The 112,826-nt window shown below is 53.2% G+C and overlaps 4 protein-coding genes across 12 annotated transcripts; all 4 read left to right on the top strand.

Moving 5' to 3' along the window:
- Window positions 1-3,639: 3,639 nt before the first annotated feature.
- TBCEL (tubulin folding cofactor E like) lies at window positions 3,640-22,206 on the top strand. 5 transcript variants are annotated; one of them, XM_038161494.1, is made up of 8 exons: window positions 3,640-3,715; window positions 8,362-8,511; window positions 10,734-10,873; window positions 12,794-12,975; window positions 14,019-14,275; window positions 15,828-15,954; window positions 16,542-16,658; window positions 20,676-22,206. In XM_038161494.1, exons 2-8 carry the CDS (start codon window positions 8,379-8,381, stop codon window positions 20,992-20,994), a joined length of 1,275 nt encoding a protein of 424 aa, XP_038017422.1. In that variant the 5' UTR covers window positions 3,640-3,715; window positions 8,362-8,378; the 3' UTR covers window positions 20,995-22,206. The 5 variants fall into 5 exon arrangements, with proteins under 5 accessions (XP_038017422.1, XP_038017425.1, XP_038017426.1 ...); XM_038161497.1 differs by having other exon boundaries at window positions 3,664-3,715; window positions 8,365-8,511; XM_038161498.1 differs by lacking the exon at window positions 3,640-3,715 and adding an exon at window positions 5,541-6,719 and having other exon boundaries at window positions 8,365-8,511.
- Window positions 22,207-26,653: 4,447 nt separating this feature from the next.
- TECTA (tectorin alpha) lies at window positions 26,654-50,560 on the top strand. Of its 4 annotated transcripts, XM_038161489.1 has the most exons (24): window positions 26,654-27,344; window positions 28,608-28,672; window positions 30,521-30,654; window positions 31,760-32,047; window positions 35,146-35,283; window positions 35,863-36,028; window positions 37,804-38,216; window positions 38,483-39,053; window positions 39,545-40,137; window positions 40,529-41,102; window positions 41,782-42,392; window positions 42,673-43,234; window positions 43,909-44,108; window positions 44,903-45,286; window positions 45,518-45,804; window positions 45,902-46,182; window positions 46,306-46,416; window positions 46,784-46,986; window positions 47,298-47,461; window positions 47,580-47,828; window positions 48,274-48,436; window positions 48,738-48,825; window positions 48,944-49,060; window positions 49,447-50,560. In XM_038161489.1, exons 2-24 carry the CDS (start codon window positions 28,609-28,611, stop codon window positions 49,545-49,547), a joined length of 6,462 nt encoding a protein of 2,153 aa, XP_038017417.1. In that variant the 5' UTR covers window positions 26,654-27,344; window position 28,608; the 3' UTR covers window positions 49,548-50,560. The 4 variants fall into 4 exon arrangements, with proteins under 4 accessions (XP_038017417.1, XP_038017419.1, XP_038017418.1 ...); XM_038161491.1 differs by lacking the exons at window positions 47,298-47,461; window positions 47,580-47,828; window positions 48,274-48,436; ... (1 more) ...; window positions 48,944-49,060; window positions 49,447-50,560 and having other exon boundaries at window positions 46,306-46,448; window positions 46,784-46,962; XM_038161490.1 differs by lacking the exons at window positions 47,298-47,461; window positions 47,580-47,828; window positions 48,274-48,436; ... (1 more) ...; window positions 48,944-49,060; window positions 49,447-50,560 and having other exon boundaries at window positions 46,306-46,474; window positions 46,784-46,941.
- A 2,738-nt stretch (window positions 50,561-53,298) lies between these two features.
- Window positions 53,299-57,159, top strand: SC5D (sterol-C5-desaturase). The gene is made up of 5 exons (XM_038161448.1): window positions 53,299-53,445; window positions 54,131-54,348; window positions 54,998-55,130; window positions 55,562-55,662; window positions 55,928-57,159. Exons 2-5 carry the CDS (start codon window positions 54,139-54,141, stop codon window positions 56,390-56,392), a joined length of 909 nt encoding a protein of 302 aa, XP_038017376.1. The 5' UTR covers window positions 53,299-53,445; window positions 54,131-54,138; the 3' UTR covers window positions 56,393-57,159.
- A 4,181-nt stretch (window positions 57,160-61,340) lies between these two features.
- Window positions 61,341-112,435, top strand: SORL1 (sortilin related receptor 1). Of its 2 annotated transcripts, none has more exons than XM_038161533.1 (48): window positions 61,341-61,663; window positions 71,420-71,536; window positions 71,833-71,958; window positions 72,218-72,379; window positions 73,094-73,161; window positions 73,421-73,601; window positions 75,450-75,551; window positions 76,268-76,437; window positions 76,965-77,157; window positions 77,381-77,498; window positions 77,980-78,053; window positions 79,640-79,728; window positions 79,847-80,025; window positions 80,975-81,161; window positions 82,163-82,291; window positions 82,518-82,603; window positions 84,174-84,346; window positions 84,519-84,650; window positions 84,780-84,871; window positions 85,496-85,742; window positions 86,171-86,309; window positions 87,164-87,337; window positions 87,479-87,592; window positions 88,615-88,737; window positions 89,126-89,245; window positions 91,422-91,544; window positions 91,760-91,867; window positions 92,708-92,839; window positions 93,149-93,280; window positions 93,905-94,039; window positions 94,309-94,464; window positions 94,829-94,978; window positions 95,363-95,491; window positions 96,935-97,061; window positions 97,573-97,742; window positions 98,752-98,864; window positions 99,154-99,258; window positions 100,345-100,417; window positions 101,581-101,663; window positions 101,913-102,009; window positions 102,592-102,776; window positions 103,757-103,876; window positions 103,959-104,123; window positions 104,904-105,078; window positions 105,476-105,582; window positions 106,469-106,661; window positions 107,076-107,288; window positions 108,293-112,435. In XM_038161533.1, exons 1-48 carry the CDS (start codon window positions 61,448-61,450, stop codon window positions 108,358-108,360), a joined length of 6,570 nt encoding a protein of 2,189 aa, XP_038017461.1. In that variant the 5' UTR covers window positions 61,341-61,447; the 3' UTR covers window positions 108,361-112,435. The 2 variants fall into 2 exon arrangements, with proteins under 2 accessions (XP_038017461.1, XP_038017459.1); XM_038161531.1 differs by having other exon boundaries at window positions 91,419-91,544.
- Window positions 112,436-112,826: the final 391 nt, after the last annotated feature.

The following is a 112,826-nucleotide window of genomic DNA, read 5'->3' as shown; positions in this document are numbered from 1 at the left end:
GTTTAAATCCTCTCCCCCGCCCTCCCCTAAAGCCTCTGCTGTTTTTAATATAGGGAGAAGTATTCTGATAAGCAGCACAGTCCAAAAGATGCTCCTTCCTCTGCTGCTGCCATTATCTCTGTGTGACCCAGGGAAACTCTGTGACCTCGGTGTCCCCGAGTGTGACAGCGACACTCCTGCTCTGTGTGCACTGAGACCTTTAGAGTGTTATTAGTGTGAGCTGGGAATTGATTGGGTTTAGATGCCTCACTCTAACTGGAATAAAGCCTGCTTTTTTTGTTTTTTGTTTTTTTTTTCATTAGCACAGTGAGTAATTAACTCTTTGATTTTTCACAGACTGGGTTTGCTTCTCCATCTCAGGTAATTTTTCAGGAATACATGAGAGGGTTTTGGGGTTTTTTTGCCTTTCAGCCCAAACGGCAGTGAAATTAGGGGAGTTTGTGGCTTTTATTCTGGCTGTGATTCCCTTCTGGCCTCTGTTTGTGCAACTCAGACCTTGGTAAGTGCCCCCAGTGACATTTGTGGCGACATTAATTTGTGATGCATTAGAGGGAAGCCTTGGGATGGGATTATTTTCAGATACTGAGCATGTTTTGCTCACTGAGTTTATTCAGGTCCAGCTCGAAAAATATGAAAATAACTGGGATTTGGTGGCTGTGCCACCTCACACATGTCAGTGGGGTGAGGCATCACTGCTGGCATCCCCAGGCAGGAGGAAGGGTGTGCTGATCCCAGCTCTCCCAGTTCCCATGGCCTGTTTAACCCCGGGGAAGCAGCTGTGGGAAAGAGGGCAGCCTGCCAGGGAGGGGCCAGGGCTGGTAAAAGCTTGGGCAAGAGGATACTTGTGTGCCAGGGAGGAGGAGATGGAGACCCACCAAACCCGAACAATGAGACAGACAGCGTGATAAGCGCTCGGGATCTGGGTTAGCTTGGGCTGAATTCAAACTGCTCCCTGGAGGGGGAAGATGAGATTGCGTTAACAATTCCCTGACCTGCCCAGGCCCCGTGGAAATGGGCTCTGAAGTCAGCCAGGGGTGCAGCAGCCACTTTCTCACACTAACAGTGGAGGTTAACGCAGACATCTGCTCTATCCACCCATCTGTAATTATAGAAAGCAGCCCCTGAAACGCGTTCCCAATCAAACTGTGGTGCCAGTTACCAGCTGAAATATGCCCTGTCTGCCTTCTAGCAACTGAATAGCCCAGGTGAGCCGTGCAAAAAGAAACCACGAGGATTGTTAGGGGAAGAGTGTGGCCTCTGGATGCAATGGAATTCTTTATCTCCCTGAAACAGATCCGAGAAGCAGAGGGGGAAGGAAACCAAGTGCAGACAAAGCTCTCCCTGGAATGCATTGAAAGGACCCAATGAGCCCTTCAGAGCAGGGGAGAGAAGGGTTTTTGGGGAGTGCTAGCAGGGAGATGTTCAGCTGTGCTGGCCTGCCCAGGAGCAGAATAAACCCAGTGTTGTGTCAGCGGGGTGAAAAGGAAGAACAGCAAAAAGGAAGAACACCCAAGTGGTTTTCTGTCTGTTAAAGGGCAAAGAGGCCCAGGAAACGCATTTCAGCTCGGGGCTGCTGCTGAAAGCAACCCGAGAGGAGAGTGGGGCTGGCAGGGTGGCCACAGCAGAGCTGGAGCTGGAGCTGGGCTGTGCGATGTGGGCTGGGACACCTGGCAAGCCCCGAGCCTGCCACAGGGGTGACTTTGCCCCAGGATGTGCACAGTGATGGAGTCTGCCCTAACCCTGGCACCAGGCAAGGCTTTCTCTGCCGTGGTCCCGAAGGAAATGCTCTGTGCTTTGTTTAGACAGCCCGAGGAGAAGCAGGGCATGGCAGACAGTGCAGCTGGGTTTTCCTGCTGGTGATAGGTTTGGGCTCCTCTGATTAGCTCATTAGATTCCATGACTCAGCCTGTTACAGCTTCTAGTGGATGTGATGGGCTGATGGCTCCAGCTCTGGCAATGGTCTCACTTGGCTTCCTGGGAGGGAGATTTTCTGCTGAGGAACCCCCAGGTTTAGCTCTGGGGATCCCAGGATTGCCTCCCCAGCCTGGCATGAGCTGTGTGGGTGCAAGTGAGGCAGGGGATTGCTGGCAGAGCAGGAGTTTAGGCAGACCCTGGGCTGGGGCTGAGCCCCTCCAGTTGTGCTGTGCCCCCACAGTGCTGCCACTGTGGCCAGCCCGGGCTGGGGGGAACAGGACAAAGCTGTCCTGGTGATGTGACAGCCCAGGAGATGCTCTGCAGGCGCTCAGCCATGACTGGTGCAGCTCTCCCCCAGCTCCCTGCCCTTGCCAGGCAGGACAGGCCGTGTTTCAGGCAGCTTCTGCTTCCTACCACGCAAGGATGGAGCTGGGGAACCAGGCTGGGTGGATTTGTCATCCAGGTCAGGCTTGGAGCAGCCTGGCCTAGTGCAAAGCATCCCTGCCTATCCAGGGGGGTGGAACGGGATGAGCTTTAGGGTCCCTTCCAACCCAAATCACGCTGGGGTTCTCTAATTCTGTCCTGGAGCTGCCCTGCAGGAAAGGAGGTGCCAGCCCTGAGAAAACAGGAGGGAAGGGGGTGACCTGGTGAGGAGCAGGTGGGCACTGCCAGCAAAGGGTGAGGCTGCTGCAGGAGCCAACGCTGCCGGTGCTGCTGGCATTTGACATCCTGGAGGGGCAGAGGTGATGGCTTGGCAGGTTTGGGTTGATTTTATGTGGTTATGGCTTGGCAGGTTTTAGGTGATTTTATGGTTATGGCTTAGCAGGTTTTGGTTGATTTTAGGTGGTTATGGCTTGGCAGGGTTTGGTTGATTTTATGTGGTTATGGCTTGGCAGGTTTTAGGTGATTTTATGGTTATGGCTTGGCAGGTTTTAGGTGATTTTATGGTTATGGCTTGGCAGGTTTTAGGTGATTTTATGGTTATGGCTTGGCAGGGTTTGGTTGATTTTATGTGGTTATGGCTTGGCAGGTTTTAGGTGATTTTATGTGGTTATGGCTTGGCAGGTTTTGGTTGATTTTATGTATCTGGCTCCAGCAGAACCTGGGGGTGAGGGGGTGGCCCCCTGAGGCAGCTCCTGTGCCCAGAGCTGGCCCTGGCCCCGCAGGGATCTTGGCATCAGCTCTGTGTGGCAGCACAGAGTCACAGACTGGGCCAGGGCAAGGACACCTCAGTGGGTCCTCCTGCTCCAGCAGGGTCATCTCAAGGCACAGAGCTGTGTCCAGGGGGTTTGGGAATCTCCCCAGTGAGGGTGACTTGGTCCCTGAGTCATAAATAATAAAGCTCTTCCTCCTGTCCGGGTGGAACTTTCCGGGCTCAGTCCCTGCCCATTCCCCTTGTGCCATTGCTGGCCCCTGGAGCAGAGCCTGGGCACTGCCAGACAGGGGTGAGGTCCCTTCCCAGCCGCCGAACAGCCCCAATTCCCTGTCAGGGACACGCTCCTGTCCCCCATCCCTGTCACCCCGCTCCGGGATGTCGCTGTCCCCGCTGTGCCGAGGAGCGCAGCGCTGGCCGCAGCCCTGCCGGGGCTCCTCCCGGGCCGAGGCGAGGGTCGGGATCCCCTCCGTGCCGCCGCCATTCCCGCCGCATCCCGAGGAAACCCTCCTTGGGGACAGGGTGACGTCATCGGCGTCGCCGTCTCCGCGGCAACGGGGGGCGCGCCCCGCCACGTGACCGCGCGCGGCGTCACGTGATGTTTGGAGCTGCTTCCGGGTCGATGCGGGACGCGGCGGCCGGGCCTGGGTGAGCGGGGCTGGGCGCGGGGACAGCGACACGGGACACGGGACAGCGGGGCCCGCCGGCACCCCCGGCACCGCCCGGGCAGCCCCGCCACACCCCGGGCCCGGCCCCGCCCGCGCCGCGGGAGCGCGGAGGCCGCTGTCAGCCGGGGCCAGCCCGAGGCCGTGTGAGGGGATGGGGACAGCGACGGGGACGGGGACAGGCCGTGTGAGGGGACAGCGACGGGGACAGGCTGTGTGAGGCGACAGGGACAGGCCGTGTGAGGGGACGGGGACAGCGACGGGGACAGGCCGTGTGAGGGGACAGCGACGGGGACGGGCTGTGTGAGGGGACGGGGACAGTGACGGGGACAGGCTGTGTGAGGCGATAGGGACAGGCTGTGTGAGGGGACAGCGACGGGGACGGGCCGTGTGAGGGGACGGGGACAACGACAGGAACTGGGAGAGGGACAGCGAGAGGGACAGGCCGTGTGAGGGGACGGGGACAGGGACAGGCCGTGTGAGGGGACAGTGACAGGGACAGACCGTGTGAAGGGACCGTGACAGAGACAGGGATGGTGACAGTGACAGGGACACTCTGTGTGAGGGGACAGAGACAGGGAGAGGGACAGGGACGGTGACAGTGACAGGGACAGTCCGTGTGAGGGGCGGGGAGCGGCCTCGGGGGCTGGGGGCTGCAGGGCCCGAGCTGTCAGGGGTGTCCCCAGGGAATGATTGCTGCTGCGCTGGGACAGGGGCACAGCCCGGCCAGCAGCGTGACAAGGGACAGGCCGGGTGTCCCCCACGTGCTCTCTGGGCTCCTCAGCACAGTGCTGGGGTGGGGGAGCAAACAGCCCTGCTGGCTTTGATGATGGGGGCCCTGACAAAGTGTCACCTGCGGGGGTGGCTGGTCCCGGTGGCTCAGAGGGCCGGGCTCCCTGCCCTGCTGCCATCCCTGGGAAATCCCGCCGGGATCTCCCTGCCCACGGCAGAGAGGGGTGGAACTGGGCGATGCTCAAGGCCCCCTTCCGACCCAGAGCATTCTGTGATTCGCTGCTCTGCCTCTGGAGATCATCTCAAAAACGATTTCCCTGAATCGTGTCTCGGGGGGAGGCTGTTGCAGCTCCTTGCAGACGGGTGTTTGTGCCCTTCACCCCTTCCTGAGGCTCTGTTTGGTGTGTGCAAACACGGCGGGATGTGTTCGGTGTGTGCCTGTTCAGGATGTGCCCCCGAGGCGTCTGAGTGGCACTGGAATTTCAGCAGCATGCCATTAGTGATGTCATTGTCCTGAAGGGTCTCCTCCTCTCCTGGAAGGCTCAGGGCATAGGGGATGGAAATGTTTTCCATGCTGGTTGCAGTGTTCTCTCTTCCCCATCAGCTGGAAATGTTTTCCATGCTGGTTTTGGTGTTCTCTCTTTTCCCCATCAGCTGGAAATGTTTTCCATACTGGTTTTGGTGTTCTCTCTTTTCCCCCTCAGTGGAAATGTTTTCCACGCTGGTTTTGGTGTTTTCTCTTCACCCCTCAGCTGGAAATGTTTCCCGTGCTGCTTGCAGTGTTCTCTTCACCCCTCAGCTGGAAATGTTTTCCACGCTGGTTTTGGTGTTTTCTCTTCACCCCTCAGCTGGAAATGTTTTCCGTGCTGGTTGCAGTGTTCTCTTTTCCCCATCAGCTGGAAATGTTTTCCACGCTGGTTTTGGTGTTCTCCTTTCACCCCTCAGCTGGAAATGTTTTCCATGCTGGTTTTGGTGTTCTCCTTTCACCCCTCAGCTGGAAATGTTTTCCACGCTGGTTTTGGTGTTCTCCTTTCACCCCTCAGCTGGAAATGTTTTCCATGCTGGTTTTGCTGTTCTCTTTTCCCCATCAGCTGGAAATGTTTTCCATGCTGGTTTTGGTGTTCTCCTTTCACCCCTCAGCTGGAAATGTTTCCCGTGCTGGTTTTGCTGTTCTCTTTTCCCCATCAGCTGCAGCAGCTCGCTGGGCCTCCCTGGAATCAATCTCAATCAGGGTCGTGCCCCTCCTTCCAGATCCTGCCCAGTGCTGCTTCCAGCTTGGGAATGCCAGCAGGGGAAGGATGTGGAGCTGCTGAGGAGATCCAGGGGACCAGAGGGGTGGAACAGCTCTGCTGGGAAGAAAGGCTGGGAGAGCTGGGGTTGTTCACCTGGAGAGGACAGGGTTTGGGGTGACCTCAGTGTGACTTTCCAGTGCAGGGAGACAGATGGAGAGGGACTTTCCAAGGGCCTGGAGTGACAGGACAAGGGGGAATGGCTTCAGAGTGTCAGAGAGTGGCTCTAGGCTGGATCTTGGGGTGAAATTCCTCTCTGTGAGGGTGGGCAGGTCCTGGCACAGGGTGCCCAGAGAAGCTGTGGCTGCCCCTGGATCTCTGAGAGTGTCCAAGGCCAGGCTGGACAGGGCTTGGAGCAGCCTGAGATAGTGGAAGGTGTTGGCATGAGGGATGGGAGTGAAATGATTTTGAAGGTCCCTTCCAAGCCAAACCATTCTGGGATTCTCTGTCCTTCCTCACTGGGGCCACAGCCCTGCAGCCGAGCACTCAAACACAACAACAAAGGCTCTTTGTTGCCACCTCTCAAACCCAAGTGCCTCGTTTGCACTCTGAGCTGTCATTTAGAAAACCCAGAGTTATTTTGAGCCCTGAATTGTCCCTGGTGCTGTCAGCAGGGCCGCGCTCAGAAACGTGCACCGTGCAGGTCACCCTGTCCTGGCATTCCCTTGAAACCTGTCACTGCCTCACACATCCTGCTGCTCCTTGCTCCCAGGCAACTGGAGGGACTCCGGGAAGCCACAGGAGTGACAGATGATTACAGGGCACGTGGAATCCCGTGGGAGGGGAGCTGGGAAGGGTGGCTGCCCACCCCACAGCATTGTTGGCATCTCGCAGCGTTCAAAAGTAGAGCTTGAGGAAGAAAATGTTGGGGATTCAAAGGTGTCGGGTGTAAATGGCAGTAGTTTTTCTTCTCAGTTCCGGATTGCTCTCACACCTGAGCTGCAAACAGCATTTTTTGCCTCTAAGGTGAGTTTCTCCTGTGCAATTTGCAGCTGATGTTCGTTCAGCAGGTCATGGAGCAGATGGGAAAGCCGCGTGGAGGACAGAGGGCTTTATGCACATGGCAGTTCCAGAATTTCCAGACCAGGAGGTCTGAATGGGTGTCTGGAAAGCCCCATCTGTGGATGGTGCTGAGCTCCCAAAGCACTCTGGAACGAGGCCTTTCAGCCTAAAGCCTTGGCTCTCAGTGCACATTGTTCCTGTACCCTGTGGGATGGTTTAGCCCAAGACTAAATGCCTTGTTCCTATCAAACTCCAGTCTGAGGATTTATTTTTTTATTCTAGAGTAGTGACATGAGTCAAGTTTGAGCTATGAATCAACCAAGCTGTTGAGAGATGAAACTTGTGGGTTTGGGGTTTTTTTTTAAAAGACTAATCAATCCTGTAAGTCCCTATTTGTGACATTTAAACTTTATACAGAATATAAAAATGATGGCATGCCTCAGTCAATTGCTGCTTATTGTACTCAAATCCTTTGGGTTGGTGGGTTTTGGGTAGTCTGGTCATGAAGAAGTGAAGTGGAACTTGTTAAGCAGGTGATTCTCAGCAAAGGGAGCTTTAGTGAAATCACTTTTGTTAAGAATTTTATATCTAGCTTTATATCCTCACCTGTAACAAGTCTAAGGGAAAGAAACAGGCAGAAACTTTAAGTCAAGATGAGCAACATGGCTTGCAATGAATGTTTGGCCCCGGTCTGAGGTTTAAAAATGTGATTTTGCACTAATTAGTGGAAAAGCTGCCCTATGAGTAATTGTGCAGCGTGGGAAACCTGCACTGGTTCTGCACACTCAGGATTGTGATGCTGTGTCCACGATGGGTGGCAGGACCAGGAGACCTCTGGAAACAACCATCTCTTCATTCCTGAGCCAAGCTGTGCTCCTGTGTCACAAACCCTTCAAAAGCCAGGTTCAGAGCGTGCACAGGAAAACAGGGCAGAGACAGAGGCTGAGTCCCCCCTGGGCAGGGCAGAGCCCCGGCCGTGGGGGGGTCCTGGTGCCAAGAGCACTCCCAGCTGGCTGTCAGTATCTGTGGCGAGGCAAGGCCTCCTTCCTGTGCTGCTCTGTGCCGTGCCCAGATACGAAGGGCACGGTCATTATCTCCCAGATGCATTAGGCAGCTGCAGAATGGAATTGGCAGAAATTGCCTTTCGGCCCGGCCGGCCGCTGTTTGGTGACACAGCAGAAAGGGGAAGTTGGCAAACAGCTGTTGGAGCAATCTCCTGCTCACAAACAGCTGTTTGCTCCTTCCTCCCCTGCCTGCCCTGGAAAGGTGTTGGAGAGTAGCTGTGGGTTTCTCACAGTCCTCGTGGGAGGGGCAGAAGTGACAAGTCACCTTTTGCAGCCTGGAATTGTCCTGGGAGAGCACGTGGGGTAAGGAGGTCTTGAGATTGCCCTGTAATGCTGTGTCTGTACAGCACCAAATCTCCTGACTTTGTGTTCTTTCCAAGAAATGTTTTACTTTAACCTGGAGTTTGAAATAGGACCTGGAGCTCAGAAATAAAACCTGGGACCCATCTGCTTGCTTTCCCCATGTTCTCAAGCACCACTGTTAGAAGTGATTATAACTTGCTGACTGCTCATCTGCTCTGTTTTTCTCTTTTTTTGACCAGAAGTCCAAGAAGGGAGCATGGACCAGCCCAGTGGAAGGAGTTTCATGCAAGTTCTGTGTGAGAAATACAGCCCTGAGAACTTCCCCTACCGCCGTGGGCCTGGCATGGGGGTGCACGTCCCAGCAACTCCGCAGGGCTCGCCCATGAAAGGTAAATTCTGATCTTTCTGAGCATCTAGGGGGGTGCTGGGAGGAATCAGCTGAAAGAGGAATCATCTTGAATTGCCCAGAAAAAGAACCATCACAATGTGGTGTTTCACTGGAGAGCTGAGAGACTGGAAGCTGACAAAGGGAGAAAGTGACTGAACTGGTTGCTGTAAAAAAAAAAACAAATTTCTCTACAGCATGACAGAATCAGAATTAGAGAACAAAACAGAATTGTTTGGGTTGGAAGGGACCTTCAGGATCACCAGGTTCCAGCCCTGTGAGGGGAAGATGGACCTCAGGCCCCGTGCAGTTTGTGTTTTGAGGGTTCAGCAGTCCTTGGAGCTTTCCTTCAGGCCACTGATCCTATTTTATTATTGGCTGCAGCAACAGGTCTTCTGGAAGAGGTGGCTTAAAAATACATAAAAAATCTAAATTTGAGGTTGGTTCCCATGCCACCAGCTTGCTTCGATGCCTGTAGGGACAGGAGCTCAGTGTGCACAGGAGGGGACATATTTCAGGCAGAGTGATGAGTGGTTGCATCTCTGCTGTTGTGACAAGTGCCTCAGGTGAACTTGCAGTATTCTTTGTCCTCTCGAGGCACCAAAAGCTTTGTGACCTAGTGGAGAATTCCCCTCTCCTGTGCTCCTGACCTTGCTGCCTCCAGGGAATTCAGCCAGATGTGTGTCTGAAGCTCTGTGCTGCTCGTGGATGTCCTTGAGCCTCCCAGGCTGCAGAATCTGTGTCACCATCTCCTCTGAACTAGATCCGTGTGACACCTTTTAGTCTTCCCTCGTGCTCTGATGTTGGCAGTTAATTCTTGGTTGGTACGGCTGGGTCTGAGATGCACACTGATCCCATCAGAGCTGCCCCTGCTTTGTGTCACACATCCTGCCCGTCATCATCTGTGGGAGGGATCCAAACTTCCATCAGGTCAATTTGTGTCATAACCAGCCCCAAAGGGGAAAACAGCCATGGAAATCAGCTGGATGAAGTTTCCAATAACTGGGTTTGACAGAGGAGAAAAAAGGGCCTGAGTTCAGCTGAGGATAAAACACTCTGAAAATGAACAAGAACAGAGAAATGGCCTGATGGAATGTTCAGTCAGTGCCCTCTCTGCAGGTAAATTTACCTCTCTCCTGCTCTGCCTGAGCTGTTGGGGTACTGAAAAGAGGCCACGTCTTAAAATGTGACTGAGACATGACTTACAAACACTGCATTAGTAACTCCCAAAGTGCCACACTATCCTTTGAAGAAACCAGACACTTCTGAGCCAGAAAACTTGCAAACCCAGATGACTCCAGGAAATTGTTCACTAGAATCCCTTCCTTGTCGTGCAGCTGCCAAGTGTCAAGGAGAAAAGGGGCCACCTATTTAGGAAAAAGCTTGTGGTTAGATTTTAATGGATTCTCCTGCTCCAGAGAGGTGGGCAAGCCATGTTGTACATGAAGGAGTGTATGGCTTGCCTCGCCTCAACGTGCATTTCTTGGGTGGAAATTTTCTGTCACAAACCCCAGCTCTTTGTCATGGTTTAGCCTCAGCACAGCGGGCTGTGATTGAGGCCCAAGTCCTTGGTTGATGCTTTGAGTGCAGTCACCTGTCTGAGGAGGAGCTGGAGCAAAACCACAGCAGAAATGGAAAGGCAGAGCAGAGTTTTTGGATGAATGCTGAATGCTCTCCATTGAACCTTGGAAGGGAAAGCTTAGAAAGGAAATGTTTCAATACCTCCTAAGAAATGTTTAAATACCACCTAAGAAATGTTTAAATGCCTCCTCAGAAATGTTTAAATACCTCCTCAGAAATGTTTAAATACCTTCTGGCTGTGACTAGGCCCAAGTGGGCTCAGGGCAAGAGGATAAGGGAGTCTGACTGTGCAGCTGGCACTCCCCTAGCCCTGTGTCCTATCGGCAGCAGCAGCTGCTGGGGAAGAGCAGAAGTTGTGGCGAGGACTGATAGGAGACAGGCCATAAATGACAAAGGACAGGCCTGAAATGCACAGAAATACATGGAAGAACTGAAGAGCACTGATAGGAGAGGTACTTCATGTTAGCAACCAAGGCTTCAGGATGGTGTCAGTTACCAAATCTGTATTTAACCCAAAATCGGTGTCAATTCTGACATTGCTGGTGGATTTCTCTTGCTGGCTGTAACGTCCGTGTTTGGGGCTGGGGTCTGTAACTCCCAGGCAGTGCTGAGCAGAGGCAGCTTCTGTTTTTTTCCCTGTACCAGACCGCCTGAACCTGCCCAGCGTGCTGGTGCTCAACAGCTGTGGCATCACCTGTGCCGGGGACGAGAACGAGATCGCCGCCTTCTGCGCCCACGTCTTTGAGCTCGACCTCTCTGACAACAAACTGGAAGACTGGCACGAGGTAAAATGGTGATGGGCACCTCACTGGGTACCTTTCACAGCTATTACTGGCTGCAAATGCGTTGCATTGATGAGAGTTCCATTTTTGTGGCTCCTTTCTCATCTCTGAAGGTGATGTTTATTTACTTTGACAGCAGCTGAGCAATACATGTGATGAAATTAATCCAGTGTGGCACTTCACTCTTGTACCTTGTGACTTACAGTCTTGGCTCGTGGGTGAAAAATCTGTATTTTTGTTTTATTTCATCATGCAAAGCACTGGAACTGGCATTTCTAGCACCAAGAAGTTAACGAGCAGTTTAGTTTTTAACAGAGTGGCAGTTGATTCCCAGCTTTGCCACTGTGATGGTGGGCAAGGTATTTATTCCCTCTCCACATTTGTTGCCTTATCTGCCGAACAGATTTAATAATATTTACCACAAAGGGTATTTCTGCAGCCTCATGAATTAATGCTAAATGCTGTTGTAAAATCCTTTGAAGTGCTTGGGTGAAATAATGCTCAATAAATGCAATGTAACAGGAGTGAAACAATCTCAATCCATTCAAGTGTCATGAAGTTCCTCACTGGATTATGCTGTCCTTTTATGTTAGTGTTTATTGCTGGAAATATGTGGGGAAAAAAAACAGGATATCCTGGGGTTTTGTGCCATCAGATTGTCATGTCTTTAAGCAGGGAGGGAATGCAGTGTTGGCAGTGTCCCAGCTCAGTGGGGTGAGCTCATCTCTGGTCATACACTGGTCCCTCACGAGCTGCACATCTCACGCCCTGCTCTGTGCTCAGTCTCTTCAGGCTGCCCTGGAACTGAAAGGCTTCTGTGTGTGCTGGCCCCTTCCTCTGAGACAGGATTAAGTTTTCACAGCCCGTCCACACCAGATAAATATTTCCCCACCCCTAAAACCTGCCCGTGCTGGGGACTCCAGATCCCTGGGTAGCCTGTTCCCATGCTTAGCTAATAACCTCATAGGCTAAGCTGTGTAATTTCAGTCTCCTGTGCTGCAATTTCAGCCAATTTCTGCCTGCCCTGTTCTCAGCAGGCAGGAGGAGCATCATCACTGTTCCTTACACAACAGCTTTTTATACCCACTAAGAAGAACTTTAATGCCTCCTTTCCTTATTTTACTATAATACTGAAAAAGATACCCTTCTTCCAATCATCCATCAGATTCCATTTTTTCCTAAATCCTTTTTGGTGGTCTGATGTCATCCAATTTGCCTTCTTAATTCCTGAGGTGCAGCACCCAAACCATGACATCACCTGGAGGAGTGAGGCCGACTCATTACACACTTGAGTTCATGAGACAATCCCCCTTTGCCAACAGCTGGGCCGTTTATTGACCTCTGTGTGCCATGGTCTGCCCGTCTGTGCCCATCCCAGAGCTTTGGGGAGTGCAGCTCTCCAGCCAGCTGTTCTCTGACTCGCAGTTATTTCCTTCATTGATGCCCGCTAGGGTTGGGAGCTCCTTCCCACTCAGTTCCCCCATCAAGGAGGGAATTGGGGGTTGGCTGAGCTCTGTGGGAGCAGTGGGGAGCTGGACAAGTCTCAGTGTTGGCCGTGGTGGCAGGAGCATTGTCCATGTCCCCTGTGAGTGAGGGCTGGCTCCTGGAACGTGCAGCTGCCCAGCCTTGGGGTTGAGGTGGATTTATGACCTCTCCCAAGGGACCGCCTTTCTCTTATCAAGCTGCTCCTAGAGTGTAATTAAATGAACTCTTGAGCAGAATGAGTAATTAACCAATCCATCTAGATCAGGAGTGGCAGGAGTATGAATTACAGGTAGATATCCCTGTGTTTTTCCCCATATCATTGCTTTGTGATGATTCCACAGAGCCCCTTTTAGGAGGTGGGATATTATTGCCAGAGGTCCGATTACTGCCTGATACACATTTCTTTCTTTGTTTTTTTTCTCTTCCCTCCCCACTTAGGTCAGTAAAATTGTGTCCAACGTCCCCCACTTGGAGTTTCTAAACCTGAGTTCCAACCCTCTCAGTTTGTCCGTTCTAGAGCGAAGTTGCGCTGGGTCTTTCGCCGGCGTCCGCAAACTTGTGCTCAACAACAGCAAAGCTTCCTGGGAAACAGTGCACACCATCCTGCAGGAATTACCCGAGTAAGCCTGGCAATCTGGGGGTGCACTGCACTCGGGTCAAGGCTGGGTTGTGGAGTGGTGTGCTGAGGGGTGAGGGGGCTGTGAGGATGCAAACATCAGTAGAGGAAAAGGGATGTTTTCCTTTGGGAGTTTATGAACTCCAAAGTGAGTGCTTTGCATTGGCCTAAAAACCAAACTTGGGTGGTGCTGCAAAGCCCAGGCCTTCTCCTCCTCCAAACCTAAATACCAGAGATGGATGGTGACCCCAAAAATGTAGGAGGGTCACACTTCCCTCTGAGTCACTGTGCAATGGTGCAGGACATACCTTTTAAATGGGAGGCACTTCTGAGGGTCTGGCCACCTGTCAAGGAATATTTCATCCTGCTTTTCTGTGCTAAGGTGTTGATTTCTGTGGTTTGGTCACGGGCCACCTTGGCATTCTGCTCCCATGGATGTCCTCAGTGGCTTTGTTTTGATGACAGATCCCTCTCTGTGTGGCTTTGTGAGCAGAGATGATGACAACAGAATGTCCTGCATGGCCAACGTGCACTTCTCTGGGATTGTGAGAGTTCAGTTGTCTGAAAACTTAGTGGGACCAGTTCTTTCTTTATTGGGATCTGTTCTTTCTTTATTGGGATCTGTTCTTTCTTTATTGGGATCTGTTCTTTCTTTATTGGGATCTGTTCTTTCTTTAATGGGAATCTTTGGCAGAGATGTGGAGGGAAAAAAATCTCCATCAGTGTTGTATCAAAACCTCATTTTAAGTTAAGCTGAGAGCTCTGGGAGCAGGTCCCAGTCACTGTTGGAGCTGGGTTGGTGGCTTGTTGGGCACAGAAGCAGAAGACAACCCCAACCAATCTGTTACACAATACTGGGAGAGACTCAGGGAGCACTTAAAAGGTTTTTTTAATCTCTGAAAATATGGATGGGAGCAGAGATGTAGTTGAAACACTCAATGTGGAGTGCTCAAAGGCCTTCTCTGCAGCGAGGTTCTCAGAGCTGTTACAGAAAGTTGTGTTAAAATCACATCAAATTGATGACATGATCCTTTCTGCCCTGTGCAGCTTGGAGGAACTCTTCCTGTGCCTTAACGACTACGAAACAGTGTCTTGTTCTCCAGTTTGCTGTCAGTCTCTCAAGCTACTCCACATAACTGACAATAACCTTCAAGACTGGACTGAAATTCGAAAGTTGGGAATTATGTTTCCATCACTGGACACACTTATCCTGGCTAACAACAACCTCACCACCATCGAAGAGTCAGAAGATTCCCTGGCAAGGCTCTTCCCCAACCTGAGATCCATCAACTTGCACAAGTCAGGTGAGAGCCTGGAAGCTGGGATGGATTTTGTTGCTTGATCAGAGTCTCTCCTCTGTGTAGATGACAAGCAATGAACTTGCCCATCTGTGGGATTTTCCTGCTGCTTTGGGTAGTCAGTCTTTATCAAAGGATGAGTCAGAGCAGTGTGGACCAGTTAATCCAAATGAGCTGGAAAGGTTTTTTTTATGTTGGTAGTTTCCCTCTGTTTCCCATCCCTGCCCCAGCTACTCCTGGCTGGGGGAGGATAAATAAATGTCTGGCAGTGGAGGGGATGAAAGAATCCCATTTTCCCTTTATTCCCTGTTTTATCTCAGGTAAAATGAGGGCATGTGCAGCGTGGATCAGGCATCCCCCAGCAGACTCTGTGCTCAGCCATTACAGCCTCACAAGTGCTGCTGGCAGCTGCTTTTACACTCCAGCCCCAGAGGATTTTCAGCCAACGCTCCAGAAAGAGAATGAGCAGTTGGAATATTGGGAAGAGCACCCTGTGCTGGGAGAGAAGGAGCTGCAGGGCAGCCTGTGGGGGCTGTGATGTGTTTGTGTATGACACATACACCAGAAATTCATCTGCAGGAGTGCTTCATGCACCAGCAGCTTTTGTTCTTTACAGCTTTATATGCTGTGCAAGCGCTGCTGAAGTGTCAGGCAGGTAGAAGGGACTTTATTAACATGCCCTGCAATGTAAGCATCAAGGAATCCCTGTAATAAAAGCTTAACTAGAGGAGGAAAAGCCTGTTAAGCTGCATTTGAAAGCACTGTCTCACCGAGGAACAAGTGCTCTTCTGGTAAGTAGTTCTGCAGTTTTGATGCCAGGCGCTTAAGAACTGTGGGCTCTGTGTTGCATTTTGATGTTTTGGGAGCTGAAAGTCAAACAGGAATCCCAAGGAGCTTGTTAAAACTTTTTGGGGGTTTTAGAGAAAGCTGCTGCACTCTGAAGTTCTGGCAGGCGTGGACTCCAAGATGAGTTGTGTTGATCTCACCACACAATCATGCTCTGCTGTGCTCAATCCTCAGCTTTGTTTTGTTTTGCCCTTCCTGCTTGCTTTGTTATCCCAAGTGTCAGGTCTTGAGGGGGCTGAAAACGAGTTAAAACCTTTTCCATTCAATGGCTGGATGGCTTCTGGGACTGTTTCACCATTGGGTTGTGAGCAGAAATGGGACCCAGGGTGGTTGTGTATGTGAGGTAAAGCCATTTGATGGCTGTTTAGTGATGCCTGGAATGAAAGAAGTGCCGGTGACTTTAACACTCTGAAAGCAGCATCCCTTTATAGACACATCAGTGATGCTGGGCAGTCCCCAGCAGTGAGGCCAAAGGCTGAGTAGTCCATAAAAAAGCCATGGAGAGCATTCTTCTAGACGAGAGAATTTCAGCTCCTCTGTCTTGTAAGCCAATGTTGATTTTTTTAGCAGCACATTGTGAGCAAAACGTCAACTTCTCAAAGGAGCAGCAGTGACACTCTCCTGTCACATATGTTCTTTGGCTGTGTCTGATTATCTTGGATCCATGATGTGTTTTCTATGTTTGTTAACAGAAATCTTTCCTCCTGAGCAGGTCTGCATTGCTGGGAAGACATTGACAAGTTAAATTCTTTCCCGAAGCTCGAGGAAGTGAAATTGCTGGGAATTCCTCTGCTGCAGTCTTACACCACCGAGGAACGCAGGAAGCTGCTAATAGCCAGGTCTGTAGGCTTGTTCTGCTCAGCAGAAACATGACAAGGCAAGGAGCAGGTGATCAGAGGAAGAGGCTGGCAGGAGATGAAGTTCTGTGTGAAAGCAGAAAGATTGGAGCTTGATTTGTTGGGTGGGAGCAGCTCATCAGAGGAAGAGGTTGGTAGGAGATGAAGTTCTGTGTGAAAGCAGAAAGATTGGAGCTTGATTTGTTGGGTGGGAGCAGCTCATCAGAGGAAGAGGTTGGTAGGAGATGAAGTTCTGTGTGAAAGCAGAAAGATTGGAGCTTCTTTTGTGGAAAAGTCAGAGAAGTGAAAATCTTAAATCTGACTGCTCTGCTTCTCAGGGGATTTTGTGAGGCTCCTACAAATCTGTGCACATGTGGTGCATCTCTGTGGTGAAATGAAAATGCCTAATTTTGGATGTTCTTGAGAAATGACATGGAACATTCCTGCTCTCTCAAAGAGATCGAGGCCTGAGCTTCCTGGCAGGAATTCCCATGGTGTTAAAGCCGAGGCACGTTGATGTGCCAGCCTTGTTGTTGAGGCTGTCTGGGCTCCCCTCCTGGCTGACCGTGGCTCTCGCTGTGTGCCTGCAGGTTGCCATCCATCACCAAGCTCAACGGCAGCATCGTGGCCGACGGCGAGCGGGAGGACTCGGAGCGCTTCTTCATCCGCTACTACATGGAGTTCCCCGAGGAGGAGGTGCCCTTCAGGTGGGAATTCTCTGTCCTGCCCTGGACAGCGGGGACAGAAGGGTGGTGACTGGCCAGGTGATGGGAAATACGTGCCAGCTGTTCCATGAAAAAGACATCCCTCACCTTCCTCCAGCCTTGGCTCCTTCAGTCTGCTTGAGCTGAAATTGTTGGGTTCTTGTCTGATGACTTGCGGGGTCACTCCTGAGTCAGATTTGATCTTAAAAGTGTGGCAAGTGCCATTAAACAACAGGACCGTTCAGGACATGACCTTCACTGTTTCCTGGCTTCTCCCTTCATAATCCACCTGTGTTTGGGAGTGCCCAAAGCCAGGACACATCGTGCTCTCCACTGCCAGGCCGGGGCATCTCATCCTCTGGACCATCTGGTGTGTGGAATGTGGCTGGCAATGGGAAGCTGTCCCCTCGCTTTCAGGCCTGCAAATCACGAGTCTGATGGGTTTTCTTTGCCAAAAAAGTACATCCAATGATCCGTTCATCTTGGTAAACTAATGAACTTGGGCAGATGCTGTTCAGTCTGCATCTTTTATGTGCCAGCATCCACTTACTGCTTCTAATGGGCTGAGGAGGGATCATGGAGCATCAGGCCACTGCTTTTGCCTGCCCTCTGCCCTACAGCCTCGTGTGCTTTTGGACAGCAAAGCTTTATTATCTATTTTTTTACTGAAAAAGGGTAGGACAGGAGTGTGTGTGTGACTCTGAGGGCACAGACAGAGGTGGGGACACACTGAAGGTCACAGGTACGGCCTGGCATGGATGACAGAGGTGCAAATGGCATCTGCTCAGTGTTTTCCTCTGCTTAACTCTCAGCTAAAATGCCTCTTGTTTCTCTAAAGCACTGGATATGTGACTTGCAAATCCAGTAAGGGGGTGGGAAGGCTGGAATGGGGAGTGAGGGCATGGCATTTTGTGTGCATATTAATAGGGTCAGTGATTATAATATTTGTCAGGAGCATGCTGGGGTCAGTTCAGAGCCAGAGGGCACTCATGCAGTCTGGGAGACAAGACAGCTGGTCCTTTTTCTGAGGACAAGTCCTGACTTGTAATTTTAGAGGGCCTTGAAGCGTAAAAATTGAAGGAAATATTGGAAGGGATAACAGCAGAGACAGAGAATGCAGGAGAGAGGAAGGGGAAGGGGAGACTGGGACTGTGAGCTCATGGTGCTGCTCCCAAAAGGGATTAATTTCCATACCATTTCATATTTCTTGTGTTTGCTGGTGACAGAATGTCAGTGATCCATATATTGCTGGGAAGGACACAGTGGGGTACAGCTTCAGGCACTCAGGATGCCTAGGACATGGGTTTTGGGAACAGGCTGTGTGTTACACGTCACCACACACCACTGGGATTGGTTTGCAGGTGGGATCTCATGTAAAAGATCACTGACATCTCACCCATCCAAGAAAAGCAGGCTAATTTTGACCAGCATGCCAGCTTTCTGCTAGAAAAATTACCTCCCCCTCAGATTTCTTAGCCTTTAAACACTGCTGCTGCCTTTTTTATGGTCAATGGCCTCTTTGTCCAAATCCCTTCATCTGTGCAGCGTTTCCAAGAGACTTCTGCAGTGCCAGAGAGGGTTGTTCTGTCCTGGAGGAGTTGGGGGCCACTGCAGGCTCTTTTCTAGTGAGGCTGCAGATGGCTGAGAGTGTCCCCAGTGTTTCAGGTCCTGGACTGACAATCAGCAGCCCTTGTCCAAAGGGAGAGCTGGCATTTCTTGCAGAGGGATTTTGTGTCCGTTTGCTGCTAAAGCTTCCCCTTCCTCGCTCCCAAATCTGCTGTGGGGTGGCTCCAAAAGTGGTTGGCAATTAGAAACTAATCAGGACACACATGTTATGGCTAGGGTCTGACATCTGCATTGCAGTGCTGCCTCGAGCAGAGGGAGAAAAACTTGAGCAGGGAAAAGTTGCCAGTGGGAGCAGCCCCCCTCCAGTCTGGCAAGGTGCAGCCTGTGATAAGCTCTGTCACCAGAACCCCCCTGCCTGCTGCATTGCTGTCTGCAGCTGGAAGGGATCAGGCAGGGAAATGGAAGGAACAGTTTATCTCTGTGGATGTCGTGGTTACAGGGAGCGCCGGGTGCACAATCCAATATTGGCTGTCTTGTGGAGCGACGTCCTCGTGCCTGGGGGGTTTTAATGAGCCCTCTGCTTGTCTGCTCCACTGTTTATCTGCACGGTATCACAGACACTTTCAGCCAGGCTCAGGTCTTCAGCAGCCTCAGCGTCTGCCAGGCTGCAAGGGGTGATTAGAAAAGTCTCCAGGGTGCCTGTTATTGGGGTCCAAAACACCCGTGCACCAGTCTGCCTTGGTCCTGATTGATTTGAGGGCAGCCAGTCACTCCCACTCCCCGCTTTCTTTGCAGCTCACATACAGAGGAGGAGGGTGCAAAGCTCATTCTGCCCTTCCTCAATACAAGAACATTTCAGACAGCATTGCTTGACCACCGCGTGTTTACAGCACGTGTTTGGATAATCATGGCTCTCTCATGGTGGTTCTCTCTCTCTCAGCTTGTCTGAAATTTGTGCCCCTCTTCATCCTCTCCCCACCACCAGCCCAGTTCATTCTTAGTGTATGATCATGACAGTGATTGTGGCTGGCCCAGAAGTTGCTGCTCTGCAGCAGCCGAGATGCTGAGAGTTAAAGGGATGTCCCAGAGGGGCTGAGGGGTTGGAGCAGCAAGAGGTGGGGTTCCCTCTCCCTCTTTCCCATCGGATGCTGCCACTGGCAAATCCTTCCAGAGAAAGAGAAGCCCTCCCAACTGCTGCCACGTTGGCATTTTGCTCTGCCTGCAGGTGGGTTAAACATGGGGAGTGCTGTTTTCTCTCAGCACTAATGGCTTTTTGATACGTGGGGCTGCTCCCAGCACCCCGGTGCCTGTGAGAGCAGGGCACCGTCCTGGACGCTCTGCTCGTGTCCGTGGGACTGGGGAAATCCTAGTGCCTTGTGGCCCTTACCTCCGTGCCCAGCACACAGAGGGGCTGCTGTTCTCCAGGAACATTCCTGCCTCCAGCAGGACTCCCTGGGGTCACGCAGCCTGCCAGATCCCATGGCTGCCCCGGGGGCTGTGACAGCGCGCCCGTCGCGTTCAGCTCCGCCTGGGATCGGGAGCACAAAGCGCCTTCTGTGCCGGGGCTCTGAAACGTTACCTGCCCCGGCAGCCTTTGTCTTTCCAATGCCATTGTGTTTTGTGCTGCCATTCCTCCTCTTTCCCAGCCAGGGAGGGAGATCCAGCCTGGCCCGATGGGAGCGATACCGGGGGGGGCGGGGGTGACACAGACTTTCCATTGCAGGGACCTTGGGAAGAGCGCTCAGAGAACTTGGCTACGAGGACAAGGTGACAGTGGAGTGTGTGCCTCTGCTAGTAAAGTTCCCATCTTGTTTTAGAGCAGGTGTGAAGGATCAGCTGGCAAGATGTGCCCTGTTTGTTATCAGCTCTCAAACTGTGCAGCAGCTACACCTTGTTTTGGTGATCTTGATGATCCTGTGCTCAGTGGAGTGTAACATTTGGGACCTAGCTGGCCTTTTGGAAAACAGCAGGAATGTCTGATGATCAGTTAAGTCGTGAGGCCACAGATACTGGGAATCTAAACTGAAGGCTGTGTCCTTTTTGTGAGCACTGCCTCGGTTCTGGCACTCTTCAGTGAAGTGTTTTCACTGCAGCAGGAGGTGTAGAGTTGTGAGCACAGCGTCCTCTCTTTCTTCCAAATCCCACCGCAGCCACGGCTGGGATTTCTGAAATGTAGGAGCCCAAACTGTGCTGTCAGGAAGTTGTTTTGAGACCAGTCAGCTTGATCTGGTGGTAACTTCACCTTCCTCAGCAAGACACTTTTCCCTAGTGGGACACTGAGCTCACGTCAGTGCCACACTGGAGCCTGGGGACTGTGGGACAGTGACTGGAGTGCCTGGGCTTTCTGGGGCTTTCAGCTGGAATCAGGGTCAATGTTGTCTCATGTGGAGGACACTCAGAGCTGGGAGATGTGCACTGGCTGTACCATAACTCTGGACTTGTTGAATTTTCCAGGTACCACGAGCTGGTCACCAAGTACGGGAAGCTGGAGCCCTTGGCAGTGGTGGATCTGCGGCCTCAGAGCAGCGCCAAGGTGGAGGTTCACTTCCAGGACAAGGTGGAGGAGATGTCCATCCGCCTCGACCAGACTGTGGCAGAGTTGAAGAAGCACTTAAAAACTGTGGTGCAGCTGTCAACAAGCAACATGCTTCTCTTCTACTTGGACCAGGAAGCTCCTTTTGGTCCTGAGGAGATGAAATACAGCTCGAGGGCGCTGCATTCCTACGGCATCCGGGATGGGGATAAAATTTACGTGGAGCCCAGAATGAAATAGCGTTTTTGCCCACACCCACACGCCCCCACACACCCGCACACATGCATTGAGGAGTTTTTTGCAAGGTTTTTATTTCAGTTGGTTGGTTGAGGTTTGGTTGTGTTTCTGTAGCAGGTAATTTCTTAGCCCGGAGGAAGTGTCCTGATCTGAGAACCATGCCCACCATCCACTGCAGGTGACCTTGAGGTGACAATTGACTTCAGGACGTGTGTTTCAGTGTGGGCAATACCTTGATGTTTCCTTTGATGCTCCGGTATACTCGTGATTTGGCATGAATGGTCAGTTGTTCAAGCTAAACAATGCCAGGGTCCATAAGGGAGGAGACAGCTCGGTGCAGAATTTGACCTGTTGTTTTCTTTTCCTAAATTTTTTGGTGTTTTGCTCCACCAGATCTCCCTTTGGCCTAGCTATCCAACTGTGGCTCGAGCTTGCTGTAGTATTTTCTTGCAGCTTGGTGCTGTCTCAACCTTTTGTTGTGCTCGAGTTCACAGGAATGATCTCCATCAGTATTCTGCTTGATTCAGAGCTCAGGTACTTTAGTGCATCCACTTCACTCCACTGGTTTGCTTTCTGTGAGTGCACAACACGGGGGAAAGAAAAAGAACTTCCCTGAAAGAAACTTTCTTTTCAAAGTGCACGCTCTATATCCACCTGATTTTGGGGGGAAAAAAGGAGGTTTTGGCTGCTGTACCCATCTCACACGGTGCCTGCAGCCTGTGGGGATAAAGGGTGTGTTGGAAAGCGAATTTTGGGAGGTGGTGGATGAGCGCTGCACTGGAAGGGCTTTTAGAACAACAGGTCAACAAGGGGTTGAAGAGCAGCTTCCCCTGTTGTCCATCGTGATGCTGAAGAGATCCTCCGTGCACTTCACCTTGTACCAGTGGGTGCTGCAAGTGGAATGCCTAAAATTCCTCTCCTGGGAGAGAGGAAGAGTCAAGTTGAAGTTTGTGTTTGTTGCTGTTGCACCAGTTCAAACCTAGCACTTTGCCCGGGGCCCCTGGCCGGGGGTCCCTGCGTAGGGTCCGAACTCGGAGGATGTGTTGGCTCGGGTCAGCCTCTGGAGGTGGAGGAACAAAGCAGCTGGACTCGCGTTGGGCGTTCAGCAGGTTTCACTCCAGCAAAGCAGCTGGACTCATGTTGGGCGTTCAGCAGGTTTCACTCCAGCAAAGCAGCTGGACTCGCGTTGGGCGTTCAGCAGGATTCACTCTCTCTCGCGTCTCAGCAGGATTCACTCTCTCTCGGCTTCCCCCACGCGCCCCTCGTAGGCATCGCGTGCTGCTGCTTCACGTAGTCCCTGTTTTCTACTGCAGAGCAGATTCCCCTGCCTGGTCAGTGAAATCCTCCTTCCTTTTTCTCTCTCTTGTTTCGCTTTCCTGTGTCTTCCCCGCTCCAAGTTCAAGACTTTCCCAATTTCCTGGTTCCAAGCAGCTGCTCAGCAGTTTTTGGAGCTGTGCAGCGAGGGCTCTAGTTACACATGAACTCCTGACCTTCATTTTGAAATGCTCCCTTTATCCCCACGTGCACTTTCTTTCCCAGGATGCTTTTTCCCACATCACCGAGCTCCTTTGGTATTCTTGGAGTTGTGTATTTCTCTTCACATTTTACCTGGATTGTGGGGTGGGATCATTGGGGAGGGGACAAAGTATTATTATCTCATAGTCTTCAGGTTTAGGATTTGGGGATTGTTCAGAGGGGATTAGTTCCTTATCCAAAGCAAGAGTTAAAACGGGAGGATTCAAAACAAGTTACTAATTTGTGCCTCATCCCCCTGCCAAAAATAGCAATTTCTTGGCCCCGTTGAGATGAGCAATAGGGAAGGGAGTGAGATTTTCCACAGGTAGCGTAGATTTTCCATAGATCCGTGGTACCTGTAAACTAAACAGCAGGGAGATAGTGGCAGTACAACATAAAATGATGCTTTTATAAGCTAGAGCTTTACTGAAGATGTATTTTCCATTTGGGCAGCGAAAATAATTTGCTGCCTGATAGCAGAACCCTTAAGCCAACACTTCTGTACGATATATACATACCTACCAATAGGAAAAGTTGTGGTTAATAAGATATTTTGTTATAAAGCAAAGTTTTATGAAGATATGGTTGTTTAATATTAGAAGCCTTTTCCAGCCCTTGACCTCCAGTGTAAGTAGGTTATCCCTGAGTGGCTGCAGAGTCCGAGGCAAGAGACCTATGGGGATGCAAAAGTATCTCTGACCCAATTCTCCAGAGTAGTCATTGCCTCTGTGGGTGTATTTATGGCATCGTACCTGCTATTAGTGAGATGCTGTAACTCTTGAGCAACTTCCTCAGCACAATTAAGAGTCTGGGTTTCAGAGAGGGGAATAAACAAAGGCCATTAAAGAGTGGAATGGGATGATAAAGAAGGGCCAAGTGCGTGCTTTTAAGTTTGTTTGCCCACTAAAAATTGGGCTGTCTGTGGAGGGATCGGTGCTGTCACCAGCTCAAATCCTGCTTTTATTTGTGACAGACGTGGTGGGAAGATGGAAAAAGAGAACACAGAATGTTAACAGGTGCTGGGGATTTGGTGCTGCCACCCAAACCTGCTCCCCTGGTCCCTTCAGGTATGAAATCAGCACCCTGCCACTTCTCCAGGGGAAGGTTTTTCTCAAGGCATTCACCTTGTGTGCAGATCGTGGAGCACTCGTGGGGTAGAAACCAGAAGTCTTGGTTGGCTTCCCAAGGAGAAGGACTCGCCCCGAAACCAGAGAGAGTTTGTGTGTGCAGATGATCAGCTGTGGGAACTGGGACCGAACAGCACACAAGGATGTGGCAAAATGCCCCAAATCACGGTACCTTGTGCGTGTGCCACCCAGCAGGGGACCATCATGGTACCTTGTGGGGAAGGGTCTTGTGCGTGTGCCACCCAGCAGGGGACCATCATGGTACCTTGTGGGGAAGGGTCTTGTGCGTGTGCCACCCAACAGGGGACCGTGTCTTGGGGACAGAGGAGAAGGTTCTGAGTGGGAGAGGAGGTTTGGGTGCTGAGTGAGGGTGCAGGTGTGGCAGGAGGTTTGATTTAAACCTCTGCCATGTCAGGAGGGGCCGTGTCCAGCGTGTGCCCTCTTCAGCTAAAGGTCCCTGGGTCTGTCACACCTGCTTGAGAAAACAAAATAGATGTGCAAGCTTCCCTGGCCTGTGTGTCCTTCTGCCTGAGGGCTGCTTTTGTTGTGTTGCTCCTGCATCAAAGTCTGCCACGGGCAGCCTGCACAGCGGGCAGAGCACCTGCTCCACGAGGACTTGGGTGACAGCTGTATACCAAAGTGTCCCACGGCTCCGTGTGCTGAGTTTGAGGCTGTGCTGTGTGGTTCTGGAGATGTTCCTGTTCAATATCCATGTTTTTGGTCAGATGTTCCAGGCAGATCGCTGGTATGAATGTGCACGGGGCGCTGGCTGTCCTCTGCTCCCTGGCTGGGATTTGTAACCTCGTTCTTTGGGAGCTGCAGCGTGCTGGTGGCAGGTGTGACCCGTGATGGCTTGGAGGACGTGCAGCTGGGGACAGGCTCTCCCTGTGCCCCCTCCTGCTCGGGTCTGCAATCCGACAGAGGCGCCGAGGTGGCTCTGCCTCCTCTCTTGTCAGCGAGATTCTGTGGGTTCTGTTCGTGTGCAAGATTTGAGAATGCAAACGAGGTGCTTAAAGCAGCCCAGGGGCTAAAATATGTATTCCTGGCAGCTGTGCCTCCCTCGTTTGGATGTGGCACTTTTGTAGGCAGCAGGGAGCCGCCTTCCCCAGAGCAGCCTTAGAGGGGCTTCAGCCATCTCGGGCCTTTGCCTCTGTGATTGCTTTTCTGCAGTTCCTGGAAACTTCAAATATAATTTAAACATGAAGATCTGTTCTTGCTCCCTGTTAATGTTGCATCCGTATGTAATTTCAAAACGAAGAACTGTACGTCCATCTGGTTTTTTATTCTGGTTTCTCTCCCAGGGGATACACCTCCCGCTCCCACAATTTGCCTTTGGTTTGCTCGCAGACTTAGTGGTGGAATTCAGGCCAAAATAGGTCATTGGTTTGGATCAGTTCAATAAACTTATGTAAGTTTTTACACTAAAACCCCCAGTGTCCTGAGCTTTGCACTTCTGTGTCCCCTGAAGCAAAAATACTCCCTGTTGTCACCCCAAAGGTGTGAGTGAAAACTGCCAGCATTTTTTTTTTATCCTGCTGATGGTTTTGTTGTCTGTCCATGAGCTTGGGCACAGCCACCTCACCTGTGCAAGGAGAGGAGAAGTCCCTTCCAGGAGAGCTGGAAGATCTGTTCCTCCTCTGGACTGGATTTCCCCGTGGCTGGGGCTCATCCCCACTTCCAGGTGAGGAATAAACCTCGAGCTCACCCTCTCTCTCAGAGGGACTGGCCTTGGGGTTAAAACAAATTTCACGCTCATGGCCTGCACCCATGACCCTGGGGAAGCAGGAGGAGAGAGATGATCCTCTGGATGGGAAAGGGCTCCTGGGCAAATCCATTGCCAGGGCATCCTCCATGGGCTGTGCCAGGTCCTTGAGATGGGAACGAGACAAGGCCCTGCTGTGCCAAGGTCAAGCAGCCACAGAAGCCCTGGTGGCATCTTTGAATGCTTGTTTTTCCTCGAGGTAAGGCATAGGAGGAAGTTTTCTGCTAGAAGAATTAAGAAAAAAAAAAGAAGTGTTTGGTTGTTCAGCTGCGATGCGTTGAACGATGCACGATGGGAGCATCCCTGCCAAAAGAAGAGAGGCTGGAAGACAAAATCTTCCCCAAAGAGTCAGTGAGACCTAATCAAACTTCATCAGCGTTCACTTGCCCAGACAAACAGGACCAGAATATTAAACTGACAAAGGAGCAGAGGGAAGCCTATTTTCACCAGTTTTCTCTGTTACAAAACAGAATGAGGAGAGTCAATTGATTTTCCTGGAGCTGGTTGTGTTTAAAATGTATGGGAGGGAAGGGAAGAGGCAGGATACAGGCTGGCAGTAATCTGCCCCTGGAATATCAGTCAGTGCTGATATCCCCCTGCCCTCCTAAAATAGATGTTGGCTTAGAAAAGGGTAAAAATAAATTTAAAATGAAAGATTCCCGCTAGCAAGGCCATGCTTGGAGGATGGAGGGAAAGCAAATTCTGGGATTTGCTGTGGAGGCAGCGAGCTGCCTGGTGCCCTGATGTGCTAGGATAGACTGCTGAGGTAGGAAACAGCTTTTTGGGGGAAACTGGCTGAACACACTGCCAGGAGCACACAGGGGAAAAAAAACTTGGGACTTCTCGTTGGGCTGCTGGCATTCCTGTCTCCTCTCTGTTCCTGACAAAGGGTGGGGAGGACAAGAGGAATTAAGACCTCCTAGCAGGGCAAATAGGGATTAAAAGGCCCCCACCCCAAATGTCAGAGGGGAAAATCAGCCGAGCTCAGGCTGTTTTCCCACTGCTGGGGTTGGAGCAGTGCCTGTCTGAGCCTCGCCTCGCTGCAGGATGAAGTCAGCTCTACCGTAGCTCTGCTGAGGGATCCTTCACCCCTCAGCTGCTGTTCCAGCTCTCCCTCTCATCCAACATGGATATGAACCAACTCAAAGCAGTTGAAATCTTTTTTTGGGGTACAGATTGGACTCAAATGTAGAGCTGTGGTCAGCCCAGATGCCAGAGGCAGGGAAAATCCCTGTGGAAACTGCAGCTGTACGAGTGAAAATGACAATAACGCTCACAGCGGTCCCCCAGTGAAGCTCCCCTCCAGCACCAGAGAGGGTGGAAATGGGAACAGCAAAGAAACCTTCTGTGGGCTGGACTGGGCGAGTTTTTCCTTTTCCACCTGTAAAAAAGAAGTTGGATGGCAAAGCAACTCCATTGAAGCTTCAGGGCAGTGCCTTTGAATGGCGCTTGAAGCCTAGCACTGCTTAATGCTAATCCTGTAACTTTATATAGATGGGCTTTTTTTTTTTTTCCCCTTTACACAAAGGAGGAAGGGGCTCAATTCTTCTGAGGGTTGGGTTTTCTGTTCCCTGAGCAGCAGAGCTGCGAGCCCAGCTCTGTCTGTCTGGCATTTCCATCTGAATCCACCTGAAGGGGGTGAGCTTTTGGGGAAGAAAGAGGCTTCTCTCCCTGTCCAGGCCAGAATCTGATCTCCAGATTAGCCTGCTGGTTATCAACAGAGAAGCAACAGTTGTGATTGCAACTCAACACTGCTCCAGCCCTGGAAGAGCATTGAGGAAAACGGAGTTTTCAATTGGGAGAGCAGAGGACTGAGCCATCGTTTCAGCCGTCAGCAATAATTGGCATGGCAGGACGGGCATGCATTCTCCACTGACATAGGATTCGCCCTGCTCTACCAAGAGTGGTCTAAAATTTCAGACCTGATTGCTCCTCTAGCCTACAAACAGGTTGGTAATTTTTTTTCTTTTTTCCATACCTAAAAGTTGTAATTTTGGATGGGATGTGTTCAGTAGCGCGCTCTTTGCTGTCTGTCCTGCTTTGCTCTTGTCCTCGCACTGCCACAGTCCCCACTGGTCACTCTCTGCTGGTCTCTGCTAACGAGACTCAGATTTGCAATCCATACAAAATTCTGCCACTCTCCTCTCACCTTTCCGAGACAGGGAATGTGCTAAAACTCCTCCTTGGTGGAATGAGCTCTTCCCCATGGAGAATGTGCTGGCGTCGATGTGAGCAAAGATCTTTCCTTTCTCCATGTTCCAAACTCTCTGAGTGATGGGAGTGATGTGGGATAAATTATGGGATGTTCCCCCTGTAATTCTGTGCTCTGTGGCATTAGAAGGAGTTGGATCTGTGGATCCACATTTTCCTTCAGAACAGATCCATGGGGAGAACACGAGGAGACGCTGGGTTTTTAGGGAGACTGTCCAGCCTGGCAAGGTGGGGAGGCTGCTGTTGACACCTGGGCTGTACATAATGCACACAGCTGGGGTGGGAAGCTCCCACAACCCTCCCCAGCACTCCTGGAGAATCCCAGACCTTCCTGGGAGCTCTCCCTGAGCCCTGCCCATGCGGAACGAGCGCAATCGACGGGCGGAGAAATCAAAGCAGGTGTTTCAGCAATATTTTCTATTGGATTAATAACGAGTAACAAATTGCATTAGGCACAGAAGGAATTAGAGCTGGCACAGGATTTCTCTTTCATTTTGTATCCTCACTCTCTCAGTCTCCCATTGATTCCTGCACAAGGAGCTGCCCAGCTGTGTAAATGTTTGTGCTCCTTCCACGCTCATCCAGCCCCCTGAGTGATGGTTGTGCTGGCAGCCAGGGCAGAGGATTAGCTGAGGCTGAAGCCCCTGGACCATGAGAGCTCCTCACAGCTCTGCTGTGGAGCAGAGCTGCTCCCCTGGGATCAGCCAGGAGCGGCCATCCCTGCTCCAAGCAGATCAGGAATTGCTCAGGAGAATAAGGAGCACACGGAGAGCTGCGGCTGTTCACAGCTCCCAAGCACGAAGTGAGCTCTTCCAGGTGTTTCTGGGCTTCCTTTGGCAGTGATTTGCTGTTATCACCAGGTGTTTTAGGGCTGCCTGGCCGGTGAGGGACCTCACCTGAAGCTCCATGTGTCAGGAGCAGTCAGGCAGCTTCGGGAATCCCCTCGAGGATGAGTTTTCCTACCAATGTGATGCATGGCTGGGTTTGTCTCCTTCCTGCAGGATGAGCAAGAGATCATTTCTGGGAGCCTGGGTGGCCCTTTTGGTGATAACAGCACAGCAGCGAGGTGAGTATCTCCCAGCAGGAAAATATTCCCCAGCTGGGTTGTGCCCAGAAACCCCAGAGGGCTTGGGAATCCACCCCAGAGGGCTTGGGAATCCACCCCAGAGGGCTTGGGAAACCATCCCAGAGGGCTTGGGAATCCACCCCAGAGGGCTTGGGAATCCACCCCAGAGGGCTTGGGAAACCATCCCAGAGGGCTTGGGAAACCATCCCAGAGGGCTTGGGAATCCACTCCAGAGGGCTTGGGAAACACTCCCAGCTCCTTGGCTGGAGCAAGGACAAGAAGCAGAGTGACCTGAGTGTTCCCCACGGGGAGGGAGGGACTGAGGATCCTGAGGGATGCTTGTATTTATAATTCGTATGGCTCTGTGTGCACCTGGAGCATTCCAGAGGAAGCAGGAGTTTGGAAAATGTCTGTGTTAGGGCTGCTGAGTGGGTATGGTAGTGTGGCACTAGTAGAGCTAAAGAAGAATTGAGGAATGTCTGCTGAGCCTCCTGTTTAAAAACAGAATACAATCCATGTCCTGTAGCTGTGCCTTGGCTGTGATAACTCATCAGGTGTGTAACAGCTGTGAAATGATTTATTTTGCTGCCTGGCAGGAGGAATTTTGCTGTGGCCCTTTGGATTTGTCTGTGGAAACAGGAATGTGGCTTGGACACCATCAATGTCACCTCCTCTGTGTGCAACAGGACACTCAGGGCACACAAATGTCTTAGGAAACCAGGATGCCAGTGGGTTAGGCCAGATTTCCCCTTCTCTCCCTTTTCCCAGGGAGATTTGGAGCCTGGGAGGGGTCAATCAGTGAGTCCTTAGTGCTCAGCATGGAGCATCCTCAGAGCTGGCATCAAGGAGAGCCCCTCGTGTGTCCGTGGGAGCACAAAGCAGCCTGGAGCCCCCCAGGAGCTCAGGGCAGGGTCCTGGGAATGAAAGCACGTCCTGAATCCAGGTGAACAGAGCCAGGATTGTTCCAAGCCCGGGGGCTCTGTCATCCCAGATTGAATGTCGTGAGGCTTTCCTGCATCAAAGAGGGGAGAAGGGGGAGGCAACCCAGAAAAATCCCCATTTGCTCCGTGAGGAGCTGACTGGAGGAGCAGGACATGAAATGACAACACAAGTCTGGCTGGGACAAGAAGGGAAGGGTGCCCTGGGGCCTGAAGTGGCTGCTTGTGCCTCAAGCTGATGGATTTTAGGCTGGTAAAAAAAGCAGCAGGCTGAAATGTGTCAAAACCATCTTCTGAAGTACTTTTGGGAGAGACAGTTGCGTTCACTGGCAGCGCCTTTTAGCAGGAAAGTGAATTTTGCTGAGCACGGGAGCAGCCGTGACCCCTCAGGCTGTCAGCCGGGCCAGGAGCCCTGGCAGGGAGAGCAGGCAGGAGGAAGGTGGGCACTGCCAGGAATGTGGGCACTGCCAGGAATGTGGGCACTCCAGGAACGTGGCTCTGGGGGTTGGAATTGCTGCTGCTTGCTGCCCTGACCACCTCACATGGGGAATACCAGTCCTGCCCATCCTGGAGCAGGGCATGGACCTGCTGTCCTCTGTGAAGCTTTTTTTTTTTAATTTTATGTCTTGTCCCCTCCAAAGACTTAATGAGTTTGACTTGGTCACAGTCGCAGGGGAGGAAAAACTGCAGCTGGGGTGCAGCTTGTGGTCACTTTGCTGTGCCCTGACTAACCTGGACGATGCTTTTCCTCCTGAGCCTGTCCTAAAGCTGGTCCCACAGCCCTGGCTCTGCCCTGGCTCCAAGCACCCTTTGGCTGCTGATGTTGGGGTTTGGTGCTGTTTGCTGTGGCCTCTCCGAAACCAGGACTGTGCAGACCCTGCCCTGAGGACTCTTCTCCCTCTCCTTCCAGCTCACACCATGGCAAGCCTGTACCCATACTGGCAGAATGACACCAAAACCCCCAAAGTCGACGATGGCAGCTCCCCTGAAATCAAGATCTCTGTGCCATTCATCTTTTTTGGAGCCCCATACAGAAGCATTTATGTAAGTAGAGAAAGCAGATCTTCCCTTCATCCTTTTCCTTGCCATTATTGGCTGCATTTTAAACAGGCTCTGCCTGTCACCAGGAATTGGAAGATTTATTAGCAGCTACCTGACAAGTTCTTAGATTTCATGAACTGATAGGTTTTATGATTAAGAAAGTCAAAGGTATATTTAATGGGATAATGTTCATAGGAAAGGAATCTAAAAGGCAATAAATTTTCCTTGTGGGTGATTAAATGGCACAGCAAAGCGAAGGGCTTGACACAAGGGACATTATTCCTGCTCCATGACAAGAAACAAGAACGTGCAGGACCTGCAGGGGGGAAAAGGGGCAGCAGTTTTGTGGTGGCCCCAGACAAGGACAGGCTGCTGCTGCTCCCAGGTGATGGCACAGCACAAGCCTGGCTGGGGGGACACGAGGGCTGGGCTGAGAGGGGTCACTTGAGCTCACCTAAACCTTGGACAGGGCCTAAGTCAGTGTGGCTGTGCCACATCCCAAGTTTTGTGGCCTCTGTGGGATCAGAAGAGAGGCAAAGACTCGTCCATTCTCCAGTTGGTGTTTGTGCACAGCAGCACTGGAAAGCAGAATCCCATTCCAAACCCTTGTCTGGTGGGGACTCCAGCATCCAGGGCAGCAGGGCCGTTTGTTGTCTGTTCTGTGTAAAAATGTGGTTTTGGGGAGCATCTTCAGCGGACTCTGGGGAGGCTGAGGTGGCACCTCCCAGCTCTTGGGGAGCCCCAGGATCTGTCACAGATGACAAAGCCAAAGGCAGTTTTTTCCATGCAGCCACCTGTGTCACCATCATCCCTGTCCCTCAGTGCTGCAGGGCTGAGTAATCCCAAAAGCTGAGCAATCCCTCAGGAAATTTGGGTGCCACCTGCTCTGTAGCAACCTATTCTAAAGAATTTTCAGGGTTTTGGGGCTTCCTGCACCAACTCTTGGCCACCATGGGTAGGATGAAGCTGAATCGTGCTCAGGCTGCTCACCCTGGCTGTGCATAAACCCAAACCCTCTCTCCCCACACTTCCTGCCAAACCAGCCTCTCTGTGCTGCCTTACTCTGCCAAACCACCTTTGCTCAGACACCGTGGGGGTCTCCACGCAGGTGAACAACAACGGCGTGATCTCCTTCAACGCCCTGGTCAGCCAGTTCACGCCCGAGGCCTTCCCGCTGACCGACGGCCGCGCCTTCGTGGCGCCCTTCTGGGCCGACGTGCACAACGGCATCCGCGGGGAGATCTTCTACAGGGAGAGCACGGAGCCAGAGCTGCTCCGCAGGGCCTCCCGGGACATCCGCAGGCACTTCAGGGACATGGCCTCCTTCTCTGCCCTCTGGGTCTTCATCGTCACCTGGGAGGAGGTGACCTTCTACGGGGGAAGCAGCACGACGCCGGTGAGGGGCTTCTCATGGGTGTTTTTTATGTCTTGTCCTGTAAAGAGGGGAGTTTTTTTTTTATTTTTATTTTATGTCTTGTCCCCTCCAAAGAGGGGAATTTTGGGGGTTGATGGAGTTGTTCTTCATCATCTGTGTGTACTACGGGGGAAGCAGCACGACACCGGTGAGGGGCTTCTCATGGGTGTATTTTATGCCTTGTCCTGTAAAGAGGGGAGGTTTTTTATTTTATGTCTTGTCCCCTCCAAAGAGGGGAATTAGACGAACTAGGGGAATTCTGGGGGTTGATAGAGGTGTTCATCATCTGTGTGTAAAATTGAGGCAGTGATGTTCTGCGGGGGAAGCAGCATGACACTAGTAAGGGGCTTCTCATGGGTGTTTTTTATGTCTTGTCCTGTAAAGAGGGGAGGTTTTTTTTTATTTTATGTCTTGTCCTCTCCAAAGAGGGGAATTTTGGGGGTCGATGGAGGTGTTCTGTATGATCTGCATGTAAAATTGAGTGAGACCCTTTGTGCTCCTGCTCCCCAGTTCCCTTGTGGGCAGAGGAGCCCCACGGTCCTTTCATTCTCTCCCCTGAGCCTCGCTCCCTGCTTTCAGGTCCCCAGGGAAAGCATCTCCTCCTCAGTGTCTGCAGGATCTAAGCAAGGCTCTGACACCAATTAGGACTTTTTGGCTTGCTCATCATGCATTTCTTGCATACAAATTCAGATGTTTCTGATGGCAGCTCCCTGCCTGCCTGGCAGATTGATCACGCTGCTCCGAGTCACGCTAATGACTTGGCCGTGTCACATGGCCGCAAATGTGTGAGCTGTATCTCATAGGAGGGGGGGTGGCAGCGGGATGTTCGTCAGGGCATGGACAGCTCTTAAATATCTGGTGAATTTGTGAGCTGTGCCCGCAGCTGAGGTCCGTGCTGCACTGCTGGTGGGGGCTGTGCTGGAGCTTGGGGTGAGGCAGAATCAGAGTGGTTTGGGTGGGAAAAGATCACCTCATTCCAGCCCCTGCCATGGGCAGGGACGCCTTCCTCTAGGTTCCCCCAAGCCTCATCCAAGCCACTCTTGAACAGCGAGTGAGGGATCCCAGCTATTGTCTGGCTCGCTCAGGATTAGCCTGTGTGCCGTGAGTGCCAAAACCCAGCTTCTCCTGTCTCAAGGAGTTGGCTCTGATAAACAGTTCAGCTCTTTTCCATTTGTTAGAAAAGCCTGAGATTTGATGCGTACTTTTTGCCAGTCCTGGCAACACTTGCAGAAAAACCCCACATACATATATATATATATTTTTTTTATATATATATATTTCCAGACAGCAAGCAATATAGAGATTTGTGTATTGCCTGAAGAATTACATTTGCAACACAATGCAATTTATTTTGCTTTAGAGCAGCCTTCCTGCTCAGCAGCAGCCAGGGCTCGGGGTTGGCACAAGGAGTAGCACCATGCAACTTAAGCAGGAATTTCATCGCAATGCAGAAAAGCTGCAGAAAATTTGGGAATGTGGCCTCAGGGACGCTGCAGTTGCTGCCTGGAGATGTCACCTGAGCAAATAGGTTCATTTTCTGAGGGTTGGACAGAGAGAGTGCTCCATGGCCAGGAGCTCCAAAGAGTGGAATTTTGGGGGTTGATGGAAGTGTTTTTCATGAGGAGAGCCAGGAGTGAGATTCACCTCCCTGCCACCCTTTTCCATGCTCCTGAGCATGGAAAAGCTGCTGTGGCACTCTCCAAGTGGCACTGCCTGTATGTGTGACGTGTTTGTGATCTCCCAGCACGGCACAAGGCTTGGCAAAGGGTGAGCAAGAGGGAACCAGGAGCAGGAGAAAGAATCTCAGGGAAAGGATGAGGAGCAGAAGCGGCTCTGCTGTGCTCCCTGCCCTGGTGTGAACTGTGCCATTTGCAGCCGCTCAGAGGCAGCTCTGCCCACCCCTGTCTCTCTCTCTCTCTCTCCTGACAGCTCCCAGAGCTGCTTCGCCTCCATGTTCCTGAGTTCTCCTGGCAGGGGCCTCGTTTCCTCGGCAGCTCCATCCCCTGTGGCGTGCAGGCAGCTCTGGGCTCCCCTCTGAGGCATCCTCAGAGCCAGTGGGTTTGCTCCAAGGGCATGGGACATGGTGCCAAGTGACCCCCAGCCATTCCTCCAGCAGCCACCAGCTGCTTACAGTGCTCAGGGCTCCTGGCAGGAGAAACCCTGATGCTTCCCAGCGGGAGATGTGTGGGTCTGTGGCCTTTCCCAATCACCTGGGAATTGTTTCTGTGGCTGCAGTTTCCTCCCCAGGGTGCAGTGCCCAGGTAGCCAGGCTCCAAGGGCTGCTCTGCATGAATTAAAAGAGAGGCAGCCCACACTTGGTGCCCTGCTAAAATCCTGCTTGCTCAGAGGCAGGAGGAGCTGCTCTCAGGGCACGGTCCCAGGGCAGAGGTGGGAAGGACAGGATAATCAGGGAGTTGAGAGAAGTGACTGACTGAGCTCCCGGTGCCGAGCTGTGCTGCTGGATCTGCAGGGATGCAGGGGATATCTCCAGGGAAGGAGCTGCTTCTGTCTTTCTGCACAGCCCTAAAAGGGAAGAGGGGCTCTTCCCACCTGGATCCTGGCTGGAATGTGCCTGGAGTTTGTGGGGCTGGAAATGCAGAGTCATTTCAAGTGAAAGGAAGAACACGAGCAGAGGATTTAGCAGGTAGGTAGGGGATTTGGCAGCCAGCAAAGTGCAGGATATACATGGCTGGCTTGGCTGTAATCCACCCTCAGCAGCGTTGTAGGATATGAATGTGGAAGGGAACAGGGGAAGATAATGCAGGAATAAAGCTGAGACAGGGTAATGGGAGATAAGAGATCACAACCACCCAATCCTGCCCGCTGCTCCTTCCCCGTCAGCTTATTCTCGTGCTGCCATCTATTGGTGCTCCCTTGGATCAGAGATGGTCCTCACATGCTCCCAGGTGGAGGAAGGGGCAGAATGGGAGCTGCTGGAGCTGTGGCAGCTATTTTGGGTATTTTGGGTCTCATTTCACTTCTGCTCCTCACTGTGAGGCTCACCCGGGCCAGACATCAATGTGGCAGAAGGGCGGGAGGAAAGCAGTGCCACCTGTGAAGGTGCCCGTGGTTTCCCACAGGTGAACACATTCCAGGCTGTCCTGATCACAGACGGGGTGTCATCCTTTGCCTTGTTTAACTACCACGAAATCAGCTGGACCACGGGCACAGCCAGCGGAGGGGACCCCCTGACTGGTCTCGGCGGGGTGATGGCTCAGGTGAGGCTCTTGCTCCCGTATCCCCATCCCTGATGAGCTCTTGGATGAACGCCTATGGCTTTTCCAAAGCATCCATGTTTCCTCAGGCCACTGAGCCCCTCAGCATCCCCAGCGCTGGCCTTGAGCTCAACTGCTGGGATGAGCACTCCAAAATTTGGTGGTGGCAGCAGAGCCACAGCCAGTCCCTCTGCCTGAGGAAGGGGACAGTGCTGCATAGGGAATGTGGGAACCCTGCGCCCCCACATTGCTTCCTCACTTTATCTCTCCCTAAATTGCTCCCCTACTTTATTTTGGCCACTCAGTTCACACACCCTTAGATCTGTATGGACATACACGTGTGTCTGTACAAACATAAATCTGTGAATACATTTCCCTTCTGCTTCTAGTGCCAGTTTAGCTTTTCGTTCACACCCAGACTACCTGAAAACAGAAACTTAGACAATGTGAAAACAGAAATCTCCAGAAAGAGCTGTTAAAACTAAAGAAGATGTACTCAGGGGGAACAGAGAGGTGAGGAAATGCAGCATCGCTTTCCCGTTGCCAAGATGGGTGATGGAATTTGCTCTCTCTCTGCTTTAGGCTGGCTTCAATGGTGGAAATCTCACCAACTTTTTCAGCATGCCAGGCTCCAGAACCCCAGATATTGTCAATATTGAGGAAACAACCAACGTAAACGTTCCTGGGCGCTGGGCTTTCAAAATAGATGGCAGAGAAATAGACCCGGCCAACGGCTGCAGCCTGAGAGGTAAGGGAGAAATGGCATTGCTTGTCCCCAGATTTTGGGGTGCAGTGTAGCAAAAGGTGATGCTGTTGGGGTGCTGCACGATCTGTGCTTTTGCCAGGGTGTCCCCAGAAGAAACAGAAACAGAAGAGAGGGTTCAGGCCTTGCACATCTCCGAGTTCCTGCAGTAATTAGTGGCAACAGGAAAGACCTGGGGACAGCAATTTCCTCCTGCCCATAAATTAGGGAAGCTGATCTTGTGACGTTTCCCTTGTTCGTGCAGGAGGAGCAGCAGGTTTTGCAGGCAGGACAAATGTCATGTGTCTGCAGCAGTTACAGAGTCTGTGCCTGTCACTGACAGCGCGGGGCCAGAAAGGGATTAATCGATGCACACACTGGCTGCACAGGGGCTCTGCTGCTGAAAGATTATTGCTTTTCCATTTGACAAATAAAACTGTCAGGAGCATCCACTGTGCTCCAGGAGTCTTTCCAGTGAGAGGGGATTGTCATTTGCTGACAGACACTGGAGACATGTGGCTTCTTTATGTCCTAGTTTAGGATTACTCGAGGTCCACGAGATCCCAAGGCTCTTGCAGCTCCAGCAGAGTGTTGGGTCCAGCTGCTCCAGCCTTTCCCAGCTGCTGAGCCCAGGAAGAAAGGCTGGACTTTGCAGAGAAGCTGGAAACCAGTCTCAGCTCTGCAGGTGACAAGAGGAGTGCGAGTAGAGCCCGCCACTGGATTTAAATTTCACGGTGAATGGCTGATTGCCTCCATGAGAGGAGATGCAGCACGAGGTGTTGGATCCGAATGACACCCCTTTCCCGAATTCCCCACACCAGGATGGTTGGAGCGTGGGCTTTGCCAAGAGGAGACATTTGTTGCGGGGAAGCAGAAAATAGCTTTTTTTTTTTGCTTTTTTTTTTTTTTTTTTTTTTTTTTGGTAGGAGACAGGGAAGAGAACAAAAAGTTTAGGAGAGGTAAACTCAGGCAGCGCACGGCAGAAGCCACGCGCTGGAGGAGTGTGAAAAATGGCCAGATGGAGGGGAGAGAAACTCTCACGAGTTCTCTCCACCCTTGTTCTCCAGCCTTCTTCCTGCCTCTCCTGTCTCTCACCAGGCAAACCCGCTCCCTCTCTGGCGCTGTCTGGGGCTGTGAGATCACTCAGCACCCTGCTGGGGCTCGTGTGTGGGGTGAAGTTGCTTATCAACAGCTCTTTGGTGTAGTAACTACTACGAGCTCTTCCTGAATGGGAGTAAATTGCTCCTGGGGCTGCTGATGACAGAGTGACTTTTAGACCAGCAGAGTTCTGTGAACAGGGGAACTGTGGAAGTGAGAGCGAAGCTGGAGGATGGTGCAAATGCAGCAAAAGTGCTGGAAACTGCCTCCAAATGGGCTCTTCCTTTGGGAAAACAGCACAAATGCCTCTTGTGTCCTGAGATACTGAAGAACCAGAGTGGTGGGTGTCCAAAATGCGTGGAATAACCTTCAAGTTTTCCAGCCTGTGTGTTGCAGCACTGACCCCAGATTTGTGACAGCACTCACAGCATTCCGTGGACTCATAGCGTGGGCAGGATTCAAAGAGGATGCACCACACCTGAATGAATTTCTAATTTCTAATTTCATTGGCTTTGGGATTTGCTGAAAGGCTCTTGCTGGGAGTTTGCACAAAGAAAGCAGCTGAGAAGCCCAGCAGCAGGACACGGTGGTGGTGGTCTCCACCACAGGACCAGCAGACCCCCGAGGGTGTTTCTGTTTCAAGGAGTGATGTAGCGTGGGTCTTCCCCTTTCTCTCTTTCCAGGACAGTTTCTCCGTCAAGGGGAGATCTTTTGGGACAACGCCAACTGCACCACCAAGTGCCGCTGCCTGGACTTCAACAATGAGATCCTCTGCCAGGACATGGCTTGTGGCCCCTTCGAGGCGTGTGAGACGAAGGCCAAATTCTTCCAGTGCGTGCCGGTGGAGAGCAGCACCTGCGTGGTGTTCGGAGATCCACATTACCACACCTTCGACGGCTTCCTCTTTCACTTCCAGGGTTCCTGCTCCTACCTCCTCGCCAGGCAGTGCTGGCCAGGCTCCCAGCTGCCCTACTTCAACGTGGAGGCCAAGAATGAGAACCGAGGCGGCTCCTCCGTCTCCTGGCTGAGGGATATTTATGTGGAGGTCTACTCGCACAAGATTGTTCTCCCCAAGGGCGGCTTTGGGAAGGCAAAGGTAAGAGCGCTGCTGGAAGGGGAGAACTTGCCAGGGCAGCTCCTCTGAGGTGGCAGCAGCCTGGAGAGTGGAGATGGCACTTCTGGGCTTCGTGTGTCCTGGGGAATGGGCACGGGTGACACGAAGGGCCTGTAGCTTACCAATGGCTGTCCCTCTGTGCATGTCCCTACCCCAAGACCCCACAGCAGGGCTGTCCTGTCTGTGTCCCGGCACGAGGGCTCTGCTGTTCCACGCGCTGGCTCAGCCACTGGGTGTTGTCCCCGCAGGTGGACGACCTGGTGGTGTCCCTGCCCATCTCCTTGGACCTGGGTGCAATCAAGGTCTACCAAAGCGGGCTGTCCACTGCCCTGGAGACTGACTTTGGCCTGCTGGTGACCTACGATGGACAGCACTATGCCTCCGTGTCCGTGCCGGGCTCGTACATCAACGCCACGTGCGGGCTGTGCGGCAATTACAACAAAGACCCCGAGGACGACGTCCTGCGCTCGGACGGGAGGGTGGCCACGTCCGTGCCGGAGCTGGGCGAGAGCTGGCAGGTGCCACATCCCGAGCGCAGGTGCTCCACGGGCTGCCTGGAGAACTGCAGCCTCTGCGACCCCGCCACCGAGGCGCTGTATTTCACCCCCGAGTACTGCGGCTTCATCAACAAGAGCGGGGGGCCCCTCTGGGAGTGTGGCTCTGTCGTGGATCCCACTGCCTTCATCCACAGCTGTGTCTACGACCTCTGCAGCGCCAAGGACAATGGCACCGGGCTGTGCCAGGCCATCCAGGCATATGCCACTGTATGCCAGGCCCTGGGCATCTCGGTGGGAGAGTGGAGGAGCCAGACGGGATGCGGTGAGTGTTTGGGAGGAGGGGAGCAATGCCAGGGGTTTGCCTGTGTGCCCAGGAATGTGTGACAGGAGGGGGAGGAAATCCAAGGGAGGGGATTTCCTGAAGTGGAGGGAACTGGGAGAGAACTGATTGGTCCCTCCTCTCCATGGCATCCCACCCTTGCTCCGGCAAAAGTGTGGCACAAGTCAGGCATGGGGTGGGAGCTCCGTGTTACTCTGGAGGTCATCAGCTGCCATGAATGGGGACTGGTTGGTCAGTCCACCATCCTTGTCACCTTAAATAGCTGTGGGCAACTCGGTGCCTCTGGGGCTATTTTGGAGACGCCCAGGACTGGCCAGGGAGGCCTGTGTGGGCAATGGAGGGGCCAGTCCTACCACTGAGGGGTTCATGGGTCACTCTGCGTTGTCTCTGCTGTGGTCAGTGAGAGGGTGGCAGCTGACCCTGAACTGTGCTGTAACATGGCCCCTCTGTTTGTCACCCCTCTGTGCCCACAGCGGCGGCCGTGCAGTGCCCGGAGCTCAGCCAGTACTCGGTGTGTGCCAGCAGCTGCCCTGCCACCTGCTCAGACCTCACGGCCCCGCTGGCCTGCACGTCCCCCTGCACCGAGAGCTGCGAGTGCCCCAAGGGCCACGTCCTCAGCGCCGACCGCTGCGTCCCCGTCCAGGGCTGCGGCTGTGACGTGAACGGCCGCTACTACACCGTCGGGGAGTCCTTCTGGGCGTCACCAGACTGCACTGTGCAGTGCCACTGCGAGGCTGGCGGGGAGGCCAGGTGCTTCAACACCACCTGCCCCGAGGGAGAGATCTGCACCATCGAGAACGGCTACCGGGGGTGCTACCCAAAGCGGGAGACCGTGTGTTTGGTGGGGCAGGACCAGGTGCTGCAGACCTTTGATGGCATCACCTTCCCCTACCCGCTGGAACAGTCCTACACGCTGCTCAAGACCTGCCCAGAGAGGCCAGAATTCATCGAGGTGGACATCAACCAGAAGAAGGTTGGCTCTGCTCCCAACGGACCGCGCGTTGTGCGGGTCCAGGCGGCCGGCCAAGAGGTGAAGATTGGAGGCGCCAGGCTGTCGGACATTAAGGTAAAGGTGCTGCCCAGGCACAGAGTGGGAGGTGGTGGCTTGTGGTGTGATCCAGTGGAGATTATGGGTCTGTGGCTGTGGACTCCACAGGGACACTTGAACCATCATGTGGAGGCCCTTTGGGTGCCTGTGAAGTTGCTGCCACAGCACTGCTCCTTCTGTTTGCTGAGGAGGCTTTCCCGCCTCCTCCTTCTCCTGCAACTTGCTTTTTCCCTGGAAGAAAAATTGCTTTTTTTGGGGCAAAAACCAAAGGTACAGCTGTATGTCCTCACTCAGAGGAGGCTCTGGGCCTTGGAGGGTGGGTCTGGGTCAGGAAGTGTTTAATGTGCACAGTGGGGTTGGGCAAAGCCGCATCACCCTCCCTGAAGCCTCTCCACCTTGTTCCTTGTAGGTGAATGGCTATGACGTGGAGCTGCCCTATTTCCACCCCTCTGGGCGCCTGGAAATCTACCGGACTGACAACAGCACCGTGATGGAGTCTGAGGGGCTCCTGGCCATCAGCTACTACGACTCCGGCCTCCTGGAGATCCGCCTGTCCACCTCCTACTTCAACTGCACCGGGGGCCTCTGCGGCCTCTTCAACGACAACGCCACCGACGAGTTCTACCTGCCCAAGGGCAAGTTCACGGACAACCTGGAGCTCTTCCTGGAGAGCTGGACCACCTTCGACGAGATCTGCAACGGCGAGTGCGGGGACCTGCTCATGGCTTGCAACAACGACTCGGAGCTGCTCAAGTCCTACAGGAGCCGCTCCAGCTGCGGCATCATCAACGACCCCACCAACAGCTCCTTCCTGGAGTGTCACAGCGTGGTCAACGTCTCGGCCTACTACAGGACGTGCCTCTTCCGCCTGTGCCAGAGCGGGGGCAACGTGTCGGAGCTGTGTGACTCGGTGGCACGCTACGCCACCGCCTGCAAGAACGCCGAGGTGGACATCGGCCAGTGGAGGAGCCACAGCTTCTGCCGTGAGTCCACCAAAGCTCTTCATCACCCAGGGTGGGGAGAAGGGAGTTTGGAACCCACCAAACTCAGGCAGAGTCTTTTTGGCGGGGATCTGTGGGCATGCAGAGGCAGAGCAGTTTTTCGTGTGGGATGCTGGAATCACAGGCAGTGGTTTCTGGTGCCAGCAGAGAGAGATTTCCCAGGGAAGCGGTTTCAGGGTGGCATTTCAGGAGGCAGCAGACGTTTTATGGGGCACTGTAGGAGTGTTCTGGAACCACAGATGGTGTCTGGCAGTGCCGTACGCCACCACCAGAGGATAATTTGAATAACACTGGATTTTAGCTGTTGCTGTAAACTTGCTGTGGATGGGAGAACATTCATAACTCAGAAGCAAATATGAAAAATCCCGAGTGTGGCAGTAGATGGTGGGAAGGCTGTGCCTGTCTCTGCCTCAGAGGTGTTTGTTGGGGAAATAACAGGAGGAGGTGATGTTTGGCACATGGCAGGACAGGGTTGAGATGTGAGGGGGGTGATGGCTGAGGGGAGAAAGGGTTGCAAAGGGAATGGGATGAGCCAGTGGCCACAAGGTGCTGGGACTGTTTCCCCTTTTCCCCTGAATCCATGACCACCTGCCTTCTGCCTGTTCCTCACTCCGTGCTGTCGGAGCTGGGGGCTCAGGCTCTGTTTTTGCCAACCCTGCAGCTCTCTCCTGCCCGGAGAACAGCCACTTTGAGGAGTGCATGAGCTGCGTGGAGACCTGCGAGAGCCTGGCCTCGGGCCCCGTGTGCAGGGACACCTGCTCGGAGGGCTGCCAGTGCGACGAGGGCTTCGCCCTGCGCGGCACCCGCTGCATCCCCCGCCGCGAGTGCGGCTGCAACTTCGAGGGCCGGCAGCTGGCCACCAACCAGACCTTCTGGATGGACATCTCCTGCCACTTCCTGTGCTACTGCAACGGCTCGGACAACAGCGTGTACTGTGAGAATGTGTCCTGCAAGGACGACGAGTATTGCCTGGAGGAGAACGGCCTCTACTACTGCCACGTCCGCACCGACGCCTCCTGCATCATCTCGGGCTATGGGCATTACCTGACCTTTGATGGCTACTCCTTCGACTTCCAGAGCAGCTGTGAGCTGGTGCTGTGCACCACCATCTCCCGGCCCAGGGTGGAGCGCTCGGACACGTTCCCAGCGTTCACTGTCACGGCCAAGAACGAGGATCGGGACACCTCTCTGGCCCTGTGGGTGAAGCAGGTGGAAGTGGAGGTCTTTAATTACAGGATTGTCATCCACCGTGCCTACAAATACACTGTGCTGGTGAGTGCAGGGCCATGAGGGCTGTCATTATTTCCGCAGGAGTAAAACCCTAGACATGAGGCCTTGGGGATTACAAGGTTTTCTGGGGGTCAGATCATGCCTTGGGCTCATCCTAGGGTGCTGCCGGGCACAACTTTTGGAGAGGATTTTTGTTTTGGCTGCAGACACAAGGTCAGCAAGGACCTTTCTCTGGGAGTGCCGAGCTGCCCTCGTTTGTGTCCTTCTGTGGAAGCTCCCACCATCATTCCCCCTCACAGTGTGCCTTGTTTCCTCCCTGCAGATCAACGACGAGCGTCTCTACCTGCCCCTGAAGCTGGGCCAGGGCAAAGTGAACATCTTCGCCTTTGGTTTCCACATCGTGGTGGAGACCGACTTCGGGCTGAAGGTGGTGTACGACTGGAAGACCTTCCTGTCTGTCACCATCCCACGGGCCTTCCAGAACCTCACCTACGGCCTCTGCGGCCGCTACAACGGCAACCCCGAGGACGACCTGGTGGCCACGGGGGGGACACCGGCCACCAGCATCAGCGACTTTGTGCAGAGCTGGGCCAAGCGGGACGCGTTCTGCCGCGTGGGCTGCGGCGACCGCTGCCCGGCCTGTGGCAAGGTGGAAGGGTTCTGGAAGCCCCAGCAGCTCTGCAGCCTCATCCCCAGCCAAAGTGGTGTCTTTGCCAAGTGCCACAGCAAGATCAACCCCGGCTTCTTCTACAAGAACTGCCTCTTTGACACCTGCGTGGATGGGGGGGCCATGCAGACAGCCTGCAGCTGGCTGCAGAACTATGCCAGTACATGCCAGACTCAGGGCATCGCTGTCACTGGCTGGAGGAACTTCACCTCGTGCTGTAAGTGCCACCCTGCCTCAGGGTCCTTCTTTTCCTGGGGTGCCAGGGAGGGGGAGGCCAATGGCCTGGCAGCCAATCCCTCCCACACTTGCTGGGTGAAGTGGGTGAAGTCTGGGACACCATATTCTCCTGGAGTTGTCACAAACTGCATGTGGTACAGCAGGAGCAAGGGTGGAAAAGGGCAAGTCTCAAGGTCAGAAGGTACAGGGATGGAAAAGGGTAAGCCTCAGGTTCAGAAGGGACAGGGATGGAAAATTGAAAGCCTCAAGCTCAGAAGGCATCTGCCATCCCCCGCTGTTAACCAGGGATTGTATCAGTCAGCCTCAATGCCAGCAGTGCGTGTTTGCTCTAATGAAGCTGCAGCCCCTTGTCAATAAGATGACGATGTGCTGTTCAATCAGGCTCCTGAGGATGGGCACCGCACGCATCCCTGGCAGCCAGTCTGTCTGCCAAATCAGATGGGAAGTAATTGTCCTTGCTAACGAGACTGAAAATTAAATTTGTGTCGTTTTTCCCTTCTAACAAGCAAGCTCATGGCTCAGAGGCCCCGCTCTCACGGGGTGGTGAGGCCACAGACTGGCACCACGCATGACAGGTCTGAATCAGTCCCTGGTGGGGAGCCAGGTTGGTGGTGTCCATGGAGCTAATCTGTGCCTGTTTTGTGCCCTGCTCAGCTGTCAGCTGTCCCCCCAACAGCCACTACGAGAGCTGTGTGTCCCTGTGCCAGCCCCGATGTGCTGCCATCCGGCTGAAGAGCGACTGCAGCCACTACTGCGTGGAGGGCTGCCAGTGTGACCCTGGCTATGTGCTCAACGGCAAGAGCTGCATCCTGCCCCACAACTGTGGCTGCTACTCTGATGGCAAATACTACGAGGTACGCAGCTCTTGGGGCCTGCTCCCTCCCTCTGGATGATATTTCTGGCAGAGTTGGAGTGGGGATGACAGTCAGGCTGGGCTGGTAGCAAGGCTAGAGAAGAGAGAGATGTCCTTCCAGGGTGTGGTGCATATGGAGCCTTTCTATCCAAAAAAACCATCATGCAGTTGCTGGGTGAAGGTGACCTGGGTGTCAAGCACAGGAAGGAGCTGGTGGAGGTGGGATGAAGAGAAGGTGGTGACTGGGAAGACTCTGATGAGTGCCAAAGTCCACTATTGTATGATCACATTGTGCTAGGTAGCCACACATCATAGATTTAGTGTTTCACATGAAATTTGCTTTTTTGTAGCTACTGGATGTCACTGAGGAGTTTGAAGCAGGAGAGTCCTGTGCTGATAGCACTGGTTATATCACAGTGGCTTGTATTTTGTGCCAGTGAAACTGTTCTGTGTAAGGTGCCTTTGCTCCATGAGGAGCCAGTATCAGGCTACTGTCACATGGGCTTCCTTGCAGATGGGTTGGTGGTTGGCAGAATGCAAGAAAGAGGCCAAGGGGGTATTAAGCATTGTGGCTTTGTGTGTGCACAAGAGGTGAGGGAGGTTGTGGTGGCAGTGCAAACCTGAGTGTGGGTAGCAGAGATGTTGCGAGGTAGGTTCAAGCTGCCAGAATGTTCTTTGCACCTTTTCCTCTGCCCTTGATTCCTGCTCACGCTTGTCGTGTGACAGAGGGGTGCAAACCTTGTCCCGGACACCCTCTGGGCTGACGGGGCAGCCGTTGATGGGTCCCTCTTTCAGCCCAAGCAGCTCTTCTGGAGCGGGGACTGCACCCGGCGGTGCCGCTGCTTCCGGCGCAACCTGATCCAGTGCGACCCCCGGCACTGCAAGTCGGACGAGGAGTGCGGGCTGCGCAACGGCGTCCGCGGCTGCTTCAGCACCCGCAGCTCCTTCTGCCTGGCGGCCGGCGGCGGCGTCTTCCGCACCTTCGACGGCGCCTTCCTCCGCTTCCCCGCCAACTGCGCCTTCGTCCTCTCCACCATCTGCCAGAAGCTGCCCGACTTCTCCTTCCAGCTCATCATCAACTTCGACAAGTGGTCCTCACCCAACCTCACCATCATCTCCCCCGTGTACTTCTACATCAACGAGGAGCAGATCCTCATCAGCGACAGGAACACTGTCAAGGTGAGGTCTCCTCAGGGGTGTCCAGCCCATCCAGAGTGGGGCTGGGAGGGGATAGTGGGTGACAGTCCAGGCTGCGCCATGGTCTCCACAAGAAACCCAGACTACTGTCAATGTTTTCACAGCTGGGGTATTGGGAAACAGCCTTGGAATCTTTTATGAGTGGCTCACGCCCACATCCGTAGGCAGAAGGTATGGGAGGGACGTCAGCTCTGTATCTTTCTCTCGCACTAGGTGAACGGAAGCCTCGTGAGCATCCCCTTCGTCACGGGCCTGTCCACCAAGATCTTCAGCCAGGAGGGCTTCCTGGTCATCGACTCCAGCCCCGACATCCAGATCCGCTACAACGGCTTCAACGTCATTAAAATCACCATCGGGGACCGGCTGCAGAACAAGGTGTGCGGCCTCTGCGGCAACTTCAACGGCGACCTCACCGACGACTACGCCACGCTGCGGGGCAAGCCGGCCGTCAGCAGCGTGGTGCTGGCACAGAGCTGGAAAACCAACGGCATGCAGAAGAGGTGAGTGGACAGCCAGCCCTTTCCCACCAGGCGGGAGAGGGAATGGGAACAGGGCTGGCTGTGAAAGGAGCCCCCACGACGTGTCCGGTGCCCACAGCTGCAACGAGCTGCAGTACTCGCAATACGCCGCCTCCTGCGACAACGTCCAGATCCAGGAGCTGCAGAGTGACAGCTACTGCCTGAAGCTCACCGACATGAAAGGCTTCTTCCAGCCCTGCTACGGCCTCCTGGATCCTCTGCCCTTTTACGAGTCCTGCTTTCTGGATGGCTGCTACAACCACAAGAAGGTCCAGCTGTGCGGCTCGCTGGCTGCCTACGGAGAGGCCTGCAGGACCTTCGGCATCCTGGGCACCGAGTGGATCGAGAAGGAGAATTGCTGTAAGAGAACTGGGGCTGCTGAGGTCGAGGGGAGCCATGTCCCACTGGGGAGAGGGGCTAGAGGTGGCTGCCTCACGGTCTGAGGGTAAAGGTTGTGTTTGTGCTGTGTCTTGTGCTGTTTAGCAGGAGTGGTGGAAGATCCCTGCGTGGGCGCCGACTGCCCCAACCGCACCTGCGAGCTGGACAACGGCGGGGAGCTGTGCGGCTGCATCGAGCCCCCGCCCTATGGGAACAGTGAGTCCTCTGCTCCTGGCCCTATGGGAACAGTGAGTCCTCTGCTCCTGCCTGTGGGGTCAGTGCCGAGCTCCACCCTGGGCCGTTATGCCACAGGGGCTTTGAGAAGGGACGTGCTGAGGGCTGTGACCTCTGCCAAGATGGGTTTCCCTGACCATGCCCAGTTCAGGAGGGGAGCAGAGAGCAGGGAACAGCTTTTCTGGGGTGCACATTATGGGCGTCTCTGTTTTGGGAGCACTTTGAGCAGCAGGGGTGTAGGATGGGCAGAGCACACCACAGGAGATGATCCCAGCCCATTTCTAGCGGAGGAAAGAAGTGCCCAGGGGTCGTTTGTGGTGATCTGAAGTTGTGTCATCTTCTCCTCCAGCCACCCACGACATCATTGATGCAGAGGTGACCTGCAAGGCTGCCCAAATGGAGGTGTCCATTTCGAAGTGCAAGCTGTTCCAGCTGGGCTTTGAGCGTGAGGGCGTGCGGGTCAACGACCGCCACTGCCCCGGCATCGAAGGGGAGGACTTCATCTCCTTCCAGATCAACAACACCAAAGGCAACTGTGGCAACTTGGTGCAGGTGAGCTGGGACATGGAGCACACGGGGCTGGGAGTGTGGGACAGTCCACTGCAGTGCAGCTCAGCTCCAGGGTTGGGGCAGGGCAGTGCAAGTGATGCTTGGGAGGTGCTTTAATGGGCTGGGGGTCAAGGAGAACACAGGAAGGTTTTGTAGAGTAGGGATGCAACTCCAAGCCCCACCATTCCATGCCCTTTCTGGCCAGAGGTGGAGGGGCAGCAGGTCCCTTGTCACACAGCTCATTTAGAGGTGGTCATAGGAGCAGGGAAGTGGGAACAGCTGGCATTAAGCAGTGCCCTGTGTTCCCTGTTCAGTCCAACAGCACTCACATAGTGTACAAGAACACGGTGTGGATCGAGAGTGCCAACAACACGGGCAACATCATCACCCGGGACAGGACCATCAATGTGGAGTTCTCCTGTGCCTATGAGCTGGACATCAAGATCTCCCTGGATTCAGTCGTGCGGCCAATGCTCAGGTAGGAGCAGGGCGCGTTACACAGGCGGGTGAGGCAGTGCTGGCTCTGAAGCCAGGCAGCAATTTGAGGGTTCAAAACCTTTCCACCAACTGAGCCAGTGTTTTTTTGTCATGTTTAGTGTGATTAACCTGACGGTGCCGACCCAGGAAGGGAGCTTCACCACCAAGATGGCCCTGTACAAGAACTCGTCCTACAAGCACCCGTACCGGCAGGGCGAGGTGGTGCTCACCACCCGGGATGTGCTCTACGTGGGGGTCTTTGTGGTGGGGGCCGACTCCAACCACTTGATCCTGATGCTGAACAAGTGCTACGCCACCCCCTCGCGGGACAGCAACGACAAACTGCGCTACTTCATCATCGAGGGAGGGTGAGCTACCACGAGCCCCGCTGGTTTCCAGGGTGTCTGGAAGGGTGGGACAAGGATCTTTAGGCCAATGGGATGGTTGATCAAAATCTGGAAAGGGTGAGGAGCAGTGTTGTTAGAGCAGGAGTTAATTTGCTTGGTGTGGACACAGCCAGAAGCCCTGCACGTGACACAGTACCAGGGGCAGAGAGAAGCACTCTCCTCATGTCCATGATGCTGTGGACAACACCTAACTGCAGGAGACGGGGGGATACGGATCACGCACAGGCATTTTGGGAAGTTGGAAATGGCAGAGAGATGTGACAGAGGCAGGGCATGACACCCTTGTCCAGACAAGCCACGGCAGGCTCTAAGCACCCCACTGTGGGACTTGGGGTGAGGGGCTTTATGGGGACAGGGAGGGTCCCAGTCACAGGAGGGTGGTGCTGAGCATCTCTGCTTTGCACAGGTGCCAAAACATGAAGGACAACACCATTGGCATTGAGGAGAATGGGGTGTCCCTGACGTGTCGCTTCCACGTCACCGTCTTCAAGTTCATCGGGGACTACGACGAGGTTCACCTGCACTGCGCCGTGTCCCTCTGTGACTCCGAGAAATACTCCTGCAAAATCGTGAGTGGGGAGGGAGTGCAGAGGGAGGGGGTGCCTGATTTGAAGGGCTCTTGCAGTGTGCAGTGAGCCCTGATGATGTGGCATTGGAGAAGTGACCAGAGATGTAGCCCTAGGGGTGAGATGGGAGGCTTGTGTGTCCCTCTAGGCATGGGGAGATGCTCTGTCATGGCAGGTCACCTTGGGACCTGTGCTCCCTGAGCCTGGTTGCAGGGTCCTTCTGGGAGCTGGGACAGGTGGAGGGGCACAGAGGGGGCCTGGGAAGAGGCTGAGGGTGACAGAGGTGGTGTTTATCCCCAAACAGAACTGCCCTCAGCACACGAGGATGGCCAGCGCCTTCGCTGAGGAGTCCAAGGAGCAGATCCTCTCAGTGGGGCCTATCAGGAGGAAGAGTAAGTGTGGGACCCCAGGGGAGGCTGGGGGGTCTGTCTGCCGCCCCAGCCTCGGGCAGCCAAGGACCAGAGGTGTGGGAGCATGGCTCAGGTGTCCCCCTTTGCTGTTCGTGTCCAGGATCAGACTGGTGCGAGGACAACGGAGGCTGTGAGCAGATCTGCACGAGCCGGGCGGACGGGCCTTTGTGCAGCTGTGTGACAGGGACACTGCAGGGGGACGGCAAGAGCTGCAGGGGCAAGTACCGGGCTCGGGGTGGGCACAGCAGGGGACTGCCACCCCCAAACCGGGGGCTGTGGGGTGGGAGTGTGGGGAAACGGGCTGGGACCTGTGGTGTGGTGCAGACGGATGGGGTGTGGAGGGCAGGGAGCCAGATGTGCCCTGTCCCTGTCACCTGAGGGCTGTGAGGGCGCTGCTGGCAGGCTCTGAAGAGCTGGCAGGCAGCTGCAAGGGAGGTGATGGTGCCTGCGTGGTACAGGGCAGGGTGGAGTAAATGCAGTGGTCCCGGGAGCCCAGCACGGAGGTCGGGCATTGGGGTGGACACCAGCCTGGCACGATCTGAGGGGCATCTGGGAGGGAGGCACCCAGAGCCCCAGCTCACGTGGATCTCGTTGTGTTGGCAGCCTCCAGCTCTTCAGGGGAGCACCGCGCCCGAGTGACCCTCCTGCTGGCGGCCCAGCTCTGGCTGTGGCTGCGCTCAGCCCCAAGGCACCTGACCTCGTAGGCGCGGCCCCGCCGCCCAGCCAAAAACTGTTCTCGCGTCAGCCTGAGTCTTTGTAGGGTAGGAGACAGCCCCCCCGCCGTGGCCACGCTGCTGCCCACCCGGCCATGCTGCGAGGAGGCGAAGGGATGTGACCTGAGAGAGGTGGGACGCGGACCCAAGGGGACGTGCAGCCGGCACAGCGGCAGCGCCGGCCAGGCTGAGCGGGATGTTTGCCAGCAGCGATGTGGGACTGGCGTTTGGGTTTTCTCACAGCTTTCCATCGTTGATGTGGACTCGAGGAGGGGTTTTGCAGCTTTTCCCCAGGTTCTCCCTTGTGGGGTGGTGAGGTGGCCCACACTGCTGTTGGTAGTGTGGGGCAGGGTGGAGCACGTGCTGTCCCCTCACGTGGACAGCTGCAGGTCGCCACTGCCCGTGGGAGCTGCCACCAGGGTCTTATGAGCTCACAGACTCAACCAAAAGTAGCTGTTGAGGCACAGGTCACGGCCAGAGCAGTGCAATGCCATCTCTGGGTGATGTGACACCTCGGGACCGTGTCACCCTCTGCCTCTCCGGAGCAGAGGCGGTGCTGAGGTTTGGTTCAGAGAGCCAAACTCATCCACGGGGGTCTGGAAATCTTGGCATTGCGCTGTGGGGCTGACAAGCTGGTGCCAATAATTGCAAAGAGGTGCTTTCTGGTGGGCAGGAACAAGAGTCAGAGGAAGGAGGGATGAAATTCTCTGCCATGTTTGTGTGGTGGGCAAGGGTTGAGGGTCAGAGCAGGGTCTGCGGGCACAGGGCAGCATTGGGGTGCCTGGTGGAAGAGCGGGGAGCAGCCTTGGGGTGCTGGTGGGTGTGGGGGGCTGTGTTGGTGTCTTGTCTTGTGTTTGTACTCTGTGAAACGGCTGCGTGGGAATAAAAAAAGTGTTGTAATCCTTCGTAAGCACCGGCTCCTGTGTGATGGGGGCGAGGAGGGGGAGCAGCAGCAGCGCCTGGGAGGACAGCGGGGCTGCAAGGAGACCCTGGGAGGGACGGGCAGGGAGCTTTGGGGCGCCAGGCAGGGGCACGCCAGAGCTGGGGGCGCGGGTTGTGGCTGGGGTGTGGGGCTGGCGGGTCTGCCATGGGGTGGGCTGGGGTGTGGGGCAGAGGGAGGAGAGGAGATGATGGAAATCCTGAGCTTGTTGTGGCAGCTGGGGGCTCAGAGGGGCTGGGGAGAGAGGAAACCACATCCTGGAATGCCAAAGCAACAGAAAGGGTCGATCCTAAAGCAGCTCCAGAGTGCAGCTGGTAATGGGGAGCCCGTGGAGATGGGCCAGAGAACGAGCCAGCGTGGGAAGGAGAGGGTGAAAGCTGCTGGAATTGGCACAGGGGGAGAAAACGCCTTGGGAGAGAGAAAATGATCCAAGCTGGGCCCCCGAGAGGGAGACATCGATCCCCAGTGATCAAAAGTGACCCCAGAGTGCTCTGGGGAGAGACAATCTGACCTCGAGGAACCCCAAAGAGCTACAGCAACCCCACATCTTCATGGCTGACCTCTAGTGACCCAAAGTAACCCCAAAATGACCTCAAGTGACCCCACAAATTTTCGGGAGAGAGCAAGTTTGACCTCAAGTAACCCCAATGACCTATAGTAACCCCAGATTTTAATTTTTGACCTCAAGTAACCCCACAATGACCTGAAATAACCCCAAAGTGACCTGACGTGACCCCAAAATTTTCAGGAGAGGATGAGTTTGACCTCAAGTAACCTCAATGACCTATAGTAACCCCAGATTTTAATTTTTGACCTCAAGTAACCCCACAATGCCCTCTAGTGACCCCAAAATGACCTGAAGTGACCCCAAAAGTGACCTAAAGTAACCCCAAAATTTTTGGGAGAGAGCGAGTTTGACCTCAAGTAACCCCAATGACCTACAGTAACCCCAAATTTTAATTTTTGACCTCAAGTAACCCCACAATGACCTGAAGTGACCCCAAAGTGACCTCAAGTGACCCCAAAATTTTCAGGAGAGAGTGAGTTTGACCTCAAGTAACCCCAATGACCTATAGTAACCCCAAATTTTAATTTTTGACCTCTAGTAACCCCAAAATGACCTATAGTAACCCCAAAAGTGACCTAAAGTAACCCCAAAATTTTTGGGAGAGAGCAAGTTTGACCTCAAGTAACCTCAATGACCTATAGTAACCCCAGATGTTAATTTTTGACCTCAAGTAACCCCACAATGACCTGAAGTAACCCCAAATTTTTATGACTGACCTCTAGTAAACCCAAAATGCCGAAAGCAATCCCAAAGTGCTCTACAGAGAGTGAGTTTGAGCTTAAGAAAAACCAAGCTAATTCAAATTTGGGGTCACTTTAGGTCATTTTAGGGTCACTTCAGGTCATTTTGGGGTCACTAGAGGTCATTGTGGGGTTACTTTAGGTCATTGGGGTTACTATAGGTCATTGGGTTACTTGAGGTCAAACTCACTCTGTCCTGAAAATTTTGGGGTTACTTTAGGTCATTTTTTGGGGTTACTAGAGGTCAAAAATTAAAATTTGGGGTTACTATAGGTCATTGGGGTTACTTGAGGTCAAACTTGCTCTCTCTAGAAAATTTTGGGGTCACTTCAGGTCACTTTGGGGTCACTTCAGGTCATTGTGGGGTTACTGGAGGTCAAAAATTAAGATTTGGGGTTACTATAGGTCATTGGGGTTACTTGAGGTCAAACTCGCTCACTCTAGAAAATTTTGGGGTCACTAGAGGTCATTTTGGGGTCACTAGAGGTCATTGTGGGGTTACTTCAGGTCAAAAATAAAGATTTGGGGTTACTGTAGGTCATTGGGGTTACTTGAGGTCAAACTTGCCCTCTCCCGAAAATTTTGGGGTTACTTTTGGTCACCTTTGGGGTCATTTTGGGGTCACTAGGGGTCATTGTGGGGTTACTTGAGGTCAAAAATTAAAAATTGGGGTTACTATAGGTCACATATATGTACACGTAAATATTTCCCATATATATTATATATTATATATTATTATATAATAATGTATATTTTATATTAACATATTATTATATTAATATAATAATATATTACGTATTACATTTTATATATATTAGGTATTATATATCTTTATATATCATTCTATATTATTATATATTAATGTGCTTTTTATATTAACACATTCATATATATTATACATGAAATTTTCTATATTATACATTGTCATATATTATTATAGATTCATGTACATCTTAATTAATATATTCATATATTAATATATATTATAATTTATACATAATTTATAGATTCATGTACATTTTCATTAATATATTAATATATATTTTGTTACACTTTATATATTATATATAATATATTATTATAGATTCATCTATATTTTATATAAATATATTCATATAATAATATATATTATACATTACATTTTATATATCATATAGAATATATTATTATATATTATTTTAGATTAATGCATATTTTATATTAATATATGAATATACATTATATATTATATATATTTATATATATATATAATATTATATATGTATATTCCCACATATAAATTTAGGAAATACATATATATTGTTCACGACTGAGGGGACAGCAGGGAAGGGGCCCGGAGCCGGCAGAATTCCCCAAAATTCCCCAAAATTCCCCCTCTGGCAGCGCTCGGAGGCGTGGCGGAGCTCCGCACGCCCCGCCCAGACCACGCCCCACCTCCGACCACGCCCAATAGCAGGTCACGCCCTTGACCCCGCCTCGACACGCCTCAGCCAATGGCTACGCCCCCCAGCCCATGACTCCGCCCCCTTTCGGCTCGCCGACGTCACCGCCCGAGGTGGCGCGAGCTCTTCCGCCGGTGACGTCACGTGGCGCTACCGCGCGGCCCCGCCCCCGCCCCGCGCCGCTGCGGGACCCCGGCAGGTAACGGGACTTGGGCACCGATGGGGACACCGAGGGGGGACACCGGGATGGGGACACCGAGGGGGACACCAAGGGGGGCACCGGGATGGCGCACCGGGATGGGGACACCGCGATGGGGGCACCGAGGGAGGCACCGGGATAGGGACACCGCAAGGGGACACCAAGGGGGGCACCGGGATGGCGCACCGGGATGGGGACACCGCGATGGGGGCACCGCGAGGGCGACACCGAAGGCACGGCCCCCGCGCTTCCGTCCCCGCCGCTGGCCCTGCCACCTGCGGCTCCCGGACACGCTGAGCCCCCCTTGGCCGCCCACCCTGCCCGGGGAATTGCCCCCGCAGGGCACGGAACGCAGCACGGCGCCCCATGTGCTGCCCCCCAAAAGGGGTTTGGCACCCCAGACCCGCATGCCGCTGTCACGCGTCCCCCTGCCACCCACAGCCCGCTGTCCCCTGCCACCAGTGCCCCCTCCCGCAGCAGCGGGGCACAGAACTGGGCGAGTCCCCCCCGTGCTGTACACCCACAGCCTGCGCGTCCCAGATTTGCTCCCCAGTCCCGGCTAAGGCGACCCAGCCAGACGGACGGCATGCCAAGCCTGCCACCCCTGCCCACATCCTGGCGTGCACCGGCTTCCCGTCTAGGCAGGGACATCTCGGAGCAGCCACACCGACTCCTTCTCCTGCAGGAGCCACCATGGATCTGGTCCTGGAAGCCGCGGACCGGCACCTGCTGACCCCTTACGTGTACCCGGCGTGGTGGCCCGAGGGCGAGCCGTGTCGCCAGCTCCTCAGCCTCTTCGTCATCACCAACGTGGGCGCCCTCGCCCTCTACCTGCTCTTCGGCACCCTCAGCTACTACTTCATCTTCGACCACGAGCTCAAGAAACATCCCCAGTTCCTGGAGGTGGGTGCACCTTGCTGACTCCTCGCCCACGCCCTGCGTGGCACTGTCCCCTTCGCCATCCCCTTGTCCACTCCAAACGTCACCTGTCCCTGCTGTGGCACGGGCTGTCCCCGCTGTCACATCCACCCCTCTCTGCCTGCTGTTGCCCTCCCATCATCCCTGACCAGCAGCAAGTGCCACAGCCCACTAACCCCAACACCCAGCTGGAGCACAGCTATCCCCATATGAGCAGCAGCCTCTGTCCCCCACCACGGCACAGATGCCACCACAAAGGGGTGGCCAAGACACCAGCCCTCCCAGCCTTATGAGGGACATTGGGGCTCTCAGATGTGCCCTGTGCCCCCTGACCCCTCAAACAACACCCCACAGGACCAGGTAGAGATGTCCCCTGTGCCCCGACCATTGTTGCCACACCCCACAGAACCAGGTGAGCCAGGAGATGTGCCCTGTGCCCCTGACCCCTATTGCCATACCCCACAGAACCAGGTGGAGATGTCCCCTGTGCCCCTGACCACTGTTGCCACGCCCCACAGAACCAGGTGGAGATGTTGTCCCCTGTGCCCCTGACCCCTCAAACCACACCCCACAGAACCAGGTGAGCTGGGAGATGTCCCCCATGCCCTCTGACCCCTGTTGCCACACCCCACAGAACCAGGTGAGCCGGGAGATTGCCTACGCCCTGCGCTCCCTGCCCTGGATCAGTGTCCCCACCGTCGCCCTGTTCTTCGCCGAGGTGCGGGGCTACAGCAAACTCTACGACAACATCGAGGACTCCCCGTATGGTGAGTGAGCTCCCTGCACCCCCTGCCACGGCAGTGTCCTCTCCCCACCTGGGTCACCTCCCTCAGCCCCCATTTCTCCCGATGACAACCCCATAAAGTCCTCCTGGGTAGCTCCTGTCCCAGCCTGTCAGCCAAAAGCCCAGGTTCTGTGTAGGGGAGGCACCCAGACACCGTCACTCGGGGTCGTGTCCCCCTGCTTGACACACTCCACCCTCCACAAAAGAGATCCTTCCCTTCCCTGGCCACGGCTCCCAGTGGAGCAGCACCTGACTCACCTGCCCCGAGTCACAGGGACAGCCTGAGCCTGTCACCTCAGTGTGGCAGACCCTGACATGACTCGGATGTGTCTCCCACCACGAGGACCATTGTGGAGACCCTCACAGCCTCCTGCTGCCCACATGTGCCACCTCTAACAACCCTGTCCCCCCCAGGCTGGTCTGGTGTCTTCCTCAGCATGCTGTCCTTCCTCTTCTTCACTGACATGGGCATCTACTGGATACACCGTGGTCTCCACCACAAGCTGTTCTATAAGGTATGGCACAGGACAGGGGGCTCTGGACAAGAGTCCTTGTCCTGCTCTGGTGACATTCCAAGCTGCTCCTCCCAGGGGATGCAGGCTCGGGTGGGAATGGCTGAACAAGGCTTCACCATGTGATGGGAGCTGAGAGCCCTTTCGGGCGCATGTCCCCCTCTCAGTTTGGGTGGTGGTGGCCCAAAAGCATCCCTTGGGGCCATGAACCTGGCTGGGGGACCCTCTAAAAGGGCTCCCCCTGACCGACAGCCCCCTGTGCCCGCAGCGCTTCCACAAGCCCCACCACCTGTGGAAGATCGCCACGCCCTTCGCCAGCCACGCCTTCCACCCCGTGGATGGCTTCATGCAGAGCCTGCCCTACCACATCTACCCCTTCCTGTTCCCCCTGCACAAAGTCACCTACCTGGGCCTCTACATCTTCGTCAACGTCTGGACCATCTCCATCCACGATGGCGACTACCGCGTGCCGCGGCTGCTGCGGCACGTCATCAACGGCTCTGCCCACCACACCGACCACCACCTGTACTTCGACTACAACTACGGGCAGTACTTCACCCTCTGGGACAAGATTGGGGGCTCTTACAAGAGCCCCACATCCTTTGAGGGCAAAGGTCCCCACGATTACCTGCGCAAGCTCCGAGAGAAAGACCCGGGAGCGTCCAACGGCATCGGGGCCTCCAAGAAAGACCCGGGAGCATCCAATGGTATCGTGGCCTCCAAGACTGACTAGGCTTCCTCCAGGTGTGTCCCTTCTCTGGCTGGATCTTGTCCCTTTCCTCACCAGCCACCCAAGACTGTTTCCCACGGACAAAGAGCCCCTGTCCCTGATGACGTGACCAGCGTGGGGTGATTTTTGGTGAGCGTCCGACCTGCCCCGGTCCCAGAACGGCGGTGCCCGGCCTTGCTCCACACCACAGATCTGCCCTGGTTTTCCTACTGCTTCCCCTCCCAGCTCCCTTTGGATCTCTGCTAAGGTCCCTGCGCTGCTTTAGTGCTGTGCTGATGCTTTGCAAGAAGAATAACACGGCACGAGTAGAACAGTAACGTGGCACAAATTAACGTGACTCGTGGCAGGGTCTTTGTTCCCCTGCTGCTCCCCTTTGTTGATAATTCATTGTTCCCATCACGGTGTCCATTGGGACAAGCTGTATTTTGGAAAAAAACCCTACCTTTTGGAGGTGGTGTGGCTTCTTCCGATGGCTCCCTTGGTGGGACTTCTGGCACAACCTCCTTCCTCTTGCCCGGGGATGTCCCATGGAAGCGTCATGCCTGTAGGACAGAGGCAGGCTTTGAGTCTTGTGGGTCTCTCGAGCTCCCTGAGAACACTGAGGGGGAAGGGAGGAGGACCAGGCACCCAGACGTGAGGGGCAGGGGCTTCTCCTCACTCAAGGGTTTGTGGTCAGCTGCCCCCCTTAAGGGCCTGTGTGTTTCCTGCTGAAATCTGGTCACCCCACCTTCGGGGTGACCCATGTTCAATAAATCTCAATTGCCAACTTGCCTGCTGTTTGCTCCCTTCTCCCTGGCTCGTGCAAAGTCTCCTGGGGCAGCCTGTTTCTGCCCCACAGCACCCATGAGGAGCTTGGCACAGAGCCGTGCTGTGCTGGCTGGCAGCAAATTTGGGCCAAAACAGCAGAAGATGGGCAAAACACAGTCAGAGTGGCCAGAGCCACCTCCAGTGCCCCAAACCTTCTTAGGAGTGACCATGTCCCTGCACAGTGACACCTGTGCTGTCCCACCCCCTGCTCCCCCAGTTCCCCCAGTCCCTGGAGCCCTGCTGCCCTTGCTGGGGATGGAGGCCCCTCTGGGAGTCCCTTGCTGTGGTGACAGCCCCTCTGCTCCTCATCCAGCCTCAGCTGTCCCCAGGCAGGGCGTGGCCCGAGGCCACACCACCACACCTGTGGCACCTGGGGAGCGCAAGGGACACCCGCCCCACGTCCTGCCAGCACGGTCACACTCTGCCTTCACCTCTTCACCAGCCCATCCCAACTTGCTCTCCCCACGTGGACAGCACCCCTGTTTGCTGATTAACCTGGGGTCAAGGCACAGCCCAGATCAAACACGGTGACAACATCACAGGCCTTGGCCACCCTGATTCCCAGTCCACTCTTGGGAAAGGCCCCAGGGTTCCCGTCACCCCATCCTTCCACCTCAGCTGAGCCTAAAGCCTGGGCACCCCATCCTGCAGCTTCGGGACACACAGTGACCCTCGCAGCTGGGTCCTTGCAGGGCACTAAAGTCCTGGGATGAAATTGCATCACTCTGGTGCCCAGTGCACCCTCCCACGGCCCTTCAGCCTGGCATTCCCCGGGATGGATCTGCAGCGCCCCCGGCACAGGGAGGTCGTGTCCTGCCGGTCGCACAGCCCGTGCCAAGGCTGGGGCGCGTCCCCCGCGGTGGCCTCGGGGCTCTGTGGCACGGAGCAGCAGCTCTGGCTCTGGTCCCCTGATGCTGCTGTTGCCACAAGATGGGGATGTTGCTCGCGACAGCCATCGCTGGAGCGGCACCTGCGTGGATGTCCTTCCTCCTCCTCCTCCTCGTCCCCCCAGCGTGGGGCAGGAGCTGCTCTCTCAGAGGGCACACACGGGGTGTCCCTGCTCCTGTTCTGTGACCCCATTCCTCACGCTTTTCCTGGCATCAGAGCCCTTTCTGCTGATTTGTCTGCAATATTTTCCCTGTCCCACCCCACACCGAGCCTTTCCTTCCCTTCCTTCCCCCCCTTCACACCCCAGGGCAGCGCACCTTTGTACCACGCACTGAACATCCCCCTCAGAGAGACCCCAGCGCACCAAGTGACCCCTGGTGTGGGAATGCAACAACTGGGTGCCTCTGACGCAGCCCTGAGCCCTGCAGGAAACCCTCCAGCCATCATCATCCCCTGAGGAAGGCTCTGAGGCCAGTGCCATGGGTAGGCTGCTGTCTTTGGCTCCTGGCATCCCCTGTTTTGCTCCCTGATTCCACTCCAGCCACAAGCAATGGCTCCTTCAAGCAGCTTCACTCTCTCGGGGAGGCTTTGTGGGAATGGCTGCTCCAGCCCCTCAGTCCCCCAAACCCTCCGGGACCTCTAAAGCTGAGACAGGGAAAGGTCTCGAGGAAGAGGGGAAGGAAAACCAGGGGGCCAGGGGCTCCTCACCTTGCCCTTGGAGTTCACAGCTTTTGCTGCTGATGAAATCCAGATGGACCTTAAAATAAACTCTGCACTGTTCCCCTCTCCCCTTTACGTCTCTTTTCAAGAAACAAAAAATACCTTGGCAAGGGAAACGCGTTTCCCTGCACAAAGAAAGAGCCATTCATCCGTGAGCACTCACCAGGGCTGGGCTCACCCGAGAGCTCCAGGCTGAAGCTCCCTCCCTGTGCCCACCACGGGGAGCTCCCAGGGGCACGGGGACCCTTCTTACACCCTGCAAGAAGTGTGAAACAAGGGCTGGAAGAGAGACAGCAATCCCCCCCAAACACCATTTTCCTCCATTTAGCACCTCAGCAACGGCAGTTCCTCATTTCCTACTCTATTCCTGTTGTAGTTTGAACCTGCTTTACCTTTCTCCTGATCCTATCTCACAACACGAAATAAATGATTAACCAACACTAAAACCCACCACACTCATCCACACATTAGTTAGAAAACCTCAAAATTTAAAAAAAAATCTGAAATTAACAAACCAAAATCACTACAATTCCTCATCTCCGGGTCCTTTTTGAGTCCTCATCTGGCTGCAGGGATTCCCACACCACCAAACTCCCTCACTGGCTGTGCCCAGAGCCACGGTGACCTCCTGTCCTCCAGGGGGACATCACTCTGAGTCAAGACCTCTAAAAGCCTTATTAGGAGGGCTTATAATTGTATTGACCTGATAATTGAAATACACTAACTGGGTTTCTAGGTGAAAGCACCTCGGGGAAAGCTCTGGACAACGTTCCTGCTATTAAGGCAAGTGGAATAAAGGGGAGCAAGACTGCCTTGGGGCTGTCCATGGGATTTACAGGCTCCCATTCCTTCACTGCTGGGCCACATCCTTTTTTTTTTTGTTGTTGTTGGAGATGCTGGAATGGTGCATGAGAGGCAGAGGGGTTAAAGCCATCAGTGTGTTCTCAGCACCTGGGAGGCACAAGAGGCCTGAGGCATTTCTTAGCAGCAAAAACCTAAAAAAACACCTCTGCCTAAAAAAAACCTAAAAACCCACCTCTGCCTAAAAAAAACCTAAGAAAACACCTCTGCAGGAGATGAGGCTTGGTTGGTTGTGCAGGGACAGCAGAGGACTGATGCCAGTGGGCACAATCTGATTTATTGGGGCAGCTCAAAGTGCTGGGCTCCCAGGCTGGGATTGCCCTGGTGCTGCTCCCCTGGGCACTGTGCATCCCTTTCAGAAAGCAGTTTAGAGACACAAGCTGGGGCTGAGCAATGGGCACGGCTCACCTTTCCTGTCATCTCCCAGTGTCATTTTGTCATCATCTCCTGCCTCAAACCCTTGCTGCCCCTTCCCACCCTGCTCTGTAACACCCAGGACGCACACGGGCGGGGATGGGACAAACTGCCTTCAGAAAGGGATGCACAGTGAGCAGGGGAGCAGCACCAGGGCAATCCCAGCCTGGGAGCCCAGCACTTTGAGCTGCCCTTGTAAATCAGATTGTGCCCACTGGCATCAGTCCCGTGCTGTCCCTGCACAAGCAACCGAGCCTCACCTCCTACTTCGGTGAGTTATGGGCATGCTGCCTGTGCCAAGGGTTCTGTGGGAAGCACACGGGCACTGGCACAGCTCAAACCCACCTGCCATGGGTGGGAGAGGGGGCAGAAGGCCCTGGAGACACCCTGAGGGTCTCTGGCTTCCTACTCCCACCATGTCTTGCCCACCTTCCCAGCTCTGCCCAGGTAAAAAGATGGCAGAAATTGAGACACTTTGCACTGCCCCAGGCTGCTCCAAGGCCCATCCAACCCAGCCTCGGACAATTCCAGGGATCCAGGGGCAGCCACAGCTTCTCTGGGCAACCTGTGCCAGGGTCTCATCACTCACACAGGGAGGAATTTCTTCCTAACATCCAATCTAACCCCGGTCTTTGCCAGTTTGAAGCCTTTCCCCTTTGCCCTGTCACTCCACACCCTCTTAAACAGCTTCTTTACTTCAACACAATTTCCTTCCATTCACTCTTGCTCCCTTCAACTCGATCTCTGGCTGCTTCCTTTCTCTTTACTCCATTTCACAGAGATTAACTCGAAATTATTATTTCCCTCCATCTCGATGGGCACCTCCAGAGACGGAGAGGGACAAAAAGAAGGGCAGAAAGAGAGGGGAAAGGAGAGGGAAGAGGAGATGCAGGGAGGGGGCCTGAGCTTTAGCCCCTTTCACAGAAATCCACCAGAACTTATTTCCCTCGATTTTGTCGGGAAGCCGAGCATCCTCTGAAGAGGCCGAGAAAGACGGAGAGGGAAGAACAGGAAGAAGGGGAAGAAAAGAGCGAGAAGGAGGCGAGAAGAGGGGAGGGGGCCCGAGCTTTAGCCCACTTCACAGAAATCCACCAGAACTTATTTCACCGCATCTCGTCGGGAAGCCGAGCATCCCCCGAAGAGGCCGAAAAAGACGGAGATGGGAAAAAAAAGAAGAAGAGGGAAGAAAAGAGCGAGAAGGAGGCGAGAAGAGGGGAGGGGGCCCGAGCATCGTGCCCGCGGGGAGCGGCGGGGGGGCTCGCACGGCAGCGCTGCCCATGCACATTCTCTCCGGGCGGCGGCGCGGCTGCCGCTCCTCCCGGCCCCGCTCGGCTCCGCTCCGCTCCGCCCGGCCCCGGCGGCACGAACATGGCGACACGGAGCTCTGGCGGGGCCGGCCGTGCCTCCCCGCTCCCCCGCCGGCTGCTGCCGCTCCTGCCGCTGCTGCTGCTGCCGCTGCCGGCGGCCGCCCGCTCGCCGCTGCTGCTGCTCCGCGCCCCGCCGGCCCCCGCCGCCCCCGCCGAGCCCCCGCGGGGCCGCCGCGCCGCGCCGCGCCCGCCCGAGCCCATCCAGGTGTACGGACAGGTGAGCCCGCACCGCGGCGGCCGCGGGGGGCACCGGCGCGGCTCGCCCCCCCGAGAACGCCGCGCTGCATCCATCGCCCCCCGCTCCCCGTCCTTCCTTCCTTCCTTCCCCGGGGGTCCCGGCCGGGCGAGGGTCGCTGCGTGGGTTCGCGGCTCTGTCGAGACGCTGGCTCTCCCCGCATCGCCGCGGTCACTCGCGGGCTCGTCCCCGGACCAGCTGCGCTCCCGAGGGAGCGGCCAAGGGCACGCGGCGGGGATTGGGGCCGGGCATCGCCGCCGGCAGCCGGGAAGGGACAGCGATTCCCTGCGGGCAGCGGCGCCTCCAGGGATGCTCGCCGTGAGCATCGCCGCGCTCGGCAGCCGGGCAGGGGGAGGTGACGCCGGGGGAAGACATGGCTATTCGTGAGGCGCCGTGTCCTTCCCCACGAGAAGGGCTCCTTGCGCGTCTAAGTCATCCTCCACTGATCCTCGGAAAAGAAGGGGAGCAGAGTTGCTCACGGCAGGAAAACACAGAAGCTGCTATTTCTGAAAGTATTGGTCTCGATCCACTGGCAAGTTTTGCTGCCAGGACCACGAAGGCTCCCCCTCATCCCTTCTTTTCCATCTCTTTTGGGTGGTGATGACAAATTACACTTTCAGCTGGGGAAAGCTTCAGCTTTTTCAAGGTTCTACTTTATTTTTGATGTACCCACATGCTGTCTGCACTTCGCTGCCCTACTTGATCCTCCTTGCTGACACTGCCCGTGTCCCCATCACGTGCCCAAAATGCCGATGAGGGGGAGGACCAGCCCACAGAGGGACACAGCACACTTGAGGAGAGGCTTTGAGCCTTCGGTGGCATCTGCCTTTGCCTCCTTGGATCGGGCTTTCCCCCCTGGTGCTCTATAATGTCCCCTTTTTGCTACTTGTAGGATCAGAAGGAGCCAGTCACGAGGCAGGGCTGGCCCTGGAGCTGCTGGAGGGGCACAGGCAGGGCTGGTGCTGCTCCTAAAGCCCTTCTGTTCCCTTGTTTAGGGAAAAGCTGTTCCTCCTCCCCTTGAAAATCTGCTTCGCCTCCTCTACCTCCTCAGCGTTTGGCTGTTTTTAGCATAACACAGCTACCCCATTTTAGAAGAAAACATGACACTCGTCTCTCATCCACGGCAAGACATTGGTGGCACTTTCCCTTCTGTCTCCCCACGCCTTCCATCCAGCCAGGTAGAGCTGCTCCAGCAGGGATGTCCCTGTCACCTGCACACGGAGCTGCAGGGCCAGGAGGGTGCAGTAACCCTGTCACTACCCAGAACAGGACTCATAGGAAGCAGTGGGAGTTCAACAGTTTGCCACGGTTTGGGATTTTCTCATTGCCTCAAGCTTCCAGAGGGGATTTGCCTGGGGAATGGAGATGCTCTCACCGGCAGCAGAGCACACAGCACCCATTCCTTCCTCTGCTTTGGGGCCGGACACACAGATCTTACAGCCCAGGTGTGTCACTGGGAAGAGTTGCTCAGCGCTAAACAGCATTTCTGAGTTCTCCCAAGTGCTACAGTGCTTTAAATCGGGGCTCTGCCCTAACGAAAGGGACAAGAGGGAGCCTGTGTGTCCTGGGCTCCGTTACAGATCTGACCACACAAGTTACTAATGCCTGGGAAGCCGGAAAAGCTGAGCAGCACCGTGCTCAGGGGTCTCGTGCCTGGTCACAAGCACCCGACAGTCCCCGTGACCCCCCTCCCCCAGCTCTCTGGCACTCCAACACCAGCAGAAAATCGTGCAGTCAAAGCACTCCTCTCTCAGGGCCATCAGCATACGGGGCAGTGCTCGGAGCGAGCATCCTCGTGCCGTGTCACTGCAGTCCCTGATCTGGGACACATCCCACTCCCGTGCCTTTGGCAGGTCACTTGGCCATATGCTATGCACTGGCTCGTGCCCCAAAACTCCCTGCCCTTCCCTGGCTCTCTGCTGGGCTCCTGAAGCAGGCTGGTGGGACAGCTGAGAGCCCAGGCTCAGCTCAGGGGCTGGGGAAAGCAGGGTTTGCTGCTGGTGGGGGTGATGCCATCAGGGGAGCACAGGGAGGGATGCATTGCTCTGTCTGGAACCAGGCAGGGGAAGAACATCCAAAGCCTTTGTAGCTCCTCAGGAGCCAAACACAGCTTACTCAGCACTGTCAGGAACAGGCTGAGAGCCCTCTTGCCTTGGACACCAAAGCACAAGCACAAGATGTTACTTGGATTTTTTTTTTATCTGGACCCTCAGTGCTGATCACATCCTTGCTGGGCAGGCTGCAGCAGAACTTCCCAGGAACATCACCAAATAACAGGACCAGCAGCCTAACCCTCTTTGTGGTTTTTCCTTGTTTTTTCTGACTCTGAAGCAGCAGCAATCAGGAGACCAAATGCCCGACTCGAGTCCGTCAGCTTCGAGACAGAGCAGGTTTTGTTCCCTCGCACAGCCCTCACCTCTGTGGGATTGTTGGTGAGGGTTACAATGGACAGACTGTTTGAAGCAGGCACTGACACGAGACAGGACTTTTCTAGGATGCCACTGGCAGCAGAGAAGCATCCTCAGGGCAAGAAAACTTCACCCTTGGGGCCAGCAGGGCTCCCTGAACCCCTTCCACAAGTGTAGCTCCTCACCCTGCCCTTCTGCTCCTGGCATGAGCCCCTGGCTACCAGCGCAGTGGCTGGCCTGCCACCCACCCTCCTGTCCCCTCACAGCCTTTGTGCTCCTGCCTGCACATCCCTGCTCAGACCTGGAAACACAATCACCGGGTTGGAAGACCCTAAGGATCATCGAGTCCAGCCCAGCCCCAACAGCTCAGCTGAACCCTGGCAGCCAGTGCCACATCCAGGCTGTGTTAAACATACCCAGGGATGGTGACTCCATCACCTCCCCGGGCAGCCATTCCAGAACTTTATCACCCTTTGCATGAAAAACTTTTTCCGGATATCCAACCTGTATAAACAGGGCCTGGCTCCAGGATTTGCCATCTCCACAGAACCTCCCCACCATCCCACACTGATCCTGGCTGCTGGGTGTGAAGCAGCCCCGAGCCGCAGGGACTGCAACAAACACAGCAGAGAAGAGCAGCTGCTCTGGCTGCCTGCGTGTGCTGGCCTGAAGGGCGACCATGGGAGGGGTGTGGAGAGACTGTTTTGCCATGGCTGTGGCACACAGCGAGGAAAAATGCTGGGCCAGGAGCCCAGATTTGGTCTGCTGGTGCTGAGGGGAGTTACAAGAGCATTCATACTGCTAAAACACATCTGACCTTGACCTGCAGGATCCCTTCCCCTTTTTGGAAAAGGTTTATCTACAGCCACCCCCCCAAAGCACACAGCTCACAAAAAACCTTTGCCTTAAACCACGCTAGGACAAAGGACATCTTCTCTGAGTGCTGGTGGCTCCTGTGGCAGCCACTTCCCCTCTCTGCTGTCACTGCAAGGCTCGAGCCTCTCCCTGTGCTCAGCCTGCATGTGGCTGTCACCTCTGTGCCTCCCTGTCCCCTGAACCAGTGTTAGTGCTCTCCCTAACATTGCTTTTCTCTTCCCCTTCTGGGGGGGAACTATTTCACTGCTCCCAGCCTTCCTGTTCCCTGATGATAACCCATCCTGCCTTTGAGGGAAACCACCGTGCTTTCATCATTTCCAGGCCATTTACTACGACCTGACCTCTTATCAGCCCACCACTTGACCTTGACCCTGCCCACCCTTCTGCGCTGATGGAGACCTCAGATAATCTCCTCTCCAATGTGCAGAGCTGGCAGAGAGCCTCGCAGCTCCCAGGGGAGGCAGAGGTTGCTCTGCAGGGCGAGCTCCAGCAGCCCTGGGAGCGCAGACATCAGTCACGCCGCATCGCAATTGAACCGTACTTAATTTTGACCTACTTTGCCAGCCTGGCAGAGCCTTCCCAGATCAGACTTTAACCTTCTGGAGGTGCCCTGAGTGGTGACAAGTCTCATCTGCATCCTTTTCCTCCTCCCTTGTGTTAGAAGATCTTCCTCACCATTGCTGGGTCTTTCATGGCCACCCTGAGAAGGTTTCCCTGCTCCTGGCATTTGCTTTTTGCCAGAGCTTGATCCCTGGGAGCCACACAGTTCCTGCTCCAGGCACCATGATGGCTGCAAGAGGTATTTGTGGTTTTGTTCATTGTTTTTCCCCTCCAGCAGATTCCTCACAGGTCCTGTGAGTGCTGTGCTGTCCCAGGGGCATCGCTCAAGCTTTCCAGAGCTGCAATGCCATGCTCATGGCACACTTTAGACCTCTTCTGCAGCCTTCTTCCTTCGTTATGGGGGAGTGAATTTCACCAGCACTTGCCAAATCTCGTGGGGAACCCTTCATTCTTATCACATCCCTTCCCCTCTAAGAATTTAGGAGAACCCAGGTTATTTCTGGGGTTGTTTCTGGATTCCTGCCCTGACCCCAATCTTCCTACTCCCCTCCCTTTCCCATTCTCCTGGAAACAACAGCTCAGGGAGAGCTCTGTTGGTGGTGGCAGAGAGAAAAGAGCCCTGCAAGCTGATGATTTCAGTATTAACCAAATTAACACGGGGCCTGGCGCTCTCCGAAATGAGTCACCCGTGTTTCATATCAATGATTTCAGACCCTGGCATTTTCAGTCCAAGCCACAAGCAGCTCCACGGCAGGCACAGGCTGTATTTTCAGCTCTCCTGGCAGGGCTGGCAGCAGATGCTCGGGAGCGGAGCAGAAGGTGCAGTAATGGAGCTTTAGCGGGAGCGCGCGGGGAACGCGGCGTGCCGGCAGCGGGAGCACCCAGGGCGCTCCGGGGCCGGGCTCTTGCGTAAGCCCTGCCAGGGGGAGCGCGGGCAATGGGCACCACAGGCCTGGCACTTGTCCTCTGCAGCTTCCAGAGAGCTGGAGCGAGGAGGAGCACGGTCAGAGCAGCTTCTCTTGTTCTGCCCTGGGCTATCCAGGCAGCAGCTTTGCTTCTGACCCCTTCCTCAGCCCTGTCATCGTCCCAACAGCTACTGGGATCAAAATGTTTCACCCATTCCCCTTCTCCCCCCATGTTCTGGCAGCTCTGAACCTGTGATCTGAGCTGATGGCAGCTCTTGGATGGTTTCAGAGCAGCTCAGGACCCTTGCTCTTTGCCAGCCTCACTTATCACACAGCAGTAATAACTTATTAACTATGCAGAAATTCCCTGGGAACTGCATTTGTTTGTAGGTCACTTTGAGAATGGGAGAACACCCCAGTGATCCCTAGGAATCTTTGCTCTGCTCTCAGTTTTACAGCCCTGTCCTGTCACAGGGCATCACCTCCCGAGGAATCGCGAGCTGAGCTTGAGCTGCAGTGCCAGCTCTGGAGCATCAATCCTCAACAAAGCAAACCCGGGACACACACAGCGAGCTCCCCAGCCTGCTGGACACCAAGAGTAGCCCCTAATGCTGTCCTGTCACTTGTCACTGCTGTTACAAGTCGGCCAGCACACGACATTTCTGCTGGCAGCTCACCACAGCCAGCGGTGGGATTTCTGCCCGGGGAAGTCACGCTTCCCACACAGAGCAGGGGCTCCAAGGCTGGGATTTAGAGGGAAGGGCTGGAGAGCAGCTCCAGAGAGCTGTCCCTGCCAGTCACTCATCCCCTGGCCAGCCTGCACCATGCTGGAGCTTTCACTTTTCACATGCCAGGGGTGAGCCACCTCCACAACCAAAATCCTTCTCCAAACTCCAAATCGGGGCATAGGCAACTAAGAGGGATGTGACAAGAAGGGAAGCTGGACGTTTAGGTGCCAAAGAACACGGATTAGGGCTCTTCTCCCAGCCCTAGGCACTTGAGGAGTCAGCACTGCGCTCACCCAGGTGTCCTCAATTCCTGACATCCATCACTTCTCCAGGCTCAGCAGGGCAACACTTCCCCCTCAGCTCCCAGACACTCCCTCTGCCAGCCCAGCCTGGAGCTCTCAAGCTCCAGCTGCAGCCCAGAAGCTCATACCTGCTCTCAGATGGCACCTCCAGGGGCTGTCCTCTTGCCGTGCCATTCCTGCAGGGCATTCATTTGTTGGAAGATGCTGTTGACAAAGAAAGGCACACATAGCAAAGCTGGAAACACTGACTCCATTAACCACAGCTACAAGCAGCCTCTGCTGTGTCTTGGCTCCACTTTTCCCCTCCTGGACTTCATTTGGCACCTTACATATTAGGAGGGCAAATTAGAATTTCATGCATATTTCATATATACTTAATCACTTGGCAGAGACCAAAACACTTCCCCATTAAGTGGAATTTATGCTAAATGCTGTTTCCATTAGGCACCAGTCGCTGCCTGTTCAGAGGTTACACCAGTTCCCCAGGCAGCTGTCCCCTGCTAGGGGAGGTGGGGACACTGTGACAGTGCCACAGCAGCAGGGCAGGGGCCCCAACAGCAGCCTTACTCCAAAGCTCTTCCACAGAGCCCATCCTGGTTAGCGGGACATCAGCTGCTGTCTGTGGGGTCCTGTTTGGAGCTCCCCTGAGCCACTTGGGTCCCCACAGAGCTCCGAAGAGCTGCAAGGCAGCAAAAACCAAAAGCATGAGGCTCATAAACCCAAGCTACTGCTGTACAACCCCTTCCTGGGAGACTTACAGCATCCTTGCATTGCCTTCTCCTGCTTCACACCTTCTAGTAAGAGCCTCTCCAGCTGCTCCAAACCCTCCTGCTGAGCACGTCTCCTTCCTACCAGGGAGCCAATCTTCACCTGCCTCCAGTTTGCCTTTATCCAGGGACTCTGCCCCACTCAAACTGCCCGAGCTCACCCTGCTCCTCAAGGGCTAACAAAGCTCAGCTGGCTCCCCTGAACCCAAACACCTTGCCCCGGGTTTTTGGGTTTCACTTCACTTCCCAAGTCTCCAAAAAAAAAAAAAAAGGGATCTTGCGGTCTGCTTTATCCTATAAGAAAAAAAAAAAAAAAAAAGCTATTGAGATTTACTGCTGAGGTTAAATCAAGGTGCAGATAGGAGTCTCCTCTGGTTTTCCAGCTTTTGAAACTCCAAGTGTCAGATTTCTTGTGGAAAAAAAGAAAAAAAAAAAAACCCTAGAGAAGTACTATTAAAATTGAGACTGAGGTAGTAACAAACCCTTCTTGGCTGAGAGGATCTAAAGGGCCAAGGTCTGTGTTCTAACAGCGCCCAGCTCCAGCCTGGTCACCAAAAAAGCTGCACCCAAAATAGCCAGCAGAGATGTGGGAGATTTAAACGGGGTTATTCTGCTTCCAGAGCAGGGGAGGGGGACGGGGAGGGCAGAGCTCAGTTCCACACCCCAGGCTGTCTGTCGGCTGTCTCAGTGTGCAGCAGCCATTCCTCCTCCTCCTCCGGCCTGTTTCCCTGCATCCTCAAACAGCGTCTCTTCCTTTTAATTTTTATTTTGTTTTCTTTTCTGGCGGGCACGCAGGGCTCTGGCTGCCTGGCTTTGTAGCTGCTGCTGCTGCTGCCTGACCTAAATCAGAGCTGCGTTCAGAGCCGGGAGCTCCCGCGGGGTTTGCCCAGTGGGGGGGTCCCTGCCCGGGCAGCCGGGGGATGCTCCAGCCCCTGGGGATGCTCCAGCCCCGGGGATGCTCCAGCCCGGGGGATGCTCCAGCCCCGGGGGATGCTCGAATCCCGGGGGTGCTCCAGCCCCGGGGATGCTCCAGCCCCGGGGATGCTCCAGCCCTGGGGATGCTCCAGCCCCGGGGATGCTCCAGCCCTGGGGATGCTCCAGCCCCTGGGGGATGCTCCAGCCCCGGGGATGCTCCAGCCCGGGGGATGCTCCAGCCCCGGGGGATGCTCGAATCCCGGGGGTGCTCCAGCCCTGGGGATGCTCCAGCCCCGGGGGATGGTCCGGCCCCTGGGGGATGCTCCGGCCCGGGGGATGCTCCAGCCCCGGGGATGCTCCAGCCCCGGGGATGCTCCGGCCCGGGGGATGCTCCAGCCCCGGGGATGCTCCAGCCCCGGGGATGCTCCAGCCCAGGGGATGCTCGGATCCCGGGGATGCTCCAGCCCCTGGGGGATGCTCCAGCCCTGGGGATGCTCCAGCCCCGGGGGATGCTCCAGCCCTAGGGAATGCTTCAGCCCCGGGGGATGCTCGGACCCCGGGGATGCTCTGGCCCAGGGGATGCTCCAGCCCTGGGGATGCTCCAGCCCCAGGGATGCTCTGGCCCGGGGGATGCTCCATCCCCTGGGGGATGCTCGGACCCCGGGGATGCTCCAGCCCTCGGGGGATGTTCAGTCCCAGGGGATGCTCCAGCCCTGGGGATGCTCCCTGCCGGGGCTGGGGTCGGTTCTCTTTCCTCTCCTGTGAGCCTATTGCATAAGAGGGATTTGAGGGCTTCTACTTGGTTCTCCCCCTCCCTCCCCGCCTGTCTTCTTCCAGGATAAAGACCTTGTTTTTCCAAGTGTTTGGCTTGCTGGAGGTTAAAGCAGCCCCTTCTTCCAGGCAGTGCTGCTCGCTGATCCCGGGGTCAGCGAGAGCTGCAGGGTATCAAGCCTAAGAAGGGCTTATCCCTGTATTTTTACAGCTTCCCAAGGCCCCAGCTCCGGGGTTAGAGCCCTGGGCTGAGCTGTGGCGTGCGAGGGCTCAGGCACGCACTCTGCTGCAGGCAGCGGGGCACCCATCCATGGCGGGGCTGAGCTGCTCTCCCGGCTCTCCCGGCGTGCCTGGCTGTCCCTGCTGGCTGGTGACAGCCACCGAGGGTTTGTCCTGCTCCCTCAGCTCCCACTGTGCTGCTGCTGCGAGAGCTTCCCCATAGAAACCAGCGCTGTGCTGGCAGACAGAGCTCACACGGGAACAACGGGATCGTGCACGGCTCCGTGTGCGCTGGAAACCAGCAGGGAATATCCTGAGCCGGAAGGGACCCAGCCCTTGGCCCTGCACAGACACCCCAACAATCCCACCCTGTGCATCCCTGGGAGCAGTGTCCAAACGCTCCTGGAGCTCACCCCAACAATCCCATCCTGTGCATCCCTGGGAGCAGTGTCCATACTATCCTGGAGCTCTTGGGGCTGTGCCCTGCACAGACACCCCAACAATCCCCCCCCCCTGCCCCGCCCCATGCATTCCTGCATCCCTGGGAGCACTGTCCAAACGCTCCTGGAGCTCTTGGGGCTGTGCCCTGCACAGACACCCCAACAATCCCACCCTGTGCATCCCTGGGAGCAGTGTCCAAATGCTCCTGGAGCTCACCCCAACAATCCCACCCTGTGCATCCCTGGGAGCAGTGTCCAAACGCTCCTGGAGCTCACCCCAACAATCCCATCCTGTGCATCCCTGGGAGCAGTGTCCATACTATCCTGGAGCTCTTGGGGCTGTGCCCTGCACAGACACCCCAACAATCCCACCCTGTGCATCTCCAAGAGCGCTGTCCAAACTCTCCCGGAGCTCTTGGGGCTGTGTCCGTTCCCTGGGGAGCCCCCAGCACCCTCTGGGGGAAGAACCTTTCCTGATATCCAGCTAAACCTCCCCTGAAGCAGCTCGAGGCAGTCCCTTGAGTCCTGCCACTGGTCACCAGAGAGAAGGGATGGGTGCCCGGCCCTCTGCTTCCCCGTGGCCTCATCAGCCTGGATGCGAAAACACTTCCCAGTCCTTGGTTTGAGTTCTCATTCTCATCATCCCCTGAATCCTGTTTGTCTGAGGAAGAATAAAGGGAAAACTTACCCTTTTAGGCACATTGTGCCGACGTGTTCAGGAGAGATGCTGCTTTGGATGAGTTTTCCCAAAGTCTGGTATTTCCAAGGAAGGGTGGCATGAGAGGATGTTTGCTGTCCCTGTGGGTGAGCAGGTGACTCAGGGTGTCCTTTTCCTTGGCATTGCAGGTCAGCCTCAATGATTCCCACAATCAGATGGTCGTTCACTGGGCAGGAGAGAAGAGCAACGTGATTGTGGCCTTGGCCAGGGACAGCCTGTCCTTGCTGGGTCCCAAAAACAGCGATGTAAGTAACACGCCCTGGCCCTCTCCAGGTGCACCTTCTGCTTCTGGGCCAGGCAAGGTGATGGTGATGCTGAGCTACAGCCTGACTCGCTCTTGTGTCCTGAGACACAAAAAAAGGCCCACAAGTTTGGGTTCAGAGGCACAAAAATATTAAATATCCTCTGTGCTGCCCCATGGGTTCAAGGTTGGGAAAATCTCGAATCTTTCCCCACCTTGTAGTTCACTGAGTTTTCACCAAATCTGCCAGAAGGGAGCTCGGAACTTTGTGCTTCTCATCGTGGGGCTTCTCCTTTGCAGGTTTATGTGTCCTATGACTATGGGAAGAGTTTTAAGAAGATTTCGGAGAGGTTCAGCTTCGATGGGGGGAACAGCAGCGAGGTGGCCATCGCCCAGTTCTACCACAGCCCGGCTGACAACAAGAGGGTGAGGGGGACGTGGCAGCTGGGCCTGTGTCCCTGCTGTCACAGGGAGCCTGGACACCCCTTGGGCTGTCCCTGGGGCAGAGGTGGCATGTGCCAGGCACTTCTTGTGCCTTGGTGATGGTCAGAGTGTGGTGGGAGAGGGGTAAATTATTCTCCTCCAACGTTTGCCCTCCCAAAGGCTCCCCTGGGATGTGCTCCTTCATTGCTGCCAGCCTGAGCTCTGCCCTGACCTTCTCCCCTGTCTGTCCCTCCACTCCCAGTATATCTTTGTGGATGCCTTTGCCCCGTACCTCTGGATCACCACCGACTTCTGCAACACCATCCAAGGCTTCTCCATCCCCTTCAGAGCAGCAGACCTCCTCCTGCACAGCAGGAACCCCAACCTCCTCTTGGGCTTCGACAGGTCTCACCCTAAAAAACAGGTGAGCACTTTGCTCAGGTGGGGAACCAGCATCCTACCCCTGCCCTGCTGTGAGGTTGCTGTGGCCCTCACAGCTGAGAGCCACCGTGCCTCGTGCCAGGCCATGTGGCTTCGTGCTTTGGCCATTCAGGGAGTCTGATCTCACATGCAGAGCTGTCCAAATCTGCCAGGTCCCTTCCCCACAGTCCTGTTCTCACCTCTGGAGAATGAGGACACAATACCTGCAGGCTGCCTGTCTTATTTCCCTTCCTTTCTCCTCCATCCACGCTGCTCCCAGCCACATCCATCACCCCAGCGATCGTGGTCATAACTCACCACAGAGCGCTGGCAGCTGAGGCAGGATGACCTCTGCAGTGTTTCATGTGGGCCTGTGGTTTGCCTTTGAGTCCTGAATAACAAATTGCTGCTTGAATACAAACATTTTTTTTCCCTCTGGAGCTGTTGGGTAAAGATTGAAAATAATTACAGCACCTTCAGATAGACACTGAGTAGAACCTGGAGGTGAAACAGTGGGGAATCCTTCTGGTAGAAGGCTGAAAGATGATTTTTTTTGCTGTTTGGGTTATCTGTTATTAACAGAAAAGTTGCTGTTGCTCCAGCAGCTGCCGCATGAAAAGTCATGGGAGTAGCCATGGATGGACACATGGGGTCTCTTGAAGGATTGGGTCTGTTTGTGTCCCAATCCTTCTGGCATCTCTCACCTTTGCTGTTGCAGCTCTGGAAATCAGATGACTTTGGCCAGACCTGGATAATGATTCAGGAACACGTGAAGTCCTTTTCTTGGTATGTACTGCACCCAGCTCCTGTCTCCTCTCAGTCCTCACTCCTTGCGCTGCTTGCTGCCCTGTGGGAACCAAGAATCTGGGTACCAGGGTGTGCTCCAGCCCTGTCCCCTCACCCTGCACTGTGCGCATGTGGCACGGCAGAGTGACAGGTGACAGCCACCCGCACTGGCACCCAAGGGTGTTTCCCTTTCCCCTGCCCCATCTCCTTGCTCCTGCTGCCTTCTTCTCCCATCCCACCGCATCCCCTGTCCTCCCAGGGGGGTTGAGCCCTACGACAAGCCCAGCACGGTGTACATCGAGCGGCACGAGCCCTCGGGGGCCTCGACCGTCATCCGCAGCACGGACTTCTTCCAGAGCCGGGAGAACAAGGAGATCATCCTGGAGGATGTCGAAGACTTCCAGCTCAGGGACAAATACATGTTTGCAACCAAGGCTGTGGTGAGTGACGCGCGAGGAATTCGCCGCCGAGGGTGGACGTGGTGCGGAACCACAGCGGGCAAGAGCATCTGCCAGGGGTGGTGCCGCTCTCTGCTGCACCTCACAGCCTTCAGACCTCACTGGCTTGTCACAGAGGTGTCACCCAGCCTGCCAGCAGCTGCCACCCCCCGTGGGCTCACGGCAGTGGCCGCCCGTGCCGCTCTCCCAGCGGTGTTTCCATACCCCTGCCTCGGGCAGGCTGGGCAGAAGTAGGTCAGCCTGCAGAGGGCTGGGAGCAGGGAAAAACCACAGGATGGCTGGGAAGGAGGTCGGGGTGGGGGTGGCAGGGGGATGTGGCTCGGCAGCTCGGTGGTTAAAGGAGGCCGCTTGTCAGAGGAGATTACCATCAAACGTGGACCAGGTCCAAGCAGCCTAATGTGCTCCAGCCTGGAAAGAAAGCTGCATTTTCAGTCTGCTTGCCTAGGAAAAGAGGATGTGGGTGAGCAAAAGTGGTCTTTTGGTCCCTCTGCAGCCAGTTCTTGGCCAAATTCAAACCTGAAAGAAAGCAAGAAAGTGTCTGTGCTTCCTCTGAGGGCCAGGCCTTTCTAGATCAGAAACAGCATCAGAGGGATAAAGTCCTGATCCTTCTAGAATGTAAGGAGCAGCTTTCTTTTCAGAAGATGCATTTCTCCCCTGCAGCTGCCATCGAGTCCTTTAAGAAGGAACCCTTTATTTAGGGGTGACTGCTGGCAGAACCAGGGAGGATTTCCTAGGCAGTAAGTGACAGGTGTGTCACCTCCGGCCCCCCGAGCGGGCACAGCGGTGTCTGACAGAGGCAGGGAACATTTGCAGAGCAATTTCAGTTTCTCAGAAGTCTCCCTTGCAGGTAGTACAGCCTGTAACTCCCAGGGCCCAGCCCCTTGGCGCTGTGCCTGCTCTGTGGTTTGCAGGAGATTTTATCGAGGGCTCGGTGCTGGTGTAGGGTGGAACACTGGGGGTGGTTTGTGTCTCTGCAGAGAAGCCACTGAGCTCAGGGACAGCATCCTGAAAGCATCAGGAGGGTTTGGGCTGCATTTGGGGGTGCTTTGGAGCTTTTACTGCTTCTGGAGCACTCAGGGGCCAGCGGGCAGCACGCCCTGCTTCCTCCTGCAGCTGTAATGACTAAACATCAATAAAATCACTCGTATTCCACCCCACGGCAAGCACTGCTGGGAAACACCGAGACAGAGGGAGGCTGGCTGCAAACCCCTCATTCAGGAGTCACATCCCCAGGTCTGGAATGAGGCACTTGCCTCCAAGCCTGGCTGCAGCAGGGGCAGTGCTGGGGAAAGGACAGGCTGGGCGGCAGCGGCGCCCAGGGCTCTGACTTCTGCTCCTTTCCGTGGGAGGCACGGTTGCTTAGTGATACAGAGGATGGGGAAAAAAAAGAAAAAAAAAAACAAACCAAAAACCAGGCCGCTTATTTTTGGAGCCTAGATCTGGGTTTAGGTCCTCACCATTGGCATCCTCTATGAAATAGGTTGCCCCCAGCTTTTTTACTTTCTCGGCTTTGCACCGGCGCCTTTCGTTTTGCGCAAATCGGTAAAAATAGGAAGGAAAGGTCAGTGTGCTCTGAGGAGAAAGGAGGAGTTAAACCCAGCCTCCTCACCCCCACCCGACTGACCAGGAAGGACAGTTTGTCTCCTTGCTGAGCCCTGGCTGTGGCAATTGAAACCCTGAGTGGGCATCACTGCTCCCAGCATCGCGCAGCTGCCAGGCTTTGCCCACATGTACGGAGGGGTAGTCCCAGGCACTGGGTAATCCCAGTGGAGATGAGGGTGGTTTTTTGGGGTGAGACCCCCTCCTAACGTGTCCCTGTGCTCTGCACAGCGTTTGCTTGGCAGCTCACAGCCCCCCTCAGTCCAGCTCTGGGTCTCCTTCAACCGCAAGCCCATGCGGGTGGCACAGTTCGTTACCAAGCATCCAATTAAGGTAAGTGGTGCTTCCCGAGCAGCTTCCCAGCTCCCTGCCGTGCCAAGGACACCCTGCGGTGCCAGCAGCAGCTCCAGATGCTGCAGGAGAGGGAAGGGACCTCGGATAACCCTGCTGGGGGGGGGGTGGCAGAGCAAAGGCTCATGTTGGGATGATCTCGTGGTTTACACGAAGGCACCTGGACAGCCACTGGGGATGGGGGCTGGCAGCAAAGCCCAGACACCAGAGGGGGGGCTGATCCCACTTGGGGACTTTACCTCTTCCCATGGTGTGGGGTGTGCTGGCATCACCTGGAGCATCCAATTCTTGCAGGCTGAGGAAGCCCAGGGCACCACCAGGGCTTGCAAAGGGTCCGTGATGCATGAACCAGACGTGCTGGGGTGTCCCCAGGCTGGTGGGGATGAAGGAAGGCATGAGAAGCAAGTTTTGGTGCTTGGCAGAGCAGTGGGGTGCCCTCCCAGCCTCAGAGGGGTCCAGAGATCCAGCACACATGGGGCTTGGTGACCGTGCTGCTCCAGGGGGCTTTGCAGGGCGCAGGACGGCAATCACTGTGGGGGGAACACAACAGAAAAAGCAAAGTGGAGATTTCCCACCTGCTGAGTGGAAAAAATACAAAAAGGTGGAAGCAAGCTAAGAGGAAACCCAAACCAGCCTGTGTGTAAACCCTCCCTGTGTGCACACACACACACACAAAGCCTGTTCTTTGTGTCCCAAAGGAATATTACATTGCTGATGCCTCGGAGGACCAGGTGTTTGTGTGTGTCAGCCACGACAACAACCGCACCAACCTCTACATCTCAGAGGCTGAGGGCCTGAAGTTCTCCCTGTCTCTAGAAAATGTGCTCTACTACAGCCCAGGGGGAGCTGGCAGTGACACCTTGGTCAGGTAAGACAGGACTTAGCAATGGTCCCCTGAACGGGGAATAATTAGCATTGACTCCATGACTGCAGAAGGCTGATCAATTGCTTTATTCTATTATACTATATTATACTATACTATACTCATTTAAAAGCCCGTAACCCTTACTGACAGTCTGATACAGCTTTGACCTAATTGGCCAATCCCTCCAAACACCATCCACTGTCCGATTAAGAAACCACCTTTGGTAAAAAAATCCCCATAACGGCATTCCATGTGCACAACAACACGTGCAGCCAAGTGGAGATAAGAATTGCTTATCATTCTTTTCTCTGAGCTTTCTCACAGCTTCCCAGGGCAATCCTGGGAGAGAGCTGTCTCTGTCTGTTCAAGAGGATTTGTGATTACCACAAGGACTCACCCCACAGCGAATGAGAACATCGACCAAAATCCGCGATTTCTGGCTGTGCCGGAGCAACGCGTTACCTTTGTCAATGCCCCACATCCCCAGACTTATGGGAAGGGGTTCAATTTCCATTTTTCCGACCCCACAGGTACTTTGCCAACGAGCCCTTTGCTGATTTCCACCGTGTGGAAGGCGTGCGGGGCGTCTACATCGCCACGCTGATCAATGGCTCCTTCAGCGAGGAGAACATGCGCTCCGTCATCACCTTCGACAAGGGCGGCACCTGGGAGCTGCTCCAGCCCCCCACACAGACCCGTTATGGGGAGCACATCGACTGCCAGGTACCACGGGGCACTGGGACAGGGAGAAGACCCCCAAAAATGGCATTTGGGGATGTGGTTTATTAGTGGTGGGCTTGGTGATCTTGGAGGTGTTTTCACTCTATGAAAAGAGGTTGAAACAGCAATGCCACCACGAAGGAGTCCCTCCTTGCCTTTCCAAGCAGAGAGGGCTGGACTAGACAGCATGAGGGATGGATGTTAATCCACTGTTCTGCTTTCCCAGTTGTCCCAGGGCTGCTCTCTCCACCTGGCCCAGCGCCTGAGCCAGCTGCTGAATTTCCAGCTGCGCAGGATGCCCATTCTCTCCAAGGAGTCGGCGCCAGGACTGATCATTGCCACTGGTACTGCTTTTCCCTTGGCTTGGGGGGTGTTGTTGCCAGGCAGTATTTAGTTTGTACAAGCAGGTTATAAAATGCAATTAAATGGTGCATTTTGCTGTCCTTTCTCTGCTGCAGTCCCCATACAGTAATTACAGAATGAACATTTCACTGCAGCACAGAGATGTGAGAAACCTGATCTGTTCTGATCCTCTTTCCTGATCCTCACGAAGGGCTTCTTTAAGATTCAGAAATTCCTGTTTGTCTCGCTCCGTTACTGAAGAAAGCACACATTTTGTTTAATCATGTTTGTAGCCATGGGTTTTTCCCCCATCTGCTTTAAAACTTGAAATAGTCCTTGAAATATTTGCTTTTGAAGGGATTAATTTATAGTGTGAAAAATCATCTCCTCAATCACAGATAAAAATAGTTTGGAGGTGTCTGGCTTCCTTTTAAGCAATCACTTTGCATTCCTCATGAAGGATGATTTCTCCCATTCTCCCAGGCTCTGTTGGCAAGAACATGGCAAGGAAAACCAATGTTTATGTCTCGAGCAGTGCTGGAGCAAGGTGGAGAGAGGTAAGGCTGCTCTTACACCTGCCAGATTGGCCAGTGTGGTGGGGGAACAGGATGGATTTTAGCAGAAATTTGATGAGTTACTTTAAAGGGGATTTCACATGAATCCAGGAGCTGGAAGGTGCTCAATGCCTTAAAACAGAAAAGGTTTTTAGATGAAGAACCAGGCGTGGGTTGGTTGGAGATGAACCTCTGGTGTGGATGGTGGATTCAGACACAGGAGAGCTCCCTCCTCTGTTTTCCCTTTACACCTGGCAGGACTTGTCCTCAGCACGGGGCATTGGGTGTGTTTGAGATGGGACTGACAGCCAGGACTTTGTGTGTGAGAGAGTTTGGAGAGGCTCTGGCTTCTTCCAGTGAAATGGGACACTGCCTTCGGTTTATGGGGAGTCTGCTGCTGTTTACTGAGTGGATGCTCTGGTCTGTGGCAGTGTTTGTGGTGTGCCTGTGCACTCTGCAGCCAGTGTAATGTGGTATTCCAACATCTGCAAGCTATTTAATCCTGGGAGCTGAGCAGCCTCCTTCTCCCCCCGCGAGTTCTGCACGGTCGGGGTGAGGTCTGGGCAGCTGCACTGGGGCTGGGGACACGCCACAGGTCTGGCTGATGCCAAAGGTGGTTCAGAGGCTGCTCCTGGCTCCAAAACCCAGCTGCAGAGCAGCTGTGTGGACCCTGCAGCCAGGCAGGAGCTGACAGATGGGACAGGGTATCCACAACCACAGACTTTCAGGTGCCAAGCTCCAGAGGTTTGCCTTGGAGTGCAGTTAGAACATTCTGAGGAAGTGTTGATCCAAAGTTTCTGGCTGATCTTTGTATCATGAGCAGAGGTGCAGAATGACCCAGCACTGGGGCTGAGAAGCAGCACCACAGCTCCTCCTGCTCAGCTTTGGCCAGCAGCAGGCTGGGAGGCTCTGCAGATCACTGGGGTGATTTCACAGCCCAGAGAAGAAAGGAACAATGCATTCAGTGCCCCGTGTAAGAATATCCCCAAGTGTGTCAGCACGTCCTGTGAGCAGGGTCTGGCATGGACACGCTCCTTGTTTTCATCCCTGGGTGCTCTGGGCTCCCTGGATGGGAAAGCAAAGCTGATTGTGAGCTGGTGAGCATGAGATCCAAGCTTCTTGCCATGGATGAATTGTCTCCAGGGCCTGTTTCTGCTTGCCATGGCCCCACTTCTCTCTGAACATTCACAAGACCTTCCACAGCCTGAGAACCAACTTCTCTGCAGTTCTGGGATGGCCACAAGTCACTGCTGGGTGTCAGGAAAGCCTCACAGAGGTGACAAACGGGAGAAGAGAAGGACTCTGGTTTTGTGTCATGGTGCTTCTTCCACTGATCTTTCCCTGCATAGAGCACAGGAGGAGCAGAGCCCAGGGCTCAGGGCAGCTTTTACACACATCCCTTAGGGGAAATGGGCTGGCTAGTCTCACCTGCAGATGGTGTCCCACAAACACTTGAATCTCTGGTGCCTCCAGGCACTTGATTTGGCCAAGGCTGAAGCATTAGCTTGGCTCAGGCAGAGTTTCTGACAAAGCCACTTCCCTTCATTCAGCACAGCTCTGATCTCCCCTCAGCACTGTCTCTCTTGCAGGCACTGTCTGGACCCCACTACTACACCTGGGGTGACCACGGTGGAATTCTGGTGGCCATCGCCCAAGGCACCGAGACCGACCAGCTCAAGTGAGTGTCAGGGCACAGGGACTGCTTCTGCTGCTTGGCTGGGGATGGCAGAGAGCGCCCTGCAGCAGGACACCAGGACATGGCCCTGGCATCTCTCCCAATCTTCTTTTCTGTGCAGGTACAGCACAAACGAAGGGGAAACCTGGAAGGTGTTCACGTTCTCGGAGAAGCCGGTGTTCGTGTACGGCCTCCTGACCGAGCCCGGCGAGAAGAGCACCATATTCACCATCTTTGGCTCCTACAAGGAGAATGGCCACAGCTGGCTGATCCTGCAGATCAACACCACTGACGTGCTGGGTAAGGGGATGGGGGCAGAGCCATCTCTGGGGTGGCTCTGCAGGTAGGAGAGAGGGCATCTCCTCATGCCCTGTCCTGTGTCTCATGTCCACATGGACACAGCTGCTGAAGGCACTCGTGTGCCCTGTGCTCTCCCTGTATTCCTTCCCTCCTCACTGAGGAATTTGTTGAAAAGGAAAAGAGAAAAAAAAAAATTCCTTCTGAAGGCTTGTGCCTATGAATGTTTTATAACCCATTTCAGCTTTGATTGCGAGGCAGCATTTTAATCAAAGCGCAGTTAAACCCAGCAGAGGAATTTGCTTGACTAAAATTTATCACCGATTCCCTTGACATTTTGTTGGGAACAAATCTGTTTGGTAACCAGAACGACTTCATTCAGATTCCCTGTCACTGCCACGGAGCTGCCTGTTCCCTCCTGTCACCGCGTGCCGCCGCACGCTCCCAGCTGGAGCTCTCCTTGCCTCGCCTTCCCTGTGGGACAGGGCTGGGGCCTCGCTCTTTGGGGGAGGTTTTGTGCCAGGGGAGGGTGGAGAGGGGAGGGAATCACAGAATGAACCAGGTGGGAAAAGACCTTTGGTTGGAAAAGACCCAACACGTCCTCATCAACTAAACCATGGCACGAGTGCCACGTCCAGTCTTGTTTTGAACACCTCCAGGGATGGTGACTCCATCCCCTCCCTGGGCAGGTGATTCCAGTGCCCAATCCCTCTCTCAGTGAAGAATTTTTCCCTGGTGTCCAACCTAAACTTCCTCTGGCACAGTTTAAGGCTGTGTCCTCTCGTTCTGTCAGTGGTTGCCGGGGAGAAGAGGCATTCCTGTGGTGTGGGGCTGGATGCCAGCACGCCTGGCACTCCTGGCTACCCAGGGACATCAGCATCTCTCTGTCCTTAAACCTGGGGTGCTGCAAACGCTCCACCTTTCTGCACCCCAACCTTGTTTCTCCTCTCAGGGGTCCCTTGCACAGAGAATGACTACAAGCTGTGGTCACCCTCGGACGAGCGAGGCAATGAATGTTTGCTGGGGCACAAAACCGTTTTCAAAAGGAGGACTCCTCATGCGACCTGCTTCAATGGGGAAGACTTTGACAGGCCTGTCATGGTCTCCAACTGCTCTTGTACGAGGGAGGACTTTGAATGGTAAAATACCAATTAATTTCTTCTAGTCTGGATTGTAAATCCAAGATAAGTATCTGTGACCAATCGCTCCGAGTGAACAAACATCCAATTTATGTAGCTCGGAATGTCACTGCTTCATTTTATAGCAGAGAGGAAACTAAACAGACTGAAAACATCCTTTCAATAATAACAGGGCATGAGACTTAATTAATGTCTTTAGAGCCTTTTGGGAGCCTCTGAAAAGTTCCGTGGAAAAGGGAAGTATTGTTAATCCATCACCTTCCAAAGGAGAATGGATAATTTCCCATCACAGACAGAGATCCACTAAAAATCTTTGTGATTCTCTAGCCACAGGGGTGCAGCTGGCCCTGCTATTGCCCTTTGACTGCCATTCCCACAATCCTGACACTGCATTCAGGATCAGGAAACACGGTCTGGCAAACTGATGCAAAGGTTTGGGGTTAGAAAGGGAGCTGCTTTTTCAGCGACTGGGCTTTCAGTGGAGCTCACACCAGACTGCTCCTTTCTGATGCTGAGACCAAGTCTGGCTCACCACGAGCAGGCTGAGAGCAGGGCTGGTGGGAGCCTGCCTCAGAATTCAGCCCTGGGCTCCCTACAAAATCCCACTGACAAAACCTCTCTCCCCCACAGCGTTTTCCAAAGAACAGCCGCACTGTGGCTCCCATTTTGCCAGCAGGACCAGCCAAGAGACAGAGCAGTGACCCGAGCCAGCTCAGCAGCAGCACTGGGGCTTGCAGCCAGCTTTGCAGAGCACACTGGCTCAGCTCTGCCTCGCTGCCTCACCTTCCCCAGCCTGCCCAGCCACTGGCAAAGCTGATTTGCAAAGTGTTCTTGAAACATCCTGTCTGGCTGGGAGATGTTCTGTGCAGCTAAATACTGATAATAAATGAAGGGTCACTTTGGGTTCTTAAAAATTCTTTGCAAAAATAGACTCATGGTGTAGCATGGCTGCATTTTTTTGCTTTTCCCTGTCCCTCCCTACATCTTTCTTCTCCTTGCAGTGATTTTGGCTTCAAACTGAGCGATGACTTGTCCTTAGAAGTTTGTGTCCCTGACCCTGAGTTTGCTGGGAAACCCTATGACCCACCAGTCCCGTGCCCTGTTGGCTCAACCTACAGGAAGACTCGAGGGTATGTGCTGTACTTGGGAGGGCAACCCGATACTCCAAGTGCTGGAATTTATCTTACTGGTGATTAAAAAAACCCCAAACAACCACAAAACCCACAAGAGTGGCAGCAAACAAACGGCATGTTAGGACATACACGGCAATTAAACACCACAGCTTACTCTGGCTGCACAGGGTGGTTTGTTCACAGTTTTTCCATGGAATAAACTGCCTGGCTCTGTGTGTTGCAGCTACAGAAAGATCTCTGGGGACACTTGCATGGGTGGAGACATCGAGTCGCGGCTGGAGGGGGAGCTGGTGCCGTGCCCGCTGGCGGGTGAGTGTGTGCAGGAGCTGCTCTGGGCACAAGGGCTCCATTCATAAAGCCTTTGACTGGTGCCTGAGGGACCAGGCACAGAGTCCCAGAGGGCTCTCAGACAAAACCTGTGACACAGGAGCCTGGGTGGGTTACAAATCGCCCTCTCCTGTCCTGTGGCCAGAGCTTCTGAGGGTCCTGCTCAGGAGCAGTGTCTGCCCACAGTGCAGAGCCCTCTGAAGCCCTCAGGGGCAGGCTGCAAGCTGGAACCCCTTCATCCTGGTCACGTCCTCGCTGTAGCTGGCTTGAACCCAACCAGAAAGACAAGAATTAGATCAAAGACACCCCCATCCTTGGGAAGGTCCCCTTGGGAAGGTCCCACCCTGAGACAGCCAGCATGTGCAGCTAAATGATGGCCCTTTGGGGCCAGACCAGGGCAGACCTTCATCCCTCACACCTGTGCCTGCTAGAATTCACCCCTCCATCCTTATTTCTCCCTCTGGAACGTACAAGGCACTGTAGCAGTCCCGTGCCCCTGTGCTGCCGGAGTTATTTGCATTCTGCTCATTAGAGCTTTAATTTAATCTGCCGTCACGAGCTGCGTGATCAGCATTGCTGCTTGCTGCAGCTCCAGAGCCTCAGGCAGGGCAGGGGCTCGTGGAAGGGCTGGGGAGCTGAGCAGAGCAGCCAGACCCACCAGCAGCAGGTTCCCGTGCACTGCCCTAAAATTTTTCAGTGCTCCAAAGATATTCCAGGTGCAGAACAGCACGGGGAAGCATCCCCTGTGCTGGGACTCCTGCCAGCTCTGCACTCAGCTTTACTCCTGACACGTTATTCACCCCTCTGAGCCCTCTTGAGCTATTTGGAGAGCTGTGTTGGGCATGCTGAGAAGGGCCCTGCTGGTTGCAAAGTAAACCTGCTGTCCCCACCGGGCCGGCCTTTGAAGTGCTGTGTTCCCAGAGATCGTCTGGGGATCCGCGCTGGCTCGCTCCATGGTAACACTTTCATGTACAGTATCTGTTTCATATCTGCCTATAATCTCATTAGGGATGCACAGCCAGAGTCACTTACTGACATTAGCTCTGCTCATTAATAGCATTATTGGACTTGACTGGTGGTGGGATAATGCCCACGAGACTTTGTCCTGGACCAGGATCCCATTACCTGGATTCGGCTCCACTGGGAAACAAAACCCACTCTGGGACATTTCCTGGGGGCCAGTGTCCCTAAGGACTTGCAGAATTGCATCACTCCCACTCTTTTTAATGTTGGGTGGTTTTTTTGAGGAAGAGGAGATCAGTATTTTGTTTCTTATTGGCAGCACTATAGTGGGAAGAAAGGGGTCAGGGCAGGTTCTGTGCCTCCTCCTCCTCCTCCTGGACCAGACAATGCCCACAGTGTGTGCCCAGCCCCATGTGAGGCTATTACCACATTCCCATTAACCTAATCCCACTGAGACAAAAGCTCTTTCCCTCCCGGAGGTGCTAAAACCAGGGGTGAAAAACACCTGCTATTTTCTTTCTTTTGCCCTTCGAGTAGCCAAGAACGAGGCCGCTACTTTAGGCCACTAAATAAGGCCCTGTTGTTGCAGAGGAGAACGAGTTCATTCTCTACGCCACCCGCTACTCCATCCACCGCTACGACCTGGCCTCAGGTGTCAGCGAGGAGCTGCCCCTGGCCGGGCTCAGGGGGGCCGTGGCCCTGGATTTTGACTACGAGCACAACTGCCTCTACTGGGCTGATGTCACTCTGGACATCATCCAGGTGAGCCGGGAGCAGGGAGGCATCACCTCCTTGCCACCCGGGTGTTGCACCCACACCCTGAATGCAAATGTTTGTCCTGGTACTCCTCCCCTCCGCGCTGTCTGTCACCTGACCTTCAGGCTTCAGGCAGTTCCTCGTCTTTTATTCTGATTATTTTTATTTTTTTCCCCAGCGTCTCTGTCTCAACGGCAGCTCTGGGCAGGAAATAATCATAAGCACTGGGTTGGAAACGGTGGAAGCTTTGGCTTTTGAACCTCTCAGCCAGCTGCTCTACTGGGTCAACGCTGGGATTCCCAAAATCGAGGTACAGCTCTGCCCACCCGTGGCAGTGCATAATTTATTAAGGAGCAATAATTGCCTGTCACAGATTTTGTGTCACTTCAAGCAGTGCCAGTAGCAAACACACCCGTCCTGGCTTTGCTTTTGGGTCTAGGTTGCCAATCCAGATGGAGACCTGAGACTCACCGTCCTCAACTCCTCGATACTGGAGCGACCCCGAGCTCTGGCTCTGGTTCCCCGAGATGGGTAAGAAAGGAAACACCACAAGTATTTCCCTGCTATCCCCCAGGGAAACTGCTGCTCCTTCACCACCTCCTCCTCAGGGAGGACAGCTTGGTGAGGTGAAACTGGGGACAGGCACAGCACAGTCCTGCCCTGTGGAGCCCACTGTCACCACTGCATCCCCAACTAAGGCACCAGCCCCTCAGAGCACAGATCACCAACTGTTAATTCCTTCCTGCCCATACATACCCATTAGTAAATAACTTTTCCTGCCCGTAAAACTGGTCTGGTCAGTGGGGAAAGCTGCAGTGATGCGTGAGAAACTGAGCTGTGCTCGAATTCAAGAGCCAAATCCGAGTTAAATCTTTTTGGGGTTTGGCCTCAAATGTGAGCTCTGAAAAACCAAAGCAGTTCATGGCAAGGGAACCTGCGGCTGCACTCCCACCACAGAGCTTGCAGCTCAAAAGCCTCTGTGCTGCTCATAAATCTGCTGGTGGTGTTCATTAGAATTGCAGAGTTCCCTGTTCAAAGGCATGTCGAGCAAGAGACGCGGAATGCGAAGCATTCCAACCTCTGCCTCTCCTAACCCGGATCCTTTGGATGAGCTGCTCTGTGTGGATTTAGAGTAACCTCTGTGCCTGCTGCCAGGTTGATGTTCTGGACAGACTGGGGGGACTCCCGGGCTGGCATCTACAGAAGTGACATGGACGGGTCGCTGGCCGGCTGCATCGTCTCGGAGGGCGTGCGGTGGCCCAACGGCATTTCTGTGGATGACCACTGGATCTACTGGACTGAAGCCTACATGGACAGGATCGAGAGGGTGGATTTCAATGGGATGCAGAGATCTGTGATCCTGGACAGCCTCCCTCACCCCTATGCCATCGCTGTATTTAAGGTTTGTTTTCCCCATTGTCATTTTTTCCGTAGCATGCAGGCTCTGAGGCTGGTGCTGGAGGAGCACGGAGCACGCTGAATGTGAAGGATAGGGATGTGATTTGGAGCAGGCATGACACTTTGTGTCTGCTTCCCTGAAACATTCCCACAAATCCCTGAAACGAGCAGCAAAGTGCAGTCCAATCCAGGACCAACATTCCCAAGCAGCTGCACTGCAATGTTTGCCACTCAGCAGATCACTCTGTCACTCTCATTCCTGCTCAAATCCCACCTCAGGCCTTCCTCTTCCTCTCCCCCTTGGGTTGGGGACACTTTTCACTCTCCATGTGCCCCCACATCCAGTATTTGGGGTGATGAGTGCAGGTAGCAGTGATGAGCACGGCCCTGGTGGTGCCTCTGCTCACACTGAGAGCCAAGCCTGTGTTTCAGAATGAAATCTACTGGAACGACTGGTCACAGCTGAGTATTTTCAGAGCATCCAAAACCAGCGGCTCCAGGATGGAGATCTTGGTCGGCCGACTGAATGGGATCATGGATATGAAAATCTTTTACAGAGGAAAGACAACAGGTAATGATGCAGATGGTGCTCCCTGGGATTTAGAAATGTGTCCATCCCCCGTTTCCACAGGTTCCCAGCCCACTGGGCCATCCTGGCTTGCATATCCTAAATATATCCCCATTCCTGCAAGGCCTGAGGCTTTCAGGAATGAGTTTCATGAGGGGTATATTCTGCTTTTGGCTGCCAGGAGAGAGAGCTCATGGGGCACTCGGCTGTGGTGGTACCTCATAGTTTGTGTCCGATCCTGGCTTTTCCATCAAAGTGTTGTATAGACCAGAAAACCGCAGGATTTCAGGGCTGCACCAACTTTGTCTTCCTTTAATCATCTGTCTGCGTTGTGCCAAGGCAGTGCTGAACCCCATGGGCTGTTTGCCCCCATTTCCAGATGGGTACCAGACCACTGAGGGGCTCTCTCTACCAGTCTCTGCAGGAGACTGGAGGGACAAGAGGCACTCTGGGGGTGTAACTGACATCCTTTGACAGACCTCCAATGCCACTCAGATGATTTGTGTCCCTTAAAGGCCAATCTTTCCCCCTTAAAGGCCCTCAAACTCCCTGGAGATGGCTCTGGGCATTCCTAGGGGTGACCTCAGCACTCAGCCTGCAGAGCTGGCTCCTGAAGGGGTCTGAACCCAAAGCAGGTGACACTGGGGCTCCCGTGCCTCTGTTTTGGGGTGGCAGGTGACACTGGGGCTCCCGTGCCTCTGTTTTGGGGTGGCAGGTGACACTGGGGCTCCCGTGCCTCTGTTTTGGGGTGGCAGGTGACACTGGGGCTCCCGTGCCTCTGTTTTGGGGTGGCAGGTGACACTGGGGCTCCTGTGCCTCTGCCCTGACACTGTCCCCTTCCTCCTGCCCTGCTCCAGGGCAGAACGCCTGCATCACCAAGCCCTGCAGCCTGCTCTGCCTGCCCAGGTCCAACAACGGCCGCAGCTGCAAGTGCCCCGAGGGGGTGGCCAGCACGGTGCTGCCCAGCGGGGAGCTCAGGTGTGACTGTCCCCACGGCTACGCCATGAAGAACAACACCTGCATAAAGGAAGGTAAGGTCCTGCCTGGCTCTTGCTGCTGCTCAGGGCTGAGGTGGCTTCTGCCGTCACGAGAGGTCGGCGTGACCTGTCCTCTGGCCCATTTCTGGAAGCACAGCCTCACGCCAGCTCTGTCTGTTGTCCCTCCTGCCCCAGAGAACACGTGCCTGCCCAACCAGTACAGGTGCTCCAACGGGAACTGCATCAACAGCATCTGGCAGTGTGACAATGACAATGACTGCGGGGACATGAGCGACGAGAAGAACTGCCGTGAGTGTCCTGCCCTGCTGGCCTTGGCCTGGCCAGGCTCAGGTGTCTGCTGTGGTGGCACCTCAGCTGAGCTGGTGCTCCACGCTCCTTTCACAGTCAGGGAGAGCAAGAGGCTCTCTGGGGGTGCAACTCAGCTCTTTGGTAACTCCCAGAGCAAACTGGGTGGGTCTTGTCCCAGTCCCCTTGACCAGATGAGGCGTCAGGGTCTAAAGTTTGGTGAGGCTGATGCCAACTCTTGCACTAATTGCCTTCTGAAGTTAATTGAGGGCACAGCCAATGAGGAAAAGAGAGCAGACAGTGCTGACACGGGCTCTTGTTGAGATAATAAATCAAGTTCACACATTAAAGATGGAGGTCACCTTTTGGAGCAAAGTAGGAACTGCCAGTGTGTGCAGGAGGGGCAGATGTTCCACAGCTTTGCACAGCCTGAAGGGTTTGGATTAGTGCACTGTGGAAAAAGGACTGGGTTTGAAGTTAGGAATCACTGGAGGACCAGGAGAGAAGCTGTTTATGTCCATTTTGTACCAATAAAGAACTTATTTCCCTGACAAAGCTGAGGTACCAGTCAGCAGAGTCCAAGTTTGAGTTCAATGGCTCCAGGGGTGGGAAAACCTCTCCATTACTTGGAGAGAGGTCACCAGCTTGGCACAGAGATGCTGCCTTGGATAGCAACACTCATGGCCAGCTTCTCCCCAGCTTTGGCTGCCCTGTCTCATCCCAGCACCTGAGGTTTCAGTCCCCTTTGTGGGGAGCAGACAGCCCTACAGCCTTGGCTTCTTGCTTGGGAGTGGACATCAGGAGTTTCAGTCCTGATCCCCAGACAGAAAATGACCCCTGTGCGCTCTGCTTTACATTGAGTGCCTAAAAATGGCATTAAAGTACAAGAGCAGGAATTGAGGTTGGGCTGGCAGGATTCTGTCCCTGTCCCTTCGCTTCCCTGCACTCAGTACACACCCTCGGGATGCAGAAACCATTTTCTAACCACCACCTTCTCCTCCTGCTCCTCCTCCTGTCTCCATCAGCAACCACCGTGTGCGACACCGAGACCCAGTTCCGCTGCCAGGGCTCGGGGACCTGCATCCCCCTGTCCTACAAATGTGACCTGGAGGATGACTGTGGGGACAACAGCGACGAAAGTCACTGTGGTGAGTGCCCACACTCAGACCTCCTGCCCCGGGCACGGGTGGGCAGCTGCTCTCCAGCGCTCTCTGTGCTGCTCAGAGCTGCTCCTCCTCTGGGTGCTGCTCAGGGGTGATGTAGGGGAAGATCCCCCTGTTTACCCAGGCTGTCTCCTCCTCATTTACTGGGGACTGGGAAATGGGGGACAGGACCAGCATTTACAGGGTATTTGGGAATTAGGGACAGCACCATTGTGTACTGGGGAGTGAGGGGCAGGAGAAGAGAGCGAGGCCGTGTGCTGGTCCTTCCCCTCGCCGTGTTCCAGCTGGGAGACTTCTGTGCCACTCTTATCCAGCTTTCCTGCTCTGCTCCTTGGGTATTGCCGTGACCTGAAGCCCAATATTTTGTTTGCAGAAGCTCACCAGTGCAGGAATGATGAGTTCAGCTGCAGCTCGGGGATGTGCATCCGTCTGTCCTGGATGTGTGACGGGGATAACGACTGCAGGGACTGGTCTGACGAAGCAAACTGCACTGGTGAGTGCTCAGGTGTTGCTCAAGGACCTCCTGCTGCTCCTACTTTTTACTTCCAGCCTGGGAGACATTAGCCAGTGTCTCGTGCCTCAGTTTCCTTGCTTGTTAGAGCACCTTAGGGTGATGTGATGCTCCAAATCCAAGGATTTCTCTCCCCCAGGTTCACTGGGAATTTGCTGGCAGCTCTGAGATGCTCACACAGTGACCCAGCTTTGCTTTTTACCTGCAAGACTGCACCCACAGGCAAAGCTCTGTGGAATGGGAAGTGGTTTTGTGGCCGCTGAGCAGCCAAAGGGTTCTCCTGCAAAAGGAGCTCCCGTGTTGCAGGCAGGCAGCAATCAGGCTGGTGGGCACTGGCAGCATTTCACAGCTTTCACTCGGTTTCCTTGCCATTAATTAGGTGCAGAAAACAGGCTGGCTCTTTGCAGCTTCTCCACAGTTAGCTGATCTGAAGAAGAGGCAGGTTTAGTTCGGGAAGTTTAGTTTGGAGTTTTAATTCTCCCCTGGCAGCCTCATTGCTCCACGGGCTTGAAAACCTAAAGAAGGTGCCTCAAGCAGGAAGTCCCACATAGCAGACCCACTCCTGGTTTAACTTACAACTTGTATTAAAGCAGCCTGGCTGGCAGAAATAACCTTGCTCCTACTTTATGCCTCCTGTGCAGCCTCACTGCGTGTTTGGAGCAGAAAGTCACAACACTCCACCCTCCTCACCACCACAGTGATGTTCCTCAGCAGCCTCCCGAGGTTAACACCCACACAGAGCCTTTTTCTCATCAGATTAAACAACAGATAGCAGTGCACTGGCCTTTTCCACTAGAAACAAGCAAGCAAAGCTATCAACCAAACCAAAAACCTCAGTGTTTGCAGGAGAAGAAACTTCTCAGAGTAGGCAGAGCACCAGTCTGTCAGTGAAAGGCACAAGGTTGTAGTTATCAAGCCATACGTGGGATATTTCAAGATAAAAGCAGGGCTTTCCATGGCATGAGGAGCCTGCAGGGGCCAGAATCTGGGAATGCTGGCCACAGAGCCTTTGGGGAAGAGAGTGGCACCAGCTGCTGTGCTGGGGTTCTGGCACGAGCATTTAAGAGATCCCTTTCAGGTCTTTGAGCTCCTCTTTGCTCACCTCCGTGGCATTTGCTGTGCCTGGAGCACCCAGGGCTGATCCTGGTCATTAGTATTCCATGCGTGTGGCTTTCTAAGAAGGTTTAATTTATATTGGTATCACTTATCTCTCGTATGAGTTTCTCCAGAGAGAATTACTACAGGAGAGGAACCCACTTCAAAAAGCGTGTCAGGTTTGTAAAGCCCCAAGTTGGAATTATCTAAGAGGATCACAATTATTTGAGGAACATTCCGTCTGACTTCACCGGGCTGCAATTATTGCTCTTATCTAAAATAATTACATTTCATGCTGAATACCTAATAGAATATTACTGCCACCAGATTGCACTATTTCGAAATATCTGCGAGCGCATGTCACTCTCTAACCTAAAACTCAGGATCATGCCATTTAATTAAGTTGAACGTTGCTTTTCTCAATAACTCCGAGTGCTCTCCTGCTTGAGGAGCAGGATTTGTCTCTGAAGTGACAACACAAACCAGGCTGCAACCCAGATACCCCACAGGCAGATATTTTCCTGACAGGAGCCTAAGGAAAACCCCCAGGGAGAATCGTATTTCTTGTTTGCTTTGGCAACATAGAAGAGCCTTGTTTGCCTTAATTAAAAGCTCTCTCTGACTCTGTCCTGCCCTGCACGGGGGACTCTGCAGCTCTGCCAAGCCTTGCTTGATCTTGGTGGCATTTCTCACCATCTCTGGCACGATGCCGCCGCTGTCACCTCTGCCCATGCTCCCCAAGGACTGAGATCAAAGGGAGAGAGGCTGCCGGCTTTGGGGAGAGCTTTGGGAGAGCTCAACCCTGCAAAAGCCGTCCCTGAGGCACAGCAGGCTTGTGAGCAAGAATGGCACAGAGAGGGGAAGACCATGGAAAACCGGGACTCGAGGAATTCTCCTGCCTGGGCTCCATGGGGTGGTTGCTTGTGCAGCTGGGACCTGCCCTGGTGGGAGATCCTGGGGCGGGGGAAGGAGCAGGGTGGGATTGTGTGGCCTGATACTCTCAGCTCAGCAGGGACACGGTGACAGCCCACACTCAGGTGTCCCCCTGCCCTGGTTTCAGCAGTTTATCACACCTGTGAGGCCTCCAGCTTCCAGTGCCACAACGGCCACTGCATCCCGCAGCGCTGGGCGTGTGACGGCGACGCCGACTGCCAGGACGGCTCTGATGAGGACCCTGCCACCTGTGGTAACGTGTGCTCTGTGTGTGCGTGGGGCTGTGCCACGGGTGGGAGGGATTTCTGCACACCCACTGAGCTAAACCAGCAGCAAACTCAGGGGAGAACCCCCACCCCTCCAAAAGCAATCACGGTGTGGAGGCAACCGTGGCTTTTTTTAGCTAATTAAAACAGCTTTAGCAAAACCCCGAAAAGCGCACAACATCCACCCAATTCTGCATTTCAGAGAAGAAGTGCAACGGCTTCCAGTGCCCCAATGGCACCTGCATCCCCACCAGCAAACACTGTGATGGCGTCAACGACTGCTCCGACGCCTCGGACGAGCAGCACTGTGGTGGGTACCGGGCTCAGGGGAGCTCTGGGGGCTGGCAGCATTAATGAGCTGAAGTGCCTTGCTGTGTTAGCAGTTTGATCACTGATAGTGAGACAAACTGGCAAAATTTGTTTGTGGTTAGCGGTACTTAGTAAGCATTTGATGCAGATTAGGTTGAATGAGGTTACTTTGACATTGTTACCTTCAGAGCATTTGAGGTTTTTAAAGAAATGGTCTTTGGAAAGAAACTATGATCTGCTGAGATGGATTGATATAAACTGCAGGTCCTTCAGAAGCCTTGCAGGTCGTAAGGTTACATGTCTTTCTTCAACTCACCTTCCTTTGAAAGCAAAACCATCAGGTTTTTGTCTTATTTTATCCAGAAAATCTAAAACATGTGGTTTAAGCATATTAGCTACTGTCTGAACCAGCTTTCTGCAGGCAAAAAAGCAAAGCTGCATTTTTTTTCTGCTCTGCCCAAGCCAGAAATGACTGTAAAGCCACTTTACTCCGCTTTACTCCCCTGGGAGTAAAGCCCTGGGAGATAACGGGGAAGCCTGAGCGTGCAGTCACGGGCTCCCTGCGGAATCGGCGGGTCAGCAAAAGGCACACACTGGGGGACACTGCCAGGGAGGTGACCAAACCCCTCCTGGTGCCTGTGCCCAGCCTGAGGGGTGATTTGGTGAGGGCAGCCCGTGCAGGGACGCAGCTCAAACCGTTTTGTCTCGGGAACTCTCTGTAAGTCCCCAGAATCCGCCCGCTGCGCTCAGGCCTGCACAGACCCCAGCGGGTGACACTGCTGTCTGCAAGGACAGCAGAGGTGCCACCCCTGTCCTCCTGTCCTGCCCCCCATCCCTGCAGAGCCCCTGTGCACCCGCTACATGGATTTCGTGTGCAAGAACCGGCAGCAGTGCTTGTTCCACTCCATGGTGTGCGACGGCATCATCCAGTGCCGCGACGGCTCCGACGAGGATGCCAGCTATGCTGGGTGCTGTAAGTGTCACACTGGGCACCTCTGCCAGGGGAGGGGTGGCCACAGCATGGAAACAGAGCTAGTTCAGGCTCCCAGGGATGCCAGCTATGCTGGGTGCTGTAAGTGTCACACTGGGCACCTCTGCCAGGGGAGGGATGGGTGCAGCACAGAAACAGAGCCGTGGGGACACCCAGGCTACCAGGAAGCTGCCAGCTCTCCTAAGAGGTGGCTCTAGACCTGCTTAGAAATCCGTGCTTGCCCTGAGGGTGCTCCTTCCTGCTCAAGCTTTCCTGAAGCCCTTGAGCTTTACACCAAACCTCTCCCTGCAGCCCAGGACCCCGAGTTCCACCGGACCTGTGACCAGTTCAGCTTCCAGTGCCAGAATGGGGTGTGCATCAGCCTGGTGTGGAAGTGTGACGGCATGGATGACTGTGGTGACTACTCTGACGAAGCAAACTGTGGTGAGCAGCACCCCCAGGGCCTCCTGCCACTGCAGCTCCAGCTTCCTTTGGATTTCAGGAGCATGGAGCAGTGTCTTCCTCACGTTCTCACTTGTGTGTGTCAGTGTAGCACATCACAGCCTGTCCTACCTGGAGATTGGTGTCATTTCCCTCCTACTGCAGGCAGGTGAAGTGAAGCACGCAGAAAACCTGGCACATCTTGTGCTTGACTAACTCCTCTGTGACCATATTTACTGCACAGACTCCCAGCCCCGAGCAGACAGGCAGTTTGCAGCCAAACCCAATATTTACCACTGTTCCCTGGGTGGCTGTAGGAGCTGTGCCCAGCCAGGCGAGGCAGCCGCATCCTCGTTTCGGAGCTGCAGGGTTTGCTCCTCCATTTCTGCCATGCTCTGGTGGATTCTGCTCTGGTTCTGAGATCAGGGGTGGCGTCTGGCCATGAAGAACAGACAGCAGTGGTGGTGACAGAGGGAGGGCTGGGAGGAATGGGAATGCTGGGGATGAAGAGGAAGGAATGTGCTTGCGCTGCTCAGGTGATGCTCTCTGAGGTGCTCCCACCTCTGAGCTGTGCTGAGGGCTGCTGAGGTGCCCCTGTGGCTCACGGGACCCTCCTCTCCTTGCCAGAAAACCCGACAGAAGCTCCAAACTGCTCCAGGTACTACCAGTTCCAGTGTGGGAACGGGCACTGCATCCCCAACCGCTGGAAGTGCGACGAGGAGAACGACTGCGGGGACTGGTCTGATGAGAGGGACTGTGAGGGTAAGGACACGCTGCTGAGGCTCTGGCAGACATGACAGGGACGTGCTGAAAGCTCACTCTGCCTTCCCACAGCCCCCACGGCTCCAAAAATGCCCCATGAGTGGGCACTTTCATGCGTCCTTTTACTCTGTATTTTTGGATATCCTGATTGCAGACTCAATGCAGGCGAAACCAGCGGGTTTGTGATGCCTCACCTGCCTCCCCCTCGGCCAGCAGGGAGCTTACACGGGAGCAGGGAGCTCAGGTCAGCTCTCCTGGTGTATTTTTAGGATCTCCAGTTCATCCCATTACCACGCTGATCCCCCCGACGTGCCTGCCCAACCATTTCCGCTGCAACAGCGGCGCCTGCATCATGAACAGCTGGGTGTGTGACGGCTACAAGGACTGCTCTGACGGCTCTGACGAAGAGGCCTGTCCCACCCCAAGTAAGCTCTCCTCTCCCTCACCCCTTCCCTTCTCCCAGCTCACATCTGCAAGGAGTTCTGGCCTTTTGGAGCCTGGCCAGGTTGCGGGGTTCGTTTGTGGTGTAAAATGTCCCCTGGCGCTGGGGTCACCCTCCGCCACTGCCACCAGCCAGGACAGTGCTCCAGAGCTGCACATCCCTGCAGAGCAGAGGCTTTTCCAGCCCTCTGCAGTCAGGAGAGAGGATGGCTAAGGCGTCATCCCCATCACCTGCTGGATGGAAGGAGATTGCCATCTAGTGGAGTCGGGACCTGGGGACAGCAGCTGCTCCCTGCTGGTGGCGGTGCCAGCCCTGGTGCTCTCCTGCCTGTGTCTGTGTGTGTGCAGGGGCCAACGTGACAGCCACGTCCCCGGCGCTCCCGGGGCGCTGCAGCCGCTTCGAGTTCGAGTGCCAGCAGCTGCACAAGTGCATTCCCAACTGGAAGAGGTGTGATGGAGTGAGGGACTGCCAGGACGGCACCGACGAGAGGAACTGCCGTGAGTGTGGGCAGGGACAGGGTCACCCCTAGAGCTTTCCCCTTGGGAAGCTCCTTGTGAGGGCAGGGAAGCCTCTGAGGAGGCTTTGATTGCTGGGGAAATCACTGCAGGAAAAAAAAATCTTTACAGAAAACAGAAATCTTTTACAGAAAAAAATTTAAAAAGGATAAAAAGCCCAAGGGGTGCTATTCCCATTAGAAGTGCAGTTGTTGTTTTCCATGGGATGAGCTCTGGGTTATTCTGAAGGTGCAGCCAGAAGGAGACACCCCAGTGTCTGACACATCAGCCTGAGCTCCATCCCTGACATGCAGCCACCTGCAGACATTCCAGTGCTGCCGAGGGAACTTCCCTGCCTGGAGTCCTGAACTGTTCTGCCTCTTTCAGCTACCCCGAGCAGCCTGTCGTGCCCCAGTGGCTTCAGGTGTGAGGATGGGGAGGCCTGCATCCTGCTGACAGAGCGCTGTGATGGCTACCTGGACTGCTCCGACAGCAGTGATGAGAGGAACTGCACAGGTGAGCAGCAGCCCTCTCCCATCCCTCACTCCCTGCTCCCTGTCAGCACACAGACGTGCTCTCCTGGATGTGTGACCCTTCCCTCCCAGCATCCTTGATTTATCTGCCTCTGCTCAGTTGTCCAAGCTGCCTCCTCACCCATTTATCACCAGCTGGGACAAACTTCCCAGCCGCTTCTGCACTGACAATTTGTCTTCCAGCAGGCTCTGACACAGGGAAAAAAATTCATTTTAGGATGGATAGGAGCAAAGCTGGCTATTTTACACAGCCCACAGGTGAAGCAAGAGTCTCCTGCTCTGCCCTCCTTTGCAAGGTGACCCTGGGGATGTGGCACGTGCCCTGCTGCCATCCCTGGCTGTCCCTTGGTGGCCCTGTGGGGGCAGAGGGACAGAGCCCGCCCTGGGCTGATAACAGGGATTGATCACTGCCTCCAGCCAGCCATGAGCTTCAGCAGCTCCCCTACCGAACTGCTGGGGGGGCTGGGCATCAATCAGGTTTAGTTCTTTAATTAAATATTGATTGGGAGAGGCTAGCAGGTTCAGGGGAGGGGGAAGGAGCTGCTGAGATGCACAACTCAGCTGCTACACCAAGGCAAAACCATCTCTTTTCCCTTGGAAAAAATTGCCTTGCCGTGCTGCCCATGGCCCCAGGTGCCTGCTGGATTTAATTCCAGCTGTTTAGGGAAAGCAAAACAGCAGCAATTTGCCTCTGCTCTGCTTGGTTTCTATTCAGCCCAAAGCTGAGCACCCAGCAGAGCCAAACCACAGCAGTGGGATTTGGGCACACAGAGAGCAGGGAATGGTCTGGTGGGAGCAGGGAATGGTCTGGTGGGAGCAGGGCACGGATTTGGGGCATTTCAGATCAGCACCTCCCATCCCCAGCCCTGCCAGGGCTGGGTTCCACGGTGCTTTTATCCCCTAAATGCCTCTGTGAAGGTCAGGCAGTGATTCAGCCACAGGGTTTGTGTCCAGGCAAGCCCCAAACTTGAATTACCAGCCTTTGCTTGGTCCTGCTGCTGAGCACAAGATGTGATAAGGGAAAACACAAAGAAAGGGCCTGGGTGGTGACAGGGACAGCACAGACTGATCCCAGCAGGAGAAGGGTGACACTGAGCAGTTTGCACTCACACACTTCCAAAATTCCCAGCATTTCATCAACAGCCCCACTTTATCTTTCCTTAGGGAAAAGGGGATGCTTGCCTGATGCAGCATGAAGACATTTTGGGTAGAACTAAGAGCACCAGGGGTAAATCCCTGCTCTGAGCTGCCTCTGTGAGCCCAGTCTGATAAATCACACATCTCATTTAAGCTGTGCACACACCCCTTCAGTCAGCGCTGTTCCCACCTCCCCTGTTGTTGGTGTTACAAACAAAGCTCCTGTTTCTCTCCTGGGCGCAGGGCTTGTTTCCCTGCAGTAAATTCCCTTTTCCCATTCTCTGCTCAGATGACACAATCGTGTACAAGGTCCAGAACCTGCAGTGGACAGCTGATTTCTCTGGTGATGTCACCCTCACCTGGGCTCGGCCAAAAAGGATGTCCTCGACCTCCTGTGTCTACAACATCTACTACAGGTACATCATCCCTCCCCTGCTGTTGGAGCAGGTAAAGAGGACAGGTGTGCCTGTATTTACTGCAGGGAACCGCACAGAATCAGGCCTGAAGCATTCAGAGCTCCTTAATCCAGTTTTGCTTGGAAAATTTGATATTAGGAAGCAAAAGAGACACAAAATAGGTGCACCCAGAGGACATTTGGGACAAACTGCATTGGTTTCCTCCTTGACTATTTTCTCAGAGAGTAAAATTGTTATATTCTTTTTTTTTTTTCCACTTGGGCCTTGTCTTTGTGGGACCATAAACAGCAAGAACAAAGATAATAAATTTGAGCACAAGAGTTATAGAAAAGCCAAGTCACCAAGCCATGGTTAGTTCAGGCTTTCCAGTGGCACCTTTTCAAGATTGCTGGTGTGGCATTACCAAGACGAGCAGCAACCTTTTGAAATGGTTCCATTTTTTGGGACAAATCTCTACGTCCTGTGCTAAAAAAGCCCATCCTGACTGGAGGTGTGTGGCTCTGTCACTCAGGATGGTCGGTGAGAGCATCTGGAAGATCCTGGAGACCCACAGCAACAAAACCAACAGCGTTTTGAAAGTGCTCAAGCCCGACTGCAGCTACCAGGTGAAGGTGCAGGTGCAGTGTCTGAGCCGGGTCTACAACACCAACGACTTCATCACGCTGCGGGCGCCCGAAGGACGTAAGCACAGCTGCTGCTGCTGCCACCAGTGCCTGCTGGATTTGTGCTGCTTGGGCTGTGTTGTGCTTGTTGGGAATGTCCCAAGGAAGGCAGGAATGATGCATCTGACTCAGGGTTCTCAGAATACTATGTTATACTATAATACTATTAATATATTATATATATTACATATATATACAATATATTATTTATATTATTTATATTATTAATATTATTATTACATATATTACAATATATTATATGTGATATTTTATTGTTATTAATATCATATATACTATTAATATATTACACTATAAAACTATTAACACTATATTTATAATACTGTATTATATTAAAGAATACCATAGTATAATATACTAAACTAAAGAATACAGAAAAGATACTCAATGCTAAAAAGATAGTAACGAAAACTCGTGACTCTTTCCAGAGTCCCGACACAGCTTGGCCCCAGCTGGTCAAAACAACTCACACCAGAAATCAAATGAAACAATCACCTGTGGGTAAACAATCTCCAAACACATTCCAAAGCAGCAAAACGCAGGAGAAGCAAATGAGATAAGAATTGTTTTCCTTTTCTCTGAGGTTTCTCAGCTTCCCAGGAGAAGAATCCTGGGTGAAGGGATTTTTTCAGAGAATGTGGATGCCACAGGGCTGAAAAGCAGAGGTATCCCTGCTATGAACAAAAAGGGTCTTTCCGTGGGCTTGGGAATTCACAGAATTCACAGAATCACCAGGCTGGAAGAGACCTTCAAGATCATCGAGTCCAGCCCAGCCCCAACAGCTCAACTAAACCCTGGCACCCAGTGCCACATCCAGGCTGTGTTAAACACACCCGGGTTGGTGACTCCATCACCTCCCCGGGCAGCCATTCCAGAACTGGGATTGTGCTGGACTGGGAGAAAGGGCCATCCCCGCCTTTGTCCTGATTTTTCAGGGAGATGCTGCTTTTCCCCGCACGCTCTGGGCACACCACTGTGACTGGCACTAATATTTCTCTTTCTCTCACTAGTTCCAGATGCTCCCCTCAACCTCCAGCTGTCCCTGAAGAAAGAAGCTGAGGGTGTGGTGATGGGCTGGTGGAGTCCCCCTGTGAATGCCCACGGCCTCATCCGGGAATTCATCGTGAGTCCTGCTGCCCCTGGGGGCTGAGCCCAGCTCGGTGGCATGGGGACACCAACACACAGCCAGCTGCAGGGGGAGTGGGCCTGGAATGGGATATTTTGGGGAGGAAATCTGCTGGGAGCATCAGGCAAGTTGGGAGAATAAGTGCTGTAGGCAGCATCAAAGCCCTGGAGTTCTTAATTTCTCCCTTCCTGAGATGCCGCGCTTATTTCTGCTGGCATTTTGTCTCAGAGGGATCTGCTGACCTGTGGTATTTTTGAGCCCTCACGCCTTGTTTTGGTGCTCCTAGGTGGAATACAGCAGCAGTGGATCCAAGGAGTGGTCATCCCTCAGAACCACCAAGAACTACACGGAGATCAAGAACTTGCAGGTCAACACTCTCTACACAGTCAGAGTGAGTATTTCCAAAACTCCTTCTCAGAGTATTTCCAAAGCTTTCTGTCATAGTGAGCATTTCCAAAGTTCCCTCTTCCCTCTCAGAGTGAGTATTTCCAAAGCTCTCTCTCAGAGTGAGTATTTCCAAAGCTCCCTCTCAGAGTGAGTATTTCCAAAGCTCCCTCTCAGAGTATTTTTAAAGCTCTCTCTAAGTGAGCTCTCATTCCTGAGTAGCCTAAGTCCTGCACAGCCAAAAACTTGCTAAAAAAATATTTTGTTAAAAAAAAATCTTGTTAAAGCCCTGCTCTTTAATGCCAACCCACACCACCACTGCTCATGTCTACAGTTCCAAGGCCCTTGATTTGCTCCTTTGTCCCAGCAGGCCAGGCTGGATTACAAAATCCTCCCTGCTAATTGCCCATTCCAATGTCACTGCGATTGCACTGGATGTGGGCCAGAGATAAATTTGGTCCTTGGTGTATCAGTGGGAAAAGAAGCAGATCTGCCTGTGGGGAATGTCTGCTCAGGGGAGAGGCTGGGTAATTATAGACAGAAGTAATAAGAATAGGAAATGAAAGTCTGCACAGTGAGCCCTGGGAAATGAGTGCTGTGCCATTGTCCATCCTCCTGAGTTCTGGGGGAAGTTCACTGCGAGGGGGATGGATCCACTCCTCCAAATCCGAGTTATTCTCTCAGCTGGTTGGAGGCTTTCTTCCCATGGTATTCCTTCCCAGTATAATCCATCCCTAGATAAATCTTTGGAAGTATTTCAGGGCTTGCCTGTTCTTCCCTGGCGTGGTTCTCACCTACTTCATGGCCCGTGGAGTCCCCAGCTCCTTATCTCGATGGGCTCCTCAAAGATCCCATCAGAGAGCAGTTATCTGCAAAGAGCCTGCACCTCCCTCCTCTTAGATTCCTTTAATTGACTTTAAGCAGTCGGTCTTATCTCTGCATTAAGCATTTTATTGCCAAGTAATTAAGCTATTGTTTGCTTCCAAGCCCTTTTCCCAGGAGCCCCGCCAGGTCTGTAACCTTGCTCTCACCTCCCCTCTCTGTTTGCGCTGTAAAATGTTGCTCATGTTCCCTCTCCCTCTCCTTTCCAAAGGTTGCTGCAGTAACCAGCCGAGGGGTGGGAAACTGGAGTGAATCCAAGTCCATAACCACGGTCAAAGGCAAAGGTAAATGTTGTTGTTTGGGTCAGCTCAGAGAAAGTGACAGCAAGACAGAGGATCAGCCTGAAACATCAGCAGCAGCATCCGGAGCCACATCCCTGGCCTTTATTCTCCCTGCTGAGCCTTTCACACTGTTCAACAGCTTTGCTGTTAGAAGTGACCTGTAAAAAGTGACTTTTTCACTCAGCCTGAGCTGCCTCAGAGTTCAGTGCCATGTCTGGAGGGGTCACTGCCTCTTCCTCTGAGCTCTGCGGCACAGGGGATGGATGTGCTGCCCTGGAACTGAGCAACAGCCTGTCCCCCTCTCCCAGGCTGCAGACAGATTCCCTCAGACTTTTGTAGGCCAAATTCTGCCTCCAGATAGACGAGAAATTACCAACTCCATCACTCTCACTCTAAAAGGATGCTGGCTCATCCTTCTCCCTCTTAGGTCACAATTACTGTGGCTCCTCCTGCAGGTTTAGACCATAAAAAGCAACCACGGCTCCCCAGAACTATCACAACATCACAGTATAACAGCAGATAAATTCAAACAGCACAGTAAATCATTTCCTTCCCAACCTGTTTGGGTTTTTTTGTGGTTTTTTTGTTGTTTGTTTTTTGTTTTTTTTTTTAAGAAAAGTCTTTTGAAGCTGTTTGTATTCATGCCAAGTTTTTCATCCAAACTTATGTCCCTGCATCAAAATTGTCTGCTAATTTGTCAGATGAAAGAAGGGAAAGGAAACACTAGGCTACTCAAAGTGCAGGATTCAGATAATGTGAATTACCTGATGGTTAGAAAAACAGAGGTAGAAAGAACAGAAACAGCTGTGACTTCAGGTTTTGCAGGAGTGTTTGGCACCTACCCTCCCTCAGCAGCTCCTCGGAAAGCCAGGAGCCGTTTCCTGGGATAGGAGCTCACCCTGCTGAGTTCAGAGGGAAATCCCTTTGCCCAGACCCCTCCAGTTCCAGCCTGCACTGAGCAAGGCACAGATAAAGCAGCTTTTAGGTACTGGAGTTAAAAATGCTGTCAATCTTCTCTGAGCGGGACATGGCTTAGGCAAGGTTGGGGCGTCCTGTTCTGGGAGCTGGGTGTTAACACAAAAAGCTGTATTTTATCCGTCCCCTCTCAAGAAATATTTTTATTTCTTTGTGCTGTACTAACAGGTCTTTTCTCTCTCTCCTCCCAGTCATTCCTCCCCCTGTCATCCACATTGAGAGCTACAGTGAGGACTCCATAAGTTTCAGCCTAAAAATGACCACGAATATCAAGGTAAGAGTTTTTCCCCTTCCATCTGAGCTGGGGAAACGGTGAATAGTGGCTGGGAGAAGCTGTCACCCACTGAAGCAATGCAATTACCAGTTATTTCATGCCAAATCATTTCTTCCTGCTCCCAAACTGCCCCGGGGCTCTTAATTGGGATGGAAAATACAATGCAAGGACTGTCAGGGGTCTGACAGTAACCCTGGTTCCCTGTGTGCATCAGCTGAGCTGATGGCTCTGTGTCCTTGGGCTTGACAGGTCAGTGGCTACGTGGTCAACATCTACTGGACATTCGATACCCACAGACAGGAAAAAAGGACTCTGGTCATAGAAGGAGAAAAGTCCATCCAAAAAGGTAAATTCTGCTCAAAGTAGAAAGCTTTGCTTTGGTCAACAGCATGCAGAAGGATTTATGAGAAGTTATAGGATTTTTTTTTTTTTTTTTTTTTTTTTTTTTTTTTTTTTTTTGCTACTAATAGTTCTGTTTAAACAATCCTGTTTGAATCTGGACAAAGCAGGAGATTCTCTGTTCTGAGGACTTGGAGATTTCAAGCAGATTTGGGATTTACCCCCAGAGCTGGACCAGTCCTTTCTCATCACATGGGGTTTTGTTTGTTGTTCCCTTTTTTTATCTGCCAAAGGGAGTAGAAACAGAACAAGGATTTCTTGGGCTTGCATACAGCACATGTCCCTGTTAATCCCATTTCTAGTTTGGGAAAATCTCAGTGTGGATATCAGGCACAGAAAAGCAAGGCTGGGTTGGATTCCAGAGTCCCAGGTGCTTCTGTATAAAGGAAATTACTGCAAAGTCATGAAAGTACAGCCCAGGAGAGGCAGGCTCCTGTCTGTTTGTGATGCTGACTCTTCCCTCGTGCTCCCACCCCGCCCTTGCCGTGCTTTGCCTCACCTAACAGTGCCCCTTTCTCTTCTTGCTCAGTGGCCAATCTGACAGCACACACCCCCTATGAGATTTCTGCTTGGGCTAAGACGGAGCTGGGTGACAGCCCTCTGTCTTTTGTGCATGTGGTGACCAGTGGCACAAGGCCTGTGTCCCCAAGCCTCAAGGCCAAGGCCATCAACCAGACAGCCGTAGAATGCAGCTGGACGGGCCCCAGGAATGTGGTAAGGCACCAACTCTTCCCTCAGCAGCCACCCTGGGCTCCAGCTCAGAGCCTCAGAGCAGCACACAGCCCCCCTGAAATCAGGATAATTTGTTTGGATTGAATTCCAAGGCCCTGAAAATTTTGGGGATAATGAGGGAAGGAACCTCCTGCCTTTTAAACAGATGCACAGCAAGGCTTCTTGTCTGTTTGTTGCAGTGAGAAGTGGCTCAAACACAGACAGCACAATGCTCCAGCAGCCTTTGAATCAACTGCTGTTACCTGAGCTGAGCTCGGGGGTTTTGTGTTGGGAGTTCAAAGGGAAGTGGGCAGATTGAACTTGGCCACGACAGAGGGAAAAGCAGGAGAAGGGTCCACAGGGAAAAGGGTCTTTGCTTCATGCCCCTAAAAAGTGACAGCCTGTGGGAAATGGATTAGTAGAAAATTCTCAAAGTCTGACAGAAGTCTATTTCTTAATTACAATTCATTATAAGCATTTCTTAACTTGTCAACTTTTACCACACCATACTGTAAATACCTTAAAACCAATAATCTAAAATTACCCCTCGTAAAACCTACTACAGTACATCTTTCACAGTTCTATTTCTCCAAAGTACCTAGTCTTATTTACAAAACCATCCTTTTAAAACTTGTTTCTAGTTCCATTTCTCTCTCAACAATATCTGTCCCGTTCCATGACATTTCTTCCTAAGTCAACATTTCTCCAAAGTATTTAGTCTTATTTATAAAACCGTCCTTTAAAACTTGTTTCTAGTTCCATTTCTCTCTCAATATCTGTTTCTAGCTCCATTTCTCTCTCAACCACATCCATCCTATCCCATGACGTTTCTAAGTCAACATTTCTTATCTCAAAGTTTACATACGGATACGCACCACGTAAACCTTCTGTCAGACTTTGAGAATTTTCTACAAATCCATTTCCCGCAACAGCCAGGGGACGCTCTGGGTTGTGCCAATCCCTGCTGTGCTTTTCCTCCTCAGGTCTATGGAATTTTCTACGCCACGTCCTTCCTGGAGCTGTACAGGAGCCCCCACAACAGCACCACCAGCGCCGACAACGCCACGGTGCTGGTGCAGCGCGACGAGCAGTACCTGTTCCTGGTGGGCTCCCCTCCTTCTCCGCCCTCTGCCCGCCCCATTGCTCCACCAGGACACTGCCCTGACCTCTGTGCCTCCCTCCCAGGTGCGGGTGGTGTCTCCCTACCAAGGGCCCCCCTCTGACTATGTGGTGGTGAAGATGATCCCCGATAACCGGCTGCCGCCGCGGCACCTGCACGCCGTGCGCACCGGGAAGACGTTCGCCGTCATCAAGTGGGAATCGCCCTACGACTCACCCGACCAGGACATGGTAACGCCTCTCAGAGCCTCCTCCTGGCCCTGTGCACACAAAATCCTGCCTCAAACACAGACCCTCGCCTTTCTTCTGCTGGAGAAAGCCTGAGGTCGGGTCCATGCTCCGCATAAAATCGTCGTCAAAGTGCTGACGCCTCCAACATCTTCGTTTCCTCCCTGCTGGCCATTAGCTCAGGAGTGTAACATTTAAAAAGAGCCAGGTCTGGGATATCTGTTGCTGACCAAGTCTAAAAACAGCCCCGGGCATGTGCCAAAACACCTTTCTGGGCTTTGGCTCTGCCCAGGAGGGTAAGGCTGGGCGGGGGCACTGCCTCCTGCCTCAACAAAGCCCAGTTCTGTTCTCTGCCACGCTGGAATACACTCAGGTCTCGCTCCGTTGAAGGCCAGTCATTTTCTCAGCAAGCTTTCCCCTCCCATTCTGCTCCAGAGACTTTAACAGCAAAGGTTTGGAGGTATAAACCTTCCCAGCAGAGCTGGAAACTCTGACAGGGCAGGGGTTTGCATTGCATCCTTGTGATTCACCCAGAAATACAACCTGAGCTTTTCCTCCTGCTCTCATCTGTTCCACTGACTGCATTTTCTGTATCAGTAAATGCTGGTTTTGAGCAGAGATCCAGTGAGAGGCTTGGAATTTCACTTCCCAGGCTTTCTGTAAAGCTCAGCCTTGGTTTAAAGCAAATTTTACCCACCCTGTCTAATATTCTACCACTGTTTAGCTGAAATTTTGCAGGAAAATGAGATTTTTTTTCCCCCCATCCATTTCCTCCCCCTCCAGCTCTATGCCGTGGCAGTTAAAGATTTGGTGAGGAAAACAGATAAAATCTACAAAGTGAAAAGCCGGAACAGCACGGTGGAGTACACCATAAAGAAGTTGGAGCCAGGAGGGAAATATCACGTGATTGTCCAGCTGGGAAACATGAGCAAGGAATCCAGCATGAAGATCAACACAGGTGAGGGACACACCACCCCTCCTGTGCTGCCTGGAGGCTGCAGGAATGTTCCTGCAGCTCTTGGTCCCCTCCCACAGGCAAAGCCAAATTTTGGGAGGCCCCCCAGGGGAGGTGGTAACACCCCCAAACAACAGCAGTGGAGAGGGAGCTTCTCAAGGGATACCCAGCGTTTTCCTCCTGATAAATGGAGATGGGGAAGACACCAGTTTGGCTGTGTACACACCACCAAGTACCATTACAGCCCTACCAGTGAAAAATTCCTCCCAGCTTCCACACCTCAGCATCCTCTCCTCCAGCACATCCCTTTTCCAAGCAGAGTATTGTGCTGATCCCTAGAAAACCCCACTAACTTTCACTAACTACAACCTCACATCCTGCCACTTTTTCCCATTTGCAGTCCCCCTGTCTGCACCGGACGCCTTAAAAATCATCACTGAAAATGACCATATTCTGCTTTTCTGGAAGAGTTTGGCACTGAAGGAAAGTAATTTCAATGAAAGCCGGGTAAGTTCTGCTGTGCCTCCTACAGAAAATTGTCCTACAGAAAATCCTGGAGCGGAGTCAGTGCAAGGCTCCTTTCACAGGCTCTGCAATCCATCCTGTCCTTGGTGAGCCCTCTAGAAGGGCTCACTAAAATTCATGTCATGGCTGAGGCTCTGAAGCTGATAGATCCAATCAGTCACCTTTTAGGAACATAATTAGCCTGCTAGAAAAGGACAATTGTCCCCTGTGTGAGAGGACTGGGAATAGGACACTGCCCTGCCATGCTAGGAAGTCTGAAACGTGTTATTCAGACTTGGGTAGAGAATTTGTGAAATGTTGTCTGTCAGAGCATCAGCAGGGAGAAAACTGCACCAAGAAGGCCCTCGCCCTCCTGTGAGGCTGCTTGGGTGGGCTGGGGTGGGTGCTAAGGACAGAGTGGACCAGACAAACCAAACCAGAGTCATTAAGGTAGGAAAAGCCCTCCAAGACTGGGTCCAAGCTGTGCCTGATCCCCACCTTGTCACCAGCCCAAGCACTGAGTGCCACCTCCAGTTGTTCCTCAAATACCCCCAGGGATGGGGACTCCCTGGGCAGCCCTTCGAATGTTTAACAACACTTTTAGTGAAGAAATCTTTCCTGATGTCCAACCTAAGCCTCCTCTGGCACAGCTTGAGGCCGTGTCCTCTCATCCCGTCACTTGGAAGATGAGAAATCTCTCCTCCCTGAACTGGCCAAGGTCAGTGCACGCCAGCAGGGCTTCCTGGAGGAGGCTTTGCTCCCTCCCAGCTGACAGCCCAGCAGGGTTCATTAAAACCAGATCCAGGAGGAAAACCGAATTTCCAAGCCCTTTTGGAAGGAGCAAACCCACCCTCTGCAGCGAGTGACTTGGGCTTTGTGATTCCCTCAGGGCTACGAGATTCACATGTTTGACAGCTTGATGAACATCACAGCCTACCTGGGCAACACCACAGAGAACTTCTTCAAGGTGTCCAACCTGAAGATAGGCCACAACTACTCGTTCAGCGTGCAGGCACGGTGCCTGTACGGGGGGCAGATGTGTGGAGAGCCAGCCACGCTTCTCTACGATGAGCTGGGAACGGGTGAGTCCCTATTTCCTCCTCATCCTCCTTAAAAAACACTCAGGGAAGCCTCATAAATGCTTTAGGGATGTGTCGCCCTGTTCTTCTAAGTTCTTCTAAGCCTTCTGATGTTTACATTCTTGTAATGGAGTTTCTCACGCACTTTTATGTAAATAATTATTGTTTTTACATTCCTCTCTGGAGGAGGAGACATTTGACGGACTGTTGGTTTGTCCAGTGTCACTGGAGAGGCGGCAATTTCATCCTCCAATCCACCGTCACTTTTGAAAGTCTATAAATATTGGAGGCAGGAGATAAACTTCCCTTCTTTTCCCTTCTTCTTACCTTGGAGTTCCAGTGTCCGCGTCCTTTTATTTCGCGTCCTGTCGCGACCAGGGATGTGCTCAAACAGCACCTGTGTCCCTCCCTCACCAGGTAAAGACTCCTCAGCCACCAAATCGGGCCGGGCCACGGACGTGGCTGCCATCGTGGTGCCCGTGCTGTTCCTGCTGCTGGTGACCCTGGGCATTGGCTTTGTGGTGCTCTACATGAGGCACAGGAGGCTCCAGAACAGCTTCACTGCCTTCGCCAACAGCCACTACAGCTCCCGCCTGGGCTCGGCCATCTTCTCCTCGGGGGATGATCTGGGTACGTGGCCCTGGTGGCATTTGGGGACAGCACTGGGGATGTGACATCGAGGCAAGAATTAATTCTGTTATCATGGTTTGGGCCACTCTGGCGTCACAATCTCTGTGGTTTGATCTCAGAGTAAAAATCACAGAATTACGGTCGTTGAATATGGAAAAGATCTGCAAGATCATCAAGTCCAACTGCCAAAAGTTTTCCCAACCGAACGTTTTTATCAAATTAAACCTCTCCTTCCAATTCAAATCACTTAAAAACGCATTGAGGATATGAAATCAGGGCAAGAATTAATTCTTTATCGTGGTTTGGGCCACTCTGGCTGCAGAGTCTCTATGGGTTTGATCTCAGAGTAAAAATCACAGAATTACAGAGCCGTTAAATATGGAAAAGATCTTCAAGATCATTAAGTGCTGAAAGTTTTCCCAACCAAACATTTTGATCAAATTAAACCTCTCCTTCTGATGCAAATCACTTAGAAATGCATTGAGGATGTGAAACCAGGGCAAGAATTAATTCTTTATCATGGTTTGGGCCACTCTGGCATCACAACCTCTATGGACTTCATCTAAGACTGCAAATCACAGAATCATGGAATAGTTAAGGTTGCACAGACCTTTCAGACCATCAAGTCCAACCGCCAAAACTTTTTCCAACCAAACATTCTTATCACATTAAACCCCTCCTTTCAATGCAAATCGCTTAAAAACGCATTAAGGATGTGAAGTCAGGCAAGAATTAATTCTTTATCATGGTTTGGGCCACTCTGGCAGCAGAGTCTCTATGGATTTGATCTCAGAGTACAAATCACAGAATTATCGGGTTGTTAAACCTGAAAAAGACCTTCAAGACCATCAAGCCCAACCGCCAAAATTTTCCCATCCAATATTTTTATGAAATTAAACCCCTCCTTCCAATGCAAATCAGTTAAAAACAGATTTTAAAGTGCTGAGGATAAACCCCAGATTTTTAAGTGCCCCTAACAGCTCTGTTTTGGGTTTGTTTTCCAGGAGATGAGGACGATGAAGCCCCAATGATAACTGGATTTTCAGACGACGTCCCCATGGTCATCGCCTGAAGCGCATTTCTGACTGTACAAAACCAAATGGTGTAAATATTTTATTTGATAAAAATAGTTGATTGTTTATTTTAAAAAATGCACTTTGAGTTGCAATATGTTATTTTTATATGGGCCAAAAAAAAAGAAAAAAATAATAATAATTTTAAGAATACACTTTGTAGTAATCAACTGTGAATTGCAGACTAGGTTGGTTGAGTAACAAATTGCTTTGATTTAACATTAATTTAGTCTTACAAGGCTATGCTTGCTGGGCATGCTTTTAAGTCTGTGAGATATTTTCCGTTGACTAAATTGGCTACTCGTTTTATTTTTCTAAGACAAGAATAAATTTATTTAAAAAAAGAAAAATTCAGGAGATTATATATGTAGAGAGAGATAATATAGTCCCTGAAGGTTTTGCTTTTACTTTAGGACGAAAAAAAAAAAATCCTTTGGACTTTGTTTTATATGAAAGTATTTTTGTTGTGTTAATTTATTGGGAAATCTGCTGAGGAACAGATTTCCAGAGTCGTCAGACATTGTACACATTCTTGTGTAGAACATGTGCCACTTTATCTTGCAAGGCAGTCGTATCTTGGCATCCCCATCATTGTCCTTGCCATGACAATAAAAACCCTCATTTCCACAGAGTTTTTCTCCCTTTTAAAGACCCAATCTTTGAGCCATCTTAAAGTGCAGCAGCACATTTTTTTTTTTAGGGGTGAGTTTTAGCTTCCTGCTGCTGTGGGAAGTCAAAAACATCCCCACACCAAGATGTGCTGCCCAAACCCCTTCTGCTGCTGCCCCTGCCCATCACACAGGGCTTAATTAATCTGGACCTTACAACCACCACATCACTGGAACAAAAATTGCCACTTGCACCTTAAAACTCATTTCCCAGGTATTTTTAGGATACCCCTTCTCTGTGGAGCTTCCCTCAGATGCCAGCATGGTGGTGGGACGGAAGGGGGAATCTCCAGTGTGTGCAAATCCAGATTTTCCACACTCACCCGGAGCAGTAATTACTGAAAATTTAAATTAATTTGGCCCACAGCAGGGATTTGATGCTCCCTCCTCGGAATTTCCTAAAAGCAGCTGTAGTTTTACCTACAGCTTTAGAAATAATATGAAAATACACACACACACACACATACATGTTATTTTCTCATCTCTCATTCCCAGCAGACACAATACTGGCTGCAGAGCCAAATGCAAAGAGTCTGCTTGCCACTGTTTGGAGCTTTGATTTTGTGACAGCAAAATGTGAATTTCACCAAAAAATGTGAACCTCACCACTACCTGCCAACCCAGGGGCACGACAGGAGAGGATGTTCAGGGCTCTCCCCTGGCTGTGCTCGATATATGCAAAACTTCTCACCAGGAAATGCAGCACACTGTCTTGTCACACTGTTTTTGTGAAAAAACAAAGGTATTTTTGCTGTGTAAATTAAGTTATAATTGCAGTCTTCCTACAGATGAAACGAGAGAGGCCGACTATGTTTTGATACGTGATTGATCCGTTTAATTTCACAAGAGAAAAATGTATAAAAAAAAAAGTTGAGGTCTGGATGGTTTGATACTCTAGAGAAATACTGACTCTATTTTCAATTACTGGTGTTAGCATTCCCGGTGACAGATTTTTTTTCCTCCCCACCAAAGCTGGGACCAAACTAGAATCAGATTTTTATAAGTAGCAGCAAGCTTGCAGAGTTGCAATATTTTTACTCTGTCAGTGGATCAGGAGTTGAACTTTTGAGGAAAAACAACCCAGTGCACGCAGCTCAATTTGCCTGGAGTTACAGCTACACAGAGAGACCAGACTCTGACCCAGAGGCTAAACCAGCCTCAAAAACATAAATCAAAAGATTTTATGCAGGAGAGGAAAACAGAGAGAAGGAGTATTTAACCCTTTCTTCATGAAGTATTTTTTTAGCACAGGTAACTGAAAATTGCAATGTATCATCCCAAAATCTGGTGCCTCTCTGGGGAGGGTTGGGAGTGGTTAAATTCTGATATTTTACTCCCCCAGGGTAAATCCTGCTGCAGTAAAATGAGCAGAATTTGGAGTCTAGCCCATCTCTGTCTAGGCAGATGCCAAGGGAGACCCTCGTAACCACTTTATATCCTGCAGAAATCCCTTGGCTGGAGATTTCCAAGCATCTCCTGGGGGACAGGTCACTCCTGGCCACTCTGAAAGGCTCCTGGCTCGGGGATGCTCGTGCAGAGCAAAGCATTTTGTACCCAAAACCCAGCACTCCTGTTTAAATCCAACTCCCAAACACACCGTGGGCAGAGCAGAGCCCTCTGTGGAGGCACCCAGGGGTTTGGGGACACTGCAAAGCCCTTGTGGGGACAGCGCTGTCACTCAGAGCTGTCCCCAACCCTCCCCTTCACTGCAGAAATCACCACTGTGCTCTCAGCAAAGCAACTTTCACAGGGCTAGTGTATTTTATATGTAGAGACAGAGGAGTCTGGGCTCCAGGTGGGGAGGAACCCATGCCGTTCTGGGGTAAATTGTATATTTTTATGAACTTTTGAAGCACGGAATCTTGTTCACGGAGACACACGGGGTGGGAGGGTTCTGCTGTAAATATGGTACGTGGATGTGGATGTATATTTTGTTCTGGTTTCGTTTTCAGTAGCCTTATGTGATGTGACATGACCCTAAATTTCGGGAGGTGATTTGAGTTTGCTTTATAGGAACCCCAGTAAAATGTATGGATCCGTATGGAAAACTAAAAAGGGTATGGAAAATACCCTGGTTAGGAGGAACTTTCACCAGTTAATTTGTGTTTGCACCCATTTCAGAGGCCCAGGAGTACTCTCAAGTCCATTTGAACAAAAGAATAAGGTTGAACACGAAAATCTGCTGAGGTTTTGGACCATGAGGCTTTTGCTTTGGCTCAGGCTTTTTGTGAGGTTTTCTTTTTTGTGTTGGGAGTTTGGTTTTTACAAGAAAGGGCAAGGAGGTGCCATTTCCCAGGCTGGAGACCTATTAAAGGTCAATAAAAGGCTCTTTTCAGTCTGAATAAACCCCATCTGGGGGTTGCCAGCCCTGTAAAAGCTCCCTGAACCCAGCGAGAGCAGAGCCCACGCAGGAAGCAGCTGGAGCAGGAGCTTCCAGCCCCTCTGGGGTTTGGCTGAGGGCCTGTACCCCAGGAAAACTGCAGGGGGATTTCAGAGAGGGGTGAAATGTGGAGAGAAAACCCCTGCCTGCGGGTATTTCATGTGCAGAAGAGCTGGCTCTCCCTGCCCTAACCTGCTCCAGGTGCTCCCACCTTGACGCGGAGTTGGGAGAGAGCTCAGCCCTGGGAAAAGCCTCTTTTCCTTGGACAGATCAGGTCATGGAGATGTTTGGGAGCTCAGAGGCAGCTGGAAGGGGAGGGAAGAGCAGACAGGCAGAGCTGGCTGCCAGCATCCACATCTTGTGGCCTCATGGCCAAAGGAGCTTTGTGTTTGGTGGCCACCTTGGTGGTCAGCACGTTATTTCACTCCTCCTGTTCCCAGAGCCACCAAAACCCTGACATTATCCACCAGGGAGGAAAGCTGAGCCAAGGGAGCTCTCCCTGAGCACAATTCCCATTCCTGGCAGGGCAGAGCTCAGTGTGAGCATCTCCATGCTTGGGATCAGAGTTTATTTCATGACAAACTTCACCTACTTGCTGATGGAAAAGCAAAATGTCATTTTTTTCAGAAAAAAAAAAATATAACCTTTTCTGAAACAGCTTTCAAGTCTCCTTCAAATGGACTTGAGAAGGGAAATGGTGCAATAACTCAGCTACTCTTGGACCCCAAGAGCATCTTTGTTCCTGGAAATAGCTGCAACATTCTAATTAATCCTTACAAAACCTGCATCAGTCCACAAGCAGCCAGCCTCTAATAGAGGTAGTGTCACCTTTGAATCAGGTTCTTTAAGTGAAGTTTAATGTTGTACTATTTGAATTGCTACTCTGTGTCCTTTATTTGTCTGTTTGTTTTTTTCATTCATTGATTTCTGCTATGTATTATTGCACAATTTTGAAGGAATTTTTGTCTGTCCATTTTTTTCCCCCCACTTAATGATAATAATAAAAAATGGATTGGGTAAACGAAACAGTTTCTGATTTCTGAAATTGTTATCCAGCCCCTGTGTGTCTAGTGCAGGAAAAAGGAGATTTTTTTCTGAACACAATTTCGGTTTACAAAACCTGACAGGATTATAGAATCACTGAATGGTTTGGGTTGGATAGGACATTAAAGATCATCTAATTTCTACCCAGCTTGCTACAAGTTCCATCCAACCTGGCCTTGGGCACTTCCAGGGAACATGGGGCAGCCACAGCTTGTCTGGGCACCCTGTGCCAGGGCCTGCCCACCCTCACAGGGGGGAATTTCTCCCTGATATCCAATCTAACCCTTCCCTGTGCCAGTCTGAAGCCGTTCCTATCCCATCGGTGCTCCTGCTCAAGCGGCAGTGACAGGACAAGGGCGATGAGAATCAGGAA

The sequence above is a fragment of the Motacilla alba genome, chromosome 24 (genome assembly GCF_015832195.1).
Source record: "Motacilla alba alba isolate MOTALB_02 chromosome 24, Motacilla_alba_V1.0_pri, whole genome shotgun sequence".
In the NCBI taxonomy this organism is placed as follows: Eukaryota; Metazoa; Chordata; class Aves; order Passeriformes; family Motacillidae; genus Motacilla; species Motacilla alba.
The sequence above is the reverse complement of the archived record's forward strand: the minus strand, read 5'-3'. Positions and strand labels throughout refer to the sequence as shown.

Excerpts from the sequence above, each read along its gene's own strand:
- TBCEL (XM_038161494.1), top strand. The coding sequence starts at position 8,379 with ATGGACCAGCCCAGTGGAAGGAGTTTCATGCAAGTTCTGTGTGAGAAA. Across the intron at positions 8,512-10,733 it reads GCAGGGCTCGCCCATGAAAG|ACCGCCTGAACCTGCCCAGC; the intron begins GTAAATTCTGAT and ends TCCCTGTACCAG. Across the intron at positions 10,874-12,793 it reads AACTGGAAGACTGGCACGAG|GTCAGTAAAATTGTGTCCAA; the intron begins GTAAAATGGTGA and ends CTCCCCACTTAG.
- TECTA (XM_038161489.1), top strand. The coding sequence starts at position 28,609 with ATGAGCAAGAGATCATTTCTGGGAGCCTGGGTGGCCCTTTTGGTGATA. Across the intron at positions 45,287-45,517 it reads GCGACAGGAACACTGTCAAG|GTGAACGGAAGCCTCGTGAG; the intron begins GTGAGGTCTCCT and ends CTCTCGCACTAG. Across the intron at positions 46,183-46,305 it reads GATCGAGAAGGAGAATTGCT|CAGGAGTGGTGGAAGATCCC; the intron begins GTAAGAGAACTG and ends TGTGCTGTTTAG.
- SC5D (XM_038161448.1), top strand. The coding sequence starts at position 54,139 with ATGGATCTGGTCCTGGAAGCCGCGGACCGGCACCTGCTGACCCCTTAC. Across the intron at positions 55,131-55,561 it reads CATCGAGGACTCCCCGTATG|GCTGGTCTGGTGTCTTCCTC; the intron begins GTGAGTGAGCTC and ends TGTCCCCCCCAG. Across the intron at positions 55,663-55,927 it reads ACCACAAGCTGTTCTATAAG|CGCTTCCACAAGCCCCACCA; the intron begins GTATGGCACAGG and ends CTGTGCCCGCAG.
- SORL1 (XM_038161531.1), top strand. The coding sequence starts at position 61,448 with ATGGCGACACGGAGCTCTGGCGGGGCCGGCCGTGCCTCCCCGCTCCCC. Across the intron at positions 91,545-91,759 it reads TGAGGACCCTGCCACCTGTG|AGAAGAAGTGCAACGGCTTC; the intron begins GTAACGTGTGCT and ends TCTGCATTTCAG. Across the intron at positions 97,062-97,572 it reads GTCTACAACATCTACTACAG|GATGGTCGGTGAGAGCATCT; the intron begins GTACATCATCCC and ends TCTGTCACTCAG.